The 103,571-nt window shown below is 47.2% G+C and overlaps 2 protein-coding genes, 1 long non-coding RNA gene and 1 other non-coding gene across 5 annotated transcripts; 1 reads left to right on the forward strand and 3 right to left on the reverse strand.

Annotated features, from left to right (window-relative positions):
• Nucleotides 1–23,918: 23,918 nt before the first annotated feature.
• CT55 (cancer/testis antigen 55) lies at nt 23,919–42,361 on the reverse strand. The gene is made up of 5 exons (XM_004778417.2): nt 42,268–42,361; nt 39,499–39,680; nt 32,516–32,660; nt 25,044–25,156; nt 23,919–24,302 (listed from the first exon to the last, which is right to left on the reverse strand). Exons 1-5 carry the CDS (start codon nt 42,359–42,361, stop codon nt 24,111–24,113), a joined length of 726 nt encoding a protein of 241 aa, XP_004778474.2. The 3' UTR covers nt 23,919–24,110.
• LOC123388502 lies at nt 38,413–38,519 on the reverse strand. The gene has a single exon (XR_006602999.1). It is a non-coding gene; the product is annotated as a U6 spliceosomal RNA (small nuclear RNA).
• Nucleotides 42,362–49,675: 7,314 nt separating the features above from the next.
• On the forward strand, nt 49,676–53,219 carry LOC123388482 (small integral membrane protein 10-like protein 2A). Of its 2 annotated transcripts, none has more exons than XM_045068149.1 (2): nt 49,676–50,543; nt 51,351–53,219. In XM_045068149.1, exon 1 carries the CDS (start codon nt 49,901–49,903, stop codon nt 50,141–50,143), a length of 243 nt encoding a protein of 80 aa, XP_044924084.1. In that variant the 5' UTR covers nt 49,676–49,900; the 3' UTR covers nt 50,144–50,543; nt 51,351–53,219. The 2 variants fall into 2 exon arrangements, with proteins under 2 accessions (XP_044924084.1, XP_044924083.1); XM_045068148.1 differs by having other exon boundaries at nt 49,676–50,128.
• Nucleotides 53,220–78,028: 24,809 nt separating this feature from the next.
• Nucleotides 78,029–86,871, reverse strand: LOC123388455. The gene is made up of 4 exons (XR_006602982.1): nt 86,810–86,871; nt 82,227–82,269; nt 78,822–78,868; nt 78,029–78,198 (listed from the first exon to the last, which is right to left on the reverse strand). It is a non-coding gene; the product is annotated as an uncharacterized LOC123388455 (long non-coding RNA).
• Nucleotides 86,872–103,571: the final 16,700 nt, after the last annotated feature.

The following is a 103,571-nucleotide window of genomic DNA, read 5'->3' on the forward strand; positions in this document are numbered from 1 at the left end:
AACATCTTCAGTGAGCTTAGTATGCCACAAGGTCAGTGTCCTGTCCAAGGTAATAACTACAACTCTAATCTATTTTCGGAGCCTGTGCCTCTCCCTTCCCCCAGCTCTGGCTGGCGCCAGGCTGAAGCCTTGGGTAGGAAAGGGGAACAAGGTGTGGTGTGGCCTGGTCCTCCTGCTGAGACTTGGCCGGCACCTGCCTCCCTCTCTTTTTGCAACCCTTAGTCCCGGAGGGTCTGTTCAGCATGGGAAGGAACAAGAGGTCAGGATCATGACAGGTCTCCTTTATCTGGATGGATTTTAGCAGCTGTTTAAATCTGACTTTTTCTTCTTTGGTGGGGTCTTTCAAGGCAATTTGGAGACCTCATCTCTGGGTCTCCATACCACGCTTTCCCTGATATATGACCACGTAGAGAGCTGCCCCCAACCCTCCCAATCACTCCCCCACTTTTTTTTTTTAAGATTTTATTAATTTACTTCAGAGGGAGCCAGAAAGAGCACAGGCAGGGGGAGGAGCAGAGAGAGGGGGAGAAGCAGGTCCCCTGCTGACGGGGAGCCCACAGTGGGGCTCTATTCCAGGACCCTAGGATCACAACCTTGAGCCACCCATAAACCCCACAGTCACTCCCTTTTAAAATGTATTTGTGAGGGGCGCCTGAGTGGCTCAGTGGGTTAAAACCTCTGCCTTCAGCTCAGGTCGTGATCCCAGGGTCCTGGGATCGAGCCCTGCATGGGGCTCTCTGCTCAGCGGGGAGCCTGCTTCCTCCTCTCTCTCTGCCTGCCTCTCTGCCTACTTGTGATCTCTGTCTGTCAAATAAATAAATCAAATCTTTAATAAATTTCAAAAAGATGTATTTGTGATTCTGACTTGCTCCCACTGTCTCCCTCAAGCTTGGAGGGCGAACAATGGAGGCATCCCAGCCGCCTCCTTGAAGACCCATCCCCTCAGTAAATGCGAGGTGTAAGGCATTTTCCACTTAGAAACTCCACAGTTTTTTCATCCTCTCCCAAGAGGGCCCCTCTCAGTTCCAAACCCCCAGACGCTGCCATGTCAGTAAACCTTCTCTAAGGGGGAATTGCCAGCCTTGCCCTGTAGCACGAGGAGGAGTCACAAGGACAGTGAGCACGTGAACAAATCACACCCCAAACCACAAGAAGGGACCATGTAACTTCAGTTTTAATGGTGCCCTCAGGGGAAGGATTTGTTGATCCACATCATTTTCTTGGATTTTTCATAATCCCCAAGGATCGTGGGTGAGTAGGTCACGTGGCTTTTTGGCAAAGGCCAGATCCACCCTGGTGTTTTCTGTGTCAGCGTCCACAGCCATTCCCTCAGATTCTCGTCATTTCTGTGCCTCCCCAGCTGCCTCCCCAGCAAAAAGCTCAGCACATTTTGAGAGGCCATGGGTTTTAGGTACTCGTCTGCCTTCTTCCTGATGCTCGGCGTGGGCGTGCCGGGACCCAATTCAGAATGTTCTTCCTCCATACCTGGCTGACACTGCAGATGGCTCCAGGAAGAAGCACAACTGGAAAAAACATGTAAAAGTGGATGGGATCTAGAATTAGCTATAGGGGAAATAACACGTGCACCAGAAGTCCCTCTGAACGCCCATCTACTTGCACATGCATGTATGTGCGTGTGTACACACACACACCTAACACACACACACACACACACACTGACTTAGTCATAAGATACCGCCTTGAGGTGATAGCTGCCATGAAATGCCAGCTTTATCATTTATTTGAACCCCACAGATATAATGAAGATACTTCTAGAAGCTCTATTTTGTTCCATGGACACGTTTATCAATTCCTGTTTCTATCACTAATCCTATAGAGTATGTTTTAATAGATAATATGATAACAGATAGATAATAGATATTTAATAGCTATTAGGATAATCCCTCACATTTTCTCTTTAAGATAATTGTATAACCCAGTCATCTAGTTCCAAAATCACACTTGTGATTTCTGACTGGAATTGCACTGAAGTCATAGATTTAGAGGAGAATTGATATCATTTCAAAGATTAGTCTTCCTTCCCCTGCCCAAAAAAATAATTAAGATATTATTTTAGTGTTCAAACAGGAAGTATATAAAAGGTTCATGTATATTTTCCATAGGTTTCTTTCAAAGAATTATATTGGTAGGTGTTTCAAAATGCTTGTGACTAATGAGAATCAGACATTGTATTTCTATTTTATTTCTTAGAATATGCAAAATGTGCTTTTTATGTGTTTAACTTGTATCAACTGACCTTTCCTGATCTACCTCCTGGGTGATGGCTTTGGTTTTTCTAAGAAGGAAATTCCTTTAGAAAAAGGCAGTTTTGCTTCTTTCTTTTAGTAATATAATGCACTAATAATAGTAATATAATGCACTAAAAGTAGTTTTTATCCCTTTGTGATGTCTTTTAGACCCTGAACACCGTATCTGAGTGTCTTGACACGATTCTCCGGGTGGGGGAGGAAAGCAAGGGGAAGGGTGAGTTGGTCTTCCTGCCTCTCAAAAAAAGGAGTGTGTGACCTGACTGTCATTGACCTCAACTGCTTCAAGTGTCACATGAATGAGGATAATAACTGCCCCTCCTCTGGCACCCCTCACCCACTCACTGTTTTCAGCCCTGAACCAGAAGTAACCCAGGTGATAACCGCCAGTGTTCAGATCAGGCATGTGGCCTCAGGTTCTGAGAGCCATTGTGAGTCACCATGACACCTCTGGGGCTTAGCCAATGGGACCTCAAGGAAGAAGAAGAAGACAAGGAGAGAAGAATTGTTCCTCTCACTCCTCTCTCGACCTCTCTTCTGGACAGACCGTCGTCTCTGACCGTCGTCTACAGAAACCTCAGTGGTCTGTGAGGTAAGCCACCCATTTGTAATATGGTTTGGGGCCGTTGCCACACTAACCCACCCGATGAATCCCAGCAAGGGGGAGGTTACAGGACTACCATTTGTTCAAACCGGCATGGAGTCGGGACTGTAGAGAAGTGGGGAGGAGCATGGGCTCTAGATCCGGGGCTTTCTAACTTCCTTCCTCATCTCTTTTCAGGCTTTCTCCGTTGGGTTCCTTTCGTGAAGGCATCTACGGTGTCGACCGGTCATGGAGAAAGAAAAGTCTGAAGTCCAGCCCAGCACATCCACGCCCAGTGATGAGAAGAAGACGAGTGGCCGCCGCTCAAGACAAAACATGCCAACCAAAAATGTGCTGCACTTCCTGCTGGAAAGGCAGGTGGGCAGGCACAGGAGCGATGTGGATCTGTCCACATGGCTGTGGATGCTGACCTGAGCCACCCGGGGGGAGGTGGCTGGCCCTTGCTAAAAGAAACAAAAAACAGGGGCCTTACCTGCTTATGCCTACCCACAATTTTTCAAAGTGCAAAACAAAAACAAAATAAAAAATGATTTAATATGACATCCATCTCCCTTGTTTCAGCTACTACAATAAAAACTTTTCACCCCTTTTGGTTTGATATGCTTTTATTGCTCAAAGGGCATTTTTCGCTTAGTTACCCTTAGTTACGCTTAGTTACGCTTAGTTACGCTTAGTTACGCTTAGTTACGCTGGGGATTCCATGCCTGGTAACGCGGAATGCAGGGGCTCTCCGGGCCTGGGAGGTGGTGAGATCCCACAGCAGGTCCCATCTCGTCCACCTTTAACCTGAAATAAGAGCCGGGGAACGGTGATGCAGAAGCGGGTCCCTCCGGAACCGAGACTCCTGTCCCTAGGCCTGGCTGTGTCCCCCTGGGAAAACTAGTTGCTACCCTGGTGAAAGACATTGTTGAAGAACGGGCCACGAGCGGGGTGGGAAGTTTAGTGTACTGGTTTTGATTTTGTTATTCTGCCGCTCATGGGAATATCATTTTAGACACTATAGCATTGTGCCTTTGTTGGTTTTATTTCAAAAAATCAGGGTTGAGCTGCAGCCTTCAGCTCAGGTCATGATCTCAGGGTCCTGGGATCGAGTCCCACGTTGGACTCTCTGCTCAGCAGGGAGCCTGCTTCCCCCTCTTTCTTTCAAGGAGCCTGAAGCGGGGCTCGATCCTCAGACCCCGGGATAATGACCTGAGCTGAAGGCAGCCGCTTAATGACTGAGCCACCAAGGCGCCTCAATCAATAATTTTTTTTTTTTGAAAAGAAATACATGTGTCTAGGAGCAAAAGTTCGAGGCCCATGGGTGGCTCAGTTGGTTAACTTCCAACTGTTCTGACTTCAGCTTCGTCTTGATCCCAGCGTCTTGGGCTGGAGCCCCATGAGGGGCTCCCTGTCCCATGGGAGCTTGCTTCTCCCTCTCCCTGCTGTTCCTCTTGCTTGTGCTCTCTCTCTCTCTGACAAATAAATATTTTTTAAAAAGTTCTATTAGCGGGGTGCCTGGGTGGCTCAGTGGGTTAAGCCTCTGCCTTTGGCTCAGGTCATGATCTCAGGGTCCTGGGATTGAGCCCCACATCCGGCTCTCTGCTCAGCTGGGAGCCTGCTTCCCCGGCTCTCTCTGCCTGCTGCTCTGCCTACTTGTGATCTCTCTCTCTCTGTCAAATAAATAAGTAAAATCTTTTTTAAAAAAAGTTCTAGGAACATCTGGGTGGCTCAGTCAGTTGAGCATCTGCCTTTGGCCCAGGTCATGGTCCCAGGCTCCTGGGATCGAGTCCCACATCAGGCTCCTTGCTCCGCCAGGGGCCTGTTTCTTCCTCTGCCTGCTGCTCTCCCTGCTTGTGCTCTCTCTCTCTCCTCCCAACAAATATATGAATAAAATCTTAAAAAAAAATAAAGTTCTATTAGCATCAAGTACAGTCTCTAAGACTATAACTTCTCTCTGAAGGCAAAATAGCCATTAAATCACTTTGTTCTTTTAGACATGCTTTTCTCTAGGGAGTGGAGCAAAGGTCAGTGTGAGGCCGTCCATCCATCCATCAAACAAACAAACATAGGCAAAATACTTCTGCCAGCTCATTTTCCCAGACATCACACAGTTACAGAAACCTTTCAAAAATGTCTCTTTTCCCTGAAATAATTCAATTATGATTCATGAAATCATGAAGTCACGTTTACTGTCATAACATTTTAGAACTCTTGAAAGCTTAGACTGTATTTCCTCTAAACACTTCATGTTATACATAAAATGCTGAGCCGTAAGTAGGGCACAGTGACTTGGAGCTTTCCCCAGTCTCTTGCTCAAACACTGGGACAGAAGCCCTCAGTCCTGTTGCCTAGAACTGTATACTATGTTTCTCCATGGGACTGCAACAGATATTTTTAGTCTACTCAACTTGATTCCAAGTGGCCTTTTTTTTTATGAAGACTTTATTTATTGATTTGACACAGAGAGAGAGAGAAAGAGAGAGATCACAAGCAGGCAGAGAGGCAGGAAGAGGGGGGGGGAAGCAGACTCCCCGCTGAGCAGAGAGCCGGATGTGGGGCCCGATCCTAGGACCCTGAGATCAAGACCTGAGTTGAAGGCAGAGGCTTAACCCACTGAGCAACCCAGGTGGCCCCTCCAAGCGGCTTTTTGTAGAATAGACATTAGAAATGCATTGTGATAGCTGTGAACCAAAAATTAAAATATTGGGGATAAAATTCCATTTACAATAATAGGAATAGAATCGGTCACGAACCACATTTAAAGGAAGAATGCAGAGCTCTAACTAGTCTTTTCAGATATTATACAATGTGCAGACCTTATTAAAAGAAGGGGGTGCCCGGCTGGCTTAGTCAGAGGAGCATGCCACTCTTGATCTCAGGATTGTGAGTTTGAGCCCCATGTTAGGTGTAGAGATTACTGAAATAAATATATAAACTTTGTAAAAAAAAAAAAAAACTTAACAAAAGGAGAGATGAAGTTCTGCAGACCAACAGGCAGAAAGGTAGTCAGGGAACCCAATAGGTTCTAGCTCCAACAAGAGGGGATAAAACCAGAGATGGAAACCACTTGAGAACTACCCTTTTAGCTACCAGTGACCTTCCCTTTGTTCATACTCCACACCCCTCCCCCCCCCTGTTGCTGATCTGTTATTAAGCAATGTATGGCTGAATTAAGGTTGCTGTGATTCAAATCAGGTAATAGGCAGAAGTGTAAATAAAGGAGATGGTGGGTTGATGCTGTTAGGAAAACAAAAGTAAGAAACAAAAGAAATAAGAAGGAGAACATGATAACACAACAACAAAATACAAAAGGCAGAGAAAGTATAATTCTAGGAAAAAGAATTACTCCCAGGTAGTGTATGAGAATGTTAGACATACTCTTTCTTAATAGCACTAAGAAATTTTATATCATGGGGAAAAAATGAAATTAAAGAAGAAATGATTAGATAAAGAAGGAAATAAACAGTTAACAATGAGCTAGCAAAGTTCATGTAAGAAATGGAAGAAATAAAGCCCCTGCTTAAATGAAACCACATTAGAAAATCAGGAATCAGAAATGGAGAGTGCTGAAAAACAGAAAAAAAGAGGGCTGATACAAGGAAATAGAATAGTAAAGAAAAAAAAAAAAACCAAAGAAATAAAAGCCTCTCAAAGACAGGGGAAGACATGGAAGGAAGAGCACAGTGCCTTAACCTGTGGGCTGTTGTGTCCCCTCCATCTGCAACTGGAAAAGTCATTGTTTTAACCCACTGAGCCACCCAGGCACCCCAAAGATTTTATTTATTTATTTATTTGACAGATTAGAAGAAGGCAGAGAGGCCGGCAGAGACAGTGGGGGAAGCAGGCTTGGAAAAGTCATTGTTTTAGAAGGGGGACCTAGCATTCTGCTTTTTCTTTCCCCCCCTTTTTTTTAAAGGTTTTATTTATTTACTGGGTGGAGAGAGTGAGAGAGAGAGCACAAGCAGGGGGAGTGGCAGGCAGGAGAGGGAGAAGCAGGCTCCCTGCAGAGCAGGGGGAGCCCTATGTGGGGCTCGATCCCAAGACCCTGAGATCATGACCCGAGCTAAAGGCAATCGCTTCACCAACTGAGCCACCCAGGTGCCCGTACGCTGCTTTTTCTATTCTCTTCTGCAATTTATCATGTCAGAAGGTTTATTAGTTTGCCACAAATTCAGTGGATTAAGCATCAGAAATGTATTGTCTATCAGTTCTGCAGATTAGAAGTCAGACATCACGTGTGGTTAGTGCTACCCCTTTGAAAGGCTGTGAGGGAGAGCCTGTTCCAGGCCTCTCTAGCTCCTGGTGGTTTGCTGGCAAGATCTGGCATTTTTTTGTGTAGTAGTCAGGTTCTCTGAAGACAGGGCCAATAGGGTGGCTGGCTGGCTGGATGGATGGGCAGACGGACGGATGGATTATAGGTAGATAGAGGCATATTTATCAGAAAGAATTGTCTGGAGTTATTATGGAGGCTGAGAAGTCCCAAGACCTTCAGTCAGCAAGCTGGAGACCCAGGAGGGCCAATGGTGAAGGATCTCGTCTGACAACCAGCAGGCTTGGCACCCAAGGAAAGCCAACGTTTCAGTTCAGATCTCTGTCCTCACTCAATCGCTCAGTCAAGCAGGAGGAGTTTCTTCTTATTCATAGGAGGGTCCGTTTTTTTGTTCTCTTCAGGTCTTCAACTGTTTGAAAGAGGCCCACCCACGTTAGGGGGCGATTTGTTTTACTCAATCTACCAATTCAAATGTTAATCTCATTCAAAACACCCTCCAGACACACCCACAGCAATGTCTGACCAGAGGGCTGAGTACCCTGTGCCTCCAGGCCAGTTGAGATGTAAAATTAACCCTCCTGCGTACAGCTCTGCTTCATCTCCCAGATCTTGGCTTCCCCTTCATGTGGCAGTCTCCCTGCACACAAGTGTGCCCAAATGTCCCCTTTTTAGGACACCAAGCCGTACAGAATTGGAGGCCCATCCTCGTCAAGAATAACCTCATCTTAATTAACTGCATCTTCAATGACTCCATTTCCAAATAAACGCACTTTCTGAGGTATCGGGGGTTAGGACTTCAGCATATGAATTTGTCAGGGGCACAATTCAATCCATAACGGAAGGCACAAGGCACGTCAGTGATTTTTTCAGAATATTCCATTCTAAGCGAATAGTGCCCCCCACCAGGCTTACACAATGGGAATTTGCCTACTGTGGGTAACAGATCTTCTCAAGTATGTGTGGTGTCTAAACAGGGTGTCTCTCTTGATCGGATGGGGGCCCCCAAGGGTGGGTGACAATCAGGTGGAAGCCAGTGACGTTGGCGGTGAAAAAGATTCACCTGAGGCAGAGCAAAGGGGATAGAAGTTTCTGGAACACAGCTCGAGGGAGCTGTGGGCAGGACAGCAGGGGTGGGGCTTCCTGCCAGGAGGCAGGGGGTGGGGGCCGTTTTTAAAGGGGGAAGAGGAGGGGCTATGGTGACCTATGGATTTCTCCCATTTTTGGTAACAATGCCTGGTCCTAAGTAGCCCATTGGTCACTTAGGGCCTATGGATATCTTGAGGAGGGTGGCCAGGTGGTCCTGGCCTGGATTTCTACAATCCATCCCTCAAAACATTGCCTAAAAGCAGACTCTACAATACACAGTGACATAAGAAATTTAGGCAGCCGTGAGCCCATTTTGCAAAACTGTCTTTAAGGCAAAAAGTAGAGTCAGTCATGACCTAAATCAAAGGAAATGATTTAGGACTGGATGAACAGGTTAAAAGGAGAGGAGGATTGTGGTTGGAAGTGTGTGGAATAAGAACTACTTTTGCTATATCAAAGTATATAACATTCCAATATGTTTATACTAAGCTTGTATTAATTTGTCATCAAACCTGTTTTTTTAAAAAATATTTTATTTATTTTATTTGACAGACAGAGATTACAAGTAGGCAGAGAGGCAGGCAGAGAGAGAGAGAGAGAGAGGAGGAAGCAGGCTCCCTGCTGAGCAGAGAGCCCGATGCGGGACTGGATCCCAGGACCCTGAGATCATGACCTGAGCCAAAGGCAGCAGCCTAACCCACTGAGCCAACCAGGTGCCCCCAAACCTGGTTTTTTTTTTTTTTTTTTTTTTTTTTTACTGTTTTATTTCTCTATGTGTCAGAGAGAGAGTGCACAAGCAGGGAGAGCAGCAGGCAAAGGGAGAAGCAGGCTCCCTGCTGAGCAAGGAGCAGGCTGGATGTGGGACTCCATCCCAGGACGCTGGGATCATGACCTGAGCGGAAGGCAGACACTTAACCCACTTAGCCAACCAGGCGTCCCCAAAACATGTTTTGTTTTGTTTTAAGATTGTATTTATTTATTTGACAGGCAGAGATCACAAGCAGGCAGAAAGGCAGGCAGAGAGAGAGGGGAAGCAGGCTCCCTGCTGAGCAGAGAGCCCGATGTGGAACCTGATCCCAGGACCCTGAGATCATGATCTGAGCGGAAGGCAGAGGCTTAACCCTCTGAGCCACCCAGGCGCCCCAACATGTTTTTTTTTTTTTTTAAAGTCATGTTGTTTAGTTCTCTTTGAGTTAATACTACTAAACACAAGTCTTTCCAAATGAACACTATCACAGTGTCCTTTGAATAACAAATATCATCTTAACAATTTACATTTGTGTATTGCTATAGAATTTTAAAAGTAATATTACAATATCATATTAATATTCACAGCCACCTAATTACATTGGTGCATGTATGTTAACTCTGTTTTAAATATTTTGCCTCAGATCATTTAGCTATAAATTATAAATTATGAACCATGAATCCATTTAGTATATAGTTTACTAAAATGTGTTAAAAATATTTGACTGAATAATGATTGTGAAAGTCTTGACTAAAGTAGAGCTAGTCTTGAGGGTGCCTGGGTGGCTCAGTGGGTTAAAACCTCTGCCTTCAGCTCAGGTCATGATCCCAGGGTCCTGGGATGGAGCCCCACATTGGGCTCTCTGCTCAGCGGGGAGCCTGCTTCCCCCCCCCATCCCTTGCCTGCCTGCCTCTCTGCCTACTTGTGATCTATGTCTGCCAAATCAATCAATTAATTAATTAATTAAATCTTTAAAAATAAATAAATAAATAAATAAATAAAGGAAATAGATCTAGTCTTGGTAGGAAAGAACACTCAAAAGGAGTTCTTTGAGGTACACAATAATGCTTGATGTGGCTGTGGGTGGACATCAGTATATAAAATTTAGCTTTACATCAGCATCCAAACAAATCCTCTTTTCTGTGAGTCTTTTGCTTGATTAGATTTTTCCTTCTTTTTTTACTTCTGCTGAATTGCAATTTCATTTCAAAAAATGAAATAATTTGAATAAACTCATGTTCGTTAAACAGCTGTCCATCTTTCAAATACAAATAAACTGGGTTTATTTTTTTTATTTTTTAAAATATTTTATTTATTTATTTGAGAGAGAGACAGTGAGAGAGAGCATAAGCGAGGAGAAGGTCAGAGAGAGAAGCAGACTCCCCGTGGAGCTGGGAGCCCGATGTGGGACTCGATCCCGGGACTCCAGGATCATGACCTGAGCCGAAAGCAGTCGTCCAACCAACTGAGCCACCCAGGCATCCCTAAACTGGCTTTAAATATGAACTCTAGACCATATTGAATCTATCACTTTCCTTTGAATAACCAAGGACACAAAGCCATAAATGCAGTTTTTAAATTATTATACAATTGTCTGGGTTTTTTTTTTTAAATAACAAGATGCAGATGACTGAGGATCCAGATACAAATTAGTGACAAAGAAATGGAAGATTAGCAAACTAGAACTTGGGGCACCTGGGTGGCTCAGTAGGTTAAGCGTTTGCCTTGGGCTCAGGTTGTGATTCCAGGGTTCAGAGATCGAGCCCCAAGTCTGGCTCCCTGCTCAGCGAGAAGCCTGCTTCTTCCCTCTTCCACTGCCCCTGCTGGTGTTGCCTCCCTCACTGTGTCAAATAAATAAATAAAATCTTATTTAAAAAAAAAAGAAAGAAAAGAAAACTAGACCCTGATGAGCAGACTAGTGGGCAGGATCTTTCATGATGAATGTTGAACAATGATGCTGATGGGGAGCAATCCACCATTGTGGTGGAAAATTTTGTGCCTCGCTAAAATCTAGTCTTTTCTTTTTGAAACTGGCAACCACTTGGCTTGTGATGTCTCTAATGCATCCTGCTTTGCTTTCTCTTAAACTGCTTGCAAGTGAAAGCAGAAATGAAGCTATATTAATTCATTGTCCTTTTTGCCACTGATTCTCCATTACATTTGATTTTTTAAATTTTATTTTTATTTTTTAAAGATTTTATTTATGTATTTGAGAGAGAGTGAGAGAGAGAGATCATGAGTGGGTGGAAGGGTAGAGGGAGAAGCAGACTCCCCAGTGAGCAGGGAGCCCAATTTGGGACTTGATCCCAAGACCCTCAGATCATGACCAGAGCCAAAGGCAGGGGCTTAACTGACTGAACCATCCAGCTGCCCTACATTTGTGAATTTTTTTTTAAAGATTTTATTTATTTATTTGACAGAGAGAGATCACAAGTAGGCAGAGAGGCAGGCAGAGAGAGAGAGAGGAGGAAGCAGGCTCCCTGCTGAGCGGAGAGCCCGATGCGGGACTCGATCCCAGAACCCTGAGATCATGACCTGAGCCGAAGGCAGTGGCTTAACCCACTGAGCCACCCAGGCGCCCCCATTTGTGAATTTTTTTTAAGCCATGGTGCTGGGAGGGAGAAGATGAGTAGAATGCCTGATACTTCCTGCACTGTTGCCCGGGAAAAGTGACCATCAATATTTGTTTGCCTAGACAATAGTTTGGGAGTACTTTGCAGACAATATAGGAAGGGTCAAATTTGTTTTTTTTTTTTTAATTTGTATTTTTTTTCTTTAAAAAGTATAAATGGGGTGCCTCGGTGGCTCAGTGGGTTAAGCCTCTGCCTTTGGCTCAGGTCATGATCTCAGGATCCTGGGATCGAGCCCAGCATCCGGCTCTCTGCTCAGCAGGGAGCCTGCCTCCTCCTCTGTCTCTCTGCCTGCCTCGCTGCCTACTTGTGATCTCTGTCTGTCAAATAAATAAATAAAATCTTTTTTAAAAAGTATAAATAAAGAATATATTTAATTAATGATAAATAAAAGAGAATAAAGTATTTATTGTTTAAATGCTTTCATTATTAATGTTGCCTTTCATGATGATTTTAGCTAAAATTTTAACAATTTGAGAGTTATTTGTAGGAAACAAAGTCATAATTTATTGCTAGTCACTTCACTCTGTTCAGTGACTCAAATATTGATGTACTTAGAGACAAATCGCCAAATTAAACAAAAAGCAGTTTTAAGAACTGATGTGCCCAGCTCTATGCTTGGCAGGGAGCCTGCTTCCCCCTTCTCTCTGCCTGCCTCTCTGCCTACTTGTGATCTCTCTCTGTCAAATAAATAATAAAATCTTTTTTAAAAAATTGATGTGCCATCTCCCATGTGCCAGGTTTGTGAAAGAACTATTGTCACCATTTCATAACCATTTCCAGGAAAAAGTGTTGTATTTAAATACATGCTCTAGATTTTATGGAAGTTCCAATTATCCAGGGTTACAGAGCAATTTATAACTCAGGATGAAGTCCTTCAACCAGTGTCAGTATTTAATTTGATAGTGTTTTGTTAGGTATTTGGGGCCACATTAAAGAAAATCAATTTTCTTTTCTAAATTATCACATCAGAATCAGAAAAAGCACCTTTCCTCCCTGCTGTACACCTGTCATTTCAGCAGGAAATCTCACAGACATGGTAATTATTTAGCAGAACATCGACAGAAGTGCAAGTAAATAAGGCCGCATAGCAGCCTGAGACTTGTGCTCAAATGCATGTTCAAGAGAACCTTTAACATATCAAAACATTCTAAGTTTTGTCCTGGTAATCTTAAAAAAAATAAAAGTGCCAGTTATTTTACCAGCAAAGTGGGTTTATTTGGAAACAGCAGAGAATTACAACCTGCGATAAGCAAGTTTGGGCAACACCATAGGTAAGTCTAGAGAAAGAAGGAGGAGAAGGCTCTTTAATAAAGGGGACCAGTGGGCAGGGCTCTTGTAAACTAGAAGTCCATTGGAGTAAACTGGGAGCTCTAACTATAGTGGCTTCTCATTGGCTGAGCTGTTGCCAGGGAGTCTTCCTCCCTCCTCCCTCCCTTGCAGTATCCACCTGCAAGGTCCTTCTCTTCATGCTGGGTCTGCGATTGACCTTGAGCAGTAGGTAGGGAGTGAGAGCTGCCCCTGGCCACCTCCCAACTCCATTTTAGAGAGGTTGCCCTTTATTAATTTTCACACCTTCAAACTGTTACCAATAATGTTCCTATATAATATTTTTAACTGACTCAGAAACTTTCAATGGCTCCTTACTGCCTAAAGAATCAAGTCCAAGTTTCTAAACACTCAATGATCTGACCTCAACCCACCTTTTTAGTCTCCTGTCTCCCTGTGCAGGCTTCTTAAGTTCAGGCAGACAACTGTGGGATGGTCACAGCTCAGCCAATGAGAAGTCACTATACTTCCAACCCCCAGTTTCCCCCACAAGAGCCTTCCTCTCCTTTGTTCTCTAGATTTGCCTATGGTTTTGTCGCAGCTAACTTCTCCCAGATTGCAATTCTCTGCTATTCTTGAATAAACCCATTTTTGCTGGTAAAGTATTTGGCAGTTTTATTTTTAAAGTTAACAAAGGATATCTTTATTAAGGGGAAACTATCATGGGCTACCATTCTCTGAAGAAATCCGCATTTCCCAAGTATCCCAGTTTGGAGCCTATCAGAATGGTCCAGGTGAAAGATGGTAAGGACCGAAATTAGGTTGAAGACTGTGCCCAGCTCAGTTTGAAGATTTAATTTTTCAATTTTTTTGACAAGCCTTAGTAATTCATTAGATGTGAAGGCTTAGAAGGATGTAGATAAAGACTTGGAAATCAATTCAACCTCACTGGCTAAAACAGTTGAAATTTTGTTAACTGAAATAGGGCACAGAAGAGGAGAAACAATTTTTGAGTTTAAGGTAATGGATTAAATTTTAGACAGATAAGGTATTTGGGAGACATCAGTGAGGAATTGTTTACCAAGAAGTTAAACAAAAGCTACTATTTATAGAGGGTTCACTGTGTGTCAGGCATTTTGCGAAGCCCTTGACATGCACTGCATTGCTTAAAACTTATGTTAGCCTTATGAGAAAGATTTTCTTATCATCTCTTAGGGACCAAGAAAATGAGCCTTAGAAAAGTTACATAACTTTCTCTAAGCCACATACTTGCTAGTAACTGAACCAAGATTGAAACTGAAGCAATCTTACAGTATGGCCCACTCTATTGGCCACCACCCTGTATTAGCTCCCTAATATGTAAGATTTGGAGCTTGGGAGAGAAATCAGGGCTAACACAGTACATTTGGAAGTTTATTCCACAAGCCTTTATTGAGCTCCTGCCAAGGTCTGAGTACAGTGCTCTGAGTTTCAAGCACAGAAAAGCCATTGGCATGGTCCTCAAAGTGAAAATGGAAATAATAGACTTGAATAAAGGAGTATGAGCAATAGGAAGAGAAGAAGCTAAAGTTAAGAATCCCAATCCCGGGTTGAGGAGCGGCGGGGTGGCTTAGTGGGTTAAGGCCTCTGCCTTCGGCTCAGGTCATGATCTCAGGGCCCTGGGATCGAGCCTGGCATCGGGTTCTCTGTTCAGTGGGGAGCCTGCTTCCCTCTCTCTCTGCCTGCCTCTCTGCCTACTTGTGATCTCTGTCTGTCAAATAAATAAATAAAAACCTTTAAAAAAAAAAAAAAGAAAAGAATCCTGGGTTGGGCTCATGAGTAGACAACACTCAAGAAGAGGGAAAATTAGGGGCATCTCGATGGCTGAGTCTATTAAGCGACTGACTCTTGGTTTCGGCTCAGGTCATGATCCGGGTCCTGAAATCGAGCCCTGCATCAGGCTCTGCACTCAGCTCAGCGTTGGCTTGTCCCTCTCCCTCTGCCCCTCCTTCTGCTTCCCCCCACCTCTCTCTTAAAGTAAATGAAATCTTTTTAAAAACAAACATTATTTACAAAAGAAGATGAGGAGGTAAAAATAAGTAGTCAGAGAAAGTGGAAGAAAACTCAATCCAAGTGGCAAGTGAACTAAGGAAAGAGTGGCCAACACTGTCAAGTGCTCCAGAAAATACTTCAATGAAAGAAGATTGAGAGGAACTGTTAAGTCTTACAGTTTTGGGTGTAATTAATGATCTTCTCAGCAACTGGCCTCTTGAGACTTTTTAAGAGAATGTGAAGGACAAATGCGAAGGTATATGTAAACCAATACACAGTTAAGTCATGAACAACATGGGAGTTAGGAGCTCCCATCCCTCTGTGAAATGGAAAATCCATCTATAACTTTTGCTTCCCCAGAACGTAACTACGAATAGCCAACTGTTGACTTACTGATAACATAAACAGTCAACACATATTTTGTATGTTAGATGTATTATATACTGTGTTCTCGCAATAAAGTAAGCTAGAGAAAAGAGCATGTTATTAAGAAAACCACAATAAAGAGAAGATACATTTACAATACTGCCCTGTAGTTATTGAAAAACAATATCCACATAAGTGGGCCCGCAGCATTCAAATCCAAATTGTTCAAGGCTCAACTGTACTTCAGAATTTTGAGCACGAAAAGAAAAACAGATACAAGAGGATGGCCTAAGGGAGACGCCAAAATTGAAGAGAAGGTTTTGTCTTCGGCTTTCTGCCTCACAGGTGTTTCCCTGATTCTAGAGCCTGAGGGAAGGGGATTCTTTACAAAATTGAAGCACTTTGTTCTTACAAAATCAGAATTGATAGGTAGATGATCAGATAATTGAAAATGCAGATTCAAATGCAAAATCATATTGATAATGATACCTGCATACATTAAGCATCTTATTTTAATATGAAACCTGTAAATATTCATTTACTTAGCAACTTTTTGCTATGCAGCCAAGGCCTTTTCTTTGCACAAAGGCCTGCCAGTTGCATTTCTTCGTGGGTTGTCCCAATCATCACATTCGTATGCAGTCTCCCCCCCACCCCTCCCAGTTTGGGTCTCTTTATTTGATTTTTGGAAAGATTTCTTTTTTATGTAATCCCTACACCCAATGTGTGGCTTGAACTCACAACCCTGAGACCCAGAGTCTCATGCTCTACCGACTGAGCCAGCTGGGTGCCCCAGTCTGTGTCTCCTTGAAGGGAAGCAGACCTTAGAGTCCCCTGTGAAGCAGCTCAAATACTGAGATCTTCTTGATTTTTTTCAGGAGCCTTTCAATCTTTTGCCATTTTCTTTGTCATCAGAATTCAACGATTTTAAATAACGAATTTCCAAAGACTTTGTTTTGTTAGTATTTCTTTTTTTTTTTAATTTTTAGTTCCAGCATAGTAAACAGACTTTCTGAAGACTTTCAATCTAGTCTTCATAAAAGGATAAACTCTCTTTTCACAGCGGTATTTCACTGGTTTATACATTGACTCAAGCCTCCACCAGACCTCCAGACAAGCACCTGGAGAAAGGGGTTCATCGCAGCGGAGTCGGGGGCCACAAGAAGAAAACAATTGCCCTGCATTTGGGACTGCAGGGTGAAAAGAGGAATGTCCCCCTGCCCGGGCCAAATGTGGACTCTGAGTGAAAGCCTTACTGGGTCATTTGGGAAAGGACTCCAACCAAGAGAACTGCCAGGAGTCCAAAAAGCTTTAGCAAAAGAGGCAGGGAGTGGGGGGGTGTCTTATGGGAGGAACAGAGGAGAGGTGTTGCCCAGGTTCCACACTGAAGGAGCGGCCTCAGATGTTCCTAGTGGAAGAATCTCAAGGAAATACATGAAACGCATCCCACAAAGGAAAGAATCAACTCTCGACAGCCATATCCAGACCAAAGAGCATCACGGCCGAATCATGATACTACTCTTCAAATAAGACTCCTCACATCCTCAACATTCACCCTTCCTTCATCCTGCCTTGAGCCTGGAGATGTGTGACCCCATTCAGTACTTTACAGGTGTAAGGAAACAAACAAACAAATAAACAAAAAAACGATTCCAAGGCAGGAAAATAGAAGCCAACCACATCTCTACTTTGCTACTAGAAAGTTTCCAACTTAAGTAGGTCCTAACTGGGACAGAAACATGATGGAATTTTATACAAGTGATGGAAAGAAAAATTCTTTTCTACACTCCAGATCTATCAGCTGGATTAAGAATTAAACTTAGGGGGTGCCTGGGAGGCTCAGTGGTTTAAGCCTCTGCCTTTAGCTCAGGTCATGATCTCAGGGTCCTGGGATCGAGCCCTGCAGGGAGCCTGCTTCCCCCTCTCTCTCTGCCTGCCTCTCTGCCTACCTGTAATTTCTGTCTGTCAAATAAATAAATAAAATCTTAAAAAAAAGAATTAAATTTAGGGGCGCCTGTCTGTCTCAGTCAAAAGAGCATGTGACTCTTGACCTCGGGGTCATGAATTCAAGCCCCACAGTGGGTGTAGAGATGACTTAAATAAATAAAACTTTAAAAAAGAGTTAAATTTGTATGAGACAGATTAACAAAGAAAAAACCCATTATGTGCACATGGAGACCCAATATTGAATTTGAGACCCCCAAAAATGACCAAGTCTTCCTTTTAGAAAAGGAAATAATAAATCTGCAAGGAATTGACAGGACCAAAAAAAAAAAAAAAAAAAAAAACCCTTTGTGAGTTTCAGTGAGGAAGGAATTCTAAACAGATTTGGGCCAGGGTCCTACATTAGTTCAAAGTAACCAAGATTGTTTCTACAGGCTTCTCTGCTCTGAATTCCCCCACCTCTGTCAATAAGGATGTCTCTGGGGTGCCTGGGTGGCTCAGTTGGTTAAGCAACTGCCTTTGGCTCAGGTCATGATCCTGGGGTCCTGGGATGGAGTCCCACATCGGACTCCCTGCTCAGCAGGGAGTCTGCTTCTCCCACTGATCTCTCTCCTCTCATGCTCTCTCTCTCTCAAATAAATAAATAAAATCATTAAAAAAATAAGGATATCTCTTTATTTCTTGGTCCTGGAAGGGCACCTTTCAGATGGGAATTTATTTCTTGCTTTTAGGGGGACACAGGAGGTTCTGGGTGGCCTCTGTTCATGGGCTTTCTCTTAAGCAGCTTTTTTATTTAAAGATTTTATTTATTTATTTGATAGAGATCACAAGTGGGTAGAGAGGCAGGCAGAGAGAGAGGAAGGGAAGGAGGTTCCCCGCTGAGCAGAGAGCGGGACATGGGGCTCCATCCCAGGACCCTGAGGCCATGACCTGAGCCGAACGCAGAGGCTTTAACCCACTGAGCCACCCAGGCGCCCCAAGCTTACCTTAAAAGAAAGATAAAATCTTGGGGCTCCTGGGTGGCTCACTGGGTTCAACGTCTGCCCTCAGCTCAGGTCATGGATGGAGAGACACCCCCCCACCTCCCCCAGCCTCCTGCTCCCTCCTCAGCAGGGGGGTCTGCTCCCTCTCCCTCTGCCCCTCCTCCCTGCTCTCTCCCTCTATGAGAAATAAAATAAAATCTAAAAAAAAATACACTCTGGGAAAAAATCAAGTAAAATCTTTTTTAAAAATGTAAACATTGCTCTGATATAATTAATTCATGCATGGTTTTCCTTTCTGAGTGATTTCCCTACTGTACTACCCTCCGAATGGCTTCCTTTCCCAATATCAGGGATCAGAAACCGAGGTTTTACTTAGTTTTAGCTTTTTTTTCTATCTCCTAGGTATTGTAATATCCTTATTCATTCCATAATCATCACAAGGCACATACAAAGGCCTTAGTAAGGAGAGTACAGACATGTATAAATAGAAAGGAAAATAATGTTGAATCTAATTGTAAAACCCATGGGCCCCCTCAGCACTCTGTGGTTAGCCTGGAGCTTAAGTGGACGCACATTGTGTTCTCACTGTTATGCCTGATTCTGTCTTTGTGGGAGGTTAAAGCTACAGAGAACTGTGTCTTTTGAATAAAACAATATCTGAGGGCACCTGTTTGTGCCATTTGAATCCCCAATGAAGATTCATTTATTTCTTTTTTGAAAGCTTATAACCACCTGGCTGACGGTTCGTGAAATTTGTCCAAAATAAAAGCTGAAAGCAAGACTGTAAAGCAATATATGGAAACTCAATAAATTCATCTGCAGGAACGAACCCGCACACGCACCAAGTATTGTACGTAGAATGAAAACTCAACATGGCTTGCATATAAATGGACCTTTTTTATATTGTGTAGATGCTGCCATAATTAATAAAATAAAGTAATTTAAAAATATTTTACTTATTTATTTGACAGAGAGAGAGAGAAAGAGCACAAGTTGGGGAAGTCGCAGAGGGAGAGGGAGAAGCAGGCTCCCCACTGAACAGAGACCCCCCCCCAATGTGGGGCTCAATCCCAGGATCCCGGGATCATGACCTGAGCCGAAGGCAGAGCCTTAAGTGGCTACACCACCCAGGTGCCCCAAATAAAACCATTTAAAAACAACAAAAACATAAGTCACCTGTGACATCTGGGGACAGATGCAACTGACCTTTCAATTGAGGACACTATTCCTAAAACTAAATACGATATCATAGAAGGAAAGAGTTTATAGTCATAATTTGGTTTTGATGGAACAGAATATGCAAAGAAACACAGGCTTGCAGCTTGCATTGAGCATATAAGGATATCCTTACCTTGTTTGTATACTTGATTTGAAGGAGTCGTGACATGGTGTGCCCTCCCCACAGACACAGCAGGTACAGGCTGAATTGAGTGATCACTGAAGGGACGTGTGCAAGCTGCACTAAGATCTTCTAACTGCCCACTGCCCACCCCCTATGAATGCTCGGAAATGCTCTTGCGCCAGGATCTGTAGGCTTCCTTATGTTGCTTTACACAGTTTCATTCATTGATACTCTCTTTCTTTTTAAAATTTTTTAAAAGATTTTATTGATTGATTGATTTGACAGAGATCACAAGTAGGCAGAGAGGCAGGCAGAGAGAGAGGGGGAGGCAGGCCTCCCACCGAGCAGAAAGCCTGATTCGGGGCTCGATCCCAGGACCCTGGGATCATGACCCGAGCCAAAGGTGGAGGCTTTAACCCACTGAGCCATCCAGGCACCCCTCTATCTTTTTTTTTTTTTAAAGATTTTTATTTATTTATTCGACAGAGAGAGAGATCACAAGTAGGCAGAGCACCAGACAGAGAGAGAGAGGGGGAAGCAGGGTCCCTGCCAAGCAGAGAGCCTGATGTGGGCCTCGATCCCAGGACCCCGAGACCATGACCTGAGCCAAAGGCAGAGGCCTAACCCACTGAGCCAGCCAGGCACCCGATACTATTTCTGAGGTGGGTATAATAATACACATATCAATTAGCTTTTCATACATTTTGAATATGGTTAAAACTGTTGAGTCCATCCTTGATGCTAATATACAAATTATACACTTGGGTGTATGCATTCACTATCCCAAGATACAGCCACTGTATTCCCGTTGTGTGGAAAGCACTTGACCTCCATGCCCCACCATGAAACTCCTACCTGTACTTCAAGGTCCTTTCTTCCATGTGTTCCTTAATAAACATCTTTGAAGCCTCTGCCTTCGGCTCAGGTCATGATCCCAGGGTCCTGGGATCAAGCCACACATCAGGCTCTCTGCTCCGCAGGGAGCCTGCTTCCTCCTCTCTCTCTGTCTGCCTCTGCCTACTACTTGTGATCTCTGTCTGTCAGATGAGTAAATAAAATATTTAAAAAGAAAAAGAATAAACATCTTTGAAATTAACTTCTTAGTCTTTCTATAAACACAGTGGAAGAGAACACAGTGGAAGGGTTACAGGAGTTGAGGCATTTAGAAGATGGATTTAGAAAAGAGGATATATAGAGTCCTGCCATTTGCCTACTGCAATCTGTCTCGAGCCCAAACTCAAGTGTCATAAGACCACTGTTCACCGTCCGTGTCTGGAACTATACCTCGCACTTGCTATATTCCATGTCCTAGTCACTAGGACCAGCTACCTTCATCCAAAAGGACATGAACTACTCTTGAAACATGTCTGCTGCTTTCCTTGTGCTTTACTGTTGTCAATGCTGTTCACTATTTTCTAGAATTTCATCTCTATATTCTTTACAATTCCACTGGTGCCTGTAAAAATCCCATTTCAGGCCAGAGGCAAACCTAAATGTGCAACAGAGGCTTAACCAGAATATACATTAGGGAAGTAAGTGCGCATTAGTTCCAAGCTCCATATGGTATATTGTTTTCCTATAGTATTGAAAAGCACTATTTGCACTGCATCAACCAGAAAGTAATAGGACGAAGGCTCTAGGAATGATGGCTATTTGCTATGAGAATGGTACTGGGCCTTTGCTTTCAGCAAAATAGAGAGAAAAATGGTCATGAATTTTGACTGCCCAGTATCCTCATGTTGGACTAGCAACTTGGATCCACTATCTCATTTAATCCTCAAAATCATGGTCAAGGTTAAGGAGTCTTTATGACCCTTTAAAAAAAAAAGATTTTATTTATTTATTTGACAGTAGGAGAGCAAGAGAGAGAGCACAAGCAGGGGGAGCGGCAGGCAGAGGAAGAAGCCCACTCCTTGATGAGGAGGGAGCCTGATGTGGGAGTGGATCCCAGGACTCTGGGATCCTGACCTGAGCCAAAGGCAGCCGCTTAACCGCTTAACTGACTGAGCCACCCAGGCCCCTGGTGCTTTTTGAATTAAGGTTTTGTTTTTAAGGACCAAGCCCCATGTCAGGCTTCTTGCTCAGCAGGGAGTCTCCTCTGTCTGACCCTCCCCCCTCTGGTGCTCTCTTCCTCTCTCTCTCTCTCACTCCTCCTCTCAAATAAACAAAATATTTTTTAAAAGATTTTATTTGTAAGTAATCTCCACACTCAACATGAGGCTTGAACTCACAACCCTGAGATCAAGAGTCGCATGCTTCACTGACTGAGCCAGCCAGGCGCCCCTCATCTGTTAACTTTTTAAAGCAGTATTGTTACATGCTCAGCTAATGCTGGTGAAAAAGATAAAAAGGCACAGTTCCCGTTTTCACCGGGCTCATGTGTTTGAATCCCTTGCGAACCCATTCTTGGGAGCCGAGGGGAAGCTGAAGTAGGAGCCCCCCAAGACTGACTCTGTCCAGAGAAGGTCTGCTATGCCCCTGAGACAGTGAGCAGGACACCCAAGAACTCTGTATGTTCCTGGCAAGTACTCCCACCTTTGCCTTACACCCAACACTCCCTGCCTCACCACCACGATCGATCTTGAGACCTTCATGTCAATCGCCACAAAAAGCCCGGGAGATCCTGGGACCACACTGCCCCCCCCCACACCTGTTGGGAAGCTCTACTGCAGAACTCCCGGGCCCAGAAACGGGGTGTTGGGTCCCTGAGCTTTCAGGCGACTTATTAAAACCTCATTGCTAACACAGCCCAGACGGATCCTTCCTGCCCCCTGGTCCTGGCACCATGACACCATCCATTCAGGGAGGCCAGGGTGATGCCCTGCCGGGGGCGAGATAGATGGTCAAGGACAGTGGTGAGCCACCATCCGTCTCAAGATCACCCTCCCCACAGGTACCCGGTGGGAGAGTATGGGGGTTGGGAGGTGAGGTGGGAGAATCCATGGCCCCTGAATCTCTCCTGTTCAGTGGTGGGCTTCTCTGGGGTTCCCATGGGGCTGGTGCTGCTTCAGCAGGATGAGTTTCAGGGGGATCTGGAGCTGACCGTGTCCCACTTGCCCCATCCTGTCCCGTGACTCCATGGCTCAGGAAGCCTGAACATGAACAGAAGGCATGAACAGAAGGCAAGCTCAATCAGGGCAAAGGGTTTGGGCCTTTGCATTCAAGGCTGTAACCCTAGGAGCTGACACATAGAAGGCAAACACTATTTCTAGAGTGAATCAATGAGTGATACCTAAAATCTAGAAGACACTGACTCCACCTACTGAGCATAACATGGGGGAACTAACCAGAACATGGCTGGGTCATCTCATGGACCTGTAATGCAAACTCAGATTAACAAAAAAGACTTGGGATGCCTGGGTGGATCAGTGGGTTAGAGCCTCTGCCTTTGGCTCAGGTCATGATTCCAGGGTCCTAGGATAGAGCCCTGCATCGGGCACTCTTCTCTGCGAGGAGTCTGCTTCCTCCTCTCTCTCTTCTTGCCTCTCTGCCTACTTGTGATCTCTGTCTGTCAAATAAATAAATAAATAAAATCTTTAAAAAAAAAAAAAACTTATGGTGAACACCACATTTTAAAAATAAAGGTTCTTGGAGGCGCCTGGGCAGGTCATTGGGTTAAGCCTCTGCCTTCAGCTCACCTGGGATTAAGCCCCAAATCGGGCTTCCACCCCCCGCCCCCCGCTGCTTGCTTCTTTGCCTACTTGTGATCTGTCAAATAAATTAATAAATAAATAAATAAAAATCTTAAAAAAAAAAAAAAGGTAAAGGTTCGTAGGGGTGCCTGGGTAGCTCAGTTGGTTACATGTATGCTTTCATCTCAGGTCATGATCCTGGGGTCCTCGGATTGAGCCCTGAGTTAGGCTCCTTGCTCATCGGGGAGTCTGCTTCTCCCTCTCCCTCTGCCCCTACCCCACATGCCTGCTACTGCACTCTCTCTCTTCCACTCTCTCAAATAAATCTGGCTTCAGGGATGCCTGGGTGGTTCAGTCCGTTAGGTGGCTGGCTGCCTTCGGCTTAGATCTTGATCCTAGCATCCTGGGATCGAGTCCGGCATTGGGCTCCTTGCTCAGCAGGGAGCCTTGCTTCTCTCTCTCCCTCTGCCTGCCAGTCTGCCTGCCTCTGCTCTGTCTCTCTCTCTCTGTCAAATAAATAAATAAAATCTTTAAAATAAATAAATAAATAAATCTGGCTTTAGCTCAGATCATGATCTCAGGGTTATGGGATCAACCCTGCATCAGGCCCTCTGCTTAGCAAGGAGTCTCCATATCCTTCTCCCTCTGCCCCTCCCCACCCCCTACTCATTCTCTCTCTTTCTCAAATAAATAAAGTCTTTAAAAAGATAAACAAAGGATTATGGTAAAAATGTCTTTAATCAATAATGAAAAATGCTGGCCACTCTCCAGAAGGTACACTCCATTTAACCAGCCCACATGGAACTTGAAAGGCTGTGCTTGAATTAACTGTTTAGTTAATTTAGCTTGAATTAACTTAGGCTTACTAAGCTCTTTTTCACAAAACACATTTAAACCAGGCCTTTTGCTAATAAGAAAAGAGAAGACACCCAGGGAACACAAATGCTATTCTCTTATTAGCACCTTTTCACTGGAGTCATAGAAATCGCTCTCCAAGTATAGCAGGACTGGATGCTCTCCACCACGACAGCGTTAACAACATCAGATACTTGAGGTGTGTATCCAGCAGGCAGCTTCAGAGATTCCAAGGTGAAAAAGATGCTATCATCTATCACCCCATTTCTTCCATGGAGGCTAGTAATGCAGACCTGTAATTACAAATAGAACTGTTGATGCAAAAGCACCGTCCGCTGTAACCCGGCCTGCATCTCCTCGATCTCACTTTAATCTGTAGGTCACTCTGTTCCCAGCCTGGCCGCCATGTTGGAAACACCGGGAACACTTTGTAAAACTACCCATGGCGACCTCTACCTCACAGCCGCTAAATCAGAAGCCCTGCAGACCTAGCCCCAGTCGAGGATTAGAAACTTTGCACTAGATATACCACATAATGTCCATTAACCTCTCCAGCGACCGCTGAGGGAGTGAAAGGGATAGAGCGAGAAAGGAATGTGGTGGCCAACAGAAGGCCATTTCTCCACTTCCGGGGTCACATCCCAAGCACCATCTGTCCCTTTGTGCAGACCAACTTTTCCATTCATTTCCACTCTCCAATACCTAAGTCACACTCAGCATTTACCGCAAGCTCTGGTCCCCTTCTTCCCCCCACAATTCCCTCAACAAGATTTATTTTCTGTTCTGGTTGCTCTCAGGGTATTTTAATACCTCCCAAGTAGACTGCCTAATTTAGATCTTAATTATACGTGTGTTGTATAGTATCTTCAGATTGTGTCCATTTAGAAGCACAGTCTGTTCAATAAGGAAAGAGACTCTTCCTTGGCAAAGAATGGTTTTGCCAACACATCACATGGAATCCCGGGAAGCAGCAAAGGTCACTCAAGGAAGGAGAAGCAGAACCCAATAACAAGAGCTACACGCCAACGGACTACCTCATGCACATGCTTATGTCTCTGAGGCTTCACCGACAGGGCTCTTCTGCTCAGTGTGTCCGACGGGGTGCAAAACTCAACTTCTACTCGGTCCCCCTGGTAAGGCTCGAAACCTAAAACAGCCATGGAGAGAAACTGAGTTGAAAGGATCTCTCAGTCTTGGTTATGTTCAGTTTCACAGTCACCTTGACATTATGAGACCCTAAAATAATTTCAATTACATCGAGAGTACATTTTGAACCTTTTAAAACAGGGAACCTTGGAAGTCTTCCTGTCAGAAAGGACATCTGTAGGGGCACCTGGGTGGCTCAGTGGGTTAAGCCTCTGCCTTCAGCTCAGGTCATGATCCCAGGGTACTGGGATCAAGCCCCGAATTGGGCTCTCTGCTCAGTGGGGAGCCTGCTTCCCTTCCTCTCTCTCTGCCTGCCTCTCTGCCTACCTGTGATCTCTGTCTGTCAAATAAATAAAATCTTAAAAAAAGGAAGGATGTCTGTAATCCTCTAGACATCGATTCTCTCTCTGGTTTAACTAAGTCTGTTGGGCATCCCAGGCCAAGCTCTTTGAGAGCAGCACGGAATTTATTAAACCACTGTTCAAGTTTGCAACCACTCTGGAGACGCAGAGAAGTGTGTAAGTCAGGGCACATGTGTCAGTCTGGCTGCCTAGCTTCCAACTACTCGACCTGCAACCTTGGGCAAGTTTCTTAACCTCTTTGTGCTTTGATTCATTCATCTATAAAATGAGAAGCATAACTGTAGGACTTAGCACAGAGAGTTGATGGGAGAATTAATCAGTGCATATAAAACTCACAGAACAGTGCCTGGCACATAGTCAGCCCCAAATACACTCCACAGCCTAAAACTGGCAAGATTCTGCCGGGCTATCAAGTCAGGAGGATCGCTGGGAAATGCAAGAAACTCCAGGTTAGCTTTACCTAATACATTTATAGGCAACTCAACTCCGATGTCTTGTCATGCAGGGTAGAGATTAGTCTGAATGTCCTTGCCATAATGTAAACCTATAACTACTTACTTGTTTAATAATGTGGTAACCCCCGTTTTTAGTTTTCACTAAACCCTTTTGGCAGCAATGAGCAGAAGCATGAATGCATGTTTAGGGAAAATGAGTCATGAAATAATTTTCCAGGAAAGTTGATGAATACACGAATTATATGATTCCTCTGGGCTATGGACTGAATGTGTCCCCCTAAAATTCCTGTGTCAAAGCCCTGACCTCCAGGGTGACTGTAATCAGAGATGGGGCCTCTAAGGAAGTAACTAAGATTAAATGAGCTCCTAAGAAGGGGCACCTGGCCGGCTCAGTCAATAGAGCCCATGACTCTTGATCTTGGGGTCATGAGTTCAAGTCCCATGTTGGGTGTAAACATAAAAAAACAAAGAAAGGGAAACTAATCTGATAGGATTAGTGTCCTTGTAAGAAGGGGCACTGAGGGTTTTGTGCTCTCTCTCTCTCTCTCCCCCTCACACACACTAAGGAAATGTCATGTGAGGACTCCATAAGCTGGTTAAGCATCTGCCTTTGGCTCAGGTCATGATCCCAGAGCCCTAGGATTGAGCCCCATGTTGGGCTCCTCTGCCCTTCCCCCTGCTTGTGCTGTCTGTCTCCCTTTCAAATAAATAAAACTTAAAAAAAGAAAAAATATATTGACTATTGTAAATGCCCAAACTTAGAAAACCAATTTGTTAGTCACACATAATAATTTCTAAAGTCGATTTAACTTTAAGCAAGTGTAACACCGTTTTTTAGCCCCAGAATGACTCAGATTGGACAAGAGAGGATATGGTCACCCCCTATAGCTATAGCTCTAGGAGCGGGGTGCCCTACACAAGCTATGGCCTTTGGTAGATGTATAAAGTCATTGCCAATGTGCAGCCTAGCAATGAGGTATCTAGAGGAATAAACACTCCAACATCTCCCAGTCTACCCTAGTCTCCCAAATCCAATCATAAGAATGTTAGCAGCTGGGGGAACCTGGGTGGCTCAGTGGGTTAAAGCCTCTGCCTTCGGCTCAGGTCATGATCTCAGGGTCCTGGGATGGAGCCCTGCATCAGGCTCTCTGCTCAGCAGGGAGCCTGCTTCCTCCTCTCTCTCTCTCTGCCTGCCTCTCCACCTACTTGTGATTTGTCTGTCAAATGTCTCTGAGGAGCCTGCTTCTCCCTCTGCCTTCTGCACCCCCTGCTTATGCTCGAGCTCTCTCTTTGATAAGTAAAAATAAAGTCTTAAAATGTTACATGGGATTTCCTTTTATTCTTTCAAATGGGCACACAAGTCAATATATTCTTTAAAAAACAAAAGTGTTACTTATTTACGGGAAAGAGTGTGAGTAGGAGAGGGACAAATAATCTGAAGCAGGCTCCCCGCTGAGCAGGAAGCCTGACTCAGGGCTTGATCTCAACCTGCACCAAAGTCACGTACTTAACCGACTGATCCTCCCAGGTGACCCTCAAGCCAGTATATTCTGAAAAATAAAGAGAAAAACCTTACTTGAGACCCCAGGGTTCTAACTCAGACACACTGGTTAGATAAGCATATGTAGGATGTTAGGCACCCTGAAAACTACAGAATGAAATTCCAGCCTTGTGTACTTGGTAGACTCCGCACCCCCGCCCTGAGGCTGAATGCTCTATTCTATTTTAGCATCCTTCATCAAAATGGTTAAGATTTGCTGTTTATTTACCTGAAAAAACATAATCTTGGACCCATTCCTGATGTTAACCATTTCCAACAAGCAAACACTCATGAACCTAAACCCTCTCACCCTTGTCTGCAAAATGGGGCAGGTCACCACCATCCTGTGAAGCAGGTCACCACAAATGGGATCTTGGGCTTGGAAGCACCCATTCGAGCACCTCCACTGACATAGAAACACCTCTGAGTTCTGAACGGAAGAACACACAGGCTCAGCTACTCCCTCTTCCGTGCTCCAGGCTCTCATGGTCTCCACAGATTCACTTCCCACTTCTTCCTCAACCCACTCTTAGCTGTTTCCGTCACTACCCCATCCTACCAGAACCAACTGCATCCGGGCTACCTCAAAAGGTTCTCAACAGGAGTAAATCTAGTGTAAATAACGAACCTAACACAGGACCACATCGTACCCCAGGGATCCTCCTGGCACTTACAATCCCATCTCATACCACCCCTCGTTCAGGTCATAGCACACAAGCTCACCACACTGCCCTGTCCATCCTTCAGTTCCTACGACAGGCCATGGATTTTCCCACCCTAGGACTTTTACAGTGACTCTCCCCTGATTTAAGTGTTTTCCCCAGCCAAACTCCTCCCTCAGGTCCAAGTCATTTCCTCAATGAGGCTTTCCCTAATCTGATACCAATAGCAAACCCCACCCAGCCCAGCCCACCCCACTCCCAGTACTGTCACAGTACCTGGTTCAAGTCCTGGAGAGGAGAAGATACTCTGGAACTCTCTCTCTTTTGGCAGCGGTGGGGGGACTCACTCACTTGCTGCCCATCTGAGATCTACCTCATCAGAATGCAAATATTAGGAAAACAGTACCTGGGACAGGGCTAAGCACTCAAATATTCTGTTGCATGAACATCTACAAGAAAAGAATATACACTGAGTCCCCACCCACCATGTGGGATGAGAAAATTTAACAATTTTTCCATCTTTTAGATTCCCATTATTTTTTTTAAAGTTTTTATTTATTTGAGAGAGAGAGAGAAAGAGAGATTGGGGGCAGGGGCAGATGGAGGGAATCCCAAGCAGACTCCCCACTGACGGTGAAGCCTGAGTTGGGGCTTGATCTCAGGACCCATGAGATTATGACCTGAGCTGAAATCATGAGTTGGACCCTTAACCGACTGAGCCACCCAGGCATCTCAATTCCAATTATGTATTTGGTTTTAGATTTATTTATTTATTTATTTTAGAGAGAGGGAGTAGGGGAGGGAGCAGAGGGAGAGGGAGAGGGAGAAAATCTCAAGCAGATTCCCCACTGAGCATGGAGCCCCACACGGGCTTGACCCCCACAACCCTGCGATCGTGACCTGAGCCGAAATCAAGAGTTGGGTATCAGGGGTGCCTGGGTGGCTCAGTGCATTAAAACCTCTGCCTTCGGCTCAGGTCGTGGTCCCAGGATCCTGGGATCGAGCCCCACATCGGGCTGTCTGCTCCGCAGGGAGGCTGCTTCCTCCTCTCTCTCTGCCTACTTGTGATCGCTGTCTGTCAAATAAATAAATAAAATCTTTAAAAAAAAAAAAGAGAGTTGGGTGTCAGTCACTTAACCAACTGAGCCCCTCCCATTACATTAAATCGGAATTTATCTTTGGTCTTTTTCCTTAGGTTTCATAATCAGATTAACATCAGCTCTTCTGACAATGCTAAGTATGACTGATTAGGTGCTCAGGCCTTTCTAATACATTCTTCTTTTCCACTCTCCAGAGGTCTATTATGCTGATTCACTCAATTTAATTTTGCCGCAGTAAAACCTTTCGCCTGTGCTCTGGGTGCCGCCTCTTTTATGCCTCAGGGCCCTGGTTACGTCAGTCCTTCCCACTCTTTCCTGCACCTTCCATCACTACCTTTGGCATTAAAAACACTTTCAAGTGTTTCCCATCTTGAGATGAATTCTCCTAGGGAGGGCTACCGTTGGTGGCGCCTTCCTGTTGGCATGGTTACACGGACTGGGAAATTGACTTCAGAGTTTAGCAATCCCAGGGGCCTTTTCTCCTTGAACGAGCTATTTCTAACTAAACGTGTCTTAAAATCCCAGCTGTCACCAATAATCATCTCTGGGGACTTCCACGGTTACCAACTACAGTCAAGTCCTGACTTTTTTTTTTTAAGATATTATTTATTCATTTGACAGAGAGAGAGATCACAAGTAGGCAGAACAGCAGGCAGAGAGAGAGGAGGAAGCAGGCTCCCCGCTGAGCAGAGAGTCTGGCACAGGGCTCAATCCCAGGACCCCGAGATCATGACCTGAGCTGAAGGCAGAGGCTTAACCCACTGAGCCACCCAGGTGCCCCAAGTCCTGACTTTTATTTTTTAATTTTTTTTTAAGATTTTATTTATTTATTTGATAGAGAGAGATCACAAGTAGGCAGAGAGGCAGGCAGAGAGAGAGAGAGAGGAGGAAGCAGGCTCCCCGCTGAGCAGAGGGCCCGATGCGGGACTTGATCCCAGGACCCTGAGATCATGACCCAAGCTGAAGGCAGCGGCCTAACCCACTGAGCCACCCAGGCGCCCGTCAAGTCCTGACTTTTAAATCTCAGGAAAATGAAGTGGAAAGCTGCCTGGTATGGCTGAATCAACTTCCCCCTTTGGTATTCAAGCTACACAACAACTGGTTGGGCTTAAACAGGTACCAAAGTCTTACTTCTATTTGTCTTTCCAAAGCTAGCCTGGCAGAGGGTGGCAAAGTATAGAGTCTGGCTAGGAAAGCATCTTACCCAGGCAGCCCTCCCCAAGTCTCCCCACAGCGGGTGGTCATTCTGTCTTCCCTGCTCAGTAATGTTGTTTTCATCATGTTCTTTCAATGTACCCACATGTCCTAGGGAACCTGTGTGGCTCAGCTGGCTAAGTGTCTGCCTTTGGCTCAGGTCATGATCCTAGGGTCCTGGGATCAAGTCCCACATGGGGCTCCTTTTTTTCAAAGATTTTATTTTTTTTTTAAGATTTTACTTATTTAACAGAGAAAGATCACAAGTAGCCAGAAAGGCAGAGAGGCAGGGTTGGGGGCAGGGGTGAAGCAGGCTCCCACTGAGCAGAAAGCCAGATTCGGGGATCGATCCCAGGACCCTGAGATCATGTCCTGAGCCAAAGGCAGAGGCTTAACCCACTGAACCACCCAGGCGCCCCTCACATCAGGCTCCTTGCTTGGCAGGGAGCCTGCTTCTCTCTGCCTGGTGCTCCCTATGCTTGGCTTTTTCTCTCTCTCTGACAAGCAAATAAATCAAATCTTTAAATAAATAAATAAATAATCTTTTAAAAAATGTGCCTACACATCCATCTCTCCCAATTAGACTATGAACCCTTTACACACAGGGTTTACAAGTCTTACTTGTCTTGTCTTGCCACTACCAAGCACTACATCACGAGCTGAGTTAAACTCAACTAGATAAACAAATTAAGAAATAATTGCTTTAGGCATGAAACAACACACTGTTAGACCTGATAATTACAAACAGAATTCAACAATAGTACACACACACTCACACACACCCAGAGCAAGTGCTAGGGGAGGTCATCAAGAGGATGTGACCACCAGCTGACCCAGGAAGAGGAGCCTGGGGGTTTGGGGGCTCCTCACCCCCTGCCCTGTCCTGGGAATGTATGTTCTAGCCCTCCAACTCCCGCAGGTGGAAGTCAAAGCCTGTAGAGAGTAAGGTGTGGCAGAGACAATCTGGACCATATAGGTGACTGAACTCAATTAAGGCATTTATGTCAACTTCTAATATTCTGGCAGATGGGTGCAAAGATCTACTCCTTTTGTGTCCCCCCCCCAGACAAGCTTCGTTTGTAAGTTCCCTTGCTTATTACACCAGCCACCCACCAATCAGGAGTGGCCTGCCCCTTTCCCTGGTCTCTCTGGGCCCTCCATGTATGGTGCTGGGGGCCGGGCAGAGGGGCAGGCAGAGTTTGCAAATGAACAGAAAGGTATAAGACTAACTCCAAACTTGGTTTTAAGGCATTTGAAATAATTTTTTAAAAAGACTTTATTTATTTATTTGACAGAGATCCCAAGTAGGCAGAGAGATAGGCAGAGAGAGAGGAGGAAGCAGGCTTCTTCCTGAGCAGAGAGCCTGATGCAGAACTTGATCCCAGGACACTGAGATCATGACCTGAGCCAAAGGCAGAGGCTTAACCTGCGAGCCACCCAGGCGCCCCTGAAATAATTTTTAAAAAACAGTATCCCTGTGCAGTGCCTGGGGGGCTCAGTTGGTTGGACATCCGACTCGTGGTTTTGGCTCAGGTTGTGATCTCAGGGTCCTAGGAATGAGTCCCACATGGGGCTCCGCACTCAGTAGGGAGTCTGCTTCAGGATTCTCTCTCCTTCTCCCCCACTTGCTCTCTCTCTAAAATAAATAAATAAATCTTTAAAAAATTCAAATAAAAGAAAAAGAATATCCCTGTGGACCTGTATTATTTTTCAGTTAGATTAGAAATTCAGTGCCTATATGAATGGGAAAATGACACAAAACTAGCAACCACATCCAATAAATGAAATGTCAACAAATGACAGCCTCAGTTTCTAAGAACATTATGTCAGCTTTCCCTTGCTGCACATTATTTTCGATTTCTAAGGCCCACCTCAAGTACCAAAGAGCCTCTGATTGGAGCCAAGGACACTAGAGAAGTAGTTCAAATCCAAAAATCCTCTTGCCAAATGGATTTCCTGGAAATGGTACCGGTAACCATCTCCAAAGCCAGTCGATAAAATTAAAAGGCAAAACCGAATTTTAAATGTTGAACCATGTAAACTGTACCTTTACAAACGACATCTAGAGAGAAGTAGGTTGTGTGATCAATGTAGTTAGCGCCTTCCACGACAGTGGAAACACAGCCAAATGAAACTCTAGCATAGGAGTCCGGGGGCCCATTGCCATGGCAACTGTCACAGAGCGCATCCACCTGTGAGAAAAGGAAACCATTCCAGCAAACATAACGCAGTTTGAAAAAGCAGAAACATGCTTAAATCACTGTCATTCCAGAAGTGGTTGAAACAAGTATAATAAACAGTTCACCTGACAAATGTATCACAGGCATGAGATGATGAAAATAATGAATGAGCTTTTTATCTTTTATTACTTTATTTTTTAGAGCAGTTTAGGAATACTGAGCTGAAATTTCCCATACATTCTGCCCCTCTGTCCTTAGTGTGCCCTATTACTAGCACCTTGCACTGTTGGACTGGTCCATCTCTGTCATTGATGAACTGATACTGATACCGTATCTTTAAAGTCCACAGTTTATTTTTTTAAGGTTTTATTTATTTATTTACCAGAGAGAGAGAGAGAGAGCACAAGAGAGCACAAGCAGGGGGAGCAGCAGGCAGAGAGAGGGGGGAAACAGGCTCCCCAATGAGCAGAGAGCCCCATGTGGGGCTCGATCCCAGGACCCCGGGATCATGACCTGAGCCTGAGGCAGATGTTTAACCCCCGAGCCACCCAGACGTCCCTAAAGTCTATAGTTTAAATGAAGGTTCACTCTTAGTGTTATCTGTCATATTTATTTTTTAAGATTTTATTTATTTTGAGAGTGAGCTGGGGGAGGGGCAGAGGCAGAGGGAGAGAATCTTTTTTTGTGTGCGTGGGAGAGAGAGAATCTCCATGCCCAGTATGGTACCCGATGTGGGGCTCAATCTCACGAACCTGAAATCATGACCTGAGCCAAAATCCAGAGTCTGATGCTTAACTGACTGAACCACCCAGGCGTCCCTGTTCTGTCATATATATTTTAAATGTGTCTAAAAACATACTTTGTGTACCAACCAAGTTCAATGCCCTGATAGTACTAGATTCAAAGGTAGGAGATATACTGTTCCTGCCCTCTAGCAAGTCACAATCCAGGGGGAATAAAAGACAAAAATCAATTATTCAGTGTAAGTTCTGACAAATGATAAAACCAAGTGCAATGTAGGCTTCTGGGAATTCCCAGTAAGGAGAGAATTTCAGATGAAAGAACATAGGACACAGTCTTGGAGAGAGTGGCATCGGACATGGGCTGTGAGAGAGGAGAATGATTTTTAGCCGGCAAATGGAGCAGGGTTAAGGACAGGGGTAGGAAGATGGCAGGAGGAGAGAGACAACACATTCCAAATTAGAGGAGCAAGGAAGAAAACTAAGATTCCAGATCAGTGCACCCAGAGGGCAAAACATGAAATATACAGTTGGGAAAATAACATGGGAAGGGAGAAGCTCTAAAACGCAAAGACTTAATTTATCTACAATAGGGGGGCATTCAAAACCTTTATTCCTGGAAGTACAGTGCCTTCATTTTGTATTTTGTTTTTCTTCTTCTTCTTTTTCTTCTTCTTCTTCTTTTTTTTTTTTTTTTTTTGAGAAAGAAAGAGCGTGCGTATATGTGGTGGGGACGGGAGGCAGAGGGAGAGGGAGAGAGAGACTCTCAAACAGGCCCCTCCCTGAGCACAGAGCCCCATGTGGAGCCTGAAGCAGAACCTCATGCAGGTCTGGGACCCCACCACCCTGAGATCATGACTTGAGCCAAAATCAAGAGTTGTCCTCTTAAGTGACTGAGCCACCCAGGCGCCCCTTTTCTTTTCTAACTGTGAAAATAATACATATTCATTATAGAAATACATGAGACAGAGAAAGAAGCAAAAAACTACCCATAATTCACAAATCTACTACCTACCTAAAGATAAACACTGACCCCATTCTGGTACTGACCCTGCTGCAGATGTCTGTACTATCCATAAATATCTATGCACTTTTAAAAAAAGATTTTACTGATTTATTTGACAGAGAGAGACACAGCAAGAGAGGGAACACAAGCAGAGGGAGTGGGAGAGGGAGAAGCAGGCTTCCTGCCAGGACCCTGGAATCGTGACCTGAGCCGAAGGCAGGCACTTAACAACTGAGCCAACCAGGTGGCACTCTACGCACTGTTTTAAGGGAAAATTTAGTATTTATATGTATTATTGATTTATTACCAAATGATTGCAAATGTCAATAGACTGTTGACACATTATTTTATTTTTTTAAGATTTTATTTATTTATTTGTCAGAGAGAGGTAGAGGGAGAAGCAGACTCCCAGCTGAGCAGAGAGCCTGATGCAGGGCTCGATCCTAGGGCCCTGGGATCATGACCTGAGCCGAAGGCAGAGGCTTTAACCCACTGAGCTATCCAGGCGCCCTCATTAGGTTTCTAATGGAAACTTGATCCATAGAGGTGTCAATTCATTGTCATGGGGCTTTTGTTTTTGTTTTTAATAGCCTAAGTCACAGCCTATTTCCATTTCTCTGTCTGTGCATTTCCAGCTGCCAAGGTCAATCTCATGGTCAGTTCCCCCTCATTCATTTTCAGTGAGGAATTAAGCACCAGGCTCCCAACTACGGCCCCACCACCACTTCTGTCAATATCCAAATGGATGACCTCGAAGACCCCGTGTCCTCTCTGTTCCTGACTCTCTACTAACCACCACACGGAGTAACCATGCCTTCTCACAATCTGAACCTAGCTGCCCACACCTGGAACACTGGTAGGCTATTTTTTAAATTATGCAAATATTTTATGTTCATTAATGCAGAAACAGTGAACACAGATGTTTTCTCTGAGCAAATAAAGGCCACTGGACAAAGCCTCCTGTATCAACTTCCTGGCACCTGGATTTCTCTGCCTTCCCTACAATAGTGGAGGGTCACCCAAGCCCCTTACCCAAGACCAATGCCCCAGCTGGGCACACGGTACCACTCTGTCTTGTCTCTGTGTCTTCCCTCTATATCAACAATCAACAATTTTTCCTCTTCTTTTTTTTTAAATATTTTACTTATTTGACAGAAAGAGACAGAGCAAGAGAGGGAACACAAGCAGGGGGAGTGGGAGAGGGAGAAGCAGGCATCCCACTGAGCAGGGAGCCTGATGTGGGGCTTGATCCTAGGACCCTAGGATCATGACCTGAGCCATAGGCAGACGCTTAAAGACTGAGCCACCCAGGCACCCCAATTTTTCTCTTTCTAATAAATCCACATACAAACATTCTCTAGACCTTCCTCTTTTTTTCTGGTAAGTATCTGTGAATTTTATCGAGTTTATCTTAAACTTATGATCACCTCAAAAACCAAAAGTTTTAAAATATCCTTTTCATCCAGAAGTAGTCTGGCTTTCCATTCAATCAGTTCTCTTTTTATTGCCATCAGGAATATTTTGTAGCTGTCTTCATTTTTATTTTGTTTTATTTTTATTTTCTTAATTCCAGTACAGGTGATCTACACTGTTCTATGAGCTGCAGGCATACAACACAGTGATGCAATTCCATACATTACTCACTGCTCATCATAAGGGTACTCTTAGTCCTTCTTTTTAAAAAAAAAAAATCTCTGGGGCGCCTGGGTGGCTCAGTGGTTAAGCCGCTGCCTTCGGCTCAGGTCATGATCTCAGGGTCCTGGGATCGAGTCCCGCATCAGGCTCTCTGCTCGGCAGGGAGCCTGTTTCCCTCTCTCTCTCTCTCTCTGCCTGCCTCTCCGTCTACTTGTGATTTCTCTCTGTCAAATAAATAAATAAAAAAATCTTTAAAAAAAAAAATCTCCCTTGATCCTATTTCTCCTTCAGTCTCATTTCTTTGCTCCTCCTCCCAGCAAAAGACATTTAAAGATTCGTCTATACTCACCTCCCCATCTCCCATCAGCTCCTCACTGCTCTCCTATCAGGCCTTATATCTCCAATATGCCTCTGAAACTGCTCTTAAAATCACCAGCAAGGTTATCAAATCCAACAGTCCATTTGCTCCGCTCCCATCACTCAACCTCTTAGCATTTGATCCAACTGGAAAACCTTGCCTGGCTTCTATGTGACCTCCCTCTCCTGGAGAGGCTCCATCTCAGCCTCTTCTGTTAACATTCACTTCCTGTTTCCTATCCTTGAACTGAATATACCAAGTTACAGACATAGTGTCCGTCAGTATCTCAAGCTTAACATGGACAAAACTTAATATATTCTGAACTTCCCAGAAAAAAAACTGCACTCCCCCCCATCTTCTACATCTCAGAAAATGGCAAGTCCGCTCACCTGCACAAGATGGGCACATTCCAGTATATCAAAATTAAGTTGCACGGGCACCTGGGTAGCTCAGTGGGTTAAAGCCTCTACCTTCAGCTCAGGTCATGATCTCGGGACCCTGGAATCGAGCCCCACATCGGGCTCTCTGCTCAGCAGGGAGTCTGCTTCCTCATCTCCCTCTCTCTGCCTGCCTCTCTGCCTACTTGTGATCTCTCTCTCTGTCAAATAAATAAATAAAATCTTTTTTAAAAAAGTTGAACTGCACAAAGTCAAAAGAGTCTTGGAGGAAATACTGGCAAAACATTCATATGAGGGGTGCCTGAGTGGCTCAGTTGGTTAAGCATCTGTCTTTGGCTCCAGTCACGATCCCGGGGTCCTAGGATTAAGCTCATGTTGGCGGGGGGGGGGGTCGTCCCTGCTTAGTGGGAAGCCTGCTTCTCCCTCTCCCACTCCCCCTGCTTGAGTTCCCTCTCTTGCTGTGTCTCTCACTGTCAAATAAATAAATAAAATCTTTAAAAAAATAAAATTTAAAAAAGCTCACATGAGAAATTTCCCAACAAAGCTCTCATTCCCATAACATAAATAGCTCTAATGCTCATACTGTGGAAATGGCTCTCAGAAGAGAAACGTTGCTGTACTCTCCCCAACACTCACAGAAATGCAAAATAAAATTGTGAGACTGTTTTTTTTTTTTTCAAGATTGGCAAATATTTCAAAGATTGAAATATTTCCATCCTTCTTAATATTGGCACATTTTCCACAGCCTGCTGTTGACAGTGCTAATTGGTAAAATAAAGTTGAAGCATAATTTGATGATGGTATCTATTAAAATGGTAAGTATCAGGGCACCTGGGTGGCTCAGTGATTAAGCATCTTCCTTTGCCTCAGGGTATGATCCTGGGGTTCTGGGATGGAGCCCCGCATCAGGCTCCTTGCTCAGGGGGAAGCCTGCTTCTCCCTCTCCCACTCCCCCTGCTTGTGTTCCCTCTGTTGCTGTCTCTCTCTCTGTCAAACAAATAAATAAATAAAATCTTTAAAACATGGTAAATATCGTCACTGAGGTGACAGTTGCATGACTAAATGCAACTACATTTACTAAAACGTCCAGGAACTACATTTACTAAAAACGTCCAGGAACTATGCCTTTAAAATTGGAGAATCTTGGGGTTCCTGGGTGGCTCATGGGGTTAAGCATGTGACTCTTGGTCTCAGCTTAGGTCTTGATATCAGGGTTGTGTTCAAGCCCCGTGGGGAGCCTACTTAAAAAGTGGAGAATCAGGGGATTTGGAGGGTAGGAAAAGAATCAATGAAACAAGATGGGATCTGGATGGAGACAAACCATAAGAGACTCTTAATCTCACAAAACAAACTGAGAGTTGCCAGGGGCAGGGGGGTAAGGAGAGGGTGGTGGGGTTATGGACATTGGGGAGGGTATGTGCTATGGTGAGTGCTGTGAAGTATGTAAACCTGGCGATTCACAGACCTGTACCCCTGGGACTAATAATACTTTATATATTTACAAAATAAATAAATAAATAAATAAATAAAAATAAAAATATTTTTAAAAGTAGAGAATCTTATGGTATGTCTGTTGTACCTCAATACTGCTCTTTTTTTTTTTATTTTTTAAAAGATTTTATTTTTAAAAAATATGGAACGCTTCACAAATTTACATGTCATCCTTGCACAGGGGCCATGCTAATCTTTTCTGTACCATTCCAATTTTAGTATATGTGCTGCCGAAGCGAGCACAATACTGCTCTTTTTAAAAAAAATGGTTAAAATGGGATGCTTGAGTGGCTCAGTCGGGTAAGTATTTGCCTTTGGCTCAGGTCATGATCTCACAGTCCTGGGATTGAGCCCCACATTGACCTCCCCTTGGGCTCCTTGCTCAGTGGGGAACCTGCTTCTCCCTCTCCGCACCCCCCCCCAATTCTCTATCCCTGTCTGTCTCTCAAATAAGTAAATAAAATGTTTAAAAAAATTGGTTAGGGCACCTGGGCGGCTCAGTTGGTTAAGCGACTGCCTTCAGCTTAGGTCATGATCCTGGAGTTCCAGGATCAAGTCCCACATCAGGCTCTCTGCTCAGCAGGGAGTCTGCTTCTCCCTCTGGCCCTCTCCCCTCTCTCATGCTCTCTTACACTTTCTCTCAAGTACATAAATAAAATCTAAAAAAAAAAATTGGTTAAAATGCATGTCTGTTCACCTAGAAATTACAGTTCAACAAAATCAACAATCCTTTACAAGGCTGAAAAAAAGAAGTAGCAGAATAATATAGACTCTAGGGGCACCTGGGTGGCTCAGTGGGTTAAGCCTCTGCCTTTGGCTTGGGTCATGATCTCAGGTCCTGGGATCTGAGCCCACATCGGGCACTCTGCTCAGCAGGGAGCCTGCTTTCCCCTCTCTGCCTGCTGCTATGCCTACTTGTGATCTCTCTCTGTGTGTCAAATAAATAAATAAAATATTTTTAAAAATAATAATATAGACTCTAGTAAGTTATTATCGCTAACCACATTTTTAAATGCTGAAGTCTAGATATACAATTTATATTTTTGTAAGCAGAAACCACTACAAAGCTAAGACCAAGTATCCCACACAAGGCAGTGAAGTGGACTTCAAATCTCAGTGTCTACCCGCCAGACCAGGTCATCTCAGAGAGGCCGAATAACTAGAAGCAAGGCTGAAAGTCCCCCAGGCATAAAGTCGGTCCCCAAACTCATACTAATCTTACTTTGATTGCTTTCAATCCATATGTTTTATCTTTTCCCACAATGGCAGTGACTTCTTGTCCAACCTTCAGAGGGACATCACCAGTCACGACATCACTACTGAAGTAGATTAAGTCATCAATCAAACCATAATCACTATAGATATTCGTCACAACTCCTTGTACAGTTTTCAACCTGGTGCCACCTAAGAGATGGGGAAACAAAACATTCCATTAGTTAATGTCCAAAGCGAATTACACATGAGAAGTAAGCCCTACCACAGGAAGTCCTGGTAGACAACGATCTAAATCAAGAAAGAAATTGGATGTAGCTTGAGATACGGATGCCTGTGACAGAGAACATAGTGATTAAGTGTTTGGGAGACAGAACGCTCACGTTGAAAGGTTGGTGCCACCATTTCTCTGTATGGCACAGTGGCCCAATGCCCTTGGTAGAGGAGCTCCGCTGGAGAAGGCAGAGTCTGGAACCTGCCTGCCTGGCCGGGAACACAGCTCTTCCCTTTACCATCTGTGTAACTCTGGGCACATTTCCTAACCTCCCAGAATTTGTTTTCATCTGTAAAACCAGGGCATTACTAATGTCTGCCTAGGAGAGTAGATCTTAAATGTTCTCATTGCGCACACACACGTGATAATTACATAAGGTGACGGATGGGTTAATGAACCTTACTGTGCAATCATTTCACAATATATACAGATAGCAATTCATCACCCGCACCTTAAACTTACAGTGTTATACATAATTATTTCTCAATAAAATGGAGGGGGAAAGGGTTGTTTTAATTAGGAACTGACACATCTGTGTCAACAGCTTAAAACCGTGACTCCCTCCCTCTCGTTAGAGCTTACATGTTAGTTGTTGTCATGGTTTCTGCATCTAGAGCGTCTTTAAACAGCCATTATTGTTACTGAATTTTATCCTTATCAACAAGAGCAGCAGAATCAGGGGGGATTATGCAAACATCTCACCAGACAAAAGCACATAAAGAGATCTGAGGGTTTAAATCTAGCCCAAATGCACATCCAAAACACTCAGATTTATTTTTTTTTCCTCAACACAGCTAGTAAGCCATAATTTGGGATCTGAACCTAGAGAGTAAGTCTGAAGAGCCCATTACGAACCACAAAGCTTCAGTGCCTGCCCAAAAATGAGACTGGGAGAAACAGACAAGGAGGCTGGGAGAAACACTGATTATAATTGATTATGGTTTCAAGAAGCCAAAAAAAAAAAATATCTGAGAACTTTTATTTAAAGATTTTATTTATTTGAGACAGACTGTGCCCCACGGATGAGGGACAAGGGCAAAGGCAGAGGGAGAAGCAGACTCTGTGAGCAGGGAACCCAAGTCGGGGCTCGATCCCAGAACCCCGGCCTCACGATCTGAGCTGACGTCAGCCGCTTAACCGACTGAGCCACCCAGGCGCCCCCTGAAACCTTTTAAAATGGGTCAAATTCGTCATGACAAGTCATAAAACATAAGAAAAGTGAAAGCGCCAAGAGGGACTGACAACTGCCCCTTAGGCTCAAGAAAGTATGTCAGAAACTCTTCTGTATTGCCCCATGGGCAAAAATACGGCAAACAGGGGTGCCCGAGCGGCTCAGCTGGTTGGGCATCTGCCTTCTGCTGGGGTCGCGATCCTGGAGTCCTGGGATCGAGCCCCGTGCCGGGATCCCTGCTCGGCGGGGAGCCTGCTTCTCCCTCTCCCTCTCTCTGTTAAATAAAATCTTTAAAATAAGTGCGGCTGACGGATGCAACGGCGAGAGCTTCCGGCTCAAGCTAAGCAGCAGCCTTCCGCAGCCCACTCCCCTGAGACTCGGCCTCCTCTGCGGCTCTCACACTCCGGGGGGAGAGGAGCTGCCGGCAGATTCAGGCACCTGGCAGGACGGGGCGCTGCTGGGGGGGATGACACCGACCACAGAGGGGACCCTCCTGAGCCCGCCGTGCTCATCCTGCAGAAGGAGGCGGGGGGCGAGGGGAGCCACAGGAGGAAATGGCTGCTGGGCCTCGGGGTCTGGGTGACTCCAGCCGGGTGCCCGCTCTCCCCTGGGCATGTGTCCCCTGCCCCCCGCTGTAACCGGGACGTGAGGATGCTCCCACTTCCCTGCGGGGTTTTCCGAGGGCCACGTGGCAGTAATGCTCGGACGGCCCTGAGGCTTGACAGAGACGCGGGCTCGGCCCATCGGATTCATGCTTCAGAGCAGGACTGCCGCCAACCCCGGCGAAATTCTCGGTGTTCACGGGTGCCCCCCGACACAGCAATGCCTGCCCTGGTGTCCCCTGAGTCACCACCCCCTCAGTCCCCGACTCTGGGGCAGGATTTCAGGATATAAAGGGCAGCCCCTTCCATGTGGCCCCAGGCCTGCTTCCAGCGACTGACCTAGGACTTGATCACTTGGCTTCAAATACGCGCGTGTTTAAGAAACAAAATCGAATGCACCCGCTAATCTGGGTGATCCACTGCTAGTGGAAATATGAGAAGGAATCCGTTGTACCTTACATAACATATGCACAACGTTAAGTTCCAAAGGCACGGGGGCGGAGAGTGCAAGGGTGGGGCATGGCTCCCCAGGGGCCTTCTCTGTCTACACCACCATGGATCACTTTGGACGGGAGGGTTCTGGGTATGCTCAGGGACTCCGGGATGCCTCTTCCCACAAGGAGGCGCTGCCACGCCCATGCAGCCCCCTTCTGAGCGCCTGAGGCTCTGAATCAGAGGAGGGGAGCACCCTTAGGTGCAGGCCTCTGAGAGGGAGAAGACGAAAATGAATACCTTCCAAAAGCCTCATATGCTGCTCCCTCTCGGCCTCCGACGAGTCCACCCTCCTCCGGAAGAAGGCAAGAACTCTGGAAATAAACCGAAGCATGGTCGCTTCGTCAGGGCAGCCCAGGCCCCTCAGAGACAGCGCCAAGCTCTCTTCTGTGTGAGTCTCTGCCACCGGTCGCACTTTGATCGCAGCTGCTAGTCAGACGCCGCGCCCAGCCCTCCGCACCACCATACGTCTAGCCGAGGGTCTACGAGAACCTTGATGAGGGCAGAGACCCGAGGGCCTCAACCTGCCGCGTGCCCACCGCCCAGCCAATGGGGGCGTAGTGCGCTCAGTGGAAGCCACCCAGAGGCTGTGAGCTGATGGGCGGGACTTCGTGGCTCCTCCCACCACAGGCGAGGGCGGAAATGTGGTGGCCCACCAGGAATCACTTCTTAAAATAGAGGGTCTCTGTGCACTGCCGCGGGGAGGGCCTGATTCCTGTCTTGGAAGGTGGCCAGGCAACTTGCCCCAAAGTTGGAGGCAGGCCCCCAGACTCTGGCTCCCGGGTGTGGGACCCCCATTCCTCACTGCGTGAATGATTTTCTCTTCCTTGGCCTCTAAGCCCCCTGCACCACCAGCCCCCATCAGCCCTACCTCCTCACCCCTGCACCCATTCCACGGGAAGGTCAGTGGTCAACTCTAAGCTACGGCTTTCAGTTCAGTGTTCAGTGATACCACAGATACGGTGGAAAAGCCGAACTTGCATGTCTGCATGGGTCTCAAGCCATAGGCTGTGTCTTGCTCTCCTTGGAAGGGAGCCAACGGTGCCAAAACACTCACTATGGGGCTGACAGCCACTTTTAAGTACAATATGGAGATGAGGATGGCTGGGTCAGGAGGGCCGGGTGATGGAGCACGAGGCAGGGGACCAGGCGGACATTACATTAAGAATATTAGTTGAAAAAAAAAATAAATACTGTAACAGCAAAATGAGTTTATTTGGGAACAGCAGACCAGTTGCAATTCAGGGCACATGAACCATGGCAAACTTTAAGCCAGTACAGAGTACAACAAAAAGCTTTCTTTGATAGAGGAGAGGAAGTTGGGATGGGTGGTTTTGAAAGAAACTCATTAGGGGAGAGTGAGAATCCCAGGTTGTGATGGCCTTTGGTTGGCTGAGTGGTGGCAGTTTCTCATTGGTGGGGCAGTAGGTGAGCCCGGAGGAAATCGTCCCTCCTCCTGCTGCTCCTGCTTCCTCCTCCTGCTTCCTCCTGCTTACTTCTTCCTGCTGTGGTAGTAAAGCAGGCTCCTGCCTGTTGGGGGCCGAAAATTCTGCTGAGAAGTGGTAGTAAGTGAAGGCTCCCTGTTTAGGGCTTCCCCATTTCTTCTTAAATGAGGTTGCCTTTATTCATTTTTATATTTCCCCTTTGATCAAGATCTTCCCTCAAAAGCATCACTGATCAAGAGTCAGGTTTGCCACGTTTAGTGGTTTTGTCCCTCAGTAACAAGGAGGACCTTCCTTCATTGCCATATCTAACATCAGAGGGCAACCATTGAGATCACACTTAGTAACAAGGAAGGGCAGGAGGTAGAGCTCTCAGGCATTCATGTCTAAAGTGTTTATCATGGGGAGCTTGGGTAGTTCAGTCAGTTAGGTGGCTGCCTTGGGCTTAGGTCATGATCTTGGGGTCCTGGGATCAAGCCCCACGTAAGACTCCCTGCTCAGCTGGAAGCCTGCAAGCCTACTTCTCCCTCTTCTCCCTGTCTTGTGCTTTCTGTTGATATCTCTGTCTCTCTCTCACATAAATAAATAAAATCTTAAAAAATAATAAACTAAAGTGTGTATTTTATCAGGTTTCTAGGCATTGGAGATTGTCTCAATGTGTTGGGCTAGCATCATCCTGTTAGGCATGTTGTTTCTACAAAGGTTTATCAGGCTCATATACAAAGCTTAAAAATAGAGCAAAATTAAATCACCTTGACAAATCTAGATTGAGCAATGGTTCTAAACCTAGAGTCCCAGCCTGAGGGTAGCCCCTGAAGGGATCAAAGGACCATGGATTTTAAGGTGAAATTCACTGTAGCCAATATTCTTCCTCTCTCGTTTTACACAATTGGGTTTGTGCTTCTGCAGAGGGATTTCTGCAAGGGTAGCAGGTGGTATTGGCTATGGCACAAGCACCTCTTTGTTCAACAAGTAGATGGTCAAGGGCTTTAGCCAGTGAGTCAAGTGATTGTCATTGGGCTGCTACTGCTTTGGCTGTGGAGTCAACAACCTCTCCTAATGTAAGGGAGAGATTTCTGACCATGTGTTCATGGGCACATACTCTGACCCAAGGAGCTAAGGCCCTCCCTACAGAGGTGAACCCAGAGTCACATACATCTCTTGGAAGCGTCCACTTAAGGCAAGTGTGGAGGTTTAATGGGATGGGCCAATGGGAAGCTTCTGCTTTATTATGGCTGTGGACAGGGATGGCTAACCAACCCAATAAACATTGACCTCCAGTTCCCAACTATCTAGTTATATGCCCATGGGGTATGCTATCCACCGCCAGAAAAAATGAAACCAGGCAGAGCTCAGAGTACTCTAGCTGGGGTCTGGGGTCTGGTTATTGATAGATCCATGAGTCAGAATTTCCTGATTGACACTTTCAAGCTGAGAATCAGAGGAGTTGGGATGACGTCCCATGAAAGGCCGTCGCATCCTCAAAGAGTCCTTTCAAAAAATCCTGCAAAGAGGAACTAGCTGATTTGTTTTTCCTCTGGCTGCAGGGATACAGGACACATTTAGATAAGGAAAAGGGCATGCATGACATGGTGAAGATTATACAATTGGCAAAGATGGAGGGATTTAACTGAACCAGGACAGTTATGGCTGAAGAAAGATGGAGACAAGGTATGGGGACAGTAGGCCATGATAGTGTAACTTGATAGGTCACATCCATAAGCCTGTGGGTATAATTGGAAGTGGCATTTAGGACTAAGGACACATTGGTGATGGGTAAGACCAAGGGGTCTCCGACACCATGAACAGATCCAGTAGTCTGAAAGCTTTCCCGTTTTTACAATAGATTGGATAAGAGTGTTATTTTCCCAAGAATGAGAGGGTGAAAATAAGGTTAAAAGCAGCAGTAAGAAAATGGTATGTTTTACACATAATACCTGATCATAGCTCACTGACACTGACAATTTAAACCACTTCCAGTGAAGTATAGAAATCTTGCTTTCATTTAGGTCTATTGAATCTTTTCACTTTTTAAAAAAAACCTGTGCACAGGGTTGCCTGGGTGGCTCATTGGGTTAAAGCCTCTGCCTTCAGCTCAGGTCATGGTCCCAGGGTCATGGGATTGAGCCCCACACTGGACTCTTTGCTCAGTGGGGAGCCTGCTTAACCCCCTCTCTCTCTGCTTGCCTCTCTGCCAACTTGTGATCTCTGTCAAATAAAATCTTTAAAAAAAATAAAAAATAGGGGCGCCTGGGTGGCTCAGTGGGTTAAGCCTCTGCCTTCGGCTCAGGTCATGATCCCAGGGTCCTGGGATCCTGCCCCACATGGGGCTCTCTGCTCAGCAGGGAGCCTGCTTCCCCTTCTCTCTCTGCCTGCCTCTCTGCCTACTTGTGATCTTTCTCTCTCTGTCAAATAAATAAATAAAATCTTTTAAAAAAATAAAAATTAAAAATGGACCCTGTGCACATTTTAAAAATATTTTATTTATTTGCTTATTTGGAAGAGCGTTCACAGGGGAGTGGCAGAGAGAGATCCTAAGCAGGCTCCATGCCAAGGACAGAGCCCAATGCAGGGCCAGATCTCATGACCTGAGCCCAAACAAAAAGCCCGTTGCTTAACTCACTGAGCCACCCACACACCCCAATCTTTAAACTTTTAAATATAAATGTCAAGTACTTCATCCACATCAGATAACATAATTTTGCTTCAACCATCAAAATAATTATAAAAACTCAAGAGGAAGATGGTTTATTATATTTTCTCCTATTTTTACGCATTCCAATTACTCTTTTTCCTTCCTAAATTAGTGCCATCCTCCTTGGGTGATCACTTCCGTTCTGTTTAGGAAACTCCTCTTAACTGTTATTTTTTTTTTATTTACTTATTTGACAGAGAGAGATCACAAGTAGGGAGAGAGGCAGGCGGGGGGGGGGGGGTGAGAGGAAGCAGGCTCCTTGCTGAGCAGAGAGCCCGATGCAGGGCTCGATTCCAGGACCCTGAGACCATGACCTGAGCCAAGGGCAGAGGCTTCACCCACTGAACCACCCAGGCGCCCCAGCTGTTATTTTTTTTTAAGATTTTTGCATTTATTTTGAGAGAGAGTGTGTGCACCCACAGCGGGGGAGCGTCAGGAGGCAGAGGGTGAGGGAAAGAATCTCTAGCTGATAAGCGTGGAGCCTGATCCGCAGCTCCTGGTCTCTTGACCCTGAGACTCTGACCTGAGCCAAAACAAGAGTCAGTCGCTCAACTGACTGAGCCACCCAGGCACCCCCTCTTAGCCACTCTTTCACGGTATGTCTACTGGTCAAAATTTCTCTTAATTCTCCTTCGTCTGAGAATGGCTTTATTTCTACTTCATTTCAGAAGGATGTATGCACAGAGATGGAATTTGTGTTCAGGTGGTAAAGTGAACCACTGATCAGTACTGCTCATCACCACCTCCTTCCGTTTCTTTGATGCTTCCGGTTTGCCTTTTTCCCCTTGAGCGAGTAGGAAGGAATTGCCAGATCAGTATACATGACTTTGCCGAGTTCCTTAAACAGTTCTAGAGAGGCCCCCGAGATGTTCAAGTGCAGTGGTGAACAGGTATTTTCAGAGTCTAAATACTCAAGCCAGCTCTCCTTGTTAAAGGAATCTATTTCTTGCAGACAGCTTTTTAAAAGTTGTATGTATAAGCAAATCTGCATATTTCTACAATTTATTAAATGGTCTTAAAAATGATCAAGCTTGGGGCCCCTGGGGTGGCTCAGCGGGTTAAGTGTCTGCCTTCGACTCGGGTCATGATCCCAGGGTCCTGGGAATGAGCCCCCCATCACACTGGGCTTCCGGCTCAGTGGGGAGCCTGCTTCTCCCTCTCCTTCTGCCTGCTGCTCCTTCTGCTTGTGCTCTTTCTCTGTCAAATAAATAAAATTTTTAAAAAAATGATCAAACTTGAGCTGGATTTGGCTTAGAATAAAGATTAGATGAAACCAAAGAAGTGCTTCTAAGCACACCAGCAAGAAATGCTATAAACAAAGGCCGAAGAAAACATGAGAAGACTCCTTACAGTGTCCAGGGCCAACAATGGGTTAAGAGGAGTTCTTAGAAATGACTATGTGGTTTGAAGGAGTTCAGGATATGCCACGCCAAAATATGCCACTTTGGTATATTATTTCGAGCCAAAAAATCACTTGAAAAACAACAAACGCAGGGAGAGGCTTTCTCTGAAACCCCTGTGAAAATTAATAACCTCATCTGAAGTGGAGTCAGGAAGGGTGCCTGAGTGGCACAGGTGGCTGGGTCTCCACCTTTGGCTTGGGTCATGATCCTGGGGTCCTGGGATTGAGTCCCATGTCAGACACCCTGCTCAGCCGGGAGCCTGCTTTTCCCTCTCCCTCTGCTGCTCTTCCTGCTGGTGCTCTGTCTCTCCCTCTCAAACGCATAAATAAAATCTTAAAAATAAAGAAATAAATAAAAATTAAGTAGAGTCAGGAGACCAGAAAAGGGGAGCTCTTCGGTCCTACCATTCCTTGTGCATTGCAGACGCCAACAGAAAAGACATACTTTGCAAATAAGACACTGCATTAGCTATTACTATCCCAGCGGAAAAAATAAAGGTGTCTTCCCTTCCCTCTCCCCCAGCAGCCCAGCCAATGGGAGGCAGTCATAACTTAAGGCAATGAAAAGCTACTATACTGGGAACTCCGAGCTTACTCTAACGGACTTTTTCTTTCCAACAGCAATCCCAGTCTCCCCCTTTCCTCTATAAAAGGGCCTTCTTGGGGCACCTGGGAGGCTTGATGAGTTAAGCATCTGCCTTCGGCTCAGGTCATGATCCCAGGATCTTGGGATACAGCCCCAAGTCCAGCTCCCTGTTCAGCAGGGGAGTCAGCTACTCCCTCTCCCTCTGACCCTGCTCCTGTGCTCTCTTGCTCACATCTCTCAAATAAATAAATAAAATATTTTTTAAAAAAAACCTTCCTTTCTTTTGTTCTCCAGATTTCCCTGCAATTAAGTCCTTGTTTCCTTGACCTTCGTTGTAATTCTCTCCTATTCCCACATAAACATATTTTTGCTGGTAAACACTGACTATTTTAAGATTAACATCCCCTTATGGGCCTAAAGATAGATCCTCCAAAAGGAACTCAATTGTCCTAAAACCCCTCCTTAGAAATTTCATCAACCGGGGAAACTGATTCTGACCACAGCGGGGAAATGAGAATTCCACACCACATCCAGATTCTGTCACAAACTATCATATCTCCTATCTATTCTAACTAAAAACCCACTAGTGTTTCCTAAAGGCATTTAGTCTCCCCTAAATTGCCTACATCTCTGTTCCCCTTCCCCTATTAAGATGGTATATAAGCTTTCAGATCTCACTGCCTAGGTGCTCACTATTTTTTCCCTGTGATGTCTCCATGCAGTTAATATCAAAAATTAATAGATGTGTATATCTTTTCTGCAGTTAATCTGCCTGTTGTTGATTTCTTTCAAAACCTAGGATGTGGGGGCACCTGGGTGGCTCAGTGGGTTAAGCTTCTGCCTTCTACTGGGGTCATGATCTCAGGATCCTGGGATCCAGCCCCATATCGGGTTCTCAGCTCAGCGGGGAGCCTACTTCCCCTCTCTGTCTGCTGCTCTGCCTACTTAAGATCGCTCTCCCTCTGTCAAATAAATAAATAAAATCATAAAAAAAGACACACCTAGGATGTGTGTACAAATAGAATCAAGAGTATACAGGGAAAGTTTTCCTCCTTAACAGGTAAAAGAAGAACAATAGGATAATTATATACATGACCAGCAAAAAGAAAAAAACGCGCCCGTGCTTTCCTGAAACTCTTCAGTGCCGCTGAATTAGCAGAGATACGCGGATTAAAGAAAGGTACAATGGGTTGCCTGGCCGGGTTTTGTGCGGAGACAGTGGGGAAGGGGGATACAGTAAACAGGAGGCCATCTGCAAGGAAGGAGCCTGGCAGTACAGACATTCCGCCGCACACACCGGCTCCGACCGCTACTCTCAAGGACACGCCCCAAAAGCGATCCCCGGGGATACCACCTTCCAACCCCTTCCTGCCCTCGAGCTCTGCCCTTGGGCGCCCAGGAGGAGGCGGGGCTCGCTGGCGGGGAGGTCCTGTGGGCGGTCCCGGGCCGGCGGCGGCCGCTCCGCGGAGCCCGGGAGGGGGCGTGGCCACACGAGGGGCGGGGTTACGCTGGCGGCGGCCGCCCCGGCAGCCGGCGAGGGGCGGGGCTCGCCCTAGGCTGCTCCGGAGGGGCGGCGGCGGAGGCGTGGAGGCGGCCGCGGAGGCTGCATCCCGGACCCAGCCAGGGAAGGAGTGACGGGGACGGGGCGGGAGGGCACCGGCGGCCGGCGGAGCGCCTCAGGCCTCGCGTCCACCTGTCCGGCCGCACGCTCTCCCCTGGGTCGGCGGGGCCTGCGCCGGCCCGGACCCATGGCGGCGTCGGCGGCTCTGTCGGCGGCGGCGGCGGCGGCGGCGGCGGCCCTGTCGGGCCTGGCGGTGCGGCTGTCGCGCTCGGCGGCGGCCCGTGGCTCGTACGGCGCCTTCTGCAAGGGGCTGACGCGCACGCTGATCACCTTCTTCGACCTGGCCTGGCGGCTGCGCATGAACTTCCCCTACTTCTACGTGGTGGCCTCGGTGATGCTCAACGTCCGCCTGCAGGTGCGGATCGAGTGAGCGGGCGCCGCCGCAGCCCCCGCCGGAGGGTCCCGCGCACCGGGCCGCGCCGGGCAGGGGCGCCGGCATGGAGGACGGCCGGCGGGACGCGGCGGGGGCAGGAGGCGGGGCGGCCCGGGCCCGCGGGCCCTAGACCTCCGCGGGGGGGCGCCGGCCACCCGGCCGCCCAGCCACCCGGCCGGGTCCCGGCCACGACCGGCCGCCCGCCCGCGGCGTGGCCGGTGACCTATTGCACAGAAACTCTGCAAACGGGCCCTTACTGTCGGGCTAGAGGGGAAAAAACCAAACAAACCAAAAAACGATTCCAGGGCGGCCGACCTGTTGCCTCACGTTGGCCAGAGCCGGGGAAGCCGCAAGGAAAAATTCTGCAGCAGGGGCTTGACTGGCCCCGATCCACAAGGTAGGAGGCCAGAGGCTGGACCCGCGGGCTGGCGGCGGCGCTTGCCATGACGTCTCGGTGGCAGGGGGCACTGTGGACGGGACCCCAGGAAGCCAGCCCCTGAGCTGCCCAGGCGGGAGGCCACAGGCGCCCCATACTCTCTGGTCCTCATTCCCGGACGGGTGGGGCGGGGGCGGCGAGGGCATCTCGGAGCGTCAGCCCATCCCGCCCTGCTCTCCCCAGAGGCCCTGGTGCTGCCACCTGAACCCCAGGGAATGGAGGGGAATGGGCTGGGGGAGGCGCCGGGGAAGGCTCCAGAAGGAAAAGATGTTGCCACCTTTCAGCCCCTTGGGGAGCCAGACAGGGAGGGGGGTTGTGTTCTTGGCCAAAGCCCTGGTGGGTGCCTCTTCTAAACCCTCAGGCCCCTGGGGTCTGGGCAGCTGCCTCTAGCCCTGTGTTGGGGGCCTGCTCCTTCTGTGCCTGGGGCTCCCCTCCCGTCCTGGGGGCGTCCTCTGGCGCTGGGCACTTGGCCATTTGGAGACCCAGAGGAGTGGGAAGGCCGCTCGACCCTATCCCTGCCGCCACCCTCCCACCGGCCCCTAGGTCTGCCCCTAGGTCTGCCCTCCTGGTGCCACTGAAGGCCGCATCCAGCAGTCCCTGTGCGCCCAGAGGAGCCAGGGAAATGGGGGTCTCCTTGAGCCCAGGGCAGCTCGCAGGCTGGGGAGCGGAGAGCGGGTGGAGCAGCGGCTTGCGAGGAGGCAGCCCTTGGGGAAAGGCGCCCCACACTCTGTGGGACCACTGTGGAGTCTCCATCTCTCTGTCTTTCAGGAACCAGTGTTTGTAGGTGGTGACCCACCCCTTCCGTGGCCTTGTCGAGAGACTGCAATCCCTGCCCAGAGGCGGCCCCTGGGCCCAGTGCTGCCTGGGGAGCTGCTGGGCAAAGGGCCTAGCCCGGGAGGAGAGAAAGGACCTTCCAGGCAGAGGCACCGGCTGCTGGGGTAGCCGGTGGTCCCGTTCTGGCATGGGGAAGGACGTGACCCTGTCACCTCAGCGCTGCATCTCCTAGCGACGACACTTTGAGGGCGTTCTGCGCTCCCCACCTGATGATTGGAAGAGCTGGCTCTGGGACTGGGAGAGATGTGTCCTTGTCCTACAGATACAATGGAGTGGGGCTGAATCTGCGCCCCGTCTTTGAGAAAATCTGGCTCTGTGGGGGAGGGGAGTTCAAGGCCCCCCTGGGGGACGTAGGGGGAGAGAACGAGGTCCAGGGTAGGGAATGTGGGGAACCGGCTCTTCTTGGGGTGGTGTGGGAGGCCCCAGGGAAGACCGTCAGAGCTGAGATGGACACAGGGGAGAGTCCTAGAATGCCTTGCAGAGCGGAGGGCTCCACCCACAGAGCCTGGCCTCCCCTGCCACCCCACCCCAGGCTGGACCAAGAGCTCCTCGGCAGCTGGGTGGCACGGGCCTCTCGGTTTGGGTGGCAGAGTGGGGGTGGGGTGGTGGCAGGGCCCCTGGGCACAGGCTGGAACCAGGAGGGTGAAGGGATAAACCTGAGATGGGTCCCCGGGCTCGTCACCCCCCAGTCTGGGATCGGGCCAGAGAACGTCCTCTGGATGGGCTTGATTGGCCCTGAGGCCCCAGATGTGCGGCTCCTTGGCCCACCGGGATGGCCAGCTATGGCCTCAAGGGGGCCAGGAAAGACCCCGGTCCCCCAGCCACTCTGTCCCCAGTTGCTCTCGGTCCCCAGGCTCCAAATTCCTGGGACTGAAAACCGAAGCAGTCTGTCCAGCCCCAGGGACAGAGTGGCCCTGTGTCACCCTTCTGCCCTCCTTAGTCGCCCTCTAGAGGACGGGTCCTGAGCGAAGAGCTCTGCCTGCCTCACCCCGGGGACCGAGGCCCAATGAGGCCACCATGTGTGCCCTGCAGCTTCCCACAGACAGGGTGTGATGGCTCTCACCTCGTGCCAAGGGTTCTGCGGTCCCGGGTCCCGGTGGCACCTGCTGTACCCCAATCCTCTCCACCCAGCACCACGTCTGGGAGCCTGCCGGCCTGCCGACTCCATCCACAGATGGGACAGCGTGCGAGAGCCCCGTGGGGCCTACCTAGGGCCGATCCACAGATGTGCCCCTTGCAAGGCCCCGTCTCACCCTCAGGGTGACTCGCTCCCCGGCTGGGGCTGCCTGGGGCCTGGGAATCCTCTTCCTCACAGAGAGAGGGGGAAGCCTCAGGGCCCTGCCCTGAGAGCCCTGCCCTGTGGGGCACCCCAGCCCATGCCAGCCTGCCCCGGGGGCCCAGGAAGTCTCAGCAGGGCCCCTGAGGGACTGGTCAGGGGCTGCACTTCTTCAGCCTGTGGTCCTGCCCCTGCTTTTCGGACAGGATTGGCCTTGAGTAGGGTTTGGCCTTGAGTAGTTATCGAGCTGCCCTCCCCTGCCCCCACCCGCAGTGGGCCCTGGCTGCCTGACAGGCTCTCCATGCACTTTATTTATTTGCAGTCTGTGTTCCAGACAGCAGAGCTTCTGCAAAATCCGAGACACGGGCTGAAGAAGATGACTGCCCCTTTCCTGTGTGTGATTCACTGTCCTGGTCAGCACGGGCTGCTCAGAGAAACGCTCGTGTTCCTGCTGTTGTCGAATCTTGTCCCTCTAAGTTAAAAAGATACACCCCTCCCTGAGTTCAATAAAATCCAGTCAAATTGGAGGCCTCCTCTCCTGGTGTGGGGTCCCCTGGGGGGTTGGGAGCAGGGGAGGGAGAGCCAGGGAGGGGTGCAGGGTGGGGGCCTGCCCAGTGATGCTGGGGGACCGCCTGCAGGCCAGGGGCCCCAGAGGAGAAGGCTGCTGCACAGGCCTGGCCAGATGGTGGCAATTTGTCTCGTTCTCAACCTTTATTTGAATAACCGGAGACCTAGGTGTTCTCTCTGTTTCAGAGCCCGGCCTCAGAAAGTGCTTACTACAGTGGAAACTTGAGGATGGGCTTGGGGTGATGGGGTGAAGGAAGCTCCTTGCACATCATTTTGGGTCACCCGGAGGTCCATCTGCCATAGCAGGTGGCGAGGTGCCCCTGGCCTCCCTAACGGCAAGGTGGGTGCCCAGTTTTGGAAAAGATAAAACCTTGGGGACCAGAAGCCTGCTGCCCTTCCCCCCGGCTGAGACCCAAACTGTGCCTTCTGAGCCCCAGCCTAGTGAGTCCCCAGAGAAGCCTGGCCATGGGGAGGGTCCCCAGGGGGTGCCCAGGGACTGAGCTAGAAGAAGGGAAGCCCCCCGACCCGTCCCCATGGGGGAGGGCTCCTGAGGGTGCAGAGTCATGGTCCCCGGAGGTTCACAGCCTGGGGTAAGGGCCTTGGGGGTGCTCTGCCCGCTGGGAACTACCAGGAGCCAAAGCACCCTGACAAGGCAGAGCCTTGGGACACCTGCCACCACAGGAGGATCAGAGCCCGGTCCCTGCCAGCACCCTGAGCTTCCCTCTGCTTAGTCCAGATGGTTCTGTTCAGTCCCTGTTGGCCCCAACCCAGTCCAAGGGTCACACAGCTGCTGGGCCTCGGGGTCTGGGTGACTCTACTTGGTGCCCCCTCACCCCTGGGCATGTGTCCCCTGCTCCCGGCTGTAACGGGGACATGATGACACTGCCACCTCCCTGCAGGGTTTTCTGAGGGCCGTGTGGCAATAATGCTTGGACTGCCCTGAGTCCGGTGCTTGGCAGAGACACAGGCTCGGCTCATCCGATCCATGTGTCAGGGTAGGACTGCCGTCTACCCCAGCAAAACTTCTCGGTGTTCGTGGGTGCCCCTGACATAGTGATGCCTGCCCTGGTGTCCCCTGAGTCAGCCCCCTTCAGTTCCCAACTCTGGGGCAGGATTTCAGGATACAAAGCGCAGCCCCTTCCATGTGGCTCCAAGCCTGCTTCCAGCAACTGACCTAGGACTTGACCACTTGGCGTCAAAGACACGTGTGTTTGGGAAACAAAGTCAAATGCACCCTCCAATCAGGGAGACCCAGCATGTGGGGACTCAGGAAGGAGTCTGCTGGAAATGCTGGGGACATGCAGGGGAGGGGAAGCCCTCCCCCGACAGGCTTCTCTGCCAGCATTGTCAGCACTGGGGTGGGACAGGAGAATCAGAGGCTTAGGAGAATGCAGACCCAGCTGTCGGGGACTGGGGCACACGCCTCCCCCATAACCACGAGATGGAGCCACCCTTGTAGCCGGGACCGGGTTAGGGGAGCCCCTCTGGAGAAGATCCTTGAGTGGGGTCAGAAGGACGGAGATAGTCCGTGGCAGGGCACCGAGCTGCCTTAGGCTGTCGCCCTCTGAGGGTCCACCTTCCCGTGGAGGAAGACCACAGCCCTGGTCCCAAGGCCGAGCAAGGTCCCAAGGTCACCAGCACCCGCGTGGCCCGCCACACGAAACAAAGCAGAAGGCCTGCCTCTCTCACAGTGTCCGCCTTGTGCATGTTCTGTGGTCACAGCAGCCTGTCAGGGCCCGTGCCTCCTGCTTCTGTGCCTCAGCCTCTGTACCCACAAGGATCACTGCTGCCGTCGCAGGGGCCCCAAGCTCCAGACCTCTAAGCCTGCCTCCTGTAGGGCCCGCCCCTGCCACCATCCAGGCAGTGGGGAGGCGGCAGACCGGCTCTCGTGGCCACTGAGAGGTGGAGGGCAAGGAGGGTCTGTCTCCTCCGCTCCTGCTGAGACAGCCAATATGCTGGCCGTAGAGAAATGGGCTGGGGCCGGTGCCCCTGTGTGCCCTTGAGGGGGCCGGGGGGCTCCTCGGTGGGGGCCTTGGGAAGATGAGAGCCTGTCCTGGAAGGCTTTCGAGCCAGGCTGCGGCCCTAGAACATGCTGGTGGCTCTTCACCCCCAACCATGCAATTCTCTTTTCTCAGCCACTGGGACCACATGCTGTGTGAATGGAAAGTGGAGAGACCAGGCAAGGCTGGGTCCAAACACCCTGGAGATATGTACCGGGACCAAGTGGATTTCTCCCGGAATGCAACGTTGATTTCATCTTAAAGTCAATTCACGGTTTACTCCATATTAATATAAGAAGGGGGAAAACCTGACCCTTACAGTAGGTGCCGGAAGATTTGACAAAATCCAACACCCGTCCACGAGCATCATTTTCAGCGAAATTGGTATATAGAAAGGCATTTTCTCAGCCTAGTAAGGAGGGTCTACCCAATCTTACCGTGCGCATAGCACTTAATGGTGAAAGAATGAAGATTTTCTCTGCCCTCGGGAACAATGCAGGCTGTGCCCTTTTGCCATTTCTATTCTACATTATAGGGGAGATCCTAGCCAGTGCACTAAGTTCCTCATTCCCCCCCCACCACCACCACCAAATACAAGCATTCTGATTGGAAAGGAAAAGTGATATCAGGGCTTCTTAAAGAGATGACCGAGGTGATTCCAACGTTTGCACATAAATGCAGAGGGCTGAGGAGAGCCAAACAATTTGGAAAGTGAACCGAGTTTCGGGATTTTCAGTACCTGATTTCAAGACTCACAGCCTTCATCCAGGCCTTGTGCTACTGCGGAAAGATAGAGATCAGTGGACAGAACCGAGAGCTCAGAATATGCTCAGAACTGCGCGGAGGACGGGCTTTTGATAGAAGCACCCAGGCAGTCCAATAGAGAGACGATCCTATTTTCAAGAAAGTCCTGGCATCCCTGGAAAAACACGCCCGTAAAAATGCAACTTGACCCTAAGCTCACATCACAGAGAGCACTTACCTCAAAGCCGTGCCGTGCGTGTCAGAGAGGAAACCACCCCTTATGCCCCTGCAGGGACTGCGGTGCTCAGCTGAACCGCGGGGCGGCTTCTCCCTGACGTCAAATTTCAGAAAACGTCAGGCCCGATCACCCCGGGCATCACAGTGAACCGGCTAAAGCAGATGCCCTGCAGGCTCCCCTTGAGACCCACATCCCCGACCTCCTTTAGTCGCCCCAAGACCTCCTTCCCTTCCCCTTATCCAAACCTGCTCTGCGGGGCTGGGCCCCTGCCCGCCGACCCGCCCCGTCCAGGCTTTCTGCTGTAGTTCAAGGGAGTCGCCAGCAGGTGGCGGCGCTCTCGTAGCACAAGCCAGACCGGGCCCGGAGCAAAGAGCCGGTCATCCCGCTTGGGCAGCATTCGCTTCCTGTAAATGGGTAAAACACGAGGCTGACATTTGTAGGTTTTCGAGTTACCCGAGACGCAAGATCTCGAGCGAAGAAGACCCAGGAAGGACCATGTGCTTCCGATGACATGCATGCTACCACCGTGATTTTCCGACCCAGCGTGGGGAGCCGGGGCCCCCGGTGTCCCCAGGTCTGTTCAGAACTCCATCAGCACCCGGAGACGGCCAGTCCCGTCTAGAAAGGAGGCGCCTTGCGGTTCCAGCCGGCTTGGGAGCGGAGAGCCGCGGGGCTGGAACCCCGGCTCTTCGGGCTATGAGGCGGGTGCCAGGCCCCTCGTTCGTACTCTCCGCCCTTCACGTTCTTCCTGGGCACACGGATTGGTAATTCCGAGGTCCTGTGAGCAATCGGGGAAGTCAGGCAGGTCAGGGAGTCAGCCCTGGGCACGGAGCCCGGCGCGTGGGAGCGGTCTTGGGGAAGGAGGACTGGTCTCTATTGGCTAGGAGCCTTCCTCGTAGCCGGTCATACAGGCTGCTCCTTCTCCGGGAAGCCAAAAGGAAGCCCAGTGTCGGTGTCAAGGCCGTGGACTCCGTCGCTGGGTCCAGCAGCGGGACAGCTTCCCAGTGGCCGTGGGAAGAGCCCGGCGGCTCCCTGAGCCCCAGCTTCGTGGCCGGCGAGAGGAGCACGGGCCACATCCTCCAGGCAGGCTGTCTCTCGGGGTCCGGATGTCGCCATGCTGCGGGGGGGGGTGCCGGGGCGCAGGGGACGGGCCGCGGAGGTCACAGCCGCTGGGGGCGCCCTGCACACCGGGAGCACCGTCCCTAGCGCTCTGGTCCCTCGATCTTTCAATCTGGCTTTCCTTGGCGGTGTCCGCACCTCGGCTGGCCCCTCTCCTCGGCCAGCCCTGCGCTGCGGGGTGGAGGACTGGGAGGGACAACAGGGATGGAAAAGGAGAGAAGGAGAACCTGAAGCAGAGGGCACTCCCTCTGTCCACACGGGTCCCCCTTTGGGAAAGACAGCCGCCTGTGACTCTGATGGCTGTCCTGCAGCTCCCGTCTGCAGGGAGGGCCCCGAAGCTCCCAGGTCTCCTCTGGGCCCGGCCTTGCTGGAAACGTCCTGCGTCCTAGCGTGCCTGACCGCTTGGCCCCCAGCAGCCACAGCAGCAAGACTCTGGGTGCTGTCCGTCTGTCTGTCTCTCTCAGCAGTGCCTCTGGGAGCTCTGAAGCACAAGAGCCTGGCCGTATCCCTCCCTGTTCTGATCTGCCCTCCAGCCTCCACTCATCCCTCTCCATGCTTTTCCATCAGGAGGACTTCCAAGGAGCACAACAAATTCTTCAGCAGATAGGATTAAAATTGCAAAGTCAGCCACATTCCTTTCTCTGGGACCCTCACATAACTATTTCTTTAAAGATTTTATTTGTGACAGACAGAGATGGTGAAAGAGAGAGAACACAAGCAAGGGAAGTGGGAGAGGAAGAAGCAGGCTCCCTGCTGATCAGGGAGCCTGATAGGGGGCTGGATCCTAGGATGCTGGGATCATTACCCAAGCCCAAGGCAGCTGCTTAAAGACTGAGCCCCCTGCCCCTGCCCCCGGTGCCCCACACCCTCATATATCTTTAGAGGACTATATGACTGACCTGGAGCTCCTGAGGTCCTTATGTCCTGACTATTCAGTTAAAATACACCTGTCCTGGGAACCCCTTCCTTTAAGAATAACTTCTGCTTTCTAAATGCATGCTAGTAGTTTATCGCGACCATTGTAGTTCTCCATCATGAAAGGCGATTGACATGCTAGTTTGTAGATCAATCTCTGATCAGTTTACTTCAACTCCTAACTCTTGTAAAAATGAGATCATTACCCTGGAATGCCGAGGACCAGGCTGAAGTTGTGGTAACCAAGCAGGCTGGGACCACAGACCTTTTTTTGGGGGGGGGAGGGACCACAGATCTAACTGCTAATGGCACACTCAAAAGTTCCAATTCAAAATGCTCCCAGTGACAATTGTATTTTCAAAAAATGCCCTTCTTTTCTTCCTTGGCTCCCTAGATCACCAGCTATCCACCCAGAAATCAGGAGTCATGTCTGATCTGAGTCAACTATATCCTTCTACCTCAAGTATCCAGGTAGCAAGACTCGACTCCCCGTGGCTTCAGGAATCCATCCCCACTTTCCAATCCCCATCATGCCTGCCTTGGTTTAGATACAGATTATTTTTCTGTTGCTTCTCTGCAAGTTTCTGGTCACTGTCTATGTCTTCCCAGGTTTTTAGCCCCACCCTGTGCCAGTGCCAAATCCATTCCCATCCCCAATAATATGATTCATGGAAAACATAAATATGGCCTTGCCACTCTCCTCTCAAACACATTTCAAGAAATCTCAGCATTTAGGGGGCACCAGGGTGGCTCAGTGGGTAAAGCCTCTGCCTTCATCTCAGGTCGTAATCTCAGGGTCCTGGGATAGAGCCCCGCATCAGGCTCAGAGCCCCTGCTCAGCGGAGAGCCTGCTTCCTCCTCTCTCTGCCTGCCTCTCTGCCTACTTGTGATCTCTCTCTCTCTTTCTCTCTCTGTCAAATAGATAAATAAAATCTTTTTTTAAAGATTTTATTTATTTATTTGACAGGCAAGAGATCACAAGTAGGCAGAGAGGCAGGCAGAGAGAGAGGAAGGGAAGCAGGCTCCCCACTGAGCAGGGAGCCCGATGCGGGACTCGATCCCAGGACCCTGGGATCATGACCTAAGCCAAAGGCAGAGGCTTAACCCACTGAGCCACCCAGGCACCCCAGATAAATAAAATCTTAAAAAAAAATAAATCTCAGCATTTAGGAGTCTCTGATCCCTTTTCTCTGAGCCCAATTTCCAATGCACAGAGTGTACACTTCAGTTTGTTTTCCTGCTCTCCAGAGAATGACAAGCTTAGTAAAGCACTTGACGTTCAAGAGGACCTAGATTTTCAGTGGCTCTCCATGGCAGACTGCATTGCACAAACGTCATGTAAATGACCAAACATGGGAAAGTTGAAAAATAATACCAGAAATGGCACCTTGCCATCATTTCTGTATAGTAAGTATCACCCCCTAGTCGATGAGGCTTGATCTCTGCCCCTTTCCCTTTCCTCCTACCACAGGATTATTTTTATCTTTAATTTTTTAAAGATTTTATTTATTTATTTGACAGAGAGATAGAGCACAAAGAGGGGGAGAAGCAGGCAGAGGGAGAGGGAAAATTAGAATCTCCACTGAGCAGGGAGCCCGATGCGGGGCTTGATCCCAGGACCAGGAGATCATGACCCGAGCCTAAGGCAGAGCTTAAGGCAGATAAAGCCACCCACTGTGGCCATATCTCCTCAATAGGGAGGCGGGGGCGGGAGGCTCAGTCTTTAAATACTGACCCTGCTAAGAGGAAGACTAGTATGGTCCTAGAGGAGGTCATGTAAGAAGACAGGAGTATCTAACACCAAAAATAATGGGATTATTTTTAAATGAATCTCAAACATTATATATGAGTATGTATACAAAATAGCTTTCAAAAAGGGAACCTGAAAGCCTTATGAAGAACTCCAAGTATACAATCTTCAGATCTGTTGCATTCATCCATTTTATTGGCTTGTAAAATAGTTCAGACATCCCCAACACCAGGAATATGGCTGACTTTGTAATTTTAATTTAATTTTAATTAATTAATTAAGAGAGGGGGGTGGGTAGGATTAGAGGGGGGAGTCAGGAAGGGGGAAAGAATCTCAAGCAGATTCCCAGCGAGTGCTGAGCTTGGACGTGGGATTCAATCTTACAACCCATGAGATCATCAACTGAGCCAAAACCAAGAGTTGGACAGCCAACTGGCTGAGCCACCCAGACACCACCCTAACTCCCTGCATATGTCTAAGAGAAGCCTGTGCTCTCCTTCCCTTTTCATTTCCTTCCTTGGATCAACACTAGACACTGCTACTAGGACACTGAATGCCCCATCCTGAGAAAGCAGGTGCCCTAAGCTGCCCTCCTTGACTGGTAATGCCGGAGGTTTACCAGTTTATTAAGGAAAGGAAGGCGGCAGGTAAATTAATAGCTCCCTGTGAAAAAGGATCCTATGGATCACTACTGGAAGGTCAACAGATACATATTTGAGGATTGTAAGGGTATTGAAGGACTGATCTCCTCAATAGGGAGGCGGGGGCGGGAGGCTCAGTCTTTAAATACTGACCCTGCTAAGAGGAAGACTAGTATGGTCCTAGAGGAGGTCATGTAAGAAGACAGGAGTATCTAACACCAAAAGTAAAAGCAACAAAAGCAAAAGTAAACAAGTGGGACCACATCAAACTAAAAAGCATCTGCACAGTAAAGGAAACCATCAGTGAAATGAAAAGGCAACCTACTAAATGGGAGAAAATATTTGTAAATCATATGGCTCATAAGGGATGAATATCCAAATATATATAAAGAATTCAAACAACTCGATAGCAAAAAACAAAACAAAACACCCCACAATCTGATTTAAAAATTGGCAGATGATCTGAATAGATGTTTTTGCAAAGAAGGTGTATAGGTCGCCAACAGGTACATGAAAAGATACCATCCATCATATAATCATCAGGGAAATGGAAACCAAAACCACAATTAGATATAACTTTACACCTGTTAGAAGGGCTAGCATCAAAAAGCCTAGAAATAACAAGTGTTGGCTAGGATGTGGAGAAAGGGAACCCTTGCGCACTGTCGGTTGGAATGTAGATTGCAACCACTATGGAAAACAGCACGGAGGTTCCTCAAAAAATTAAAAATAGAATGACCATATGATCTAGCAATTCCACTTCTGGGAAAACAAAACACTACTTCGAAAAAAGTATATGCAACCCCGTGTTCATTGCACCATTATTTAAAATAGACAATGGGTGCCTGGGTGGCTCAGTGGGTTAAGCCGCTGCCTTCGGCTCAGGTCATGATCTCAGGGTCCTGGGATCGAGTCCCGCATCGGGCTCTCTGCTCAGCGGGGAGCCTGCTTCCCTCTCTCTCTCTCTGTCTGCCTCTCCATTCTACTTGTGATTTCTCTCTGTCAAATAAATAAATAAAATCTTTAAAAAAATAAAATAAATAAAATAAAATAGACAAGATATGGAAAAAACCTAAGTGTTCACTGACAGATGAATGGATAAAGAAATCATCACACACACACACGAATATTATGCAACCATAAAAAGGAAGGAAATCCTGCCATTTGCAACGACATGGGTGAACCTACATCCAGGGCTTTGTGGTGACTGAAAAAAGTTAAAGAGCAAAAGACGAATACCATGTGATTTCTCTTACATGCAGAATCTAAACATATATATGTATAAACATATATAACATATATATACACATATATAACATATATAGTTGTATATATATTTGTATATGCATACACACAAAACTTAACACATTGATACAGTGAACAGATTTGTAGTTGTTAGAAGTAAGGGACTGGGGTGGGAGAAATGGGTCAGTTGTTTTGGGGTTATTTTTTAGTTAGCACAAACTGAAAAAAAAGGAAGCAATAGGTATTTAGAAATGTAATAACTTAAGGGCTACCTGGATGGCTCAGTTCGTTGAGTGACCAACTCTTGATTTTGGCTCAGGTCATGATCTCAGGGTCATGAGATCGAGCCCCACACTGGGCTCTGCCTTAGGTAGGGAGTCTGCTTAGGATTCTGTCTCTGCCCCTCCCCTGCAATTGATATCCCTCTCTCTCTCTCTCTCTTAAATTAATAAATAAATATCTGGGCTCTGTGCTCAGCAGGGAGTCTGCTTGAGATTCTCTTTCCCTCTCCCTCTGCCCTCCCCCTCTGATCACACAAACTCTAAATAAACAAATGAATGAATGAATGACTAAACAAAATCTTGAAAAGAAGAGAAAAGAATGCAATAACTTAGCAGTGACAATTTAAAGGAGAGTGTCAGAAGGTCGCATGCACATCAGTGCCACCTCTTGGGGCCTCCAGGCTCACGCACTCTCTTCTAGATAGTTGTCTTAGATTCCTCATTGATGAGAATTCGTCACAAAGTTGCTTTTATAAATAAATCTAAGGTCTTAAATGTAAAATGAGGGGCGCCTGGGTGTCTCAGTGGGTTAAGCCTCAGCCTTCGACTCAGGTCATGATCCCAGGGTCCTGAGATCGAGCCCAGCATTGGGCTTTCTGTTTGGCAGGGAGTCTGCTTCCTACTCTCTCTCTGCCTCTCTGCCTACTTGTGATCTCTGTCAAATAAATAAATAAAATCTTTAAAAAATGTAAAATGAACATTGTGTTAATAAAAGAAAACAAAAGAGAATGAGAGGGCTTTTTTTTAAAAGACCTAAGCATATATATTTTTCTTTACCCCCATATTTAGTGAGCCGGGGGGTGGGGGGGAGGGCACCATTTGAATTTCAGTAGTTACCATAGGGGAACTCCATCTGTTTTTATTTCCCCTCTTAATTAGTTGCATTGTTGATAGGTATATATTATATTATCAGCTATATTATATATATATTATATATATAATGTAATATATAATATATGTTATATATTATATATTATTATATATTATATTATTATTAATATTATATATAATATTATCTATTATATTATCAGCTATATTATCAGAGGAGCTTCCTGAGGTGTGGACATAATTGTCAAGTTCAGATAAAGTTAAACAAATACTTTGATTTGTCGGTTGATGCAGCCTACAATGTAGATGAACACAGTTCTTTCCAGCATTGCTCAGCACTAAATACCATGTAAATGAGAAGTAATCGTACAGATCAGCGCATTCCAAACAAACAGGCTCAAACACAGAGAATAAACTGCTGATGGGCAAATGTGGAGAAGGGGATTAAGAGGCACAAACTTCCAGTTATAAAACAAATAAGTCACAGAGGTGAAAAGTACAGCATAGGGGATAGTCAATCATATTTTCATATCATATCATATTTTGTGATGACACATGGTAGCTATACTTGTGATGAGCCTTAAGTAATGTATAGAATTGTCAAACCCATATGTTGTACATTTGAAACTAATATTACATTGGGCCCCAGGTTGTGTGTAGAGATAACTTAAAAGTAAAAATCTTAAAAAAAAAAAAACCCCATAAACCAGGAGCAAAATATTAAATACAAGACTGCGCTGATGAACATGAAAGTATGAGTTTAGATAATTCTCTTTAGAAAGAAAAAAATCTGGGGTGCCTGGGTGGCTCGGTGGGCTGGGCCTCTGCTTTTGGCTCAGGTCATGCTCTCAGGGTGCTGGGATGGAGCCCCACGTTGGGCTCTCTGCTCAGTGGGGAGCCTACTTCCCCGTCTCTCTCTCTGCCTGCCTCTCTGCCTACTTGTGATCTCTCTCTCTGTCAAATGAATAAATAAAAAATCTTTAAAAAAAAGAAAGAAAATCTTAGAAATGCCATAATGAGATTAATTATCTTGAGGAAATTAAATTTGAATTATTATTATTATTATTTAGAGAAGGGGGGAGTAGGGATAGTGGAAGAGAGAGAATCTTTTAACCCACTGAGCCATCCAGGCGAGGGAAGATAGAGAATCTTAAGCAGGCTCCACACCCACCAGCATGAGCCGTATGCACGGCTCAATCCCTGAGATCATGACCTGAGCTGAAATCAACAGACATTTAACCCACTGAGCCACCCTGGCGACCCTTGACTTCAGATGATTATTAGCAGTGTATATTGGAATGGCTAAAACTTGTATCATTATTATCATTATTAAATTTTACAACAAATTCCTGGATATCAGGTATCTCTTTATTCTCTGTCTTGAATTGATGCAAAGCAGCCTTTTTCTGGGTCTCTCTTAAGGTCATCATGTCTACTGATTCGCCGCAGCGCAGTTCACCACCCGGTCCAGAGAGCCCTCCGACCAGTGAGGCCTCTTCGATTCCTGCTTCTGCTCGCATAGACGAGCCTTGGAAAATTGAATCTACTGATATTTTCTGAACTCTAACTTGTCATGTAGACACAACTGTGGTTTGCCCTTGCGTTTGGCAGCCGTGGAGTTTGTTTTTGAGGCTGTATATAAAATCATCCAAATTGGCAGCTCCCATGGCATAGTTGGGACTAATATTACATGAGCAAGTATACGCGGGGCCGGATGAATCAGGCAGAGTGGCTGGCATCACGACAATTTTCAGGCAGACTCTCTTCTGCCTGAAAGACTCTCTTCTTGCTTCCTGAAAATTTACAAACTGCTCCTTGAGAAACACAGTTAGCGGAGCCTGGGTTGCTCAGTTGGTTAAGCATCTGTCTTCCGCTCAGGTCATGATCCTGGGGTCTTGGGATGCAGCCCCGCATCAAGCTCCCTGCTCAGAGGGGAGTCTGCTTCTCTCTCTCCCACCCCCCCGCTTGTGTTCCCTCTCTTGCTGTCTCTGTCTCTGTCAAATAAATAAATAAAATATTGAAAAAAAAACCCAAAAAGAAACATTATTTATCATTAATCTTCTAATGTCTTAATTTATTTTTCTTGTATTTTTATATAGCCATTCTTAGGACCATTACACACACACACACACACACACACGAACATATTCACATCCATTACTTGGATTCAGTTCATGGTCAAATCTACCTTGTTTTTTCTCTTTGTTCTCCACATTCTTGGAAAAAGAAAATATCTAAAATTAATATAAAGTTGTATGTTAATTATACTTAAAATAATCTCACCCTCAGGGTGCCTGGGTGGCTCAGTGGGTTAAGCATTTGCCTTTGGCTCAGGTCATGATCCCTGGGTCCTGAAATCAAGACCCACATCGGGCTCTTTGCTCCACGGGGAACCTGCTTCTCCCTCTCCCTCTGCCTGCCACTCCCCCTGCTTGTGCTCATTCTCTTGCTATCTCTATTTGTCAAATAAATAAAATCTTAAAAAAAAAAACCAATATGTGCATTTGTGCTTACACAAAAGATCTTGGAATTTTATGTATGGAAAGATGTCAAAACTTATCTGTCCTGTATTTGTATCCTATAGGGTGAAGGCAATGGCCATAGGCTGATGGGACTATCTGGCAGGCACCTTTTCTTTGAGGGGCGTCCACTGCAAATACACCCTTCTCTTGGTTGTGTGACAGTGTCCCCTGACCAGGGTGACTTGGTTTGATCCTGGTTGCCTCACCCTAGTTGAGGCAATCAGAGTCTTTGTCCCATGAATCTTAGATTATTTTATTAATATTTTAAAAAATATTTTTAAAAGATTCCTATTTGTTTATTTGTCAAAGAGAGAGAGCAGAAGCATGGAGAGCTGCAGTCAGAACAGGCAGAGCAGACAGAGGGAGAAGCAGGCTCCCCGCTGAGCAAGGAGCCCACCCCCACCCCCCAATGTGGGACTTGATCCAGGACCCTGGGATCATGACCCGAGCTGAAGGCAAATGCTTAACCCACTGAGCCACCCAGGCATCCCGGAATCTTAAAGTATTGAACTAGACCCCCAAGACTGAATGATTTCCTGCTAAGTCTCTTTAATGTCATTTCTTTTTTTTAACAATGTTTTTAAAAAGAATTTTATTTATTTGTCAGGAAGAAAGAGAGAGAGTGAAAGGGAGCACAAGCAGGGGGAGCAGCAGAGGGAGAGGGAGAGGGAGAAGCAGCTCCCCTGCCAAGCAAGGAGCTGGATGCAGGACTCAATTCCAGGGTCCTGGGACCATGACCTGAGCCAAAGGCAGATGCTCAACCCACTGAGCCACACAGGTGTTCCTCTTCAATGCAATTTCTTTTGAGAATTTTACCTAGCTGTCCTACGGTTGATTTCTTCCAAGCTACCCTTGTCACTGTCCTGTGACACTTGTTCGTTGCTTTGGTTTCTTGAATTTTGTAAAACATTTGCATTCTTCTGATCAAATTTGTTGTTGTTGTGAAGAAGCTCCCACCTGTAGGTTTTTACTATTTGCAATGTATGCAACCGTGATCAAGGAAGCGTGTGGTTCTGCCATCAAGTGTGTATACCAGGCCAGGCAGAGCTCTGAGCTCTGTAATTTGAGACACTAATGTCTCGGGGGCTGGGTGGTGGGATGTTGGTGGCAGGGTGAGGGGCTCCAGGCCAGACCTGAAGTTCTCCCCTTTTAAGGCAAGAAAGGTAGTAGATAATCTGACACCTAGTTCCTATGAAAAGTGGCCACTTGATGAAAATTGCAAGTACGTGTTCAGATATTGTGGGGCGATGGAGCATCTTCTGTTCATGCTGGAACAAGGCAGGGGCAGTGTGACTAGCCTGGCTCTGCCCAAGCACCGTCCCGAAGTCATGAGAGTCAAAACTGGAGGCAGCAAGCCTGCAGTTAATTCCTGCTCAAGACTCTATTAGAATCTTGGTCCCTTAAAAATATGAAATATTTCTCATTGTGCTACACAACCTGGTCTTAGAAAGCCTTAGTGAGGGCAGAATCTGGAGAGGCAGGTCAGTGACAATTATCTGTGGCATTGTCCCTCAAAAAGATTAGTACATTCCCCACTACTTGTATAACATTTCCGATGAACTTAAAATTGCATGTCCTCTGTGCAGCTTACTGTGATTCAAACATTTGTCAAATAGCCTTATCACTTTTGTCATTAAAAAATCCCACCCTCACTCCCGCCCCCCGCCCCCCCCCCCGCACACACACACACACACACACACACCCAGGGGAAGGGAGAGCAAGACTGTGGCCATCTGTTCTGCCTGAAGATGCACCCCCACCCCCAGGGGGCAGTGGGGCACGGGGCTCTCCCTGGGATTTCATAAGGATCTCAGGCTGTGGGCGTGAGCAGCTGTGTTCTTGCGTCCAATCAAGAGGGGCCCCAGCTGCAGCGTCTCCTGTCCGGCAGGAGGGGTTCCTCAGCGTGCAGAGGGCAGCGGCACCTCCCTTCCCAGTCTCCCATGGCAGCTGGAACTGGATTGATAAATATCCCCATTGTTACCCTCTCTGTGTCATGGAATGGGTTGTCCATGGCGTGGGAGCCACTCCTCCCCAGCTATGCTCACCCTCACTGCTGACAGTACCCTGTCCCCACAGTGCGCGTCCTCTCCCCAGAGAGTCTCAGAAAGCCTCTTCCGGGTGGTGAGCAGTTTGTAAGGGACTTAGGGGTTACGTGAGCAGATGGCCAGTGACATAGAGGGTATTAATACCAACAAGACTCCATTTTGTGTCTGACACAGCCACAGGTGGCAACAGATGGCCCTTCCAAGCTAGTGATGGGCGATCCTGTAATGACCCTTTGTCACAACTCAGTTGTGGTTTGGATGCCTGGCTCCACCGGCTGTCCAGTGATAAAAGAAATTTGCAACTTTTAATGTTTGCACGTCCTGCTCCTGGGCTCCCAGGGAAGCTGTACTTAAACATTTACCAAGGTCAAAATGACTTGGCAAAACCTCAGAAAATCTATTTCTGCCCAGAACACACATCGTATGCCTGCCTCATTTAAAAACAAAGCAAAAAAAAACAAAAACAAAAACAAAAAAACCCCAAAATCCAAAAAGGAGTATTCCAAACATAAAGATAAGAAAAACAACAACAAAAATATCCCTCCCTGGGTCCCATAAGCTATTCCATCAAACAGCCTTGTGCACACTGAAAACCTTAAGATAAAGTCTGTAAGTTTCTGGCGTGTCCTTCCTCTTGATGACTTGTAACTCTTTATGTAAAAAACACATATAACCCTGCACCAAATGTTCCTTCCCTGGAGCACTCTTTCCTTTGTGAAGAAGGGCTGGTGTCCTAAAACTTGGGCTTGAATAAAATTCTTTTTTTTAAGATTTTATTTATTTATTTGACAGACAGAGATCACAAGTAGGCAGGGAGGCAGGCAGAGAGAGAGAGGAGGAAGCAGGCTCCCCACGGAACAGAGAGCCCAATGTGGGGCTCGATCCCAGAACCCCGGGATCATGACCTGAGCCGAAGGCAGAGGCTTTAACCCACTGAGCCACCCAGGCGCCCCTAAAATAAAATTCTTTTCGTTTCTCTTTAAAAATTTTGCAGAAGGTTTGTTCATTTTGCGTAGACATACGCCAAGTGTCTTCTCTCAGCTGTTAGAGATTCTCTGAGCTGTCCCAATCCACACACCAGGGAGTGCTTGGCATTGGATCCCCCTGCCGTTACTCCCCCAGAGAGATTCTAGGTGCCTAGAAGAGGTCCTGGCCTGGATGGGGATGGGCGGGTCTTGGCCTGGGGAAAGAGACCCTATCTCAGGGGTAGTGGGGAGGGAGTTTGTTATTAAATGACTTGGATAGAAAGATAAGATCTGCAGGGAAAGAAGCCAGAGAAAACTATGGGAGACGTGGGGATTTCTCACATCTGCTTTCCATTTGGGATCAGCAGGTATAAACAAACAGTCCCCCTCAGACACACACGTATACACACAAACAAACAGATAAAACAGGCAGCCTGGGTGTTTGCTCCCGACAGGAAGCCAAGGTTCATTCAAGGGTTCATCCAAGGTGTTTCACTCTTAGGGAACACTACCCTGGCTGCTTGCCATCCAATGTCAGAAAACTGTCATTTTATATATTTTAAAGGCTTTTTTTTTTAAACTTGTGGGTAATTCAGGCTTAGCTAGGTCCATAACAGATATGTTGCCCTTGAAAGGTCATGGGGGCTCTAGGCACTGTTGCAGCTCAAGCAGATGGAGGCAAATTGGCTGTCCCCTTCTTGGTATGGGGCAGCAGTGGGGCCTATAGTTCATCTAGTTCCAGCTGGGTCAATTCTTCCGCCTTCTCAAACACTCCTGAGGCCACGATTATACCTCTTGGGGGGCCACCTCAGTCCAAATTTCATCATGCAGAGAAAATCAACATCTTTAAGATGCTGTACTATTCTGCATCAGACCTGGGCCTGCTTTTTAGCTTGAATATTCTTTTGTAGACCTCTTAGCATTTAGAAATGTTCTTTAAGTGGCTTTTATAATTATTCAAGCATATTCCAAAGCACTGTTTCTTTTTAATTGCTTTTTCTGAACTGAGTCATCAACACAACACTACCTAACTGAAATTTTCTCCATATATGAAAGCTTGTGATGCATTTATATTAATTTGTACTCAGCCATACAAAGGAATTCAGATTTAAGCTGTAATAGTTTCCCCTCCTTCAATAGGTTAATCTTGGGGCACCTGGGTGGCTCAAATGGTTGAGTGGCCACCTTTGGCTCAGGTCAGGATCTCAGGGTCTGGGGATCAAGTCCTGCATGGGGCTCCTCTCCCCACCCCTGCTCCTGTTCTCTCTCTCTCAAATGAATAAAGTAATTTTAAAAATAGATTAATCTCTGTTATTCCTTTCCTTTATTTTTCAGTGTGGAAATGTACAACATCATGCTTGGAAAGTATTCAATACCTCTTAGTTTTGTCTCTTGGTTTCTATAGTGATAATACTCTTTTGATCTCCTATATACCAAATTAAGAGATTTCCTTCTTTCTGTTTTTTTAAGGATTTTATTTATTTATTTGAGAGAGAGACTGAGATAGCAACAGAGATAGCGAGAAAGAGCACAAGCAGATAGAGCACAAGTGGAGCAGCAGGAGAAGCAGGCTCCCCACTGAGCAGGGAGGATGACTTCCGGCTCAATCCCAAGACCCTGAGATCGTGACCTGAGCCGAAGGCAGAAGCTTAACTGATTGAGCAATCCAAGCACACCAAATTAAGAGATTTCTTTTTTTAAAAAAAAGATTTTATTTATTTATTTGACAGACAGAAATCTCAAGTAGGCAGAGAGGCAGGCAGAGAAAGAGGAAGAAGCAGGCTCCCCGCTGAGCAGAGAGCCCCATGCGGGGCTCAATGCTAGGACCCCAGGATCATGACCTGAGCCGAAGGCAGAGGATGTAACCCACTGAGCCACCCAGGCGCCCCTTTTACATTAAACCCTCTTTACATTAACTGGTCCTAGAGCATTATTCTCTGAATACGGAGCTCTGGATGATGTTTGCTAATATTTGGGGCTTTCCCATTACACTGCAAGGCAACCACATCTACAACCTCTTGTGCAAAATCTCTCTAGCTGAGAAATGCATGGTTAAGCAGGAAATTGTGTTGGAGGAACCTCCCTCAAGCAGTGTCCAGATGCAGGAGTCCACAAACATACGCTAAGCCTGAGGGTCAGTAAACGTGAGAAGGAAGGACTTCTCAACCCCCAAAACAGGGCCCCACTGAGGCCCACATGCCTAAGGACTTTCCTATACCAAATAGGGACAGACATCCAGATTGAGCTAGATAGAGCCAGACGTCTTGGGCTGTGCCCCAGGCCAGGCCCCTGGCCCGCCTGGGGACTGTCGGCCCCGCCCTGCGACTCTAACCCCGCCTCCTCGAGCAACCATTGGATCTGACCTTCGCCGGTCCACCGCTGACCTGGGGCGCCCACCCTGTGTTGCGCCTGCGCCCTAGCGACCACCAGGACAAGTGGGCGGGGCCCGCGCGGGCCACGCCCCTAGCCCGGGTCCGCCTCCGCGCATACGCACTTCCCGCCACGCCTCCCCGCCCACCTCAACTCAGTCCTTCCCAGCAGTGCCCAGCCAGCGCGAGCGCGGCGCGATGGACGGCAGGGTGCAGCTGATCAAGGCCCTCCTGGCCCTGCCCCTGCGGCCCCAAACCCGGCGGTGGAGGAACCCGATTCCCTTCCCCGAGACGTTTGACGGCAACACCGACCGGCTGCCGGAGTTCATCGTGCAGACGGGCGCCTACATGTTGGTGGACGAGACCCTGTTCTCCAGCGACGCCCTGAAGGTGACGTTCCTCATCACCCGCCTGACCGGGCCGGCCCTGCAGTGGGTGATCCCCTACATCAGGAAGGAGAGCCCCCTCCTCAATGATTACCGGGGCTTCCTGGCCGAGATGAAGCGGGTGTTTGGCTGGGTGGAGGACGAGGACTTCTAGGCCGGGAGCCCCTCGGGCCTGGGGGCGGGTGCTCGGGGGAGGGTCCGCCGCGCCCGCCGCCGCCGCCGCCGCCGCGGCAGCCCAGATGGCCGCGGGCGTCGCCCCGCCGCGCCTCCCCCCCCCCACCTTCGCCGCGCTCGAGTGGCCGCGCTCTCCCCCGCGCTGCTGTCCCCTCCCGCGTAGTGCTTGCCTTTGTTCCAGGAATAGCGCTCCAGGTCCCCGCCGCTGCCTCTGGGCCTGCCTCCGGAGCGCGCGCCGCCGCCCTGTGCGGCCAGCCGGGCCCCTCCCGTGCGCACTTGGACTGGGGCCCGCGCTCCAGCTGCGGGCCGGGCTCCCGTTACACACCCGCCAGACCACCCACCGCCCGGCCGCCGCGGGCCGCCTCCGCCAGACTGACCGCCAGGCCTGCAGCGCGCCGCCCGGACACCCGCACTGCCACCGCCGTCCACCGCGGTCCACCGCGCGCCCTCGACGGCCTGGGGCCCCAGCGATGTGGGCTCAGCCGAGAAGTGTCTGAACCGGCCGCGGCCCCTGGACAGTGACTCCAGCAGCTCGCCACCCACCGCGTCCCCCGCCCCCGAGGGGCGGGCCGGCCTCTCACCTGCGGCGGGACCCGTCGCCCCCTCCTCCCAGAGACCTCTTCTGCTCCTGCCAGATGGCGGCCAGGTCCCAGGGGTGCCTGGCAGCCAGATCCAGCCGCTCGTTTTCTTTCTCCCGTGGACCTGTTCGTTTTGCCCAGAACCCAGTTCTCTTCTCAGTTCGCAGCTGTCTCTCTGAGGTGTGCCTTTTGTTCCACACAGTAGTTAAGCCCTGCACTCTGCCCAGCTCTTCTACACTACCTGGACAAACGTCTTTTCCTTCTTTTCAATAAATGTCAGACGCTATTAAAAAGAATTTGAGTCTCGGTGAATGGGGCACCCCTGCCTCCCCGGGCCGGTGCGCGGGTCCGTGGGTGTCGTTGAGCAGGCGTGTCCCCTGCCGCTCTGTGGCTGAGGTTGACTCTGACGTGATGAAACACAGCAGGGGGTCGTGTGGTGGTCCTGGGGACGCACACCCCATCCGCCGTCTTTCGGGCCCACGTGCTGACCCTTCCAATCCAGTCAGCCCCATGCCCCTCAAGAAGTGGACCTCCATCTGAGTTTGGCCAAGGGGGTATCAGGAAAAGGCAGCTGGGAGGCTTCTGGAAAACATTTCCTCCTTTCCAAAAAGCTGCTTGAAGGCGCAACACCTTTCTGTGACAAATCAGGAATCCCACACATATGTTGCTGAACACCCGTCAAATTTTATTTAATGCATTATTCAGGGACTCAGCAGAATGACAGGTTCTTTAGAAAAAGCATTTACATTTATAAAGCCTTGGTTGTGTGAGTAGAGGAGAAGGGAATGCAGAAGTGTGATTGTTAATTTAGCACAAACCTGGTTGATGAACTATAGGACAACAGAACTGCAAGTTCTCTTTTGCTGCAGAAAAGGAAAATGGTTACCTCCTACTGTTGTCTGCCTACTAACCTCTGAAATCTGCAGTCCTGAGAAAAGCCTCGGCTAGCTTGTCTGTGGCTGGAAAAGTTAGGCATCCCGTTAGAGTCTGAGAAAAGGTGGGCTTACAAGGCCACACTCTGGTATGATGTTAAAGGTTTATAGAATCAACCCTCTTATTTCTGACTTGGGTCATTTTTCCAGAACGTGGGAAGGGAGCGGGAAAGAGCTGTGCTTCGCTTGTGCATGCATTGGCCTGACTTGTAGAAAACAAACTGGATTCCGGGCAGCATTGCACAGAGGATCAGTCCTCAGACTGCTTTCTGCCCACAGGTGGGACCCTTGGCTTTGGAGCCAAGATTAGACTGGTGTTAACCACCCCAGCACTTCCTTGTCTTTCTCCAGTGCTGTAGCGGCCTCTTGTTACAACCATGTTTTTGCAGAATTGTGAACAGTTACTACTTCCTCTGAATCGGTCAACCCCTGAGAGACATTGCACCTGCCAGTTAATTTCCTTCCATCTGTGTCCCATCTGTGGTCACCACTAGTGACAGTTTTTTGACAGTGGCATCACTTTGACATCGTGGGTTTGCAGCACTTCACCTATAGACAGTGATGGAGCCTCCGACCTAGCGGGCAGGTAACCGAGCTCCCAAATCCGATTTCATAATCTGCTCTTCGGACCACTTCCAGCTCCAAACACACTTGAAGTTCCCTCAAAAACAGATCTCATAGCACTTGTGAGGAAGGGAGGGAAGCAGGATTGAGCAGAGGGAGAATTTAAAGAGACACCGCTGTTAAAACAGAAGATACGGCTGATTCTATGGGGATATATCTAAAGTTGGAAGAGCCATTCAGAAAAGTTACCGGTTGAGTAGTTGAGGCCGAGGCCTTGGTATGCCCACACTGTCTAGTCATTAGATATGGTCTCACTTAAAGGCCACAGGGTACCCCTGGGCAAGGCAGCTCCCTTCAACCCACAGTAATTCCTGGGAAGTGACTGAGCTATGGCTCTCAGCAGCCTGGGTCCCTAGCAGCTGGGGGAAGGAGAACCTTGGTCTTGAAGGTGCGGTCTGGGCAGTGCTTAGTAACACTGACTTCACTCCTCAATAGGGGAATGGGGCCAGCATGATGGAACATAATTCAGCATTTATTTAAAGATTTTATTTATTTATTTATTTGACAGAGATCACCAGTAGGCAGAGAGAGGTGGGGGGGAAGCAGGCTCTCCGCTGAGCAGAGAGCCCAATGCAGGGCTTGATCCCAGGACCCTGGGACCATGACCTGAGCCAAAGGCAGAGGCTTTAACCCACTGAGCCACCCAGCTGCCCCATAATTCAGCATTTTAAAGAATAGGAAAGATCTATGCCAGCTGATATGGGGAGATATTGCAAGGTTTTAAGTAAGGAACAGAATAGGTGGAAAATTGCATTATTCTTTTGTTAAAATTGCAAAACGTTTTTGTATGTTAAAAAAGCTGGAATATGCATGCACACGCGCGTGCACACACACACACACAGTTCGCTAGGTATGAAGAAAACTATAGCAATAAACATGCTAAGTTGTTAGCGTGAGTCACAAGAAGTGGGAAAGGGTTGGTGCCAAAGATAGGGTAGGGCCTAGGGTAGGGGAGAAGGACCCACCCAAAAAAGGAAAGCAAAAAGGCTGAACTAAAATGGGAGAGAGGTATTGCATGTCCCTGAAAACTGGAAAAACCTACAGAAACTTCCAAGGATGAAAGGGAGTTAATCCAGGTCCCAATGAGAAACATGGTACATGCAAGTGGATCAGAGCGGAGAAGTAAATGAGGGGACTGGGAGATGGCAGTGGGTATGGCTGGAGGAAATTGTGATTGTATCATTGTTCTGCAAATTTGCACTACCCCCCGCCCCGACTCTCCAGAAGGAGTGTGCCTACCTGTTCCTCCAAACCTAGGCTTTGCCAGGCACTTGTTTTTATCAGTGCGATGTGAGCAGACCTGAGCGAAACAGAGGATATCAACATGTTTGTGTGGTTTGGCTGGTCCTCTTGCCCTCCTGCGATTGCCGCGAGACAACCTGACCCCAGGTAGTCGCTGATCCTTCCCGCTGCACTACACAGTGATTCACGGGGAGCAAATGTGCACACAATTTGCAGCCCAGAGCCAAGCACACCCCCTAACTCCCCAGACAGCCCAGAGCACAGGAGCAAGGAGAACAGGTGACTATTACACCATTATAGGAGCATGGGCTGCCGAAAACTGACACCAACAAGACATTTTGAGATGCCCCGGGGCTAGCAATGGTGGGGAGCTGGGACCTCCCAGCAAAGCATGAAGGAGTAAGTGCCAGGAGTAGTTACTGGAACACAATACTATTAGAGAGAACCCCTGCCTCCACGTGGATGGACCCGGAGGGTATTATGCTGAGTGAAATAAGTCAGACAGAGAAAGACAAATACCATACGATGATCCCCCGTATATGCGGAATCCAAAAAACGAACAAAGAAACAAAAAAAGGGCAGAAATCCCTAAATCCAGAGATCAAACTGATGGTTGCCAGAGGAGAGAGGGGTGGGGGATGGGTAACATGGGTGAAGGGGAGTGGGAGGTACAGGCTTCCAATCTGGGAATGAATAAGTCATGGGGACAAGAGGCACGACATAGGGAACAGTCAGTGGTATTGTAATGGCGCTGTAGGGGACAGATTGTAGGGAGCACAGCAGAACGTATAGACTCATCCAGTCACTATGTTGTACACCTGGAACTAATGTAACGTTGTGTATCAACCGTCCTTCAATACAATAAATAATACTTTGAAAATAAAGAGAATTGCTGGAGAGCATTTGTGGTCTTTGGTTAAGAAACTCAGCCACAGCCCACTCTCCATCTGATAGACACGAAGCTCTCTCGTTGGCCAGACTCAACCAGAACCCAAGGACCTCAACAATTTAACAACTCAACAACCTCAACAGAAGCCAGAGGACAAGGGAGTCATTCATGCAGTCGCAGAAGGTCAGCCTACTGGACACAGAGCAGGGTGGGGGAGAGGAGTTAGACAAGGGCAAATGGAAGGATATCCAAAAGATTCATGGACAATCAGTTCTAAATGAGGCACATTTGAAAAGATGCACAATCGCATTGGTAATCAGGGTGTGTGTGTGTGTCTGTGTGTGTGTGTGTGTTTTAACTTAAACAACAGATATTTCTTTCTCACGGTTGTGGAGGTTGAAAGTTCCAGATCATGGGGAGGGCAGATTCAGTTTCTCCTGAGGGCTCTCTCTCTGATTTCTATAGGGTCACCATCTTGCTGTGTTCTCACATGGCCTTTTCTGAGCATGACATCACGGGTTTATTGTCAAACGTTATAACTCAGGGACAGCCAGAGGGAAGAGACGCAGAGGGCAAGGTGTGTGGGAAGGGGCCCTCTCAGAGCGCACCATTCTCACCAAATCGCCACGTGGTCGCCAACCAGGACGCTCCCAGACAGATCTGAAATGGGGGAAAATGGGGTCCGACTTCAAAACTATTAGATTGGCAGAAGTAAACATAATGACATCAAGTGTGGAAGGGATATGAGGCAATGAGAATTCTCATAAAATGCTTGTGGCGGTGTGCAACGAAATTGGCGATGAACGTGGCAATCTCTTGTAAAGTTTATGACATACAGGCCCGAGTGACCAGCAATTCAGTACGATGTTGACTGCAGTATTTAAAAAAAAAAAAAATGTGTATATAATTGAGGCCTCTGCTAAGCCGCATGGCTCCTTGGTGGACAATAATAAAAGGTGCCCCCTGGTGGTGGAAGCAGCCTCATGCGTGCACCGCGGGGCAAACGCATAATATTTTTATGCTTAAAAAAAGGAGTCGCCCTCAGTGAGTGCGGACGGACGCAGTCCCATTCTTTGGCTTGATGGGCGGAGTTGGGGGCTAGACTGCAGCGTCAGTCACTGGCTCGGTAAGAGGCACGGCAGAAGTGAGTAACTACAGGACCCTAAGCAGTAGCCCTGTTTGTAGTAATCAAACACTGGAAACAACGTATTACCAGTAGTTAAATGAATCCGCATATGCACAGATATATACATTTCCACTGGTCCTTCTCCCCCCTCTTGTCTTCGTTTTAAAGTGTAGATGATAATTTTAAAATTCACAAAAGTTGGGTTCCGGGCTGGCTCAGTGTGTGGAGCAGGTGATTATTGATCTTGGGGTTGTGAGTTCGAGTCACATGGTGGGTATAGGGGTTACTTAAAAATAAAATCTTCAAAAATAAAAATAATTTAAAAAAGAGAAATCCACACTTAAATGATCACCAGATTTATGACAAAGACACCACCTCAATTAAGTAGGGAAAGAATGGTCTTCTCATGAAATGTTACTAGGTCAATTAGATATCCATATTATAGAAATAATCATTGGCCCCCACCTCCCAACATATAAAAATTAATTCAGTATGGATTATAAACAAAATATGAAAGTGAAAGTTAAAACGATTAAGGTTTTAGAAGAAAATACAGGAGAATATCTTTATGATATTAGGTTTGACAAAGATTTCTTAAATAAGATGTAAAAAGCACAAATTCCAAGTCTATCCTCCCTAGTGATAAAATTTATTAAGACGCTCGGGGCGCCTGGGTGGCTCAGTGGGTTAAGCCGCTGCCTTCGGCTCAGGTCATGATCTCAGGGTCCTGGGATCGAGTTCCGCATCGGGCTCTCTGCTCGGCAGGGAGCCTGCTTCCTCCTCTCTCTCTCTCTCTGCCTGCCTCTCTGCCTACTTGTGATCTCTCTCTGTCAAATAAATAAATAAAATCTAAAAAAAAATGTATTAAGACGCTCAATCATAGAATTTCCCCCACTTCCCGATAGCATCCAATCCAGAACAAACCCCCACTTTTTAAAAACCCTCTCCCAAATCACTTAACACAAGCCAAAATAATTCATTCAGTAAGTTTCCTACTGAAATAGCCCATGGTTCTTTATGGTTTCTGTTCTCCCTTGCTGCAATGAGTAACACACCCAAATTGTTCAATTATGTGTGTTCCTTATGGTCTTTGGCTAGAGTATTAACCTCAAAAATATATGAAGAACTGCCATCAATCACTGAGAAGATAAACCAATTTAAAGAACAGGTGAAATTTTTGAACGGACATTTCATAAAAGAGGGTAACAAAGTGTCCCATAAACATAGAAAGAGGTACTCGAGGGGTACCTGGCTGGTTCAGTCAGTAGAGCGAGTGACTCTTGATCTCGAGTTTTGAGTTTGAGTCCCACACTGGGTGTAGAATTCCTTAAAAAAAAATAAGAAAAAATCTTTGAATTTTTTTATTTTATTCTTTAAGATTTTATTTATTTATTTTACATAGAGAGAGAGAGCAAGAGGGCATAAGCAGGGAGAGGGAGAAGCAGGCTCCCTGCTGAGCAAGGAGTCCAATGGGGGACTTGATCCCAGGACTCTGAAATCATGACCTGAGCCAAAGGCAGGCGCTTAACAACTGAGCCACCCAGGTGCCCTAAAATCTTTTTTTTTTTTTTTTTTAAAGAGGTACTCGGGACGCCTGGGTGGCTTAGTTGGTTAAGCATCTGCCTTTGGCTCAGGTCATGATCCCAAAGTCCTGGGATCGAGTCCCCCGTCGCACTCCTTGCTCAGCAGGGAGCCTGCTTCTCCCTCTGCCTGCTGCTCCCCGTGCTTGTGCCCCCCCAAATAAATAAATAAAATCTTAAAAAAAGAGGTACTCAATATCATTAGTAATAATATAAATGCAAATAAAAAATTCAATGAGATATCACCATAGAACCATCAGCCTACACTTTGATAAATAATAGATCCTTGAAATACACAGCACAGATAAATCTCATAGACACACAGAATACACACTATATATGAGGAGTTTGAAAACGGGTAAAACTTACCATTGGTGATAGGAGTCAGAAGACAGTTTACCCTTGAGGGGCATCATCTGAAAGGGGGCATGAGAAACCATTTTTGAATGTCGGAAATAGTGTATACATTGATGTGGGCAGTGGTTACCCTGATGTGTACAAATGTAAAAATTCATCTAGCTGTACACTTGAAATTTTCATCCTTTACTGGATGTAATTTATATCTCAATTTTTTTAAATATGAGAAAAGGAATGCCCATTTAGATAAACAGAAGAGAAACAGAACATCTAATACAAAGAGAATATCTTCAAAACAACCAACAAAGAAACACAAAATTAGGCCAATAGCTGATTTATGAACAGTCAAAATGGAAGCTGGAAGACCACAGAATAATACTGTTTTCATCAATTCTATGACTCAAATTTTTCACATTTTGACCTCTCTGATAGCTGGGTGTTTCTTACAATTACAATATATCATAGTTTTTTTAAAAAAAAATATTTTATTTATTTATTTGACAGAGATCACAAGTAGGCAGAGCAGCGGGGGCAGAGAGAGGGGGAGCGGGAAGCAGGATCCCCACTGAGCAGAGAGCCTGATGCAGGGTTCAATCCCAGGACCCTGAGATCATGACCTAAGCTGAACGCAGAGGCTTAACCCAATGAGCCACCCAGGCACCCCAATAAGTCATAGTCTTATAAATTGTCACTGGCCAGGTGGCCATTGTGACAGACTCACTGCCAGCTCGTGTGCAGAGCTCAAGCACCTATATCAGAACTTGCAGAACTGATACCCACGAACGAAGAAAAAAAGTCTCAGAAAATGAAACTAGAATAGTTTCCTAAGAACCATTGTATCACTACCATCTTGGGCACGTAGAGGATTACTGTGTGGAAAATCAAAGATCTCGGCAATTCTATAAATTAGAGACTCAAAAATGACTTTTGGGGCACCTGGCTGGCTCAGTCAGTTAAGACTCCAACTGTTGATTTTGGCTCTGGTCAGGATCTCAGGGTCATGAGATCAAGCCCTACATCGGGCTCTGCACCGGGTGTGGAGCCTGCTTGAAATTCTTTCTCCATGTCCCTCCATCTCTCCACCCCTTCCCCAACCTGTGCTCTCTCTGTCTCTCTCTCAACATAAAAAAATAAATCTTAAAAAAATAATTTTTAGGGGCACCTGGGTGGCTCAGTGGGTTAAAGCTGCTGCCTTTGGCTCAGGTCATGATCTCAGGGTCCTGGGATTGAGCCCCGCATCGGGCTCTCTGCTCAGCGGGGAGCCTGCTTCCTCCCCCTCTCTGTCTGCCTCTCTGCCTACTTGTGATTTCTGTCTGTAAAATAAATTGATAAAATCTTTTTTAAAAAGTCTTAAAAAATTTAAAGAGGTAAATATGTGACTAAATATACACAAGGAATAGTACACATATTTAATTTAAAGATTAAAAACAATAGATGGGGGTGCCTGGCTGACTCAGGTGGTAGGGCACACCACTCTTGATCTTGGGGTTGTGAGATTGAGCCCCATGTTGGGGGTAGAGATGACTTTATTTTTGTTAAGATTTTATTTATTTATTTGAGATAGGCCAAGAGTAAGAGTGAGTGCAATAGAGAGAGCACTAATGGTGGGGACAGAGGCAGAGGGAAAAGCAGGGTCCCCACTGAGCAGGGAGCCTGATGCCGGGCTTGGTCCCAGGACTCTGGGATCATGACCTAAGCCGAAGACAGACACTTAACCAACTGAGCCTCCCAGGTGCCCCAAGAAATATTTTGGGAAACAACTTGGCAGTGCCTTTAAATTGGATTTCCTGTAAGCTGACTTTGACCAAGAATTCATGCAAAAGTGATACATCAATAAGTGGTCCCCCCCCCAAAAAATACACTGATGGGGAGTAAGGGAAGAAAGCGAAGCAGTATCTTGGTATCAAGCAAAGTCCCACAGGGGGTCACTTGACAAAATCCAACAGAGGAACTCTGCAGACCATGTGGGTCACACCTCAGGCTTGTCCCATTGAGAGCTCAGGTTTTTTATAACTACACATCTATTGGTCATTAGCTAAAGGCTGCACTCTGGAGAACTGAAATCCTTAGCCCCCAGCTCTCTATGCTTGCTAACAAAGGGGATGCTGGTAGCCTGTGGCAGACGAGGAGCCACAAATACAGGCTATTGGGTGGAAAAGCACAAGAGAAGCTGATGCGCACGAATGTGATCAAGAGTTCGAAGTGGGAGAGAGACAGAACGTTAATAGCATCTGCTTCAGTGGGCCCTAGTTTTAATACTCTTAATACATGACAAATAATATGACATGCTCTTAATACATGACAAATGATATGACAGCTCTTCCTATAGCTTTCCAGCCCTTCCTGTAGTTTTTTGCTCTAAGTACTCAAATACACCTGCTTAAAATACGTGCAGTATATTCTTTTTTTTTTTTTAAGATTTTATTTATTTATGTGACAGAGAAATCACTGGTAGGCAGAGAGGCAGGCGTGCACACACACACACACACACAGAGAGAGAGAGAGAGAGAGAGAGAGAGAGAAGCAGGCTCCCTGCTGAGCAGAGAGCTCAATGTGGGGCTCGATCCCAGGACTCTGAGATCATGACCTGAGCCGAAGGCGGAGGCTTAACTCACTGAGCCACCCAGGCACCCCTGGAGTATATTCTTTTGTTTGTCAATCCCTGTTTCTCCTTCTAGCTTCGCTATTCTAAAAGAGTATACAGAAACATGGACTTCCTCTTAAGTTGATAATGAAATAAAGTCAAGTGCACAAGGCACATCTAACATTTCTTTATACACAGTAGAAGCTCAATACATGCGAGTCCTCAGTACTTGTAAGTACTAGAGATCAGCATGGTTTCTTGTAGGCGCAGTGGATGGGGCTGGTCCTGATCCTAGGGCTACTCACACAGCAAATTCTTTGCTCCTCATCTTTATAGCCTTGATCACACAAATTGTATGGATGTCAATTCATTCAATAGTGAATGAATTTATTTAATTTTATTTTTAGAAGATTTTATTTATTTATCTGGGAGAGAGACAGGAATGAGAGAGAAAGAACATGAGAGGGGAGAGGTCAGAGGAAGAAGCAGACTCCCCACTGAGCAGGGAGCCTGTTGTGGGACTCGATCCTGGGACTCCAGGATCATGACCTGAGCTGAAGGCAGTTGCTTAACCAACTGAGCCACCCAGGTGCCCTCAGTAGTGGGTTTAAATGGCCCATAGTGCTCTGGGGTTCTAGGGTTGCCAAAGAGCATCCTCCTTGATGAACCCAGTGGTCTAACTGGACATACACAGAAGATCCATTAAACTCACTTGGGAGACAACTTGGTGGTTGAGGTGAGATGGACTCTGGGTCCAGCCGGAGTGATACTCCCATACAAGTAATGATAGTACAAGAAAGAGCTGAGAAGGATGGAAGCAGTCAAGGTGTTACCTGTACCCGACTTTGGCTCCCAAAACAGGCCATCTGTGTGATTCTGTGAAAACAGAACAAACCAGAGCAGAGGATTATAGATAATCCTTGACATGGAAAGTCAATTTGAATGTTCCTATCCCTTAATCTTCATTTATTTATTTTTTTAAGTTTTTTTTTTTAAGTTATTCATTTGATACAGAGAGATAGAGAGAGAGTATGAGCAGGGAGAGAGGCAGACGGAGAGGAAGAAGCAGACTCCCCACTGATCCGGGAGCCCAACATGGGGCTTGATCTCAGGACCCTGGGATCATGACCTGAGCCAAAGGCAGGCATTTAACCATCTGAGCCATCTAGGTGCCCCAACTTTTTTTTTTTAATTTTTAAAGATTTTTATTTACTTTAGAGAGAAAGAATGAGAGAGAATGAGCTCAAGCAGGGGGAGCAGCAGGCAGAAGAGGGAGAGCAGGGAGCCCGATGTGGGGCTCGATCCCAGAACACTGGGATCATTACTGGAGCCAAAGGCAGATGCTTGATCAACTGAGCCACCCTCATATTGCTTAACCTTAACCTTATATCCTCTACAGAACCATTTCAGAATCACTTTAGACCAAATCTCCTGCTTAGGATTTCTTGGTGAATGTGAATGTGGGCTTCACGTTTGTGGGCGGTTACATATGAAGGTTTTTTTTTTTTTAAGTTTTTATTTATTTATTTGACAGACAGAGATCACAAGTAGGCAGAGAGGCAGGCAGAGAGAGAGGGGGAAGCAGGCTCCTCGCCAAGCAGAGAGCCCGATGCGGGGCTCGATCCCAGGACCCTGGGATCATGACCTGAGCCGAAGGCAGAGGCTTTAACCCACTGAGCCACCCAGGCGCCCCCATCTGAAGTTTTGTTTGATGTCTGATCCTTTTATCTTCTCTGAGTATCTTACGGGCAGGTGTCATTTCTTTTTCATTCAGCATTGTACTTGGCAACTCTGCTAAGTCATTACTTGAACGTCCTTGCTTTCCTTCTTTTGGGCAGAGGGGAACACCTCAGTGTTTGCACAACTCTCTGGATTTTGAAAAGGTCTAAATTTAACTTCACCATTGTCTTCATCCCTAAAATGTCATTTAGCATCCAATATGTGAAAGTGGGTTGATAGGCTTTCACATTATAAGTTAAATATTGCTCCTTATAGAGACCTAAACATGACAAAAATTCCTAGCTGAATTATTCCCATGCTTTCTGATGTCATCTGTCTCTATCAGCCCCATCACTGGGGAGACAAAAGTGGGGCTGGAAAGTGGAAGCCTAAGGGTTCCAATTGTCTTGATTACCGTAAAGGAGAGAAGAGGAGAGGAGAGGGAGAAAGTAACTATTTTCTAAAAGCCTCATCTTGGGGTGCATCAGGCTCCCTGCTGGGTGGGGAGTCTGCTTCTCTGCCCCTCGCCCTGCTCGTGGTCTCTCTCACTCTCTCATTTGCATGCTCTCTCTCTCTCTCAAATAAATAAATAAAATATGAAAAAACAATTTTAAAAAAGCCTCGGGGCACATGGGTAGCTCAGTTGTTGGGTGTCTGCTCAGGTCATGGTCCCAGGGTCCTGGGATCGAGCCCTGCATCGGGCTCCCTGCTTGGTGGGAATCCCGCTTCTCACTCTCCCCCTCCCCCTACTTGTGTTCCCTCTCTCGCTGTCTCTCTGCCAAATAAATAAATAAAATCGTCAAAAACAATAAATAAGAGCCTCATCTTCTGATGACAGAGGTGAAACGAAAGAGCATTTTGCTGAGGGAAAGACTATCATTGGGATACTCTGCCTCTTACTGGAAAATTACAAATTTAATAACAACGGAGGCTAAGAGTTATTCTTTACATTACTAGCAAGAACATAATTTGAAAACAAATTATGAGATTTTGACAGGTCAAAATAGTTAATACATTATATGGACTTGAATCTGTATAGTAATTTTAGGGATCTAGCCTAATGATCTTACTAAGAACATGTTTACTTCGAGTGTAAGTAAATAGGCTGTCCTCTACTGCAGTCTTTACCTCCAGGCCCAAATTAATAGGCTTACTGTAGCTGTCGGTCCAAAGGGGTGTTGAAATTCTAAATGTTCCCCCCTTTGGTCATCTGATGACAGGCTGTCGGCTGCCAGCAGACATAGAGAAGCACCAAGAGCAGGAAGAGGAAAAGAGGTCCCAGAGTCTGCTGGCACCAGGGCGTCTGCAGTCCCAAAGCTAAGGAGGGCAGGTGATGGGAACTGGGGCTGGTGACTCAGGGCTGGAGAAGAAGCGACCCACTGAAGGGAGAACCAGGGCAGAAAGGACTTGGCGACTGTCGGTGAGGGACCCGTGAGAGCGTGGGCGTGAGGAGCCCTGGGGATGAGTGGGGGACAGCGGTGTGACAGCACGAGGACCAAAAGGAACCAAGGGAAGGGAAGGAGCAGCTTTGGGATGGGGTCAGCACTGCAGAATCCAGCCAAAGTGGCTTCTCTTAACCCCACTCCTCATCACAGTGTTGAAGGTTCCCCCGCACACAGAAATGCCAAGTCCTGGGTCTTGCAGTACGGACTGGGTGATGACCTGCAGGGGTGGTCGGGTCAAAGGGTACCGGTGCCCTCACCAAGTTTTGATTGTTCAGTACACTGGTTTTTCCCCTTACTGTTCAGTCGTGACCGTTTCCTCAGGCCATTAAATACTTTGAGGTCATGAGGGGCTTTATTCTCATTGAGTACGGGGTTTTTAAAAAAATATATTTTATTTATTTACTTGACACAAGTAGGCAGAGAGGCAGGCAGAGAGAGAAGGGTAAGCTGGCTCTCCGCTGAGCAGAGCTCCATGTGAGGCTCTATCTCAGGATCCTGGGATCATGACCTTAGCTGAAAGCAGAGGCTTAACGCACTGAGCCAGCCAGGCGCCCCTCATTGAGAGTGTTTTGATTGATCTCTGTCCTTTCCCCACCTGGTTCCATGAGATGTGGGACTTCATTTTATTTTACTTTTTTAAAAAAGATTTATTTATTTATTTATTTTACTTTTTTAAAAAAGATTTATTTATTTATTTATTTGATAGAGAGTGCGCACATACACGAGAAGGGAGAGGGTCAGAGTGAGAAGCTCCTGCTGAGCGGGAAAGCCCGACATGGGACTCGATACACGACTCCAGGATCCTGACCTGAGCCGAAGGCAGCCGCCCAACCAACTGAGCCACCCAGGCACAGATGTGGGACTTCATTTTAGACTTATTACTGCTCAGAACAGCTTGATGAAGTACCTAAGTAGTTGCAGTGGCTCCATGATGGAAGACACAGCAGTGTCTCAACCCCTGAAAAAGCAAGCAGGGCGCCAGACCATTGCATATGCTCCTGGAGGGAGCTCCAACGCGCCTCCGATTTCTGGAACTGCCTCTGCTTGCCCCTTAGGCTCCAAGTCTCTGGTGGACAGATAGGTCAGTGATACTCACGAAGGGTCCATTTAGAATTCCCTTCCTACTGTGTCTCTGCCCTAGGGCTGCCTCTGGATATGGGGATACACTCAGCACTCTGGGGCTAAGGGAGGAGAAGGCCATTTCACGACTATGTTCTACTATGATTCCCCTGGGACCAAGACTCAGGACATGGAATCACCCAAAGCCCACTTTGTTCCCATTTTAAATTTTTGTGGATTCATCACGAAATTTGTGTCATGTCCTAATGACGGGTTTTAAGTCATTATTGGCCCCAACCACCAACAATAAATAAATAAAAGGTCAGGCATTTCTCTTGCCCCTCTTATAGTCATCTTCCCTTTTGTCAGTCTATCACTCCCTCTTTCTAAGGTAAGGCTTTTCTGTGGAAATTGAGTCAAGTGTTAGGAGGAGGTCAGGGAAACAGAATGACAGCTATAAGGCAGAGTGGTCAGATGACAAAGTGAAGAGAAAGAACCACCTTCCTTCCTTACAAATGCCATTCCTTTGTCCCTTTATGGACTCTTGCAAAAGTGTGCATGATTCATTCTTGCATACTAAACCCTCTCAGAGACATTTTCAGCACGAAAGATGACTGGAGATGATACAACTGGAGTAGATGAAGGAATGATCCCTAACACAGCCACCCTGGCAGGAAGAAGAAAACTGCAGGGTGCTTTGGTTGGAAGAGGAAGGAGGGTTAAGGACATTGTTCGAAGGATACCCAGAATTCCCTGCCCATTCTACCCACTTCTCCAGCCAGGTGGACACAGATCAAAGTGAATATGCTAGACCGATTATAGATAAACTGTTTCCAAACACTTTCCAACCAAATAAGCAGGGTCTATGTTTATAACCAAACAGTGAATGTGCTGAACACAGTCACCTTGAAACTCATGCAGGAAAGTCAACAGCTAGCACCTCGACTTGGGACCTCATAATTAGCCAGCTCTCAATGGTGTTAAGAACTCTGTGAACCGTGACAACTTTATTTTATAAGTAACCAAAAAATAACCTCTGATTGCAAGACTTTGATTTATTACAAGCCAAACTGAAAGTAAATGATGCTTCCATGATTTCTTGGAAGGAAAACACTATCACATACATAACAGAGATGTTCCTCTGGCTCCACATACAGCCTATGAACAACCACACACATATGGCAAAAGTTTACCTGTTCAAAAAAACAGAGAGGTACGCCTGGGTGGCTCAGTCGTTAAGCCTCTGCCTTCGGCTCAGGTCATGAACCCAGGGTCCTGGGATTGAGTTCTGCATCAGGCTCCCTGCTCAACGGGGAGCCTTCTTCTCCCTCTCACACTCCCCCTGCCTGTGTTCTCTCTCTCGCTGTCTCTGTCAAAAAAACAAACAAAAATTAAAAAAAAAAAAAACAGACAGATGGAGAGAAGGGAAAAAGTGAAAAAGGAAAAAAACACTGGTACGATGAATTCCTTTGCATGTTCTTGAAAACTCACCAATTAGAAATGAGGCAGAGATGACTTAGTGCCGCCTTGTAGCACTAAGGTTCCCCTGCCTTTTCTCGGACTCTAAGGGGATATCTAACTTTTCCAGCCACAGCAGAGTTAGCTGAGGCTTTTCTCAGGAAAAGAGAAACATGCATTTTATTGTCCTGTAGTTCATCAGCCAGGTTAGTGCTAAATTAACAATCACACTTCTGCATTCCCTTCTCCTCTACTCACACAATCAAGGCTTTATAAATGTAAATGCGTTTACTAAGGAACCTGTCACTCTGCTGAGTCCCTGAATAATGCATTAAATAAAATTTGACGGGTGTTCAGCAACATATGTGTGGGATTCCTGATTTGTCACAGAAAGGTGTTGCACCTTCAAGCGGCTTTTTGGAAAGGAGGAGATGTTTTCCAGAAGCTTCCCAGCTGCCTTTTCCTGATAACCCCTTGGCCAAACTCAGATGGAGGTCCACTTCTTGAGGGATGGAGCTGACTGGATTGGAAGGGTCAGCACGTGGGCCCCAAAGACAGCGGATGGGGTGTGCGTCCCCAGGACCACCACACGACCCCCTGCTGTGTTTCACCACGTCAGAGTCAACCTCAGCCACAGAGCGGCAGGGGACACGCCTGCTCAACGACACCCACGGACCCGCGCACCGGCCCGGGGAGGCAGGGGTGCCCCATTCACCGAGACTCAGTTTCTTTTTAATAGCGTCTGACATTTATTGAAAAGAAGGAAAAGACGTTTGTCCAGGTAGTGTAGAAGAGCTGGGCAGAGTGCAGGGCTTAACTACTGTGTGGAACAAAAGGCACACCTCAGAGAGACAGCTGCGAACTGAGAAGAGAACTGGGTTCTGGGCAAAACGAACAGGTCCACGGGAGAAAGAAAACGAGCGGCTGGATCTGGCTGCCAGGCACCCCTGGGACCTGGCCGCCATCTGGCAGGAGCAGAAGAGGTCTCTGGGAGGAGAGGGCGACGGGTCCCGCCGCAGGTGAGAGGCCGGCCCGCCCCTCGGGGGCGGGGGACGCTGTGGGTGGCAAGCTGCTGGAGTCACTGTCCAGGGGCCGCGGCCGGCTCAGACACTTCTCGGCTGAGCCCACATCGCTGGGGCCCCAGGCCGTCGAGGGCGCGCGGTGGACCGCCGTGGACGGCGGTGGCAGCGCGGTGTCTGGGTGGCGCGCTGCAGGCCTGGCGGTCAGTCTGGCGGAGGCGGCCCGCGGCGGCCGGGCGGTGGGTGGTCTGGCGGGTGTGTAACGGGAGCCCGGCCCGCAGCTGGAGCGCGGGCCCCAGTCCAAGTGCGCACGGGAGGGGCCCGGCTGGCCGCACAGGGCGGCGGCGCGCTCCGGAGGCAGGCCCAGAGGCAGCGGCGGGGACCTGGAGCGCTATTCCTGGAACAAAGGCAAGCACTACGCGGGAGGGGACAGCAGCGCGGGGGAGAGCGCGGCCACTCGAGCGCGGCGAAGGTGGGGGGGCGGGAGGCGCGGCGGGGCGACGCCCGCGGCCATCTGGGCTGCCGCGGCGGCGGCGGCGGCGGCGGGGCGCGGCGGACCCTCCCCCGAGCACCCGCCCCCAGGCCCGAGGGGCTCCCGGCCTAGAAGTCCTCGTCCTCCACCCAGCCAAACACCCGCTTCATCTCGGCCAGGAAGCCCCGGTAATCATTGAGGAGGGGGCTCTCCTTCCTGATGTAGGGGATCACCCACTGCAGGGCCGGCCCGGTCAGGCGGGTGATGAGGAACGTCACCTTCAGGGCGTCGCTGGAGAACAGGGTCTCGTCCACCAACATGTAGGCGCCCGTCTGCACGATGAACTCCGGCAGCCGGTCGGTGTCGCCGTCAAACGTCTCGGGGAAGGGAATCGGGTTCCTCCACCGCCGGGTTTGGGGCCGCAGGGGCAGGGCCAGGAGGGCCTTGATCAGCTGCACCCTGCCGTCCATCGCGCCGCGCTCGCGCTGCTGGGCACTGTTGGGCGGGGCTGGCCGCGGTGGGCGGGGAGGTGTGGCGGGAAGCGCGTGTGCGCGGTGGCGGGCACGGGTCCGGGGGCGTGGCCTCTGTGGGCTCCGCCCACTGGTACGAGTGGTCGCTAGAGCGCAGGCGCGATCGCGGGGGCGGTGCGCTTGTATGGGAGCGAACGCGGGAGCGTCATGCCCAATGGCCGCTCCAGGAGGCGGGGTCAGATTTGAGGGGCGGGTCCGTTGGTCCGTGGAGGGTGGGCGGCCTGTGAGCGGCGGGGCCAGAGGGTCCCAGGACCCTAGGTCTTCAGAGATGAGAGCGGAGCCGGGTGCACTTGGAGAAGGGAGAGCCAAATACTTAGTGTTTTTTGGTTTATTTTTTACATGACTTTAAGATTTATCTTTATTTTTTAAAGATTAATTAATTAATTAATTAATTTTAATAAACATATAATGTATTTTTATCCCCAGGCGTACCGGTCTGTGAATTGCCAGGTCTACACATTTCACAGCATTCATCATAGCACACACCCTCTCCAATGTCCATATCCCCACCACCCTCTCCCGTCTCCCCTCCCCCCAGCAACCCTCAGTCTGTTTTTTGAGATTGAGGCTTTTATGGTTTGTCTCCCGCCCGATCCCATCTTCTTTCATTTTTTCTTTTCCTACCCCCCAAACCCCCCACATTGCATCTCCACTTCCTCATATCAGGGAGATCATATGATAGCTGTCTTTCTCTGATTGACTTATTTCGCTAAGCATAATACCTTCTAGTTCCCTCCACGTCGTCACAAATGGCAAGATTTCATTTCTTTTGATGGCTGCATAGTATTCCATTGTATATATATACCACATGTTCTCTATCCATTCATCTGTTGATGAACATCTAGGTTCTTTCCATAGTTTGGCTATTGTGGACATTGCTGCTATAATCATTCAGGTGCACGTGCCCCTTCAGAGCACCACGTTTGTATCTTTAGAATACATACCCAGTAGTGCAATCGCTGGGTCACAGGGTAGCTCTATTTTCAGTTTTTTGAGGAACCTCCACTCTGTTTTCCAGAATGGTTGCACCAGCCTGCATTCCGACCAACAGTGTAGGAGGGTTCCCCTCTCTTCGCATCCTCACCAGTATATAGATGGGATAGAGTCCTGCATGGAGCTCCTTGCTCAGGGGAGAGCCTGCTCCTTCTGCCTGCCTCTCCCCCTGCTTGTGCGCTCTTTCTCTGTGTCAAATAAATAAAAATCTTGTTTTTAAAAAAGTGTACACTAAAAACTACAGAACAGTCCTGAGATAAATTACAGCCAATCTGAGTAATGGAGAGGAGCCTGCTTCCTCCTCTTTCTCTGCCTACCTCTCTGCCTACTTGTGATCTGTCAAATAAACAAACAAAATCTTTTAAAAAATAGCACCAAATGTTTCATAGTTCCAATGGTAAAACCTAAAGTTACAAAACTAGGAGAGAACAAGAAAAAGCATATGCTATCTCAAATTAAGTGAGAATTTCTTAATTATGACAGCAAAAACAATGCAAAAAAGGAAAATTAGGTAAACTGGATTTCATCAAATTAAAAACCTGGTGTTCTTCAAAAAACACTTTTAAGAGAATGAAAAGAAAAAGCAGAGGCTAGTGGAAAATATTTATAAATCACATATTTTATTATTACTTGAATACAGGAGAAGTGCCTGGGTGGCTTAGTAGGTTAAGTGTCTGCCTTTGGCTTGGGTCATGATCATAGGGTCCTGGGATCGAGCCTTGCATCAAGCCCCATATTGAACCCCGTATGGAGCCCCCACATTTGGCTCCCTGCTCAGCAGGGAGTCTGCTTCTCCTTCTTTGCTTCCCCTTCTGCCCCTCCCCAACTAGTGTGCTCTCTCTCTCTCAAATAAATATAATCCTAAAAAAAAAGACCTAGGGTGCCTGGTAGTGCAGTTGGTTAAGAATCTGCCTTTGTTGGTGATGCAACATGGGGGGTTAAGGGGGTAGGAGAAGAATAAATGAAACAAGATGGGATTGGGAGGGAGACAAACTGTAAGTGACTCTTAATCTCACAAAACAAACTGAAGGTTGCTGGGGGGAGGGGAGGTTGGGAGAAGGGGGTGGGGTTATGGACATTGGGGGGGTATATGCTATGGTGAGTGCTGTGAATTGTGTAAACCTGGCGATTCACAGACCAGTACCCCTGGGGATAAAAATATATTATATGTTTATAAAAAATAAAAAATTAAAATTAAAAAAAAAAAAAAAGAATCTGCCTTTGTCTCAGGTCATGATCTCAAGGTCCTGGGATCAAATCCCACACCAGGCTCCCTGATCAGCAAGGAGCCTGCTTCTCCCTCTTCCTCTGCCTGCTGCTCCCCCTGCTTGTGTTCTCTCTCTCACTCTCTGTCAAATAAATAAATAAATAAATAAATAAATAAATAAAGTGTTTTAAAAAACCCTGAATAGGGCACCTGGGTGGCTCAGTGGGTTAAAGCCTCTGCTTCAGCTCAGGTCATGATCCCAGGATCCTGGAGATCAAACCCCACATTAGGCTCTCCACTTCACGGAGAGCCTGCTTCCTCCTCTCCCTCCCTGCCTGCCTCTCTGCCTACTTGTGATCTGTCTGTCAAATAAATAAATAAAATATTTTTTAAAAATAAAAATAAATAAATAAATAATTTTAAATCCCTGAATACAGGATGGAGATAGATAGATAGATATCTCAACAGTCAACAATAAAAAAGCAAACAACCCAATTAAAAGTGGACAATATATTTGAACAAACACTTCATAAAAGAAGAGATATGTATGGCAGATAAGCACACCCAAAAAAGATGTTTAATATCATTAATAATTAGGGAATTGCAAACTAAAACCATGAGGAGTAACCACTTCATACCTGTTAGACCGGCTAAAGTAAAAACAAAAACAGAACAAACCAAAATTGACAATACTAAGTGTCATTGAGTTTGAAGAGCAAATTAATCTCATACATTGCCAGTGGCAATACAGAATAGGAGAGCTGCTTTGAAAAATATTATTGGCATCTCATTATATTCCTTCATGCAACTTTGCAGACTATAATTCCCCTTCTCCAGAAATAACCAGTATTGTGAATTCTTTTTTTTAAGATTTTATTTATTTATTTGAAAGACAGAGATCAAAAGTAGGCAGAGAGGCAGACAGAGAGAGAGGAAGGGAAGCAGGCTCCCTGCTGAGCAGAGAGCCTGATGTGGGGCTTGACCCCAGAACTCTGGGATCATGACCTGAGCTGAAGGCAAAGGCTTTAACCCACTGAACCACCCAGGCGCCCCTAGTATTGTGAATTCTACAAGCATTTAATTTTGCCCATCTTGACATTAATATAAAAAGGATCATAAACCTCTATACTTTCTTGTGGTCACTTCTTGTACTGAATGTATTTTCTGTAGCAGTCATTGATATTGCTGTACTAGTAGTTCCTTTTTAAATATTGTCTAAGAGGGGCGCCTGGGTGGCTCAGTGGGTTAAAGCCTCTGTCTTCAGCTCGGGTCGTGGTCCCAGGGTCCTGGGATCGAGCCCCACATTGGCCTCTTTGCTCCATGGGGAGCCTGCTTCCTCCTCTCTCTGCCTGCCTCTCTGCCTACTTGGGATCTCTGTCAAATAAATAAATAAAATCTTAAAAATAAATAAATAAATATTGTCTAGAATTCCACTGTATGAATATACCACAATATATGTGTCCGTTTGTTTAATCTAGTAATACATTAAAAAATAATACACCAAAATTAAATGAGGTTTATCTCAGGAATGCAAGGTTGTCTTCTTAATTGAAAATCAAACATGTATTTTGCTATACTAACCAAGAATAAGAATGTAGTCTACAGAACAATGATTCCTCAAAGATGTGTGCTTCCTAATCCCCACAACCTGTGAATATACAGGGACAGGGAATTAAAGTTGCAGATGAACTAGGGTTTCAAATCAGTTTATCTTAAAATAGTGAGATTATCCTGGATTATCTAGGCAGGTAAACTCTTAAAAGTAGAAGAGGGATGAAGAAAAGGGGGTTAGAGAAATACCATGTGAGAAACACAGAGCCCACTCACCACTATTGACTTCTAAGAAGGAAGGGGGCCAGGATCCCAGAAAGGAAGTACCAGGATTTTTGTTTGAAAAGATCCATACCAATCTTCTAGCCTACAGAACTGTAAGATGATAAATTTGTGATAATCTGTGATAAATATGTGGTAATTTCTTAAGTCTGCAATAGAAAACTAATACAAAGGGAAAAAATCTAGGGCGCCTGGCTGGCTCAGTCAGGGAGGGCATGTGACATTTCATCTCTTGGGTTTGTAAATTCCACCCCCACCTTGGGTGTAGAGAATACTTTAAAAAAAATGTTTAAGGGGCGTTCCCCGGGGTGGCTCAGTAGGTTAAGCATCTGGCTCTTGATTTCTGCTCAGGTCATGATCTTCCAGTCCTGGGATCCGGCCACGCTGGGCTCTGCACTCAGTGTGTAGTTGGCCTCAGAGTCTCTCTTCCTCTGCCTCTCATTCACTCTCTCAATTCCTGTCCCTCTAAATAAATAAAATCTTTAAAAATAAATAGATTAAAAACAAATAAGCAAATAATTATTTTTAAAAAAGAGAGGCGGTGGCTCAGTCTGTTAAGCATCTGAATCTTGATTTTGCCTCAGGTCATGATCTCAGGATTGTGAGATTGAGCCCCTGTTGGGGTCTGGGTCTGCGCCTGGCATAGAGCCTGCTTAAGATTCTCTCTATCCTGCCTTTGTCCCTTCGTTCCCCTCTCTCTTAAAAAAAAGAGAGAAAGACAGAAATCCATGTGATCATCCCAAGAAAAACTGAAACGATATTTGATATCTTTCATTTCCTACTATTAAAGAATAGATAAAGTTCATGGAGAGCATCTTGGGATTTTTGGAGGCAAAAAATGCATTTAGTTGCACTGGTAGAACGCTTTAATTGAAGTCTGTATGGATGCAGGCAGAAGTCATACTACATAGCTCCTCAGAACTTGTAACACAGCAGGTCAAACAAGTAATCATGGTACACATCATTAGTAATAACATATATTGATATTACCAGTCAACGTAATTCGAGAGACAAAAGTATTGAGAGACAATACTTTTTGGAGAGACAAACTATCTTTTAAGTGACAAAAATAAGCAAAGGCAAAGGGACATTTCGCAAAATCATTCATTTATAATATTCCAAGGTGTCATCATTGAAGCTGGGCTAAGAAAACGCAAGGACAGGTGCACAGCTTGCCCAGAGGATGCACATAGGTGCACTCAGCTCTCTATCACACAGGGACTTCCCCCACTCCACGTGCAGCCAACTCCGCCCTCACCACGAAGATTCGCTTCTAAGCTCCGCCCGTGGCCCCGCCCTTCGCCTACTGCCCTCCTGGGGAACCTGAGTCCCGCCCCTGCACTCTGACTTCCCCTCCGCTTGCTCGCCTTAGGCCGGCCCCTCCCCAGTCAGGCCAAGCCCCAGAGCGCCCAGGCAGTTTCGCGCCTGCGCACCACCCTGTGTCATGCCTGCGTCCTAGAGACAACACAGTTTGGTGGGAGGAGCCTCGTGGACCACGCCCCCAGGCCCGGGCCCGCCTCCGCGCACACGCACTTCCCACTACGCCTCCCCACCAGCCCCGCCCAGCAGTGCTCAGCCAGCGCGAGCGCGGCGCGATGGACGGCAGGGTGCAGCTGATCAAGGCCCTCCTGGCCCTGCCCCTGCGGCCCCAGACCCGGCGGTGGAGGAACCCGATTCCCTTCCCCGAGACGTTTGACGGCGACACCGACCGGCTGCCGGAGTTCATCGTGCAGACGGGCGCCTACATGTTGGTGGACGAGACCCTGTTCTCCAGCGACGCCCTGAAGGTGACGTTCCTCATCACCCGCCTGACCGGGCCGGCCCTGCAGTGGGTGATCCCCTACATCAGGAAGGAGAGCCCCCTCCTCAATGATTACCGGGGCTTCCTGGCCGAGATGAAGCGGGTGTTTGGCTGGGTGGAGGACGAGGACTTCTAGGCCGGGAGCCCCTCGGGCCTGGGGGCGGGGTGCTCGGGGGAGGGTCCGCCGCGCCCGCCGCCGCCGCCGCCGCCGCCGCGGCAGCCCAGATGGCCGCGGGCGTCGCCCCGCCGCGCCTCCCGCCCCCCCCACCTTCGCCGCGCTCGAGTGGCCGCGCTCTCCCCCGCGCTGCTGTCCCCTCCCGCGTAGTGCTTGCCTTTGTTCCAGGAATAGCGCTCCAGGTCCCCGCCGCTGCCTCTGGGCCTGCCTCCGGAGCGCGCCGCCGCCCTGTGCGGCCAGCCGGGCCCCTCCCGTGCGCACTTGGACTGGGGCCCGCGCTCCAGCTGCGGGCCGGGCTCCCGTTACACACCCGCCAGACCACCCACCGCCCGGCCGCCGCGGGCCGCCTCCGCCAGACTGACCGCCAGGCCTGCAGCGCGCCGCCGGGACACCCGCACTGCCACCGCCGTCCACCGCGGTCCACCGCGCGCCCTCGACGGCCTGGGGCCCGAGCGATGTGGGCTCAGCCGAGAAGTGTCTGAACCGGCCGCGGCCCCTGGACAGTGACTCCAGCAGCTCGCCACCCACCGCGTCCCCCGCCCCCGAGGGGCGGGCCGGCCTCTCACCTGCGGCGGGACCCGTCGCCCCCTCCTCCCAGAGACCTCTTCTGCTCCTGCCAGATGGCGGCCAGGTCCCAGGGGTGCCTGGCAGCCAGATCCAGCCGCTCGTTTTCTTTCTCCCGTGGACCTGTTCGTTTTGCCCAGAACCCAGTTCTCTTCTCAGTTTGCATTATTTCCTTAGGTGTTTTTTGGCCAGCATTATAACTCTGACATTCTACACAACTCCTCAACACTACCTGGACATACGTCTTTTCCTTCTTTTCAGTAACGCTATTAAAAAAGAAATGTCTCAGTAAATATGACACTCCTCCTTCCCTGTTTCTGTAAAGGGGTCCATGTCCTGTTCAGAAGAGCTTTCCCTGTCAATTCCATGAGTAATATTAGAGACACTCTTCTCTTTGTTGATTCTTGCATATAAAACATCAACGTTAGAATCCTCTGGTGGTCGGGGATGGAGACCCCACTGGCAACTGGTCAATCCCAGATGATGACTCCTTTGAACCAGTTAAGATTGTTCCAAGCCTCTTAAGAAATGGATCTTTATTTTGCCTAAGGCACTGTGAGAACTCAACCAGGAGGTTACTCTGAAAAGGTTTTCTCATTTCCAAAAAGTCACTTGAATGTACCCACATTGTCAAAGACCATGCGTCCCACATAGATGATGAAACATGTCAAAGTTTTAGTTAACCAATTTTCCAGGAAACCAGCAGAATGATATAGGTGCTTTAAAAACCATTTATAGAACCTTCATTATGTGGGGACTGGGGCTAGGGAGAGAAGCATGCACAGATGAGTTTGTTTATGTACAAAGTTGGTTTATGACCTATAGAACAATAAATGTATAAACTTATCTAATAAGCATAAAGGAAGTCATTGCTCCTTTTAAAAAGAAAGATTTTATTCATTAATTTGTCAGGGAGCAGGAGGGTGCACAAGCAGGGGGAGGGTCAGGCAGAAGGAAAAGCAGGCTCCCTGCTGAGGGGGAAGCCACTGGACCTGGGATCATGACCTGAGCCAAAGGCAAACACTTAACCAACTGAGCCCCCTGGCATCCCTCATTGCTCCTTGTTTATCCACAGTATAACTTTATAGTACTCTAAAAAGCTTGCGTTCCCTTACCAATTGTCCAATCAAAATTAAATATCCTGAGTCAGATGACCCATAGGTGGGTTTATATGCAGTACCGTGGTGTGGTGTTTAAAGGTTGTGCCATCAACTTTTTGTCTCATTTCCAAGTTTTGGTGATTTTCCGGAACACAGATAGTAGAATAATCACACCAGTGGTTGGTTGGTTGGTTGGTTGGTTTTACTTCTTATTCCTCTCTCCATCTCTTTCCTCATTTGAATAGGTAAGCATTTGCCGTTCATTTGTTATGATTCACAGGACTGTACGTGGAGCTGGAGGCACATTACCTGTATCACATGCCTTGACTGGTTTTTTGTTCCTCCAAATAGAGAAACCACCATTAACTTGCAGTTTGGCCTGTAATATGACAAAGTCTTAAAGTCTGGCGAAAAATTGGAGTAACTTAACGAAATGAAGTTTTTAAAATTCACAGCGTTCTTGGGCGCCTGGGTGGCTCAGTGGGTTAAGCCGCTGCCTTCGGCTCAGGTTATGATCTCAGGGTCCTGGGATCGAGTCCCGCATCAGGCTCTCTGCTCCGCAGGGAGCCTGCTTCCCCCTCTCTCTCTCTGCCTGCCTCTCCATCTACTTGTGATTTCTCTCTGTCAAATACATAAATAAAATCTTTAAAAAAAATAAATAAAATAAAATTCACAGCGTTCTTTAAATAATTGAAAGCAGGCTAATTATGAGCTTCAAACTCAAGGTGCTGACAGTTGGCCTGACCGTTTAAAGTATATTTATAGTTTCTTTTAAAGTATATTTATAGTATCTTTAAAGTATAAAGATGATCGTTTAAAGTATATTTACTGTTGGGTTTTAAAGAGATTCTGCTGAAGTGGTTTGGAAAGTTTGGAAACATTTTATGGAATCGGTCTAGCATTCGCCCTACTCTGTGTGTCCCCCTGCCTATAAATGGAGGTAGGAGAGCGGGGACTTCCAGGTATATTTTGAATGATGTCAGCGCCCCCCCACCTCCCAACAAAAATGCCCTGCAGTTTTCTCCCTCCTGCCAGCGTGACTCTTCAGGATTGTTCCTTCGTCTACGCTTGTTTTACCATCCCCAATCCTTTACTGTGATAAGAATGTCTGGGAGATGGTTAATAGTTCTCACGAATCAATCCTTAGCATTTTCACAAGATTGTATAACGGGAGAGAAGGAAGAAATGGAATTTGTAAGGGGAGAAAGCAGGCTCTTTTTCATTAGTGTCTCCCTTCAGGCTGCTGTAGTAAAATGCACCCGCTTGGGTGCCCTCAACAAAATTTTTTTCTCACGGTTCTGGAGGCTGGGAAAGGCAAGGTCAAGGTACAGACAGATAGATACATTAGGTGTCTTGTGAAGGCTCACTTCCAGGTTTGCAAATGGCTGCTTTTTTGCAGTTTCCTCTCATGGTCTTAAGAGGTAGGTAGATAGAGAGTTCTGGTCTCTTCCTCTTACAAGGGCACTAATCCCACCACAGTGGCTCTGGTTTCATGACCTAATCCACACCTAATAAGGTCCACCAGTGCCCTCCGTCCAAATACCATCACACTGGCTCCAACATGGATTTGGGAGGGGAACACACATTTGGCACAGATGATGTTGTCACCTCACCCCTAACAGCTGTCCTCGGTTTGTTTCCCTCCCAGCATCCTCAGCAATTTTTAAAAAGATTTTACTTATTTATTTGACAGAGATCACAAGTAGGTAGAGAGGCAGGCAGAGAGAGAGGGGTGGGGAAGCTGGCTCCAGGCTGAGCAGAGAGCCCAACATGGGACTGATCTGAGGATCCTGGGATCAAGACTTAGCAGAAGGCAGAGGCTTTAACCCACTGAGCCACCCAGGCATCCCATTCTCAGCAATTTCACCTCTGCCTCCACCATGAGTCCCTACCTCAAAAGCGAACACCAAGGGAGGGAGAAACATAAAGACTGATTTTTTAAAAAATATTTCACTTATTTAATTGTCAGAGAGAGATGGAGAGTGCACGCACAAGCAGGAGGGCACAAGCAGGAGGAGTGGCAGGCAGAGGGAGAAAAAGACTCCCCACTGAGCAGAGTGCCAATGTGGGGCTAGATCCCAGGTCGCTGAGATCATGACCTGTGCTGAAGACAACTGCTTAACCTACTGAGCCAACCAGGGTCTCCAGACTGTTTTTTTTTTGTTTTGTTTTTTTTTTTTTTAGTTTAAAAGGGGGCATGAGAGAGAAAAGGCAATTAACCTTTCTTGGGGGGAGGGGAAGGCTGGGGCCAATATTGACATGAAGTCTGTAATTAAGATAACACCACAAATTTTGTTACTCACATGGATAAAAAAATTTAATAATGTAGACACAGAGGGGACAAAGTAGCCTTTGGTTTAGTGTCCTGAGATCTTGGGTTGCAGGGCAATCCTGGTAGAGAGAACTTGTGTAGTAAGTGGCTTGAAAGTATGATTCTCAAATTGTTACAACCAGAATTCTCACACAGCTTGGCGATGAATGACTGTCAAAGTCTCATTTAATTGATTATTCAGGAAATCAGCAGAATGACAGAGTTAGGTCAAAAAATCATTTAAACGGTGTGAAGAAAGGAATGCAGTAATACAAATGTTAATTTAGGTACAAGCCTGGTTGATGTCCAGAAAAATAGCACTTCTTACTCTATTTCAACAAATTAACTTCTTAAATCTAACGCATGTTTTCAGTTTTCATAAGGCCGACTTTATTTCATTGAAAAGATGTCCTTGTGCTCGCTTCAGCAGCACATATACTAAAATTGAAAAGATGTCCTTGAATTAGAGATTAAGGCCTTGATACTAACAAGAGAGCTGGAGATGTTTGAGCACTTCCTATGTCCCCAGACATTTATTTTTTTTTTTAAGATTTTATTCATTTACCTGACAGAGAGAGATCACAAGTAGGCAGAGAGGCAGGCAGAGAGAGAGGAGGAAGCAGGCTCCCCTCCGAGCAGAGAGCCCAACATGGGGCTTGATCCCAGGACCCTGGGATCATGACCCGAGCTGAAGGCAGAGGCCTTAACCCACTGAGCCACCCAGGTGCCCTGTCCCTGGACATTTACACAGCTGCTCTTATTTAATCCTCAATATCTCCCGTGAGGTAAGCACCGTTTACAGTTGAGAAAACTGAGGCTTGGCATGGCCGATTCATTTGCCTGAGGTCCTACAGCTACAGAGTGGCAGAGCTAAGAGTGACACTGAAGACACCAGGGATCCACACGAGGAACCCACATGCTGTCTGTCCTGGGGCCATTTTGATTTTTAACAGCTTTCTTGACATGTCATTTACATACCATAAAATTCACCCAATTAAAATATACAAATCAATGGTTTTTTGGTTAGTTACAGAATTCCACAAGCATCACCATAATCTCATTTTAGATTGTCTTCATCACCCCCAGAAAGAAACCTCACACCCATTATCAGTCACTTTAGTTCAGGCTATAATAACAAAGAGCGTGGACTGGGTGGCTTTAAAAACAAAAATTTATTTCTCAGTTCTGGAGGTTGGGAAGTCCAAGATCAAGGTGCTGGCAGATTCAGTGTTGGGTAAGGACACATTTCTTTGCTTGCAAATGGCTGCCTTCTTTCTGTATCCTCACACAGTGCTGGGCAGTGGGGGAGGGGACTAGGGGAGCTTTTGGGTTTCTCTTTCTTTGTTTTTTTTTTTTAAGTAATCTCTGTACCCAGCATGAGTTTCAAACTCACAATCTGGAGATCAAGAGTTGTGTATTCTTCTGACTGAGCAAGCCAGATGCCCCTTTGGTTAATTTATTGAGATATGATATGTACATAGAAAGCTATATATAGTTACTGTATACAACTCAGAGATTTGGGAGATAAGTATGCATCTGTAAAACCATCACCGTCACTGAAGTCATAGACGTTCATATCCATCACCTCCCAATCTTTCTTCCCACCACCCTTAATGTATGTGTGTGTGTGTGTGTGTGTGTGTGTGTGTGTGGTAAGAACACTTAACTCAAAACCTACTGGAAAACTTGACAGATCTCTTACAGGAACATGCAGGGGGAACGCTCCTTGACTTCGGTCTTGGCAATGATTATTTTGGATATGACACCAGAAGCACAGGTAACAAAAACAAAAATAAACAAGTGGGACTTCATCAAACTAAAAAGCTTCTTTTTATTTTATTTTTATTTTTTACTTTTATTTCTAAGTGATCTCTGCCCCCAGTGTGGGACTTGAACTTACAACCTTGAGATCAAGAGTCACGTGCCCTACCAACTGAGCCAGCCAGGTGCCCCATTTCAGTATTTATTATAATAGCCAAGATAATAAAACAACCTAATACCCATCGATAGGTGAATGGATAAAGTTTACTACCAGATAAGCAAGACCTGCAAGGTGGCATCGAAAAATGATGGAATTTTAGAATAGATGGAGGAGGAAGAAGAGGAATCACTTGTGGTCTGGAGACCAATTCCAGCGCTAATCTACATCTTCTAGGTTGTCTCTCAGCCAGGTAGATGCCCCTCTTCTTTCCCCCCCCCCTTTACACTCCTTTTTTATTCTCAAATACAGAAGATCCATTAGTAAAAATAATTGCTTCTTAAATTTATTAACTTCATCCAAAATAATTAAATCCTATGGGGTGAAGCTATACTATTTTGAAACCTGGATTGTTTGTTCTTGTTTAAGTTTTTATTTTCATTCCAGCTAGCTAACATACAGTGTTCTATTAGTTTCAGGCGTAGAATACAGAGATTTCCTGGCCTTTCATCTCCACTATTTCTTTATCCTCCACAGGTTGTTTCTCCCAGTAATTCTCTTGAATGTCTAATTCTATCTTGGCATCTGCTTTTCAGAGGATCTCAAATCATGAAAGTCAAAAATTATGAATTGGATTTCATATAAACAATAAAAAACTTTGCATTTCCAGACATCGCTTTCAGAAAATGGAAGAGCAAGGTACAGGCCTAGAGAAAGTATTTAAAATACATGTATCTGGGGTGCCTGGGTGGCATAGATGGCTAAGTGTCTGCGTTTGGCTCAGGTCATGATCTACAGGTCCTGGGATCGAGCCCCACATTGGGCTCCCCGCTCAGTGGGGAGTCTGCTTCTCCTTCTCCCTCTGCCTCTTCCCCTGCTTGTGCTCTCTCTCTCTCAAATAAATAAATAAATAAAATCTTTTTTAAAAAATAAAATACATGTACCTAATCAATCGATCAATCAACCTGGCAAAGGGGTGTTACATACTATATATAAAGAACTACTGGGGTGCCTGGGTGGCTCCATTGGTTAAGCGTCTGCCTTCAGCTCAGGTTATGATCTCAGCTTGGTGAGATCAAGCCCCAGGAAAGGCTCCACCCTTGGTAGGGAGTCTGCTTCTCTCCTTATCCCTCACCCTCTGCCTCTACCCACCACTCGCTCTCTTTCTTTCTCTTTTTAAAAAAAAATTAAAAATAGGGGCCGCCTGGATCGCTCTGTTGGTTAAGCAACTGCCTCGGCTCAGGTCATAATCCCGGAGTCCTGGGATCGAGTCCCACATTGGACTCCCAGCTCCATGGGGAGTCCGCTTCTTCCTCTGACTTTCTCCCTTCTCATTCTCTCTCTCTCTCTCTCTCAAATAAATCAAATCTTTTAAAAAATTAAAAATAATTAAAAGTACATTAAAATAATGTCAATACCAAGTGTGGGTGTGTATGTGGAGGAAATGGACCTTTCATATATTGCTGGCAGGACCGTGTAATTGTAAAACCATCTAAGGAAACAGTTTGGCACTTTCTCACAAAGTTAAATATATGCCAACCATATAATTTAGAAATTCAACTTCTGGGTATTTGCCCTAGAAATGAAAACATATGCTCAAATAAAGACTTGCATAATTATTTTCATAGTAGCTTTATTTATAGTGCCTCAAAGTTGAAACTACCCACATTTTCATCAAACAGATTAATCAAGAAGACAAATATGGTACATCCATGTGTTGAATGAAATACCGCCTAGCAACAATAGGAATGAACTACTGACTCGTGCTCTAACACAGATGAATTTAAAAACATTACACTGAGGTGAGAGAAGTATAGGGAAGGAAATATACTCCCTCTACCTCTCATAAACGTCCAGCTGGACTAAAAGATTTAAATTTATATTTTCAAGCAGGGGTGGGGGGAGTGCAGAGGAGGAGAGAGGATCTTAAGCAGGTGTGGACCTTGACTTGGGGTTCCATCTCACTTCCCCGACATCATGACCTGAGCTGAAATCAAGTCGGATGCTTAACTGACTCAGCTACTCAGGTGTTCCCAGGAATTATTTTTAAATGGGACAGAGTAACAGGAGAAAATAACCCAAATTGTCTAACGCACACATGAAAAATGAGACCTAAAGAAATGACCAACACAGGCAGTTTTTACAAACTGACAAAAGATCTGTGAGGAATTATCAGGGTGATGGAAATGGACGCTTGGGAGTTTTAAGTTGGAAAGTTGGGCTAAGGCAGGAGATAAAAAAGCAACAGGGTTTGTTTCTGCAGTCTTCTCGGCTGTAAATTTCCTATCTCTGGTGATAAGGATGTCCTTTTACTTCTTAGTACAGGAAGGGTAACTTTCATATGAGAGACTGATTTCCTGATTTTGCGGGGGCGGGGGGGGGGGAACGGAGGAGGGTCTGAGTGTCTTTGCACTGGCTGCTTCCCCAGCAGCTTCAGTTCAAAATAATCAGTATGACATCATACATTGTGGGTGGTCTGCCCTTGGCCCCTACAGAAGCTGTACATAAAATAGCACACACTGTAAAGTTGCATTTATCTTTTTAAAGATTTTTAGTTATTCATTTGAGAGAGAG

Source organism: Mustela putorius, unplaced genomic scaffold, assembly GCF_011764305.1.
Source record: "Mustela putorius furo isolate JIRA1106 unplaced genomic scaffold, ASM1176430v1.1 tig00003899_pilon_pilon_pilon, whole genome shotgun sequence".
In the NCBI taxonomy this organism is placed as follows: domain Eukaryota; kingdom Metazoa; phylum Chordata; class Mammalia; order Carnivora; family Mustelidae; genus Mustela; species Mustela putorius.

Bases quoted from the DNA above. Each gene is read 5' to 3' on its own strand.
- CT55 (XM_004778417.2), bottom strand. From the start codon at position 42,361: ATGCTTCGGTTTATTTCCAGAGTTCTTGCCTTCTTCCGGAGGAGGGTG. The intron at 25,157-32,515 runs GTACAGTTTACA...TGGCTGTTTTAG, and splicing joins TCTAGATGTCGTTTGTAAAG to GTTTCGAGCCTTACCAGGGG. The intron at 24,303-25,043 runs GTAGTCCGTTGG...TTGTAATTACAG, and splicing joins GACATAAGCATGTGCATGAG to GTCTGCATTACTAGCCTCCA.
- LOC123388482 (XM_045068148.1), top strand. From the start codon at position 49,901: ATGGCGGCGTCGGCGGCTCTGTCGGCGGCGGCGGCGGCGGCGGCGGCG. The intron at 50,129-51,350 runs GTGCGGATCGAG...TCTGTCTTTCAG, and splicing joins TGCTCAACGTCCGCCTGCAG to GAACCAGTGTTTGTAGGTGG.